At 41.8% G+C, this 121,896-nt stretch overlaps 2 protein-coding genes and 4 long non-coding RNA genes across 8 annotated transcripts in view; 2 read left to right on the top strand and 4 right to left on the bottom strand.

Annotated features, from left to right (window-relative positions):
- Positions 1-875: 875 nt before the first annotated feature.
- DCLRE1A (DNA cross-link repair 1A) lies at positions 876-22,108 on the bottom strand. Of its 2 annotated transcripts, none has more exons than XM_037063877.1 (10): positions 21,984-22,108; positions 20,339-21,464; positions 16,795-18,492; positions 15,611-15,744; positions 14,443-14,561; positions 11,336-11,476; positions 9,541-9,686; positions 8,613-8,767; positions 2,485-2,626; positions 876-1,479 (listed from the first exon to the last, which is right to left on the bottom strand). In XM_037063877.1, exons 2-10 carry the CDS (start codon positions 20,799-20,801, stop codon positions 1,319-1,321), a joined length of 3,159 nt encoding a protein of 1,052 aa, XP_036919772.1. In that variant the 5' UTR covers positions 20,802-21,464; positions 21,984-22,108; the 3' UTR covers positions 876-1,318. The 2 variants fall into 2 exon arrangements, with proteins under 2 accessions (XP_036919772.1, XP_036919773.1); XM_037063878.1 differs by lacking the exon at positions 21,984-22,108 and adding an exon at positions 21,668-21,826.
- Positions 22,109-22,241: 133 nt separating this feature from the next.
- Positions 22,242-74,581, top strand: NHLRC2 (NHL repeat containing 2). The gene is made up of 11 exons (XM_037063879.1): positions 22,242-22,673; positions 25,830-25,982; positions 35,502-35,957; positions 39,616-39,737; positions 44,898-45,027; positions 55,290-55,389; positions 58,770-59,001; positions 59,549-59,671; positions 60,743-60,949; positions 62,042-62,261; positions 66,838-74,581. Exons 1-11 carry the CDS (start codon positions 22,496-22,498, stop codon positions 67,092-67,094), a joined length of 2,178 nt encoding a protein of 725 aa, XP_036919774.1. The 5' UTR covers positions 22,242-22,495; the 3' UTR covers positions 67,095-74,581.
- On the top strand, positions 39,744-40,249 carry LOC118999402 (uncharacterized). Its single transcript, XR_005069099.1, has 2 exons — positions 39,744-40,162; positions 40,213-40,249. It is a non-coding gene; the product is annotated as an uncharacterized LOC118999402 (long non-coding RNA).
- Positions 54,801-71,007, bottom strand: LOC118999401 (uncharacterized). Its single transcript, XR_005069098.1, has 3 exons — positions 70,921-71,007; positions 66,823-66,997; positions 54,801-54,864 (listed from the first exon to the last, which is right to left on the bottom strand). It is a non-coding gene; the product is annotated as an uncharacterized LOC118999401 (long non-coding RNA).
- A 30,544-nt stretch (positions 74,582-105,125) lies between the features above and the next one.
- On the bottom strand, positions 105,126-108,303 carry LOC118999535 (uncharacterized). Its single transcript, XR_005069123.1, has 3 exons — positions 108,091-108,303; positions 105,634-105,780; positions 105,126-105,317 (listed from the first exon to the last, which is right to left on the bottom strand). It is a non-coding gene; the product is annotated as an uncharacterized LOC118999535 (long non-coding RNA).
- A 10,292-nt stretch (positions 108,304-118,595) lies between these two features.
- Positions 118,596-121,896, bottom strand: part of LOC118999534 (uncharacterized) — a 15,638-nt gene continuing 12,337 nt past the window's right edge. For both annotated transcript variants that reach the window (XR_005069121.1, XR_005069122.1), the window contains exons 4-5: positions 120,120-120,206; positions 118,596-119,274 (exon numbers count right to left, since the gene is read on the bottom strand). This is a non-coding gene — a long non-coding RNA (uncharacterized LOC118999534). The remainder of the gene's footprint in view (positions 119,275-120,119; positions 120,207-121,896) is intronic.

The following is a 121,896-nucleotide window of genomic DNA, read 5'->3' as shown; positions in this document are numbered from 1 at the left end:
GGGAAACATTCAAAATCATTACCAACGAATGAATGATAATTCATGGGAAAAAACCGTTACTCGAATAATAAATAATAAATGACCCCACGTGATCTGATCTTCTCCTCTAGGTTAAAAATATCCAATGTGTAGAATCTTTAAAGTTTTTTTCTAATTACGACTTAATAAATAACTTACAAAAAGCTTAAGGCACCACGTCCAAACAAATTAAACTATGTCAAATATATTACTGAAGTTAACTGAGAACATAATTAAACTGGATTCATTACCACTGTGCCCCTGAAAACCTTTCCTCCCCTGAATGTGACCCCTATGACCCTGACCTCCACAATAAAGTCAAATCCAAGCTCATGAAAACAAAGTTCATGGAGAATAACATCCTTCTGGTGACTGCAATCATTACTGAAAATAATTTCCCATGGAAAAATTCCTGAGGACTCCCCAAATTAATGCTACCAGTACAGGTAACGCAAGCATACAGATCTGCACACACACGTATATTCATTATGTTAGCCATTTTCACATTTAAACCCAATAAAAACATTTTAAACATGCATTAGCCTAAAATTTTCATTTTGAATCAGTTATTTAATCTGTGTTGGAGAGATAAAGATTCATAAAAATATTATAAAATCTTACTTTAAAAACCACCACAATCTAAAATTTTAGTTATCCAGTATCTTCAGTAAACAGTTCAGGTAAACATCACTCATGGAAACTTTCCTCCGTCTTTTATTGGGTGATTATCTTGGCTCTCTGAATCATCTTCTTCAGAATAAAATTACTTCTTGAATTACTTGTTGAATTACTTCTACTGGAATTTTATAAAATCGCATGAAAGGCAGTTATAAATCCTAAAAACCAAGACACTATAATAGCAAGTTTAAGATTAATTTTTATTTATGTATACATATATAAAAGCTTTAGCTCATAAAAATATGCCCCATATTAAATAACTTTAAAGATACATAATTATTTATATATAATGTTTTCAATCTAATTATCCATTACAATGAATCCCTTTGGTCCCTGAACCTGCCTTTATTTTCTTTGTTAAGTCTGGATGCAGAACATAACTGCCCCCACTGGGAAGGGCAAGAGTCAAGGGTACCAGGGAGGCCAGCCTCAGTTACCCCTGATGGTGCTGAGAGGCGCTAGGCACCATGAACATGCTATTCAAATGTAAACAATCAAATAAGCTACATGAGTGACCTTCATGAGGTTTTTCACATGAAGTGTATTTCCTATCATTAAATATTTAACTATTAATAAGCTATACCTAAGTTACTTAACTACTCCCGAGTCCTTTGAGGTAACATCAATACCCAGCTTCCAATTTCCATTCTTTAAAATATTTCTCCATTGTGCTCCTAGATTTCAAGGTGCCAACATTCACGGTAGGTATGATTTTCTGGGGCTTCAGCCACTGAACAAAACGTTTCATTTCTAGGTAGCTGCTGTGTTCACTATAAGGAATCCCTACAATACAAAAAAAAAGATCACCTACTAAAAATCAAATCGATAAAAAGAATTCACAGGTGCAAAATAAAAGGAAATCCAGACTATTTTTTTGAAAACTCCTTCATGCTTTATTTCTGACAATAAAATTTATCTTTTATAAAAACTAAAGATTAAATGACATTAAAATGCTACAAAACTTTGAACTATTCTATTACTTTTCTATGTAGACAATATTAATTTCTAGATTCTTGTCTATAATTAGACTTTTCTTTTTAAATAATTCTTGCCTTTAAGCACTTTGCTCAGCTATGAATTTCAAGAAAATACTAGAAGAAATACAAGTGAAATCTGAAGAACAAGCAGGAGACACTTGATTTCCAGAGCAACAAAGCAGATTCCAGTCCCCCAGCTTTGCGCGCATAAAAAATAAGCAAAAAGAAACCAAATCAGACCCTTAAAAAAAAGCCCTCATCCTCTCTACTGAAGACCAAGTACCACAGGAACAGGGAGAAAGGGCCCTGTGCTGAGTAAAGTGGGGTCTTTGGGAACTAAGTCACTGGCCCTGTGACATCGTGTTTCCATCAGCCTTAAGGCAGCAAGCCCCCTTCTATGGACAACGGCAGACCTCCTCCAAGAGATGAACAAAATTCAAGTCAAGTCTGTGACTCTGACGGCCACCACATCTACAGCCATTGTCCTGTTGCTCTGGGCTTCACAGGGCCTCCCAAATGTGAAGCACAAACTGCGCCACCCTCGTTTCAGGTCATCCTCGAATTTTCTCTCCGCTCACTGATCCCACAAACAGCGGGGCCTCTGTGGGTCAGTGTCTGTCTACTCTGGTCACACTCCTTTATGTCAGGTTATTACATACTAAAGACACGGGTTTAGGGTTCACAGAGCAACCTGAAACTCTTAAATTGTTAAAGATTCTTTCATGCCTGTTTTTTTTTCAATCTTTCATTTTACAGCCCTTCTATAAAATGTAATTACAAACATGAGAATGAGCAAATTTAAAAATTTTACCATATATTGAGATCTTCCCTTTGGTCTGGGGTACAACATCTGTCATACTCGTTAATTTATTAGAATGTGTCCATCCTGTAGGTCGAAAAGCCAAAATCTGATCGTATCTCCCATCACACATCTTCAAATGACACTGTAAACCCTGTTAAATGAAAACAGGAATTCGATTCAAGGGTCACGGAAGATGGGTTCTGTGGGATACAAGAATGATTAAACACGTTACATCGGCACAGTCACGGGAAGTCTGCACTTGGTGAACATTAGCTCACAATAATCTAGTGTCTTATTTCAAAAACATAAAATCACTGAAAAAATATTTTTACCTTTACTTATTTTAAGTTAAGCATGCTTAAGAACAGTTTGAAAAAAAACTAAGATGGGACAAGTTTGCATAAGTAATTATATTATTTCAAAATTACAATTCAAGACCTGGCTAGTGTGGTTCAGTTGGTTGGATATCATCCCTCAAACCAAAAGGTCACAGGTTCCATTCCTGGTCAGGGCTCATGCCTAGGTTGTGGGTTCAGTCTCCACTCAGGGCACATACAAAAGTCAACCAACCAATATTTCTCTCCCTCTCTTCCAACCTCTCTAAAATCAATAAGCATGTTCTTGGGTGAGGATTTTTTAAAAAATCATAATTCAGATGGCTACCAAATAAACACACCTTTCCAAATCCTACTAGTATCTGGATATTAAAATCTGATACCAATAGCTAAGAATATTCCTATCGGATACAAATATTTTCCCTGATAAACATCAATCCAAACATACTCCTGTGCATGTAAACCAAGTCAGAGGACTAACAGACAAACAGGAAGATGGAAATAACTTTATATACTCAACACGGCCATGCGTTTTAAAGATGCATAGTAGTGCTCTTCTCAGGTTCCACCTTTAAGTCTGAACTAGAATAATATTAAAACTTTTCATGCTGCTACATTTGGAAGAAATATGCTTCCCTAACAAATCATGAGTAGAATATAAAACTATCTAAACTAAAGTCATTGTAAGTGATGATATTCAATGAAATTCTTAGAGAATCAATAACCAAAGTTCAGTCTAGAAAGATAAAAGAAATCCAGTTAAAGATAATAATGGCACAAAGGTTATAAAAAAAGTCTAATACTCTTGGTCTTACCACTAAACCCAGAGTTTCAAAAGCTCACTGTAAATTTATAGTAAAATTCTAGTTTCATTTAAAATAATAAAAAAATCTACACTGCACACAGTATCATCTCAGATTTCCAAAAGTCTCCTTTTTCTTCCTTGATCATACACGCTTTGAACCACTAAAGTGTTCTAAAAGATGCTGGTACCCATTCATCCACCGGCCTATTCACTCATCCAGTAAGTATCTGTCCCAGCACTAGTGCCAGGTGCTGTGGTCGGAGTGGTGGATGAGAGAGGCAGCCTCCACCTTCCGGAAGCTTACAGCCAATAAACCCCACCTTCGGGGTCTTCTGTAATGGAACTAACTGCCCTTTCTCAGCCCTTCCTAACTGTCTTCATCTAATGCACCACCAGCACCTAGGAGCCTTACAGTTGACCTTTTCACAAAGAACTCATTTTTTAGTATAAATTCTTAGAAATGGAATTGTTGAGTTCAAAAATTTACCCCTAATTCCTACTACTATCCAAGTGGACAAGGGTGTCAATTTCTCTGAATGTCAGCACAGAAATATTACCTTTAGAAAATGCCGATTTGGTAGAAGACAAACCTACCACTGTCGTTGCACTTTTAGGTTTGATTACTAGTAAGAAGCTGAACATTTATTGTGTTTATCAGACATTTATATCTCACTGATAAATTAATAACAATTATCTTCTCTGTCAAACAACGATCTTTTATTAGTTTGAAGCCAATACAAGAATTCCATTAAACAATTGTACTTCTTACCAATTACTGCTCCCCCTCAAAGTTTGTTATAGATATATAACAAAGTTTTCATTACACTATCCTTGACTTTGCAAATTTTCAAGTTTTTTGTCTTGCTTAGTCCAGGAACGAGCAACTATGTGATCTGCTCAACTGCTAATCCTTTCCCCCTGTCCTCACAACGAAAAGGAAATGAGGGGAAACTGAGGTTTAGAGCAGTTATACCTGTGACGCCATAAGCTGAGAATCCAACTTTCAACACAGGTCATCAAACTTATCCATTCATATTTATCTCTGCAAAAACACTCAGGAGAATTAAATGAGAAGTAATTTTTGCTTCTCTCTCTCTTTTTTAAAATTAGTTCATCTCTTTTACTTTTAGAGGGGGGAAGTGGGGGAGGAAGAGAGGGAGAGAAACATCAATTTGTGGTTGCCTCTCATGTGGCCCCCACTGGGGACTCAGCCCACAGCCCAGGCATGTGCCCTGACTGGGAATCAAACCACTGACCCTTTGGTTCACAGGCCAATGCTCAATCCACTGAGCCACACCAGCCAGGGCTAATTTTAAGCTTTTCAAAAGACGAACTACTGTTACCACAAAAACATCATTAACCTATGTCACAAACAAAAGCATAACTATGATTATATGAGCTAAACACATAGAAAAGACTGCCCGTAGCCACTAGTCATTCATTAACTACAAAAGGAGAACTACTATCATCAGGGATTTTATTACTAAGAATGATTTCGTCAACACACAGTTCCTGATCTATGACTTATCCCTGTTTACTAGAACCAGTCTGCGTTCCGTATGTGCCACTAGAATCCCATGTAAGACTGTTAGAAGGCTGTACTGCACTCAGTCACCTGCTTTAAATCAGGGTGGTAGCAACTCCATATAATGTACATGCTGTAAAATTGGGCTGGACAGCATGAAGGGTATTATTTATAGAGTTTTTAAGGCTCTCAAAGCATGCCTTGGAAACCCTGGACTTGGTATATTTTTACAGAGAGTCATCAGCCCTGATGCAACAAAACTATTTTTGGCCAGTGAAAGAATGGCTTTAAGTACTAACTACTAAAATACTGCTTCATGGTAACCACCACCTTCTGCTCTACCTGTGTTTTGAAGATAAGAAACGTCAGAATGTTATAAACAACTGGTTCTTTTATTGGAGGAAGGGGAAGGGCTCCTGAAGGCGATACCAACAACAGATGGCAACTACAGAGAAGTAGACAACGGTAGCAGATCATTCCTTTTCCCAAAACACTTCTTTAAAAAATGCCAGGCAGATTCAAAGGGAGCACTTCTGAGTCATTAAAACCGATCTGAGTTCCTGTACTAAATATGGGACTTGAATTTGTAGTTGTTTGGAGATTTAATTCTCATGTAAGTTTGGATTGGTAACTATCCGATCTCTGAAAGCAGACAATGCGTAGCAGTACAAACAGTCTGTAAAAGTTGTAGGTTTCAAGGGAATTGTCAAAGACAAAGAGGTGACCGTTTTCCTCTTTAAGGCTAATGACTCCCTTTAACGGTGCTTCCAGATCCTTCTCAGAAGCCTTACTTCATTCATTATTCCTTCTCTCACATGTCTCCAATTTCTCCACGTCCCTCACAGTATGAAATCCTCGTCTCCTGCAGCTAACAAACACACAGACCCCATTTGGGGCACTTCTCTCTGCCAGCAACACATCCGGCTCTGCGTCACAGCCGTCACCTACGCATGCTTCTTGTCTCCCTGTCTTCACTTGTCCATTCCATCCCCCTCCCTTTTTTTTTGGTCTTCAAGGCAGATAAATGCCAGTCCAGTCTTTCTTCTGAATGGACGGTTCAGTGGTTTTCAGTATATTCACAAAGTTGTACGACCATCACCACCATTAAATCTAGAACATTTGCATCACCCCCCGAAGAAACATCCTACCCACTAGCAGGCACACCCCGTTCCCTCTCCCTCAAACCCTGACAACTACTATCTGCCTAGTGCCTCACAGGTTTACCTATTCTGGACATTTCGTATGAACGGAATCACACAAAATGTAGTGTTTTGTGCCTGCTCCTTACATGTGGCATAATGTTCTCAAGGATAATTCATACCGTAGCACATTTAGCACTGCATTACTTTTGTATAGCTGAATAATAGTCCTTCCTTATGGACATCATATTTTGTTTATCCACTCATCATTAGATGGGCATCTGGTGTTTCTACTTTGTGGTAATTATGAATAATGCCACTATAAACAGCCATGTAGACATTTCTGTGTAGACATGTTTTCAGTTTTCTAGGGCACACACCTGGGCCTGGAATTGCTGGCAATACAGTCACTCCATATGTTGAACTCATGAAGAAACGATCCAACTGCTTTCCGTGGCAGCAACGAACGAGGTTTCTCATCTCTCTGTATCAACACCAACAATTGGCCTTGCCTGTCTTTTGTATCACAGTCATCCTACTAAGCGTGAGTGGTATCACTGTAGTTTTGATTTACAGTTCCCTGCTGGCTAATCACGTTGAGCCTCTTTTCATGGGCTTATCGGCGATTTATGTACCTTCTCGTTCATTTGGTCATCTGTACACTTTCTCACTCATTCCTTGGCCCCGGGCCATCTGGCTTTCTCCACTCTCACTTCACCGCAACAGCTCCTGTACAAGTCACCAAAGATGTGCCAAATTGCCCTTCTTCTCTTCTAAGACCGCTCTGCAGCATAGGGCCCTTTTTAAACACTCTTGTAAAGGTCTGCCCCTTTTATTTCCATAATACTCCTGCATCCCCATTGTCTTCCTAAACAGATCATTTCTTCAAATGGAACAGACTAAGATAACAAAGGTGTTAAATGAAAATATCTAAGAAATGCTATATAGCCTCTTCAGGATATCTGTTCATTTTGTGATTAATGACCATCTCACTAGGCTCCACACAAATTGGATGCCTCCCAAATTTAAAATAAGTTTGCACTCTGGCTGGTGTGGCCCAGTGGATTGAATGCTACCTTACGAACTAAAAGGTCTCCAGTTTAACTCCCAAGCTAGTTCAAAAAGTTCCACAAAAGTATTTCATTGATATTATACAAAAAAAATGAAAATACATCTTTTGTGTAGATTATATTCTGAATCGTTTTTAATACACAGGTTTGATGAATTAAACCTGTGCTAGGCCACATGCCTGGGTTGTGTGCAGAGCAGGTCCCCAGTTGGGGGTGCAGAGGAGGCAACCACACACTGATGTTTCTCCCTTCCCTTCCCTTCTCTACAGATAAATAAATAAAATCTTTAAAAATAAAGTAAGTTTGCAAGGCTAGCATAAACACCAGTGAACAAAACTCTCACTTGATTGCCTCTGAAATTTCTTATGGATTCTATACTCATGAAAAAAGGCCATAAAAATTTTACCATAATCTAATGAACCAGTTAGAATTTCCTTACTCAAGGGGTAGACCTAAAATGTTCATTTTCTTTACAAAATACAAGTGTTATCACGTCTAAGACAAATTCAGTGATCAGCATCCCAAGCTAGTTCAAAAAGTTCCACAAAAGTATTTCATTAATATTATACAAAAAAATGAAAATACATCTTTTTGTGTACATTATATTCTGAATTGTTTTTAATACACAGGTTTGATGAATTAGATGTGATCCATTGCTAGGTGTTAAAATGTCAGCAAATAGAATAAATCTTAGTATATGAGTAACTCTGACAATCCCCCCAAATCAAGGTGAGGTCATATCTTATGCATTTTAATTTACACCTCAGAATGAACACTGAGCCTTCTTCTTATGAGGCACTTCCACTATTTTATTGAATCCTCACATGTACATTTCCAACATATGTCCATGTTATAAGGGCTTGATATTAACACAGAATAGGCTTGAGAAAAAGTAAGTACCCTTTAGAATTTTCCACTTACTGCCCCACTCACCCAGGAAGAATCAGAGAACCAGTTTAAGAACAGGAGGTCTGAATGCCCAGACAACCTTACCCTTTTCTGCCTGTATATTTCCTTGTGCCAGTGCTCCAGCTCCTCACCTCCTGGTGGGCATGTGGACTCCAATACGGAGCTGCACACACTGAAAACTAAAAACATTTTCAATTTCCCTGAAAAGATTTTCTAGGGCACGTTTACTAAAGGTGATAACTTTATCGTTATTGGATTCTTCTACATTAAATGCAGGGAAATGGGTTCTAGTTTACAGTCATCACATTCTCTTTTCCCATTCATCCTAAAAAGACATATTTCTTGGGTACTTACCTTAAAATTAATTTGCATCATTGGAAGAAGGTGAACAAGAGAACTGCACATGTCTGTAGTGATGAAGGAATTGATTTCTGGTATATTCAGGCACTGCAGTGTTTTGTATTTTTCTCGGGACATGCCCACTTTTGAACCTAAAACTTCAGCAATGGCTATAGGCAAAGAAAAAGGTTAAAAATACAAAAATTACAGTTTATGAATTTTAAAATAAGAATTTACCAAATAAAAACAAATTCAAACTATTCACATTTTTGCCATAACATCTCAAAAAGGCTGAATAATTTTGTTGGTTAACTGTGTGGAATAAGTTGTAAGAAAACCAAAGAATTTATATTTAAAAACCTAGTCTTTAAACACTACAAAATATGTAAAGAAAGGGATAGGAGATGGGAAGAAACCAGATTTGAAGGAGTTAAAACCCTGGTTTCATCACTTCATACCTTAATGTAAGAAAAAAATATAAAGTATGTTGCAAAATGGCTCAGTACTGTTTAGATAAACTACAGTTACATATCCAGAAATCTTTTAGGAACAAAAATTAAAACTATTCTCTAAGATAACTAATTGATGGTTTTCATCAAAGAATGCAGCAACACAAGGAAAAAAAAAGAATAGCGTAGTAACACAACTATGTATTAGACACCTTCCAAAGTTTATTAAAATACGAATAGAGCATGGGCATTTGCTACATAAACATTTATGGATACGAAGGCTACCATAAACACATATCAAATGTTTCCATTAAGTTAATCCTTTCAAAGCTTAAATGAATCAAACTATCAAATTTTCCTTCAACTTCAGAGGTAATAACAAACCATTTCAGGAATAAATTTCAAGCACAAGGAACAGAGACTGAAAGCGCTTTATGCAAAAAGAGCCTATCTTTATAATATATTAACGTAAATTAGATACAGCTGACACCTACCGAGGAAGACTTTCTCCTTTCCAATAGAGTAAGTGCCACAGACAACAAGAGTCCGCGGGTTTAGGGTTACAGCCTCAAAGGCGGTGTTGATGGCAAACTGGATAACCTCCTGCTGAGACGGAAAGCAGTATTCTGGGCTGCAGTACCTGCAATTCGGAAACGCGGCACTTATTCCAGGAGCAACAGGAGAGCCACAGCACTGCACGTGCTTTCAGAAATTAAGCCCTCACAAGATGACAGGCGACAGCAGTTATGTAAACACAAGTTCTCTCACTCCCTGTGATTAAAATATTGTTACCAGCTACTGCCGACTTAGAATAGGATTATGCATTTTCAGAATACTTTTCTCACTATGTTTATCAGCTTCAAATAAAGAAATTGCCTTTTTTTTTCTTCAAAAATATTTCTAGCTGGGGCCCTGGCTGGTGTAGCTCAGTGGATTGAGAACGGGCCTGTGAAGCAAAGGGTCGCTGGTTCGATTCCCAGTCAGGGCACATGCCTGGGTTGCAGACCGGGCCCCCAGCAGGGGACACACGAGAGGCAACCACACACTGATGCTTCTCTCCCACTCTTTCTCTTTCCCTTCCCTTCTCTCTAAAAATAAATAAATAAAATATTTAAAAAAATATTTCTAGCTGGCCAGCTACTTTAGCTCTGAATTATAAACCTCAGTATCTCCTTTAACCCCAATCACTATCAAAGATAATCTATTGATGGGGGTTATTTTTGGACTAAAGAAAATTATTCAAATACAACATGAATATAATGAAGTAGCTTTAAATCAAACAGTTAATATTCACATGGTTATCTTCTCTTCTTAGAAGATAAAGAAAATACACAGCATTACAGAAATGCAACAAATCCAGTTGGCTGCACCTCAAAATGATACCGTCCAGTGAAGAACTAACCGTAAGACTACCACCTATACATATTTGAGATGAAAAGTAAGTGCTCTTTCACTAAGAGAGTCATGAAGTGCAAACACCAAAGGAATGCATTTTTCCCAATTTTCAAAAATGTTTTTGGCTGATCAGCCATGAGAATAGAAAAAAAATCTTAATACTTTTTCCTATAAAAACCCACAAAGAAATTAAAAATTCTATGTAGAAGAGTACTAAGTATCAAGAAAAGGGTTTTTAAAAACTTATTATTGTTTTAATTTGCCTGGTTTTTAAAGTATACATAAAGGAATGGAAAAATAGCTAGTGTATGGTAACAGGATGTGGGGATACTACCTTTTAGTAAAATATGCCATCCAAACCCATTTCTCTCTGAAATAGGTAAAATAATTAATTTCTAACAAATTGGTGAGGCATTTTAATAAATAATAAAAGGATAATGGCTCATACCATTATGTTCATAACACTTAGGAATCCAAAGTTGTCACTCTGGAATGACCTTTTTAAGAATGAAACAAATTCTGAACACTACTCTTAAACAGAGTCAGACTTTGGCCCCAGCGTTCCCTTCACGACTGCGCCCTGAGGTCGTGGGTACTTGGAAAGGAGGAGTAAAGGGTGCCTTCCTGAACGCCGCAGTGTGTTGCTTTCCTGGTTTCAGGGGCAGGACCCTCACAGAAACCGTATTTGCAAAAGGCAATTATAAGAAGAATTAAGCTGCAGTCAGTTAAGATTTGTAATCCCAAATTTGTCCTTACGCAAGTACTTTTTTTCCAAACATCATCCTGCTGACAAAAAGCCATAGTTCCGATTACCTAAGCAAACACTCAAATTATTCATACCACACGTGGCCAACGCCACCTGTGGGAAAGAAAGACAAACAAGGCTCCTCTTACGTGGTATCTAAATACAGCGTGTGGACTATCCGGCCAGCAAGGAGAGAGCGCTCCATGGAGGGGTCTGCTCGGAAGTCTCCGGTGTGGAGGATGACGTTACCGTTAGGAAGGTAACAAAGGATCATGACAGCACCTGGACAGCTGAAAACAAGCATTTCAAAGATACAGTCTTAGCGCAGGCAAAGCACTCTAAGGAAGAGTGCTCATTTCGCTCTCAAGGTAATTATCCACTTTATTAGTGGACCGCGATGACAAAGCACTGTGCTACAGAGAAAATGTAGCTCTGTGGTTTAGGAAGCTCACAAAATCAAAACCACCACCACCAAGTCAGCTATTTGGCAGGTCCGGTTTCTCAAGCTCCACACAAGGCAGGCCTTTCTTTAGGACCAGTCTTTGGGGGACGAGTTCGGAGCCCTTGGCATGTTCTGCTAGAAGCGCACGGTGTATGCCGGAGGCCTGGGCCGTGTGTTGTCAGTGGGACAGCCAGTTTAGGCCAACAATGAGATCTGCTATGAAGTCCTGTTTCTGGTCTGGGTGACTGGAGTCTGGGAGTCGAGGTCAGCCTCAGTCAGGTGGCACTGCTCGCCTGACTGACCCCCAGTAAAAACAAGGACAAGCTCCCAGTGAGCTTCCCCGGTTGGCCACACCCTGTGTGTCCTTACCCATTACTGCTGGGAGGATTACGCACACCTGCACCGCTCACTAAATGAGGACACCTGAGAACTTGTGCCTGGTCTCTCCCGGGTTCACTCCCCTTTGTCTTTTCCCTCTGATTTCTTTCCACCTGTTCTTCTGTCCCGTGACAAGCTGCACAAGAACTGAATCTTGTGAGTCCTAGTGAGCCACTGAGCCCAGAGGTGGTCTCAGGGACTCCCGACACAGTGGGGTTTGGAAATTACTACCAAAACACAGGAAATTTCACTTTGAATTCTAAGAAAACATGGGGAATAATTACATTTGTAATTAAAATCTTCCCCTTACCTCCTTGCTCCAAAACTTCAGACCACAGCGATTTTACTGGGGAATTCTGTCAAATACTTAGGGAAAAAAACAATACCAAATACAACACAACCATCTTTCAGAAAACAGAGGAGTGAAACTTCATGAGGCCAGCATTACCCTGGTATCAAAACCAGACAAAAACATAAAAAAAAGACTAGTATCTATCATGAAAACAGACACAAAATTCCTTAGAAAAATATTAGCTTATCAAATCCACCAAAGTGTTTTTCTTAAAAGGGTAATGCATGAAGGCCAAGTGGGTTTTATCTCAGCGATGCAAGGCTGGCTTAGCATTAAAAAAAAACCCATCACTGCAATTTACCATGTTATTAACACTGAAAGGAGCAAAATCATATGCTCACATGGACACCAAATGAGGCACATGACAAAATTCAGCAACCATTCCTGATTACAAAGTCTCAGCAGCCTAGGAATAGATGGGAAATTCCTTAACCTGATAAAAGGCATCTGTGAAAAACCTACTGCTAACATCATGCTTCATGGGGAAAGAATGAAAGCTTCCCCCTTAAGATCAGAAACAAGACAGTGTGTCTGCTCTCGCTGTTCTTGTTCAACATGGTACTGAAGGTCTGAGCCAGCACAGTAAACAAGAGGGAAAAAAGCAAAACAAAATTTCCTTCACTCACAGATGACATGATTTAATATACAGAAAATTTTCAAGAATCTACAAAAACCCTATTATAACTATTTAGCAAGTTTAGCAAGATCTTCTTGGGACACAAAGTCAATAAACAAAAATCAGAGGCCCATCAAGAGATGAGTAGATAAACAAATTGTAGTGTAACCATACAGTAATAGATACTACTCAATAATAAAAAAAGGAACATGCAGCCCTGGCTGGCGTAGCTCAGTGGATTGAGCACGGACCTGCGAACCAAAGGATCGGGGTTCGATTCCCAGTCAGGGCACATGCCTGGGTTGCAGGCCAGTTCCCAGCAGGGGACACACGAGAGGCAACCATACATTGATATTTCTCTCCCTCTCTCCTTCCCTTCCCCTATAAAGATAAATAAATAAAAATCTTTAAAAAAATTTTAAAAAAGGAACATGCTACTAATACATAAAATTGCATGGACAAACCTCAAAAACATGATGAGTGACAGAAACCAGACATAAAAGAGTAGACACTGTATGATTTCACTTAGATAAATCCCTAGGAAAGACAAATATAATCCGTAGTGGTAAGAAACAGATCAATGGTGTCAGAGGTGGGGGTTGGGGAGTCATGGAAAGAGCACAAGGAAACCTTTCGGAGTTTCTATATTTTTATTGTGGTGGAAATTATGTGAGTGTGCACTTTTACCAAAATTCAGCATGAAATTCACACTGAAAATAAGTCCATTTTATTTATGGAAATTATATCTCAATAAGGTTGACTAAAAAAATTAGAAATGGAGTTGTCACAACTGGTGATTAAAAAATCAGCAGTGAAGTTAGCAGAGAAAAACTTATGGCAACCTGAAGAGCGAGCACTGGCCTCGATCTTAGACCTAGATTTAGCCTCAATTTCAATTCTCTAAGCATCTATGATTTCTGGTGTACATGAGGCTAACACTGTATGAAAAGTAGAAAAAAGCAAAGTTGATAAATGCCTTTTTGCAATGTAAATGTGATAGTACTTTACGTTTCAAAAAAATGAAGGAAAGAGGAAAATGATTTCCAAAAGAAAGTTTTCCAGTTCTTCAGTGTCAAAACTCTGAAAAATGACTTAAAGGGAAAAGAAAACTTTCTAGTGTCTGGAGTACCAGCTCTACCAGTACCTTCTAATTTATAGAAGTGATATTAAAGGAAATGGCCAAAGGGTATCTCTTAAAGAACAGCAGCAACCTGTTAACATATTCTTTTAAAAATAAGGAATCTCATATGTCAAGCATAGTAATTTAAACTGGATAAAAAATGGGTTAGATAATATTTAGGAGATCTCTACATTTACCTATAATTGGGTATATTATTTCTTTCAAAAGGAGAAACATGCTTAAGTCAAGTTTTAAGAAATACCACATTAGTTCAATCAAAAAAGCTAACGTGTCTTCCTTCTGAATATTAAAAAAACAGGCTGTTATTTAGGCAACTTTAATACTTACTGATTGGCATCGAGCAAAGTAACTTTGATACCGTTCACCATACATTCAGTGTCCATTGGTAATGGATGGATATACTGTTCTTCCACATGAAGTTTGCTCTTCAACAAATTGCCGGTTATCTGCAAAACCAAATGTGCTTATTGCTTGCTGATCCACTCAAGTACAAAATACGTATTTATTTTGTATCTAGTTTAGAGCCCAAGCATCTCAATAATCTCCCTGTTCTCCCACTTGGAGCCATTGCAAACCCTCCAGAATGCCAGGAAAAGCTTCCTACAATGACTGTGTCACAGCTCTTCTTAGAGACTGTCACTGGCTCTCTCTTATCTGTGAAAAGTCCCTCTGTAGCAGGACACACAAAACCCTCAAGACATGGCCCCGCCCCATTTCTGCGGGTTCATCTCCTGCTATTTATTCCCTATCTTGTTTATCCATTCTGAAATACCTGGAGTGCCCGGAATGGGTCTATTTCTCAGATGCCTGCCTTTTTATAACAATCTCCACTCTCTGCCTGGTTCTGGAATCGAACAGACCTGTTCCAAGTTTGGCTATGCTATCACTAGCGCTGGGATCGGGACATGTCACTTAACCTCAGCTATTTCATTAATAAAAAGAGGATAATTCAAGAATGCTGTGAGAATTGAATGCCAGTCTAGCCAAAGCTCTTAGTAGTACACACTGAAACGTTCACCTTTCAAGATATCTCTTCCATCGTGAAACTGTCTCACCTTAGCCCAGGACAGAGCAAGGCCCTCCCTTCTACCTACTTCCAGGCACGCCTTCCACTTCTCTGTTCCAGTACTGATCCCACCCTGGCATTATTTGGTGAATGTGTCCTCTGAGGCTGTGAGTTCCTTGAAGTTAGGTATTTGCCTTGAACTATTTTTTAGGCACTTGATAAATGTTTACTAAGTGAAACTTAGACTTTTTTTTAAGTAAATTGGGAAGTAGTTTATCTATTGTTTCCATATACTAAAAATATCGTTAAAAACTTTTATAACAATTGGCAATAACTCACTAAATTATAGATTCTCAATGTGGGATGTGTTGTCCCATATCTCACCTAGCAGAATGATAAATCTTACCAATGTAATTATTCCTTTTTAACCAAGCTGCATAGAAATTCATTGCACTCCACAAATTCATAATTTAGAATACTAAAATTTACCTCGCTACAATAAACTGGAAATTTGAAGTTTTTAGACAATCCAGCATAATGATCAGAGTGAAAATGGGTGAGAAAATAGGCTGTGCAACCTTCGACAGGTCCATACTGAAAGGCATCCACTGTGAAGCCGGTTCCTGCAAGGCAAACACCAACACAACCGCTTAAACAGCGGCAACGAAGAAAAACATACTCAGCTGGATTGCAAACACCGGACCTTCCAGCATCTCACATCTCACTCCTAACATCACTTTATAATTTAAATGAAAACTTGCATTGGCTCAAGTCAGCAAAAGGTGATCCTAGAGATAAAAAGAGGCTTGTAAGTTTCCACTAACTATCCTAGTATAGGCTTTTTAAATGAATAATTCTACAAAAAAAATCAAAGCATTAAACTACAAACCAATTTACTTTTTAATTTTGAATACTATTTCTTTCAGTATTTTTCCAACACTTACCTGAACTCCTTTACTTCTGCAAAATAGCCAAAGGAGAATGCTAATTTTCTCTAAGACATGAAAGCTTGGTGGGGGTGACATGAACAGGCTTCTAAGGGGGCAAAATGAGTGCAGTCCAAATAATCTTATGGATGACAATGGTCTGTGGCCCTGCCAAGGGCCTCGGTACAAGAGATAAACAGTATATCAATAGTAGTCAAATGTCATTGTCTAGGGTCGGGGAGAGGACAGGAAACAAGAAAAAAAATGCCTGAAAGTCTCCCTACAGGAGCAATAATAATAATTTTAAAGAAAGGTTGAGCTGTTCTAAAATGTGTTCATGAAGGGAATTCCCAAGTGTGTTCCTGAAGTGCCCAATTATATACAAGTGAAAAAGCAAATGATTCTACTGAGACCAATCGACACATGGCATACTAGTTTTAGAGTCACATAAAATACATACACTCAGCTGAAATAATTATTAAAAACTAGTGCTATGATGTACAAAAATACTATTCTCTACATATTTTGAACACAGTATAGCTCTCAACCATCAATAAAGCACTTAAAAAACTTTCTGAAACCACGTATATTTTGGCAGTGTTCTCTTATATTCTTTTCGTAAGAAAAGGTACTGGTTCCGGTTCCTTCAATAACAAAATCCATTTCACCAACCATTTTCCTACTAACTCACGTATGAAGACTTGAAAAATTACAAGGATATAAAAAGGCTGAAAAGTTTCAACTTACCAGGTATTTTCTTATAGAATGGGCAAGTCCTTTTTCTTAATTCTTCTGCATGAGCTATCTGTGGGATTTTGGGGGCGCCTCTCTGCAGCCTGCCACTAGCTGACTTTATGAAAACTTGTTCTTGACTTAACCTGCCTGCGCCAGCTTTTATCTTGCTAATAATGTAATCTGACCTCTTCTGCCGTGTTCCTTCCTGTAGCGAGTCTGACCTTCTCAGACGCTTTCTTTGATGCTGCACTCTCGGACTAGAAAGTTCCACGGATTGCCACTTCTCATTTAAATTCTTTGCATCAAATTCTAAATCACTTAAAGATTTTTCTGCTTTCCTCTTGCACTGCCCAGCCCTCTTTTTATTAGGACTTACAAGTGGCTGGGAGTTCATCCCTTCTATTGCACTTTCCTCCATTAATTTCTCTTCTTTTCTTTTAGGTGGTAGACCAAAATACACACCTATATCCATTTGCTTCATCACCTTGGTAGAAGGGTCTGTTGCACTGCACTGAGGACTAAATGGCAACGTTTTGAAAGACTTGGCAGCAGTTGGTGTACTAGAAAATGTCCCTGAATTTAAAACATCTGCTTGGCTGCCTAGCATCCCACCGAATGCCTTTCTGCAGAAACATGCTAAGTTAGTATTATTCTCAGCACTGAAATTCTTACTTGATAATTCTCTTATTTGACTTTGGGTGGGATGGAAAGAAAGACACCTTCCTCCCTGGCTTTCAAAAGGTTTTGGCATTTTACTCTTAAGTAATGGGAGAGAAATTTGATTGTAAACAGCTGATTCTTCAACAATCTGTTTCTGTTTATTTGATGGAGAAGAGTGAAGCTCTGGCTCATCGGGTTTTGCTTTAGGGGCCTGGAAACTAGCCGCGGCAAGCCCCGTGGCTAACGCAGGCGGAAACAAGAAGAAATCGTCATCAGTATATGCTAGAGAGCGACCCCAAATAATATTCTGCTTTTGGAAAAGTTGAGACGAATTGTTCAGAGTGTTGTGTTTATACAATTCTTCATTGTATTGATCTTGGGTCAAGATGCCATGCACTCCAGGGCTGCTCTCCTCCTGATCCCTCAGTAAGGGACAGTGGAAGTTTCTCAACAAAGTACAGCTGCTGGCACCTTCCTCTAGGCTGCCACCTTCAGTGCTTTGTGTAAAATATAGTTCCTGTCGAGAATCGTCCAGCTTTTCATCCATATCATAAGTTTCTTCATCACTTTGAAGTGGAGAGTAGGAAATTTCACAGCTGCTGAAGTCATTTTCTGGCAATGGCAGGCGTGCGAGTGCTGAGGTGTGCTGGCCATCCAATTCTTCAGCAAGAGGCAAGCCAACGCCTACCAGTTTGTGGTTGCTAACACACTCTGTGAATTGCAGAGCTCGTTGGGACGTCAGGGGATTGGTTGAAGAGGAAGTCTTTTTCTTGGTTTCAGCTGGAGACGGAGATTTTTTTAGACACTCTGGCACCAACAAAGGATCAACTGAAACATTTTTTAAGTTCTCAGTTTGTTTTTGATATGGAAACCATCCTTCCTCCGGGTTACAAAGAAAGCCTGAATTAGTCTCAGTGAAACTGCCACCTGACCCCTGTGATGGGCTCGGAAAAGGACTGCTACCAGCCCTACTGTGAGCTAGCAGGAGGTGAGTGTATCTCCTGTAATGAGAAGGAATTGTTGAGGTACACAGAAGGCCATCAGGACACTCTGAAAATTGTAATAAAGAAAATAAGTATTAGACTACCAAAGTCCGGACTAAATTTTGACAGTATTAGGATTATAAATTAACATGGGAGTGCAGAGTCCTCAGCCCTACTTGGAGGCTTTAGAACAACAGCTATCTTAACAGGAATCAAAAGATCAGGATAAAATGACTGTAATACAGTCCCTTTTTGCGAGGTCTAGTTATTATTTCTAAGTCAAACAAGTATGAGCTGCTTCAAAAGTCCATGCGTCGCTTGCATGACGTGTTTCTTAAACAGATACTACAAACCGACACATCGGTGGTTCCACTAGTTCACTCCCGCCCAGGCCACAAATGATAAACACTGACAGATCTCTCACAGAACTAAAGTTCTACCCCAGTTTTTCTGATGGAGCAACACAGATTTATGACAATTATAGAAGTAAATTAGATTCCACTATTTGATATTCACACTGTGTACAATAACAAGAACACTCTTTTCTAGCTGTTCATACCCTGGACAATTTAGATTCCGTTCTGAGATTTGAAATTCAATTTGATAAAGTGACTAATAATAAGGCCTTAATAATCTGGAAACCATTCCGCATTACATCATTATGATTGAGTGACATTCTGTAAACTATCTTCTTCTATGCCCTTGTATGTTTATTTTCTGGTTTACAAAAACAACGATCCCTTCTTGTCCCCGCCGCCGCCCCCGCCAAATGTTACATTAAAGTAAAAAACTTGATTGCTTAAGAGTTAACTTAAAATCACCTCATAAAAGTATCTGTTATAGGCAGACTTCAAATCTGAGACTATTCAAAGAGTTTAGATAGGAAAAAAAAGAAAAGAAAAATCTCTTTGAGGTGGTTTCATCTAAGACATTTCACCCTGAGGTGTGTGCTGTAGGAGTCCAACTTCCATTTCTGGTTTTCAAGCCACTTAAAAGCAAATTAGTAACATTTGATGAGGCTTTCATTCGTTATACTTTTATGCAAAAGGCTAATGCCAAATTTTATGAGATCTTTTGCGTTTTCATGCAGAACTTTAAAATGACAGAGGCAAAAACCAAAATGTCTTCTGAATCATATTTAATGTAAAAGGCATCCTATTATTTTCATTTTACTGAACTTTAATTCTTTGAGATTTAAAATCTATGTACTGTATATTATAACTGTAAAATACACAAGTTCTCCACGCCCTCCAAAGTGAGTTTTCTACATTTTAAACATGACATTTATTATGTATTTTAAAAGATAAAAACTTAGTGTTACTTCAGTTACCAATTAGCACATTTTTATTACTAGGCTCTTAATAAACGGACACTCCTTCCCAGTTCCTTCTCCTGTACATTAGTATGGTACACCCAACAGAACCACGCTGAGGAGACTGGATTATATTCATAATTCTCTGAAAGCCTGTTTGATCACAGATAACAAAATGGACAAGTTGTGTAACTTTTAAAAGCCCTCATCTAGAAACCGTCAATACCACCTACCTCGTGCAGTTACTGCGAGAGTCAAGAAAGTAAACAAAGTGAACCCATCTAGTACAATATGTGTTTAATTAGCATTTATAAAAAATAATTCGGATGGCTAGGGACTTTTATGAAATAAAATGCACTTAGACTGCTTCCAAAATTGTTTACAATTATACTGTTGGCTGTTATCTTTTCTCACCAGGCGCAAGAAGGGCCAACACGTTATCTCGTTTGCCTCTGGGGTTAAGTCATTTGTACTCATAGTGTCTCATCTCTATGAGGTTTACTGCTTTTGGTTTACTGCTTCCCTTGCTTGTTTCACTGGACTGATGTGCCTGGCCTACTGTAGGCCTGTGTAAAGACCACTATCTTTTTTGGAATCTTACCTGTTTTAGAGACTGATGGAGAATCCAAACATTCAAACACATGCCATCGAGGTGTCTGACCCAGTAATGAGGAAAAAGGCAGCTGGCAGTTGGGACAGTATCCATCGTAAACTGGACGTATCTTTGGAGACACTTGTTTGTTTTTGCTAGTCCTACTGCGCTTTCCTGGGGTGGTCTCCTTGCCTTGGGACTGCTGGATACCATCTTCACAGCTGGAATTCTGACTGGAAACGACAGAAACCTGACTGTTTGTTTCTCCAAGGCACGTTTCAGGGTCCTTCACCTTCTCTTTAGCTTCCACAGTCCTTTTCTTTCTCTTTTGTTTTGACCGATCCTTTCCATCTGTTGCTTTCTTGACAGATTTTGGAACACTCTCAGAGCAATTATTTGTAGGGACTGATTTTGGTTTTCTTTTGGATTTGTATTCCCAGATATCTTCTTCTGAAAAGGTGTCTTCTAACATGGTAAAATGATTTTTATCATTAAAGAAGCACAAATCTCAAGTAAATTGAGAGTCTATTTCTTGCTACAAAATTTTTAAGTTGAATTATTTTGCTGTTTGTAGCAAAAATAATTTTGTTACTTTTTAAAAAGTAACAAAATACCCACTAACTTGATGAGAATCTAAAGGTCTGGCAATGAACATATTTGCAAACTACAAAACTTAGACTTGAGAACACCTACTACAATAAAATTAAGAGAATCTACCACAGGGGTAGCATCTGAGAAGTTTTCTATTTTTGTGACTATTTCATCCAGTTACTGTGTCTTTTCCAGGAATTGATTCATAAAAATAAGTATCAGTAATAGTTTGAAAAGTAAGCTCTAATGGGAGTCTTTTAACAAGCTTTAAAGTTGTTATAAAACTCCTATCAGTTCTCTTTCAACTGGACAACTGTCCAAATAACTCACAAATCCACCCACAGTCCCCGGGCGACTGGCTCAGCAGGTGTTTCAAACACCAAATGGTTGCCTCAGTTTGCTAATTAACCCTAGTCACTACATAATCGAACAGGTGTGTGATGCCCAACAGATATAATTGCCCTTATCCATGACTGGTGGATATTCAACAACTTCAGTTTCCTGGGTCAATCCACCATCTTCCTCCAGCAGCAAAGAACAAACACTGCACAATAAACAAAATTCAAAAATGTTAAGTCGTGCCTGCCCTGAGGTCACATTCCAGACAACAGAGGTGGTCCGCCCTGCAGGTAGCCAACCCTCTCTCCACCAGGGTCAACACCAGGGTTCACGTATCCGTTGCCTTCCACGGGGTCTGCCTTCTCTTTTACACGCTGGAGGCTGCAAGGCTAGAGGAGAGGGCTTTACCCCCTCCAGAGCAGGAAGCGAATGAGCTGCTAGCACACTCCACTCCATAAAAGTAATCACAGCCTCCCCTTCTGAAGACGGAAGCCGGGCCCACAGGGACCTTGGCCGCAGCCCACCTGCAACCAACAGCACCCCTGGGAGCAGCCCCAACCCTCGGCGCCCCCCTTCCCCCTGCTCTGCTGACACTCTATTCGCTCCCGCACTTTCAGCACTGCAGGGCGACAAATTACTGAACTGTGTACAAGCCAAAGCCATTGGCCAGTCACCCCCAACTTATAAAATCCTTTCTCCTGAGGCTTTTACCCTACTCTGTTACCTTTACAGGCTTGGCGGGAACTGCTTCCTGCTGCCAGACCTTGTCGAATCGGCTGATTCCAGTCTAAGAGCCGAACTTTAAGAAGAACTGGAAAAAAAAATTGTACCCTATTAAGTCCTGCGGACTCGTTTTGTCTTTTTTTGTGCGTGTGTGTCCGAAAAGAGGAAGGTCGGGGGAATGGCTTTCTTATAGCTTCTAGAACGCTAAACAGAGGCCCTTTCCTGTTGAATCTGGCGTTCTGAAAGTCCAGGCTCCGCTGCGGCCGGAGGAGTTGGAAGGGGCGGGGTGGTTTGGGGCGGTAATTTAATTACGCGCCCGGAAATTGGCGGCGAACGGCAGTAACTTTAGCGTTTGAATGCATGCTTACCAAAGAGAAAAAGAGTCTTTAGAGGGGTTGGTGGAGTGTGAGGTGAATGTGCCGTTTTGAAACCAAAGGCCAGAAAGCGCTGCGTCTCGCCCAAGGAGCCTAGCCCGCGGGCCGGGCGGCCGCCTCTGGACTGTCCGGAGACAACATGGCGGCCCCCGGAGCCCGGGGCTGCAGCCTGTCTGGCCTGCTCCCGGCTCAGACTTCGCTGGAGTACGCCCTGCTCGACGCCGTCACTCTGGAGGAAAAGGACAGCCTGGTCTACCAGTACCTGCAGAAGGTGGACGGCTGGGAGCGGGACTTGTCAGTGCCCGAGTTTCCGGAAGGTGAGGGGCTGGCTTCGGGGTGGGGACCCCTCCAGAACCTCCCCTTCCTCGGGGACCGCGCCCTCCCCTGAAACGGTGGGCGAGGCGGGGTGGTGCTGGGCGCTTTGCCCCGCGGGAGCCGGGGCTCGCGGGTTCTGCCCTTCCCAGGTGTCCCGAAGCGGCGGCAGACGAGTTTCTGGGGGGCCTGCCTATTTGTCCTTGAGCCTCGAGCCCCGTCGGGACTTTATGTTGTTAACTAACTAGGCGTTCCATGAATGTTTAGTGGCTCCGGTAGGCATTGATTAAGTCCATGCCACCCTGTCTTTTCATTCTGGTTGCTCATCATCTCCATCGTCGTCATCTTTCTGCATCATACTAGCTAGCAAGTAAGAATCACTTGCGTGAAACACAATCCTAAACACTTAAGGGGTACTATCTTATTTAATCCTCTCAACAATCCCTGGAGGCGCTCTTCTTATGAGTCCTTTTTCACAGCTGAGAAACTGAGGCACAGGAAAGCTAAGTTAATTTGCCGAGGGCCTTACAACCAATATCTGTCAGGATCGGACGAGAAAGACCCAAGATTGGCTGGTTTCGTCGCTGAGCCACACTTCTCCGTTCCAAGTCCTGAAATGTGTAATTTTTAAAATCGGCATCAAATGTGGCTCATCTCCCAGGTTCGAATCCCGGCGCCAGGAGTGGAACACGAGGGGCAGATAGTCCCAGCGCTGCTATTTGTGAAGCACGTCTTGCTCTGATAAGTGAAACCCTGCTTTACCTTCTTTGGTTGGGACAGCCATCGTTTCGCCTGGCGGTGTTGGCCTGACTCCTGGCATGACACCGAAACCACATGTATAGTTAATTGGTTGGACGGGGCAGGGTTCGGTATCTCTCGGGAGGGAGGTGTATCGGAACCTTACCTCTGACGACAGTCTTGTGTGTCTCTCTGAGCCTTTTGTGCCCACCTTGAAAAGTGTTTACTTTTTCTATTAGTAAGTCTGTAATGGAATTGAAATATTGCAGAATTCTTACAAAAGATTTGGGAGCATGAGTGCTTGTCCTGTCAAAGAAGCTTTAAAAGATGCTATCCATATTTTTGAAAAAAATTGGTGAGACGTTAATTATGTAGTACACTGTTATAAAAAGGCAGGCTGTCAGCTGGGATTTAGGCCAGTGCTTTTATTTTCCAGACTTGTGTGTATTTACAGTGAGTGTGTTTTAATACTATGAAATTTGACCTCTGTGACTGGCAAATAATGTAAGAAAATATTCAAGATTTATATTTGACATAATCAAATTTTCTACTGGACCTAGGGTAAATGACTGAGGACAGAATACTAGAAATGAGTCCTTTTCTTAGTTTCTTTATCAGTAGGCGGTAATCAAGAAGCCATAAACATAACTCTGTCTCAAAAACAGTATGTTTTGTTCATGTCTTAAACACATGTTTATAGGAAACAGTATGGTATAATGGATGGGCCAGCAGACCTAGGGTTAAATCCCTGTTACTCCGTTTGTTAGCTGCATAATTTTGTACAAGTTACTTGACTTCTCCAAGCCTACTTTCTCACAAAATAGAACGAGTGTTTACTTTTTATGTTTAATATGTAGACTGGAAGTAATACATATATCTAAAGTTCCTAGTTCATAGGAGAGCTCAATAAATGTTAGCATCTCTTAACACTACATTTATTGTAGTTATTGTTTTTATAAAATTTATTATTAAGCCTGAGAGGCACCTCGCACAATAACCGACATGTAACAATACTTGCCCTATCCCCCAGTCCAAGTCATTCTTGACTATTTACAGAAAATAAATTTAAAAGAGAGATTCATAAATATTTTGCAACTAGGATGTAAAATACAAATTCGAAGTTTTATATGATAACTTGATCTGGCATACAGTTAACACCTTATTAAAATGGATAATTAGGCCCTGGGTGGTGGAGCTCAGTGGATTGAGCGCAGGCTTGCAAACCAAAGCATCGCCGGTTTGATCCCCAGTCAGGGCACATGCCTGGGTTGCAGGCCGTATTCCCAGTGTGGGGTGTGCTAGAGGCAACCACACACTGGGATTGATGTTTCACTCCCTCTCTTTCTCCCTTCCCCATCTCTCTAAAATAAATAAAAACTTTTAAAAATTCTATTAAAATGGATAATTATGAGTTCACTGTCCCTTAAAACATCTCTAGGTTGGGTTAATTGGCAAAAAATAGTAATTTGATTTGCAGTTTGGTTTTTCTTTTTTTAGAATTTTGTTATAATTCAGTAATTCCTTGTCATTAGTCACTAGCTGTTACTATGCACTTGTTCTCATGAACTCTGGCTTTCAGTTTCTATAAAATATTTCCACATACCTGCTTTAAGGTATAATTAAATATTGTATGTCAACTATACTTTAAAAAAGGTAGAGTTAATAGTTTTAGTAGTTGTGTTTATTTATTTATAACCAACAAACTCATTATCTTTGTTTTTGTAAGTTGGTTACATGAAGATGCTGTACTTTTAATATTAGTTTAACAAAATCTGTCTTCATAGGACATAGTTAAAATTGTAAATAATGGTCAAGTAATTATAAATTCTGCTTTGCAAAAGTACCGATTAATGAGATTTTTGAAAAAATCTGGAGTAAAGGGAACATGCTCTTCATCAGTATTAATGTTGCTTCCATGAAATCTATAATAACAGTGTAGTTTGTTTAACTTTGCATTTAAAGTATTTTATATTTAAGGTCTCATTCAAATCTAGAGCATTTCTGCTCCTATGAAATTGGTTTAAGCATTATATGTTTATCCTTTTACTTGAACACTTTGTTCTTTTTTGTATTTAGTCATGTCTTGCTATTCTTAGGGTTGACCTTCGTTTTCAGTAGCCCATTTGTACCTAATTGTGTGCTTAGGCCCTCTTAATATTTGGTATTTTCTCTTGTTCTTACCTAAATGTTTTGATCTTATTTTCTTGCACACACAGGCTATCATACTATTTCTGAAAGAATTTGGTAGCTTTTCCTTGCTATATTAGTAAACTGCCTCATTACAGCCTCTTTCCCATCTTATTCCCCTATCCTCTCCCTCCCCCATCTTCTCCTTAGAAATATGTGGTTCACGTTTTAGTGGAAAGTTTTAAATAAATTGTCTTTTTCTTTCATTATGATCATTTGTTTTGTGTAAATTTCAGGATTAGAATGGCTGAACACAGAAGGGCCTATTTCTGTCTACAAGGATCTGTGTGGAAAAGTGGTTGTCCTTGACTTCTTCACCTACTGCTGCATAAACTGTATTCACCTACTGCCTGACCTCCATGCCCTAGAACACACCTACTCTGATAAAGGTAACTGCCTCTTGACTGGTTGCTAACAGACCGCTGTGGCCTAGGCACTGGGAGAGTAGCTGACTCATTTGCTCGTGGGAGAATGAACACTTGGCAAGACTTCAGTCATCCCCAAAGTAATTTCTAATCTATGAATTAAGGACTCATGTACCTTTTCATGAAGAATTAAGCGTAGTGATACTGGAATCAGCATTTAGTATATTTAGTATATTTTTTCTGGTGATAGGACATAAGGTACTTTTTTATGATCAAGTATTTTTAAAAGGTCGTTTTTTATGTCTAGATTTACCTGAATTTGTTCTATGAAAAAGTTAAATGTGTGACTCTGACTTTATATTCTTCTCAAGAACTGTGATATAAAGGTCTACAGTTTTTCTACCCCGCCCCAATACCAGTGAACAAAGGCACACTTTTTTTCTTTCCTTAAATTTTCATCTGAGGACATGCTGATCGATTTAGAGAGAGAGAGGAAAAGAGGGAGGAACAAAAGGAAGCGAAATGTGATGTAAGAGAGAAACATCGATGGGTTGCCTTTCCTGCGTACCTTGACTGGGATGGAAGCCACAACTCAGGCATGTGCCCCGACCGAGAATTGAACCCACAACCTTGTGGTTTGCTGGACAACACCCAGCCAACTGAGCCGTACCAGCCAGGGCAGGTTTAAAATTCTTAATAGGAAATGTAATTATTCTTTCTTTAATTTCAAATGACATGAATAACAGTGGAATGCAGAATATTATAACATAGTTTTTCTTTGACCTGCTTGTGAAAAATGTCTTCTAAAGCACACTAGGAAATCCTTCTATTGTATTGCAGATTTTGAAGATGTAAGAGGTTATTATACTTAGTATTTGCTTAGAGGTTTGAAATTTTTTCAGATTTTTTTGTTTACCTCATCCTAAAAGAGAACATAGTAGGGGGTAAATGAAACTAAAGCTTTTGATTAATTAGGTTGACATTAATTGAAGCTCTACTTTAGATAAAAAGGAGGGTCACTGATCTTGTGAGTAAAGATGAGAATAGAGTGTACGTGTACAAGATGAAGGATGTCTTGAAACTTAAAAGGAGTGATAGATAAAATCTTCAGTGCTAGTGAAACTTCAGTTGCTTTTCAATTGTAATAGGTTGTATCTTAAAATTGCTGAATAATGAGATTTATCAAGAACTCCGATATTCCCAGTAGCTAAATCATGTTTTGAAAAATTCATCTGTATTGATTTAAGAAATATGAGTATCTCATCTGTTAGGTTTTGAATGCCTGTGTGTCTTCATTAAGTCCGTGTAAATAAATATATTTATTGAACTTGTAGTATGTGTAAGGTACTCCGCTAACTGCTGGAGAAAGATGTTTCAAAGTTGAACGAAAAGCATTATGGAACCTGAGGAAAGGAGTAATTCTCTTTGCCTAGAAGTACTGAAAAAGGTTTCTCAGAGAAAGAGACAATTAAGAGGAACTGGGAAAATGAGCAGCGGTGTAGCTGAAAATAGAAATGGGGCAGGAGAGACACATCTGGTGGAGGGAGCCACAGGCAAGGCAACAGGAGGGCACAGAAGAGGAGGTTTCGTGGGGGCTCCTGGGAAAAGTGGAAGGTAGGTTAGGTTCGGACCATGTGGTGAAGGGCTTCACATAGCATTCCTAAGGATTTGGACTTTTTCCTTCATTGAAGATACAGAAATATTAAAGGTTTTCAATTTGTTTGTTGTTTAATAGAAGGATCTCATAATAAAATTTGAGTTTTAGAGAGACACAACAGTCTGGGTTAAGAAACCTGGGGTTAACTATTTCCACATTTAAGATAACCCTTAAAGACTGGATACGGTTCACTTGCTTGGTTAACCCCATACCTGGAACACATTCAGTGACATGGTGGAATAGATCTTTGTGACCCTTTACCACTTCACTGGAAACATCATTTTTATAGCACATTGTAACCAAGTCTAAAAACCAAAAAACTATCTTTACACACACTTCTGAAAAGAAAAATAGTGTGTAAATGTTCTCAATATTATAAATGTCAAAAAACATTTCAGTAATATGCTGCTATTTGAAAATACTGATAACTTCAAAATGAAAGATTTTTATATTGCTCAGAAGATCAGTTCAGTTCATAGCCACAAGCTCAGGCACGCCCAGAGGTGACTACACCAAGGGTCAGCGAGGTGTCACCAACTCCATTTGCTTTCGCGCAGCCAGGAGTCTTACCTCACTGCCGTCTGCCGTCTTTCGGACGTGTTCGCAACAGTGCTGATAGTTCTAGAAAGGGACATTCGGCCGCCTATTTTAAATTCGTGGAATATTCAGTTCCTGTTATCAGTAGGCCAGAATTGCTCAGCCTTGTGAGGAAGTTCTTATTAATTCAAAACACCTTGAAAGAGGTCCAATTTAATACCCAGTTTCCTTCCTCTGTAAAACAGCGTTTAAAGTTGGGTTTGTTATGGGGACCACCATCACTTTTACAGTAGCATAGGAGAAATTACAATGCCCAAGAGTCTAAAGGAAAAAGTAAATAGATACTGTACTTAGTAGTAGTGAATGGTTCTGCTCTTCAAACAGCGTTTAAGAATGTAGGTATGGCCATGGCCAGCATGGCTTAGCTGGATGGGCACCCGTCTGCAAAGTAAAAGGGCACCACCAGGGCAATTCCTGATCAGGGCACATGCCTGGGTTGCAGCCAGTCCCTGGTCAAGGTGCAAGTGAGAGGCAACCAATCGACGCTTCTCTCTCACATAGATGTTTCTCTCCCTTTCTCCCCCTCTTCCCCTCTCTCTAAAGTAAATAAATAATATTTTTAAATGTAGCTGTGCTCTGAGGTTATGAATTCTTAATAGTTCGGTTCACATATTATACTGACAGGGACCTTGGTGGGGTTTTTTTCCTTTTCTACTTGAGAGTTTCTAAATTTTCCGTTTACCTTTTCATACTAGATACAGTAATGGTGTGTTATTATGTAATACCCAATTTTAGCACAATGGCTATTATGTAAGGGAAGGCATTCTTGTTTTTTAAGAAAACAACTATTAGGAAAACTTAGTATATTTTGAAATAGGATTGCTAGGTGTGTGTTAACATATAATTAAATTAAACTTTTAAAAACCCAAATGCCATAAAACTACTGAATAAGTGCTGGTATTCTTATTAGGAACATACACTCTTTTTCTGTTTTATACTTCATTAAAAATTAGAAAAATGCATTTTTCATTTTAGAGTGAAACTGAACCTTTTAAGCAGTCAATACAGAGTTTCGTTTTGTGTCAGGGTTCCTAAAACCACTACTGGGTTCAGTAATTCTCTAGAAGGACTCACAGGGTTAAACATGCAGCTGCGCTGACAACTGTGATTTATTATAGCAAAAGGGTAAAGCAGAATTGGCACCGGGAAAAGACACATGGGTGAAGTTCTTCCTACACTAATTCTGTATGATTAACAGAACAAGCGAAATATTTTAAGAAAAATCTCTGTATTCTCACTTTAAGGTTCTTGGCACTGGAGAAAATGGGAGGCATCATTGTTTGGCAGTTGTCGTTGTACACAGATCAATATAGATATTCTATTCAGATAATAGGGTATAGTTCATGTTGTTGAAATAGGAATGTCTAAACCTGTAGAGAATTTTTTATGAGTTTATTTGAGCAAAACTGATGACATGCATGAAACAAGATCTCAAGTGTTCCAGAGAATGACAGCTTTGCAGTTTATTTTATACATGTGGAATTAAGGAGGGAAAGTAAGGAAAATTACATGAAGGTGGGAGGAAGCAAGGAGAAAACTGTCCTGTAACAGGCGTGTCCGACCTTTGGCCTCTCTGGGCCACACGAAGAGGAGTTTTCTTGGGCCACACATTAAATACATTGAGACACGTGATTGCAAAACAAATCCTCATAATATTTTACATAAATTTACGATTTTGTATTGGGCCACATTCATAGCCATCCTGGGCCGCAGGTTGGACACCCCTTCAAGAAGATCAGGTGCTCCCTTGAGGATAGTTATCCTCTCTTCCGATCCATTCTTTCTATTATTTTCTTCTTACACAAGAGGTGAGTTACTATACACATATTTGTGCACTTTGCTTTTTTCATGTAACAGCTTGAAAAAGCAAAATGTATAAAAATCCTGGCAGTCACTCCATGTAGAGAACTTCCCGATTGTTTTCCGTAGCTGCACAATTCTTCATTGCGAGTGTATGTGTAACATAATTTATGCAGCCCTCCTCCTATACTGTGTGTATAGTGGCTCCTAGGTTGTTTCCAATACTCAGTAGTTACAAACAATGGGTAATCTGGTGGATCTATTATATTGCTGGTGGTATATCTTAAGGGTGAATTCCTAGAAGTGGGATTGCTGGGTCAAAGTTAAATTCATTAAAAGTTGTGTTCGATATTGCCAAATTCCTCATCAAGAGAGTTGACCCAGTTTGGCTTCCTGCTAGCAGTGTATGAATGTGCATACTTTTAAATTTTTTCTGATCTCAGGTGAGATGAATGGTATCTTGGTGTAGTTTTCAGTTGCATTTCAGAGTGGGGTCAAACATCTTTTTGTATGTTTATGGTTGTTGATTGTAAACGGGGTTTTGTCAACCATTATATTCCCCAACTGGTTATTGTATAGGTGTGTAAAGGCCATTGATTTCATGTGTTAATTTTATATTTTGCTACTTCCAGTATGGTTTATTATATGCTGTAGTTTTATAGTTGATTTTGTGGGGTTTCCCAATCATACTAGAGTATCTGCAAAGAAATTTTCTGGTTCTTATGCCTGTAATTGATTTCTCTTCTCATTTTTCTCCATTAAGTAGAATGATGGTTTTAGGACTTAGTTATATTTGCTTAATAAATTAACAAAGTATTAAAGGATAAGAAAATTACATATCCATAAGCCTGATGCTAAAAACAAGAATTTATCTGTATTGTTTCCGGGTTTGGAGGAAAACAGTGGCCATCAGATTTTGGTTCTTTTTAATTGTTTTCTGCTCCTCTCCAAACATAACAAGGAAAGTAAGTAAAATTGCACTTGATCTTGCATTCAGCAATATTAGGAGACAGAGAACATTGTGGCCTTCAAATTACCTGTAAGTTGGAGAATAAACTGAATTTCAGTAAAGGTCCTACTGCTGCTAGCCTGCAGGTACTGAGAACAGGGAGGGCGAGGCTTAAAATAGCCATGAAAAAAGTGGTTTAGAGTTCTTAGGCGAAGAACCACAGAGACCTGCGGAGAGAGAAACCCCACTAGTAAGTAAGTGCAGACCTGGACACAAATCCTGGACACAGATCTGATCAGTACCAGATCATAGAGCCAGCTCTTGGAAAAGTGTGGGAACAGGAGTCTGCGGGAAGCATTGCTTCCGGAAGAGAATCAGACATACGGTTGTGTGGTTTCTCTCGGAAATAGTCTGCTGAAGAGATAAAGGACAGGAAGAGTGAAAAACATAAGGATCCTACAGAAACCGAGGGAGAATACACAGCGGCCTGTCCTACCAACCGTGCTGTCTACCAACCGTGCTGTCCAGGATGAAGCCGCACAAAGCAAGGGAGCTGTCAGAAGAGGGCGCTCTCACACCGAGAGCCCTGCCCATAAAATGAGTAGGAATATTAAAAATATCGCATCCATATAAAACTGTAAAAAGCTGAAAACAGGACTCAAGAGTTGAAATGCTGATGAAAATTCTCACTTAAAAAACAGTCATGAAATTGGCAAAAACTAACAGTTTTTCAATTGAATTACATATCCTCAAACAGCTTTTAGAAATAATGTAAAAACAACTTAAATCAGAAATTTCAAAACTAAGAATAGAAATAGACCCAAAAGGGGGGGGAAAAGAAAAGGGAGAAATGTGTTGCTTGAACTCAGAGAATGAAGAAAAAAGTCAGAATTATATTAGAAATGAAGACTAAATTACAAGGTGCCTAAGGGACAGTAAATTCATGTAAACATGGAGTCAGGAGCATTGAAGTAAAGCAGTGGGGCAGAAACTTAGGGAAAAAATGAGCTAAAGAAAGAAGTAAAAAGAGTTAGGAAATGACTGAACTGGAAAACAGAAGAGGAGGTCCAACATAAGACTATTTGGAGGCTGAAGAGTAAAATCAAAACAACTGAGTGGAGCTAATATCTAAAACTATAATCCAAGAAAATATTCTGGAAATAAAAGAAGCCTTGAATCTAGATATGGAAAGGTCCGACCAGACACCAGGGAAAGTTGACCTAGAATATCCCAAGAGATGTCCTAGTAAAAATATTACACTTTAAAGTTGTTTTTTAAAAATTATCAGAACCTCCTGGAAAAAAAGACTTTTAAAGGCATGTAAATCACACTGGACAGACTTTTCACAGATGTACAAAGGAAGGCAACACTAGGCAGTATTTTCAAGAATCTTAAGTAGTGAAAGTACAAACCAAGGATAATGTATTCAAATGGCTGTCTTTTAAGAATCAATTAGGGTTATAGAAACATTTTGAATGTCCAAGAGCTTAGAGAATACTGTGCACATGTGAATCTGCTTTCTGGTGAATCTACTGGAGAGAGCGCTTCTCTTAACCAGGATGACTGAGAAAACTGCCGAGTGGAGGAGGATTTCATGCATGGATTCGTAGAGCTAAGAGCAGAATGAGGACATGGAGTTTTGGTCTATCAGTTAGGGTGTGATTAGAGAAGCAGAAGTATTAGAAGTAATGAGAAATAATGAAGGATTTATCGTGGGCGCTTGATCTTGATGTAATTGTGGGAACTGGTTAACTAGTTCTACATGTGACTGTTACTTCTATGTCTTAGTGCCTCAACTTGCAGTCAGCAGGTCAGGCAGTTGAAAAGGAAAGGTGAGTATGAAGTAGTAGTAGGGGAGGAAGAGCAAGGGCCGCCTGCGACCTGCAGGCGTGAACTGGACCCATGTAAATTTCTAACTTAAATATGCCGTACCCAGCAGGGTACGTTGGTGCCCTTCTTCATGGTGCTAAACACTCATCTGGCCTGGGATTTAGAGACAGACCCTGAGGGAGGTTTGGCAGGAGCTGTGCAGCTGTGGGTCCTGTGCTACCACTTCACAACCATACGGTGAGCCCGTAGAACGTCTGGAAGGCGTGTGAACTGCCAAAGAGCCTGGCGTGTTTTTCCCTCCCCTCCCTTTCCTTTTTTTGCTAAGTAACATAATTTACCTGAAAAAAAGAAAAGCAAATAGTAATAGAGTGTGTGTGTGTGTGTGTGTGTGTATATGGCTTATTATTGTGCCAGGTATTATGCTAACTTTAAACTCAAATATTAAATGAGGAAGGTATTCATGTCCCCCATATTTTACAAATTTATTTTTTACTGAGCTAGCAGTAGTGTCTAAATTTGAAATGTACAACATTATGAATTGACGTGTGTATGTCCTACATTAAGCTCACTACCAAAAGTCTAGTTACCCTCCATGATCATACAGTTGAGCCCCTTTTCCTGTTTTTACCCTTTTTCCATTCTCCTTCCCCCTCTGGTCTGCCTCTGTAAGTTGTTGTTTTTTTTAAAGATTTTATTCATTTATCTTTAGAGGGGAAGGGAAGGAGAGAGGGAGAGAAACATCAATGTATGGTTGCCTTTCGTGCGTCCCCTGCTGGGAGTTGGCCTGCAGGGAACTGGCTGGCAACCCAGGCATGTGCCCTGACTGGGAATCAAACCGCGATCGTCTGAGTCGCAGGCCCGAGCTCAATCCACTGAGCTACACCAGCCAGGGCAGTTTGTTTTTATTTTGTTTGTTTTGTTTTTATTTCTATATTCCACACATGAGTGAAATCATGCAGTTTTTCTTTTTCCATCTGACTTGGTTCGCTTAGTATAATACAAAGTTTATTCATGTTGTTACAAGTGACAGGGTTTTACCTTTTTTATGGCAAGTAATATTCCATTGTGTATATATATATGTGTGTGTGTGCATGTATCACAGCACATCTTTTCTATCTACTCATCTCTCAGTAGACGCCTAGGTTGTTTGGATTTCTTGTCTGTTGTAAATAATGCTGCTATAAACACAGGGGTGCATATATCTGTATGAGTTGGTGTTTTTGTATTCTTATGGAATAGCTGGATCATATGGTAGTTCTGTTCTTAAAATTTTGACAACAGAACTTAAAATTCTCCATACCATTTTCCATAGTGCCTGTACTAATTTACATTCCCACCAACAGTATACAAGGGTTCCCTTTTCTCCACAACCTCTCTAACACTGCAGTTTCTTGTGTTTTGGTAACAGCCATTCTAACAAGTGTGAGGTGGTATCTTCTAGTGGTTTTGATTTGCATTTCCCTGATAAGTAGGTTTGTTGAATATCTTTTCATGTGCCTATTGGCCATCTGTATGTCTTTGGGAATATGGCTATTCAGGTCCTCTGCCCATTTTTTAATTGGGTCATTTGATTTTTCTTTTGTTGAGATTGATTTTGGGTATTAACCCCTTGTAGGATGTGTGATTTGAAAATATCTCTTCCCGTTTGGTAGGTTGCCTTTTCATTGTGTTGGTAGTTTCCTTTGCTGTGCAGAAGCTTTTTAGTTTGATGGAGTCTTATTTATTTTTGCCTTTATTGCCTTTGCTTTTGGTGTCAAATCCCCCCGCCCCCAAAATCATCACTAAGACCCATGCCAGGTAGCCTACTGCTTGGTTTTCTTCAAGGGGTTGTATGGTTTCAGGTTTTATGTTCAAGTGTTTGGGTTATTTTGTGTGTGTGTTTAAGATAGTGTCCAGTTGCATTCTTTTGCAGTATGGGGAGTTTGGTTTGGAGTTAATAGTTGTAAATGGAGGGATGAGCTGTCAGGGAATGACACATCCCCATTTGTGTGGTTTTTATTTCTTATCATTCTGATTTGTGCAGCGTTGATGGATGTGTTGGGAAATTGTAATTTACAGAGCCCTTGGTACTACCTTGGTAGTCAGTACTGATTTTTTCTCTGAACTCAGTTTAACGCTTCTTTTCCCCCCATACTATCTTCTTCACATATTGTATTGATTAAATAAAAGAAATATATTGTCACTAGTTTTTAGCAGTTCTGCTATCTACAATAAGGTTTGTAATAAAAATAATAGGAATTTTAAATAAATTAAAGACCTTATATTACAGAAATATCTTGCTTGTATCATTGTTAACCTATAACATAGGTCAGAAAAATTTAGGATAACGTGACAGTAAACACCAACAAAAAGCATCTTTCTGCTTTGTAGTTTCAAAGAGGCTTACAACAGCTGGCAGAGAAGTTAGCGAAACTTCAACATCTTCTTATAAAAGTATTGTGTTTTTTAAAGCTTTGTCTAGAATAAGGACACAAAGGGTTTTAACTCTGAAATAGCCACATGACTTTGATCAGATGTTTTTATGTCATTACTAAGGTTGTCATGAGATTTAAATATTAATTTCTATACATGTGCTGGAGACACTAATTTAGTTCTTTTTCCTTGTTTTTATCTCTGGACTGTTTATTAATGACCTAACACTTAATGTGTGGATGATGTGGTTCAGACTTTAATACTTCATAATACTTAACTTACGATTTCTTTCATTTAGATGGTCTTCTGATTGTTGGTGTTCACTCAGCTAAGTTTCCAAATGAAAAAGTCCTGGATAACATTAGGAGTGCTGTTCTTCGGTATGACATCACCCACCCCGTGGTTAATGATGCGGATGCCAGCCTGTGGCAAGAACTGGAGGTGTCCTGCTGGCCCACTCTGGTCATACTTGGACCCCGTGGAAACATGTTGTTTTCTTTGATTGGGGAGGGACACAAAGATAAATTATTTTTGTATACTTCAATAGCTTTAAAGTATTACAAAGACAGGGGACAGATCAGAGATAATAAAGTTGGAATAAAGCTCTATAAAGATACTTTGCTACCTTCACCACTGCTGTTTCCTGGCAAAGTAACAGTAGACCATGTCTCCAAGAGATTGGTGATAGCAGACACTGGACATCATAGAATTTTGGTCGTCTGGAAGAATGGACAAATTCAGTACAGCATTGGAGGTAAAGTTTGTTTCTAATTATGATATGTAATGTATTTTTAATAAAACTGTTCAAGGAAATGTATTAAAACTGAAATTTATAAACAATAGCTAATTCTAGAAGGGCAGTATACATTGACTTTTAACTTCATGAAATTATGTTGTTAATTAATGTGTGGTATCTGAATTAATCTCCCTCAGAAAACAAAGATACCTATACAGTCATCCCTCGCTATATCGTGGTTCACGTATCGCGGGTTTTATACAGTGAAGCCGCAGTAAGTGAATCACAATATAGCCAGGGACGACTGTCTACTTCACTGGTGAGTACCCATACAGAATTTTGTATGTTGTTAAAATTGTGTAGGTTTAAAAGTGTGGAAAGTGTTTAAGAGCATATGAAGTGTTTATAAGAGAGTGGGAAAGGGTTATAGGAGTGTGGGGAGGGTTTATAAAGCCTTAAAATATATATATAAATAATAAAATAAATATGATGCCGCTACTTTGTGGATTTTCACCTATTGCGGGGGTCTCTGGAAGGTAACTCCCGTGACAGGAGAGGGGTCACTGTAAAGTCCTATTTATGTCAAAGAATGAAATCTTTATAAATTAATACTTTTGAACTATATATATCTTGTTTTTAAAAAACTACCATACTTGTGTCTTATGGAAGTATTACAGTAAGTCCTCATTTAACATCATCAGTAGGTTCTGCAACATCACATGAAATGACAGAGAACAGAACGAATTTTATAGAAGCTAATTGACATAAAGAAGAGTTAAGTTCCTGTAGAATGTTATCAACGTTATACTACAACAGTGCTGAACATTATTTGAGGATCTACTCTACACTCTACATACATTTGGAATTTTGGGCATTTTAAATGGAAGTTTTGTATTTAACTTCCCACCAAAATATAGCCATATTTTTATTTTTTTAAGACCGGGACAGTACCCTAGGAACTTCAGGATTAGATTATAAAATAAATAACCTATGATTTGTATATAATTTTACTTTTCTTTCCTTCCATAAGAACGTTAGCATGCTTCTAGATCATTTCCTTTGAGTGTAGCAAAATATAGGTATCATTCAAGCACAGATCATTTTGTTCCACATCTCCCTGGTCGTAGATATGAAAAGGGCTCTTACTTACATCTGCATAATTAATAAAATTTTAATAATTCTTGATTTATTATGCACAACACACTAAAGAGAAAAGCGATTCATCTCGGCTGCCCTGCAGGTGCCGTTACTCTTCATACCCCAGGTATCCCTGTAGCTCTTGGATGTTTTGTTTCTTGGTCATTGCTTTTGTTAGAGTACCTGTGGTTTATGCTGTTTATTTTGTTTAGCAACTTAGCATTTGGGGTTATGACATGTAGTTAGGGGAACTGTTACTCAAAAAGTATCTGTTGTAGCAGGTTGAACTTAAATGGTTACAAGAGTTTTTAATAGAGTCTATAATTTTCTAAATAGTGTATGCGAATTTTTTAAAATGGAAAGATAATTTCTGTTATTTTGTGGGTCAGACACTGTATTTTCCCTTACCTGATGACATGATTATTGATTTTAGAGAGAGAAGAAGGGAGGGAGGGAAACATCGATTGGTTTGCCCCAACCAGTGACCTAACCCACAACCTAGGCATGTGCCCTGACCAGGAATCGAACCAGTGACCTTTCAGTTAACAGGACAATGCTCCAACCAACTGAACCACACCAGCCAGGGCAAATACTCTTTTTTGTTAAACAGATAACTAGCAGCAAACCAGCTTTCCCAAATATACTTCTAGGAATGCTCTTATCTTGTAATAAATACATAGTTATTCTAGAATTTTTTAAAAAGAGCCCTGTGGTCAGCTATATTCAGGGAACACTGTTGGATGTGATTTCACAGATTTTTGTTGGTGGTGGTTTCACTGTACTTGTGTCTTTTACTCTGCTAATGTACTTCATGGATAGCTGCACACAGTATCTTCGAACTTTAAGTGACCACAGTTCTGTCCCTTTTTCCCATCAGGGAACTCTCACCATTAACAATAATAGTATTATTAATAACAATAATAGTAAAACTATGGATAATAGTAATAACATTGGTAATATTAGTAATATGTATATGTCTGGCATTATTCCAAGCATTTTACCTGTGTTAATTTACTCAGTCCTTCCAGTGCTATGAGTTAGGAATATTACTAGTTCCATTTTACAGAAGACAAACTGAGACACAAAGAACGTGCCCAAGTCATCAGCCTGGAAGATGCAGAGCTGGGATTTAAACCAAGTTCGTTGGGCTTTTGAATTTACGTGTTCCTGTCCAATACACTACACTACCGCTCTTCCTAACATCTTGCTGACAGTGGAGTTCTGCAAAGCAAAGTTTGGAAAGGTTGACCTAGAGGCTTTGAATGGCTTGTCGTCTGGTCAAAGAAATAACAATTGTATTTCATATGCTGTGTACTCTCTGCTCTGAAACTCCACATGTATTGCTAAGGCTGAAAAATAGGCCATTAGACCAGAATCACTCTGATTCACACAGTGTTTATGAGATGATATTTGTGGCAAAGTGAAGGAGTGGATGAAGGATTCCTGACCTAGGGTTCATGGACTATTAAGAAATGCTTGAGTGGACTTGAGGGTCTAGGAACCCCTTGAATTATTTGTGATATTTTATGGGTATGTGTGTTTTTCTATTAGGAAACTTAATTTTCATTGTACAGTTGACCCTTCTACACTGAGGTTTGGGGTGGCAACTGTCCGTGCAGGAGAACATTCACATGTAACTTGACTTCCCGACCAGAAGCCTCACTGATAACATAAACAATCAGTGAACACATGTTTTGTGTAGTGTGTGTTGTATACTGTGTTCTTACAACAAAGAAAACTAGAGAAGTATATTACTAAGAAAATCATAAGGAAGGCCCTGGCTGGCGTAGCTCAGTGGATTGAGCGCAGGCCTGCGAACCACATGATCGTGGTTCGATTCCCAGTCAGGGCACATGCCTGGGTTGCAGGCCAGTTCCCTGCAGGCCAACTCCCAGCAGGGGATGCATGAAAGGCAACCATACATTGATGTTTCTCTCCCTCTCTCCTTCCCCTCTAAAGATAAAATAAATAAATAAAATCTTTAAAAAAAAAGAAAATCATAAGGAAAGACATTTAGAGTATTTATTGGAAAACATTTACGTAGGAAGCTCCTTTCTATTTATTAGATGGGAATGCTGCCTGATTCATTAATTATTCAGTAAAACCAATTGGATCTTTAAATTTAAAGCAAATGAAAAGATCCATGTACACATGGACCCACACAGTTCAAACCCGTGTTGTTCAAGGGCGATGGCATTATCAAATGAGCATGTCTCCCCAAATTGGTAAATATCGTTCACCTTGATGTTAACAGGTTAAAATTATATTTAATTCCCTCTGGTCTAGGTAACAGGTAGTAAGATGCTTCTGAGAGCATTTTCTCCTGATGCGTGTTGGTTGGTTGGGGGCACTGGTAGTCATTACCCAGCAGCCCTGCCCACAGCAGCGTCGTTGCTCTGGGGAGACGGGTGTCTTGGGAGCACTTTAGTGTTCACATGGAATGTCACGGTTTTTATGTTGAAATCCCAGCTTTACATACAGATTTTATTTGTGGGGCTTGATTAAGTGGAAAAATTTTGTCTTGTGGTTTATCTTTTAGGACCCAATCCTGGAAGAAAAGATGGAGTGTTTTCAGAGTCAACTTTTAATTCACCACAGGGCGTAGCCATAATGAACAATATCATATATGTGGCAGATACGGAAAACCACCTTATAAGAAAGGTAATTTTTCATTTCAAATAAAGTTCTAATACTTCTAATCAGAAAAACCAATACTTGTTGCTACATTAATATTTAATGTGAGAAGGGGATGCTAACATACCTCAAATCATCCTTACTCAGCTGTTTTCAGAGGTACTGGTTTGGGTTTTATTCTTAGGTATCTTGTTTTACTGTGTGTCAGCCTGTAGTGGTCTCAGAGAATAAACTCCTCAGTGAAGTCCCTTTTTTGGTCCTTGTTTTCATAGTAATGTGCCTAATCACTCAAAAGCTCCTCATTTTGTGATTTTTTCTAAACCACTATTCATAAAATGGTGATTCATCCTTTTTAGTTATATTTTCTGAAACCTAGAAAAAAATCATACCACTCCCTGCCTTCCTTCAGTTCTTTTGCTTTGCCTGCAAATACTTATCAATTAAAATTTGGTGTCTTATGATAAAAGTAATATGTGGTCTTGCTTTTAAAAGGTGAATTAAGTCCCGATCATTTATTTAAAGGTGAATAAAGGTAAAAACAAAAGTCCCTGATCATTTATTCTAGCTCCCCGCAGGTAACCAACCATTATTAAAATTTGTGTCTTTTCAGAAATTTTGGACTCGTGCAAATAAACTTATAGTAAAAAGTCTGACTCTAGACAATTCTTTTTTAAGCAAATGGCAGAATCTTATGTTCCTAGAGAATCTTCTGCAGTCCTTTTTTAACTTATTTTTTATATATTAGTTCCACGAGTGATAGGACTGCATCATAGCCATTATAGAAGTATGTAGTTATTTAAACATTCCTTTGTGATGAACATTTTGACTGTAATCCAATGGTCTTTAAGTGTCCTTTTTGAAAATAAGTAAGTTTATCTAATCCATTCAGCCTAAACATATTGTTTCAGATACTCCTTGCTTTTCTTGCTGTTTCTGTACTGACATTTCTGCCCATTTAACAATGTTATCATGTGTTATATAGGTAATATTCACTGTTCTGTAAATCTCCATCAGGGCCCCAAGCTGTCTTCCTGACCTCTGAACTCCGTAGCACCTAGCACCGGGCCTGGTCTGGAGTGGGTGTTCAGTAGATACTTGTTGAATGAATTTCTGAGCAAAGAACATTTTTTTAATGAAGCGTTTTTCTAAAGTGTATATAATTTTTAATATGAAAGATGTTACATGAAAAAAGGATTTTTTTGGATTTATTAATTAAAACATTTAGTTTTTTGAGAGTCTCGGAGACTGTCTTCTTAGAGACTTTAGTGTGCTAGTACTGTGTTGTGAATACATTGGTCTGGGGATGTGTGTGCAGCAGTGTTGCTACACTTAACTGACCACTGATAAGGTTTTAGGCAGAACTTTTCATAGGACTAATGATTTCACGGTATGTACTTTGGGGAAAAGTGGTTTTCTGCTCTAAGTTCTTAAAGGTAAGTATGTATGATTATCTTTTCGGGGTTGTATGCTTCTTTAATTGGTCATTGCCTCATAGATTTTTCCCAGGGTTTTGAAGTAGTAAATGTTACCTTAACACTAGGGAGGACTTGTCCTTCTTCACTTGTGTGTTATTTCTCTTGCTTTGGACCTTACCGGAGTTTGAAGTATTGACTGCATTTCAAATACTTTTTAACTAGCATAGTCACAAGTTTAGGATGCCTGAAGTTATTTTTGTAGTATGTAACTTGGTTCAGTTTCTGGAAAAATTGGAAGTGAAATGAAATTATTATTTCTTCCTCTGTCTTTAAAATATTCATTGTATTTTACTTTTTAAAACCTCATTTACAGAGAATTGGTCGATCATAAGCTTACTGTATAGCTCATATTGTTCTATGTTGACCTGCCTCTTGTTTAGAATAATTTATTTATTAATTTATAAATTCCTCTTCTTCCTCATTTCCTTTTTTCTGCATAAACACATCTATAGGCAGCCATTCTGATATGTGATTCATCTTTTTATTTGTATATGACTGTGTAAAACATGTGTTTTGTGTACTTAGTTTTTCCAACAAATTCTATATTTTACGTAACATTAAATTTCAAGTATAGAAATCAAGAATTTTTAGTAAATTTAACAAGTTGTGCGATCATAACCAGAAATCATCTTTAGAACATTTTCATCCTCCCAGTAAGAACCTTCACACTCATTACAGTTAATCCCCATTCCCACCCATGGCAGTAATCAGATGAGCTAGTTAGTTTTCTTTCTTTCTTCTTCTTTTTTTTTACTTTTGGAAAAATTAGTCTAACATAGTAATTAATGTTTCTGAACATTCAGTAGCATGCTCCAGGAATACCACCTGGACCTGGGGTTTTTTGCAAGAGGAGTTCTTTGATTATTACATCAATTTCTATGATACATTTCTTTTTTTTTTTTAAGATTTTATTTATTTATCTTTAGAGGGGAAGGGAAGGAGAGAAGGAGAGAAATAGCAATGTATGGTTGCCTCTCGTGAGTCCCCTGCTGGGAACTGGCCTGCAACCCAGGCATGAGCCCTGACTGGGAATCGAACCGTGATCGTGTGGTTTGCAGGCCCGAGCTCAATCCACTGAGCTACACCAGCCAGGGCTTTTTATTTTATTTTATTTTATTTTATTTTATTTTATTTTATTTATTTATATTTAGAGGGGAAGGGAAGGAGAGAGGGAAAGAAACATCAACGTATGGCTGCCTCTCATGTGTCCCCCGCTGGGAACTGGCCTGCAACCCAGGCATGTTCCCTGACTGGGAATTGAACTGCGATCGTCTGGCTATGATACATTTCTTAAATCAAGATTATTTCCAAGAAAATAAAAAAATAAAAAATAAGGTACCTGAACAATTAAAATAAAAACTCGGAGATTATTTCCAGCCTATTTCTAGCTGCCTATTGCACTTTTACAGATTTGAGTTCAGTAAAAATATAGATATTACATTAATAATATTCTTTATAATTTCAAGAGATTTTAGAGAGGCCGCTAAAAATAATGCTAGAGGCTATTGCTAAAATAAATCAATGTAATTCACCATTGTAAAGCAATCGAAGATAATAATTATGATTACTACATGTAGTCAGAAAAATTTAAAACATTTAATACCTATTCATGATAAAATTAGCTTCTCAAGGAAATGGACATTGTGAATATGATAAAAGGGTATCTACAACTATAGCTACATTGAATGTGGAACACTGAATGCTTTCCCTCCAAGATGGGAACCAGGCGAGGGCCCCGCGCTCCCCAGTGCACTAAACATTGTACTGGCAGCGGTACTAGCCGTTGTAATAAGACAGCAGAGGGATGGAAGGGTGCCGGCTGCAAAGGAAGAGCTGTCTGTATTTGCCAGTGGCATGTCATATGTGTAGAAAGTAGTAAGAAATTATTGAAAAGCTACTTGAACTAATAAGAGAATTTGGGAAGGTTGCACAATGCAAATCAATATAAAAAGATCAACTGTGTTTTTATTAACTACTAATAGTGAATTGGAAATTATAATTTTAAATTCTAGTTATGATAGCAACAAAAACAAAATATTTAGAGTAAGTTTAGATTTAATGAAATATATACAAGACTTGTATAATTCAAACTATAAAAATTGCTGAGAAAAATTAATTCAGTATTGGATTGGAAGGTTCAATATTAAGATGTCAGCTCTCTCCAAACTGATCTTTAGACTCAGTGCAATCCAGTCAGAACTCCCATCAGGCCTTTTTATGGATAATGGCAATTGGGTTCCAAAATTTACATGAAAATGCAAAGTTAATAATTTATTACATCTAAGATAATCTTGAAAATGAACAGAGGTTAAAGACTTACAGTATTTGATTTCAAGATTTACTATAATGTTATACTAATCAAGACAGTGTTACTCAATAAAGAAAAAAAATGAAGTATCTAGAAGACATGTCATACCAAATAACAAAGTCACTTGATTTTCCAAAAAGCATCAAATCAGCCAAGGGGGAAAGGAAAGTCATTTTAGCAAACTGCTTGACCAACTGGATACCCATAGAGGGGGGAAAAGAAACATGACCTCTACCTCACACGCAGTATCCAAATTCAAGGTGCATCACACACCTAAATTTCAACACTGAAGTCTTAAAGCTTCTAGACAAAAACAGTATCTTTATGACTTGCAGGTGGCAAAGGTTTCCAAAAACACTACACAAACACAACCATAAAAGAAAAAAAAGGATAAATTCTAATTTATTGAATTTAAATTTCTCATTAGAATTGCTGTTAACAAAAGTGAAAAAACAAGCCATGGGCTGTCAAAAATAATTAAAAAATTCACAGAACATACCTTTGAAGAGATTAGTATCTATGGAATATAAAGGTCCCTACAATTAGAAAATGAGAAGACAACCCAATAAAAAATGGGTCAAAGATTTGAACAGACATTTTTCAAAAGAAGATGTAAGAATCACCTCTGGTCATTTATATTTCCTTTGCAAATGTATTTTAGTTATGCTTGGTAGTAATTGGCACACACAGAGCTTTATTACTGATCAAGGTATCATCCCTCCATTCATCCTCATAATGCTGATTTTCATTCCTTGACGGGAAGGTGAGGCACAGATCATTATGTAACTTTCTTAAGATCCCACAGCTAGTGAGTCCAGGATTTGGGATTTGAACGCAGGCAGTCCTGGCTCTACTACACTGACTTGCCTCTAACACAAAAGGAAAACCAGTGTATTCTACTGGAAAAATGGCCCTCGTTTCACCTCCTGAAACCCTTCCCCCAACATTTTACCATGAAAAAATTTAAACATAAAAAGTTAAAAGAACTTTGCAGGAAAGATCCATACACACACCACCTGTTCTCAACATTTCACTTGCTTGCTTTACCACATATTTTATGCAACTGTCATCTGTCCACCAACAATGTACGGGAGTCCCAGTTACACCGACCTTTCCAACATTCCATAGTTGAGATGAGATCCACACCAGTTCCAGCAGAAACATGAGGGAGGCGGACAGGAGGAAGGTTGGGGGACGGATGGGGAAGGAATGAAAAGGACTGTCTTGTGCTTTTGAATAATCAGATCACCCTGCACTTACCTTTTCTAAAGCTTTTTTTTTTTTTTTTGAAGAAAGGGTATTTGTATTGCAAATACTTGCTATATATTCTTTTGAAAATCTTCATGTACCAAAAGAAAATAAAAAGGAGCATGTGTTGTATAAAGTACGTATCAATTTCTGCAGATTGACCTGGAAGCGGAGATGGTGAGCACCGTAGCTGGCATTGGGATTCAAGGCACAGATAAAGAAGGAGGAGCTGCAGGGGAGGAGCAGCCCATTAGTTCCCCGTGGGATGTAGTTTGGGGATCATCAGGTATGGAAACTTTTAATATAACATAGAAGTAAACGTTGCTTAATAAAGGTAAGATTTAAAAAATATTCTGGGTCTGTTCATTTGGATTACTTCTGTTGCTGGTAATTTTATACCTTTATGCCTGTGGCTTAGGATTTGTTAACTGTGTAAAACTAAAGCCAGCAGTAATGTAAACAAGCTACAGTGTATATTATTATATATATGTAATACTAAATATATTTTATACACATGATGAGTATCTATTACTCTAAATTAATATTAAAGAATCTCATCTTAGCCACAGCTTCCAGTTAATGTAGTTCTGAATATTCTTAAGTCAGAACTATTATAGTTTCAGAAGTTCGAAAGATTATTCATGAACTATACCATTTAACAATGCTCTTTTTATTTTAGTTTGAAAAGTTTAAAAAATTACAGTTGATAACTTGTTTTAAACAATTAAAAAAATAACACTTTACCTTACTGAATTTTGTAGATGCTAATAGTGAATAAGATTGATGTTATCTTTACAATCTTTATTACCTACATTAATTGACTATAAGGTGACTCAGGAGCATAAGTACTCAGTTTCTCACTGGCCCTCAGTGATATTGAGATTGTTATCTACATGTATAAAGCTGGAGTAATGAATAAAATAAGTTAGTAAGATACACTGAAAATGGAACTTGGAACTGAGTGGTTTGTATGGTCTTAATATATTTATAGAGTAAATAAGGATCAGTTTAGTGGAGTGGTTTTACGTTTGAGAAAATTTTCTATTATGATGCCAATTTGCTTATAATTCAAAGACCTTGATTTCTTCATTGTAATTAATATTAATAAAATAACTGAATGAATTTTCGGTACTACCTGTACTTAATATATATAACTTAGGTAACTTTGCATAATTTTCTTATTAGTTTTCATTTCTGGAGTTCTGTGTTTTAATAATCGTAATGGGAGGGTGCTGGGAAGATGAGGTTAGAGTATGTCCCAGGCGCAGTCAGTCAGGGAATAGATTACATGTAAGCAGTCTGAAACAGTGGTAAAACTAACTACAACTCAGTCTTCTTTTTGTCACCAAGCACCAGCAATTCTAAGTAGTTTCAGTGTTAAAAATACTCACCTCCACTAGGACTTACCACTCCTGCCTCCCTGCTGCTAAGCTATAGCAACATAAATCTTATAGACGGAAAGATAATGTGAAGCATTCCTATCAGTAAAGTAGTCAAAGTGGATGAGAATTGTTACTTTGGTGTGCTGTTACCTTCCCCAAGGGAAAAAAAATGTCTGCCCCTAGTGTGTGAGCCCTCAGTGATCTATAGCTACAAGTCCACATGGAATTCACTTACTGATTTTGACATTTTGCAACTTACGGCCTGTATTCACTGCATCTGTCAGTAACTGCTACAGTAATGCCTCATAAGAAATTATCCCCAGATTCATACACACCTAAACCTTTATTTCTCACTCACATACGGGCTTGGGGTTGAGCTGACCCAGGCAGAGCCTGGACTTGGTTTCAAGGTGTTTCCTGGGTGTACATCTGCTCCACTAGTTTCTCCTTCTCCTCGGACCAGTAGCTTCCTGAGCGTATTCTTTTGGCAGAAGGCAGGAGCATAAGGGAGTAAGTGCAGTTGCATGTGCTGAGCCTTTGCTGTGTCGTATCTGCTTACCTACCATTATTAAAGCAAGTCACATAACTAAGCTCAGAGTGATGGGGCAGGGATAAGCACCTTGCCTACAGTGAGGCCATGTCAAAGGTGTGGATATTAATATTACTACACAGGAGTAAAGAATTGAAACCAGTAATGCAATTTGTCACATATATCAGAATTTACATTGTTAGTAAATAGGATGTACTTTACTGGATGCTATTCTAAGTCGAGTTTATTTAATGGCCAAGGAATGCTTATTTTTCTAGGCTAAAAGTTTTTCAATCATACTTTATAGCATGAAATTTCTGGTTGTTTGTCTTGTATTGAGAATGCACCCAAATTGCTTTCCAAGGAAAATCTTGGCTCTATTGACAAGTAGTCCCTCAGCTTCCAGCTGGAGCATGACATGCTGTCTGAGGCTTGGTCATTATTCAGCTCAGTTTTCAGTAAAGGAAATGAGTCCTGCCTTACTTAGCTTAACAGATCATTACAACCATGTGGCTCTTCTTTGACTTTCAGCTTAAAATAGCTTCACTTGAGGTACTCGGCAAGAGGGCGAGTAATCTTGAATGCACTTAAGCTCAACACCGTTCAAAATGTTGGCTCAGAAAGTTCTCCAAGCGCTGTATGAAGGGCTTAAAATCGCAAGGACTACTGTAGCCCGGGGTTCGTACCCTTGGTGGTTAGGCTTTGTAAGGTCCTTAAACTTCCCAGAAATTCTTTTTCAGATTTGGAGGAATTGGTCAGGTTCTCATCAGAGTTTCAAAACAGTATGTTACCCAAAAACATTTTAAGAGCTACTAAATTACTTTAAAATCTAATCCTGAATTAATGTACTGTCAGAGTATGAGGAAATTAGATCAGAATAGTTGCTCTCCTTACAATTGTTTTTACTAAACTACATCTCAGCAACTTGATATTCATTGAAGAATATATCAACACATAAAATCACATTCATTTATATTTATGTTTGTGTATGTGTTTCATATTATGTATTTCAACAAAACACAGCTCTATAGAACTTGTTCCTGATTTTACTATAAGATTTGCTGCTGGTTTCAGTTATTGCCTTATAAATAATGTCTCTGATTACTGACTGGAGAAATTTTTTTCTGATCTCAATATTATAGATAGTTAGAACTTTTCCTAACTGTCAAGCTTTGTTTTTAAGTTCCTCAAAAATTTGAATGTCATAAATGATTGTGTTTGCATTGTTGTATTGAAGGCTAGGAAACTGAGACATATTTATCTTTAGCGACAGATAATGGAAACATGACATTCAGTTTTTAATATTAGTATAACTTCATCTCTGTTTTTTACCTTATTTACCTATTGCTTCAATTCTCTTACTGATGTTTAATGCATTTATCTTATTAGAGTTTATTTCTTTCTCAGTTAACTGAATCCCTTGTGTAATAAAAGTAGAAGTAAATAGCCCTGGTCAGTGTGGCTCAGTTGGTTAGAGCATCATTCTGTAGACTGCAAGGTCATAGGTTCGGTTCCCAGTCGGGGCACATGCCAAGGCTATGGGTTTGGTCTCTGGTTGGGGCACAAATGAGAACCAACTAGTCATTGTTTCTTTCTCCCATCAGTGTTTCTCTTTCCGTCCCTCCCTCCCTCCTCCTCTTACTAAAGTCAATAAGCATGTCCTTGGGTGATGAATTTTTAAAAAATAAAACTAAATAAATACAGTAGAATCCCTTATGAAGTGATTGGTATGATAATTGATATGTTAGGGGAAAAATCTATGAAATTAGAATCATAAAACTAAAAATGTTTAAGAACTAGAAATGTACAATTTGTAGCCAATCTTTGATGTAGGACAACCCCTAATAAAAGTTTGATTTAGCTACATTTCTTTGAGTCTTTCCAAAGTATTTGACTTTGTTTTCATAGGAACAACTTCCTTTTTGCATTCATATTGGACTGGTTCATACAGATTTCAGTTGCATAACTGTATAACTGGTTTGAATGTTTGGGGTTAAACCCAATTTGAAGAGGATTGTCTCTGAGAAAAATTTCTCATAACTAAAGTTTTTTAATGTTTTAAGAATTTGGCAAAATGTTTCTGAAATTCTACCATAGTTAGGAATTTAAGAGTGGCATTATAGGAGTAAAACATGAAAACCTAGGTTAGGTATTGTGATAGCTCCATACATTAGGCTGCCCTACAGTGCAAATAATGAACCATAGCTACACCTAGCAGCACAGACAAGTACCAGAAGGAATCCACTGAGTTACGAAAGCAAGTTCCAGAACGGACCTACAACATGATTTCCTTTATAGAAAGCTTATTAGCAAGCAAGACTGGTTATATATTGAGAGATCAATCCAGATGTAGTAAAACTAAAAGAATAAGAAAGTGGGGGGAAAATTTAGACTAGTGGTTCCTTCTGGTAGGTCAGAGAGATGCACAAATATGGTATCATGGTACCCCATATGGTACCACAAGGGGTTTCTTTCTTAAGTGGTGTACCTATGGATGTTTAATAATTATTTACACTTTATAACATGTACCCATTTATATGCATATTTAATTAAAATTAAACCTTAAAAAGAAGCAAAATAGATTAAAGAGAACAAAAAATAGCAAGCACTAATACATAGTTAAATATATACCCTAAGAGACCCAGTTACTAAACAAAGGGACTTGAAATACCTTGGATTATTTGAAACACATATAATGTATAAATGTGTTTGTGTATGTATTTAAATAGTGTCTGGATATTTAACCTAATTATGCCATTCCAATGATAAAAGCATAAAAATAAAGTGATTTTTACAGAAGTGATGATTGCATTTTTGTTGATTTTTGATTGTCACTTAAAATATGGTGAGAAGTACATAATGCACTGGAAGTAATTACTAACTACGGTAAATCTATTTTTTCAGCAGAAACTCTGCTGTGTTTCTAAAATGCATGACTCTCCTCATGCCAGACAATAACCTGAGAGATTTTGTTTCATGAAGTTCAAAACCCCCACTATTCTTTAAGTAGACTTTACCTGATTTAGAATCATTTATAGAAAGGATAATGTGCCTGAATCCCATTAACCTTTGCTGGCCTTTTAATCAGTATTTCCCCTAGATAGGTGTTGAGCTGTTCTTATACAACCTTTTATGTTCGAAACTTAACCATTTCATATGCTAGTCTTACAGTCTGCAGTCTTATGTGCTTAGAGGATGTTTCTCAGGGTTCCATTAATATGCTATAAAATACCATAAAAATATTCATTCTCTAAAAATCAGATGATACAGAATTTTTGAGGAATAACTTTTATACAGTGTGACTGGTGTCTTTTTATTTAATTAAAATAAAAGCAGTTGTATTTTTTGTGTCTAAAATTTGAGAGATAATTCATACCATATTGACTTGGTGTTTATGTTTTTTTAAAGATGTCTTTTAGTCAGGTTAATGAGGTATAATTTATAGAAAGTAATATTCACCCTTGTTAGGTATAAGTTATATGAATTTTGGCAAACCTATTCAGTCTTACAGCCATTACTGCAATCAAGATGTGAAATATTTCCATCACCCCAGAATTCTCTCCTGACCCTTTGCTCTCCCTCCCATCACCTCCACCACCCTCTCCGGCCACTGGCAACAACGTATTGCTTGTTCCTCGTGTGGTCTTTCATGTCCGGCACGTGCTGTTTAGCAAAACGCTTTTGAGATTCAGTCCTCTTGCTGCATGTATCGTAGTTGGTTCTTTTTTATTGTCTAGTAGCATTTTCTAGTAGTTTATCAGTCGATAAACATCTTGGGTGCCTCTAGTTTATGGCAATTATTAAAGTCCCTATAAGCACATGTACAGGCTTTTATAAGTGAATATAAATATTTATTTCTATTGGGAAAAAGCTTAGGAATGAAATTGCTGGGTCATATGATAAATGTGTAACTTTATAAGAAACTGCCAAAGTGCTTTCCAAAGTGGCAGAGGTTTGTCTTTTGTTTCTGTCCCAAGTGTCCTTGAATGATAGTGTTTCTGCCTGCAGAACTTCCTTTAACATTTCTGGTAGCAGATGGCCGGTGGCACTGATTTCTCTTGGCCTTTTTGGGGAAGAGAGGGGAGTCGGGAGAAGTGTTCAGCCTTCATTTCCGGGAGATGTATTTACCCCATATATGTCTGGGTTGCCTCTCTTTTTTTTTTCTTTGATGCTTTAAAGATGTCATTCCATTGTCTCACAGCTTACATAGTATTAAGTAAAAGGTCTGATTTGTTTATTTTCCTAGTTCCTGTGTATATAAAATGTGTTGGATTTTTTTTTCTGGCTGCCTTCAAGATCTTCTCTGGTTTTCAGCAGTTTGACTGATGTTTCAGAATTATTCTGCTTAGAATTCTTGAGTCCATTGTTTGATGTCCTTTATTATCTGGGGGAAAAATCTGATTTTACCCTTTTTTTCCTCTTTGTGTTTCAGTGTGGATGATTTTTATTGGTTCATCTTTACGGTCATTGTTTCCTCAGTTGTGTCTAGTCAACTGATGAGACTATTGAAGGAATTTTTCAGCGGGTTTTATGGGAGGTCAGTCACTGCACTGAGAGGCTGGGCTGGGTTGGGTCCCATTGTTGCTCTGAGCTCTGTCAGAGCACCAGCACCGTAGCTGTTGAAGTCGTCCAGCTGTGCGCTGGAGTGGCCTGCGCATGGGAGCCTTTTCTCGGGGTCAGCACTCCGCCTTGGCCAGAGCCCCAGAGTGCTTCTCTCTCTGCCTCTCTCTCTCTCTCTCTCTGCCTTTCTCTCTCTCTCCACCCTTGCAGCTCCATGAGGGGTGAACTGCTCCTGCTGGTCATTCTGTATGAGGTTGCGTGTGCACTAAGGGAGTGTTGTCAGTTGTTCTAATCGGCCTCCGTCTTCAGAAGGCCCTGTGCCCCTGGGTTTCGTGAAAGGTGGGGAGTTTATTTTTCCTTGTTCCTGTTCCTTCTCTCTTTGGCAGCTCAAGTCTGCCTTGAACCTGTAAGTGGTTTTGAAGAGTTTCCTGCTTTTCCCCCAGCAGTGGGGAACCTCTGCTTGGTGTCCATATGGAGTCTTTGGCTAAAGACAGTTCCCTGCCCCACCCCCCAGAGGTAGAGGGATTTTCTTCTTCTTCCCTTCTTCCACTTCTCAAGTGGGCCTTTTCCTGTGTCCTGGGTGGTGGGGGCGGGGACACGCTTTGCTGCTTTTTCCTAGTGGCTTAAGGCTTTGATTCAGAGGAGGTTTAGAGACCGTGGAGAAAAACTATCTATACTGATGGATTATGTCATGGACACTTTTGAGGGTTCCAGTCAGTGGCCTCCTCAACTATTTTGATCATAGTTGCTTACAATAATACAGAATATTTAAAAGCTAGATTGCAGGTCATTTTTTCATTTTTATATTTTGTTTGATTTTATTCTTGTTTTTGAAACTTTTATTAATCCTTATTGATACAATAATTATGAGGGTTCTACTACCTTTAAAAATACTCCCCAAACCTGTTTAGCTTTTGGCATCGTCTTTTTTTATTTTCAACTTGTGACTGTTGAAAGTCAGTGATAGTAAGTGTACTCTTAATTTAAAATTGAAATGTTCATGAGTGCCCACCCATATGTAAGGAACGACACTAATACCCATTCTCAACAAAACAACTTTGTGCTTCAGATGTTAGAATCCGGGATGAACAGTATAAGTTATTAGTGCGACTCTTTAGTTTGATAGACATCATAAATGCTAGGCTAGCTTTCTTTTTTTAAACTCTCATTCTGTTTCTAAGCACAAATTCTCCAGCCCCCAGTGAAAAGATCGGGCAAGTGAACACTTCCTCCAGGATGGGCTAGCACGGTGGCTAGGGCCCCGGGGCCAGACTGCTCGGGGGCTGGTCAGTTCCTCATCTCAGTAATTGTGTGACTCCGGACTAATTACTTAGACTTTTTATGTCTCGGTTTTTTGTCCCATCTAAATTGAAGATACTAACAGTACCTGTATCAAAGGGTTATTGTGGGAATTATGAGGCTATATGGAAAGTACTTAGAACAGTGCTTGGCACACACAATGTTTCATATGTAAATGTTTGTTATTATCATTGTTTGTGGTAATAATGGAGTCTCATAAAATGCACAAAAGATGTTGATAAGCCTGAACCAAACCAAAAATGGGAAGACAACGGACTGGAAAAACTACTTGCAAAAGATTAGTCAGCCAGGAGCTATACTGAAAGAAGAGCATAAGGAGTGAACCTGGAGTAGAGAGCCTTGGTCTATTTGATCAGGTTGCTGTTTCTGTCACACCTGACAGTGCAGTTGGATGCTGGAAGCCAGAGCTAAATCCATGGGGCAGGGGCAAGGGCAAGGGCAGGGGCAGAAGGGAGGGAGAAGAGAACAGGTCAAGCAAGAACTGGCCAGAGGAGCGTAGGCTCACTTCTGTATTCCTTCTTTCTGATGATCATCTGTAGTCACTTACTAATGCATTACTATTCAAGGTTTAGCAGTGATTTACCTCTTTCAATTTCACTTAAAAAATAAAATCAAATGGAGATGATACTAGACGTCCTAAGGTTGGAAGGAAATACTAAATTATGGAAGGAAATACCTCATGTAAAGTGTGTATTATCTCAGTACCTTAAACGTAGGAAGGGTTCGGATGGCTATCTTTCCACCGCCGCCACCACCACGCGGTATGTAGAATCCCAAACGCCAGAATCCTGACCTGACACAGTCTGGGCACTTCTTCTCATTCCTTGAGCTTTTAAAGGCAGTAAGCACACCGAGGCCACAACGGTGACACTCTTGTCCTCCTACAGTAGACCCCAGTTGCCCCAGACTGGCCTGTTTGGAGAGGCAGGTGATGGAGACCTGATCTGGTCTATACTAACACAGCTCTTTTTTGGCAAGGTAATGGCTTTAAAGCCTGTTTTCAGGTAATAATTATAGTTTTATGTCCAATCTTTACACTTTGCACTTTTCTTGATGTACATAGTAAGACCTTTGTGTGATGCTAAGTAAGCATTTATAGCAGACGTCCTTGTCTCACTTCTGTTCTCAAGGGAATGTCTAAGCTCAAGTGGCCATGACAAAATACCACAGACTGGCTTGCTTAAACAACAGAAATTTGTTTCCTCACAGTTCTGAAGGCTAGAAGTCCAAGGTCAAGGTGACAGCAGTTTCCCGTGAGGGCTCTCTTTTGGCAGTCACCTTCCCACTTTGTCATTCCATGGAAGGAGCTAAATAAAATAAGTATGAAAATCTCTGATTTAGTTTTAAAATAACTAAACAAAGACTGAATCCCCAGAATATATGGATGCCATTGTTACTTTTAATACAATTTATGTTTATAAAAATACTTGACTATAAAAAATTAAATTGAAATAAACGGTCTTCCTTTATATTTTATAGGATAGCAAATAAGAACACAGAGAGAAAAGCATGTGAAAAGCTTTGAGAAAATGCAGAGTATTTTTGGACTATAAGAGGCATGCCCCCCCCCCCCCCAGCATTTGGGAGGAATGATGGTGGTTAATGCTGCTGTTGAGTTGTTTACATTTACATGGTGGAATATTATGTTATTTATGTTATTAAATATTTTACCACCTTTTTTGCTTCAAACATTTTTTCCCATTTTCCTCTGAAGCCTAGGTGCGTCTTATGGTCCAAAAATACAGTGAATGGCAGTCTCTGTAAAGTGCTCGGCACCAGTGACCACAGGTTGAGAACCATCATTGTCCTTTTTTTGTTGCTAAATTAAAAGGCACTTGAAAGTAATGCAAGTTAAGGAAGGAAAGTTCCTTTTAAATACAAACTATTTGAAGTAAAGGAAGTATAAATAAAACAGCCTTGCTAAGAGCATTTCTTAGAGTGTATGCCTGAACAAGTTATTTTAGTTAAAATGTCTCAGATACATGTCAAAGTAACCTCAGAATACATCTAAAATTAAAATATTTAAATATTTTAACAATAAAATTAATTTGAAAAATAGAGCCTCGTCACATTGTAGTAGGTGGTAAATTAATATTTACAACTGTTCATTTTAATTATTTAATTTTAGTAAACATTTAATTTTCATAAATTAGGTCATATTACTGTATTATAATATACTAGTAATATGTTGTACTCTTAGCTTTTTTGCATATCAGCTGTACCTTTTAGAACAAGTTTCCTAGCAGGTTGTGCAGCTGCTATTTAAAGAGCAGCCGTGGTGCGCGTCCCAGTCTGAAATCTGACGCTACAGCAGAAAGACGCGGCTCTTAATCTGTGAAAAGAGACAGTTTGTTCATGAGAAATTGCTCAGAGAACCTGTTACTAAGTATATCATTTAGGTGGTTAGTGCTAGATATTTGAGTGCCAGCTTCTTTGGAAAGTATATGTCAACCCATTTATTTTACCACATAAAATAAAAAATCAAATATTTAAAAACAATGTGCCCACAGATGTAGGGACATATTACTAATACTTTGGATTTCTGTGAATTTACAGGTAAATTTATAAGTCTAAAGAAGTATATTTTTGATAAAGGAAATCGAAAATTTTCAAAAACAAGTTAAAACATTGCAGTATTTTTATTTTTTTATCAGATGATTTATAAACATATTGCTATCTTTTCTTAAATTTCTCAAAAAATTGGTATTTTTGTATGAACCAAATACATCATAATATTTACTGTTTATTTTTACAAAGACTCAGAGGTCCAACGAGACGACATTCTGTGGATAGCCATGGCAGGGACTCACCAGATATGGGCACTTCTCTTGGACGGTGGCCGACTGCCAAGGAAAAGGTAATTGGCGATGTCTCTTTCTGAGCCAACTGCATAACTTAGAGTTCACAGAATTCCCTTCCTCACGTCTCCATCCTCCTGACACTCGGGACTCGTCAGGATGTGCGGGGACACATCCTGTGGTCACAAAGCACTCGGACGCTTGGTGGATATAGACGGGTTTGCTTTCTTGCTCTCCCCACGGGCTCACTGGAAACTCTGCTCTGCCACACGGGCCACACAGCAGCCCCCGTCTAAGCTCTGCCGGTGGTCCTGGCAGAGAGTGAGGGTGGTCCTGGCAGAGAGTGAGGGTGCCGGCTCGCTTAGCTCTTCAAGCTCCTAATCAGAAGTGACGCATCACTTCTTACCTTTCATCAGCCAGTGAGTCACATGACCACACCCACCTAACTTCAAGGAACCTGGGAGGAGCAGTCCCACCGTGCAGCCAGAGAGGGCTGGAGACATTTGGTGGGCACCTGTCTTCAACACCCAGTTCAGAGACCCTCGGCTGCTAACAGCCATTGGAGCGCTGTGAGGTACAGCGGTTAATAGCACAGGCTCTGTAGTCGGGCCTGATGAGGCTGGCTCTGCCACTTTCCAGCTGTGTGAGCTCAGGAGAGCTACTGGGACTTTCTGAGCTCAGTTTCCTCACTTGTACCTCCCTTTGGGCTTGTTTGAGAATTAATAACATGTGAAGAGCTCCCTTAGCTTCATGCCTGACATACTCAGTAAATTTTCATAGCTTTGTTGCCACTGAGGGGATATAAAGATGAAAAATGTCCCTACAAAGTACTTAACGTCTTTCCGATACAGCCTCTCCACTTGGTAACGCTCCGGGCAGAACTGACCGAGCTCTGCACTGTGCTTGCACCACGCTTCTCATGCAGTCGGTTTGTCTCTCCTCCCCTCCTGCCTCTCTCTTTCCCTCTGTCTCTCCTCTGGTTTTGGTTGCACTTACTTGTTTACATAACTGTTTTGTCTTACTAGGTTGCCTCTTAAAGGAGGGGATCCCTCATCATTTATTTTTGTGTCCACTGTGCCTAGCACAGTACCTGGTACGTAACAGGAGTCCAGTAAGGGTTTGCAGGATAAATAAATGACTGAAAGTCATAGACCAGAAAGACTGTCAAGTCAGCATAGAAGGTGCCTGTCATCTCAGTTTCCTTTGTCAGTGGAAAGGAGCGGTTGTATAGATAATCCAAAATATCAGAAATATTCCAAATAGTATATATGTGTGTTTCACCGTGTGATGTTTTGCAACATTCAGTCCTTCATCTAACGACTGTTTATTAAACATACTATAATCATTCATCTAGCAGCCATGTATTAAACATACTGTATGCCAGGCACTATGCTAGGCAATAGGGATGAAGTGTGCTCACAAATTAAGAATAAAATTAGAAAATGTGGGCTTACAGAGGAATCAGAAACAAACCAAAAAACACCATAGTTGGGAAGGACAGGTGCTGTGTGTGAAAGGAATCACTGTAGAAGTCCTTCACATTGAAATTGTCCCTTATGTAAATAAGGACACCTGAAATCCATCAAGAAAAGCTTCCTGGGAGAATCTTCTGAATTAAAACCTGGTAGAGGAGTAGGAGTTAGACTGGGAGAGTGGAGGTTTTCCAGGCAAGAATGGCTCAAGTGATGTCAGTAGAAGCCACATCACAGAGTTCCTTGTGAGCCCTTTTAAGAGATTTGAACATTATTCTACATACCTTTCTAGAAAATTTTAAGCTGGGAAGTGACATAAGATTTGTGCTTTTGAAAGAACATGGGCAGCATTTGGTGAGAGATGAGACTAGAGACATAGTTGCCTGTGAGGAGGCTACTGCTGTTATCCAGGCAGGAGATGACAGTAGCCTGGGCAGTGAGGTGACCAAGAGCACTGCACATGAGACATACGAAGAAACGAGAGATGACCACAGTGTTCTAAGTGATGGCCTTGTTGAGCAGGGTTTGATGCCTGCTGTGATCTCCCTTTGCATGTGCGGCTTGCGAAGCTCAAACCGGATCCTTCTCTGTTGTTGTCTGACACCAGCCACTGGGTGTGTTGCTTTGGGGGAAATCTGGAGCAGACCAGTGCCAGAGGCTGCCTGTAACTGGCCCTGGGCAACCTGTTCGGAGCTGCCAGCAATCCACAGTTTGTGGCTGCCTCTGCTGGGCGTGGGTATGCATGGGAAGGACTAAGCTGCGCGCCAAGGCCAGCTTTTACTAGCACTGGGCCCAGGGCAAGTCAGCAAAACTCCTGAAGCACCCTGAGATCTGTCTGCCTGCCAGCTGCCTGTTAGGCTTGAGTCACTGAAAGGGCCTCCGGCTGCAGTTACACCTCAGCAGGTATAACTCTACCTGGTGAGGCTGTTGCTTTCCCTCACACTGATTCCATAAGGAGAGGGTCCAAAGAAAGACGCCACCTACGAAAGATGGCATCTGCAGTGTGGGAGAATAACTCAGCACAGGGATCCTGGCAGCTGACCCTCCAGCTCTCTCCCAGAGCCACACACCCCAGACTCCGCATGACCTCTGTGCCAGGGCCCAAGGTGAGTGGCTGCGAGTGGAATGTTACATGTTGGCCTCCTAAGAGGCTGCCTGTGTCTCTAGCCATTTCTTCCTGGTGGACAGAAACCCCACTCCTTTTCACAGCCAGACATTATTTACATAAGCACCTCTTCCTGGCTCTGGTGCCGTGGGCCGTGGAGCCTGACTTGGGACTGACTTGGGAGTTAGACCCCACGCTTCTCCGGTAGAACCCCCGCATCTGAGGCATCCCTCTGGAGCCTCGGCCACGGCCCCTGGGGGAGTGGGCCAGCCCTTTTTGCATCTCCGCCCTCCTGCCTGTCTCAGTGTGGCTTCTTCTTTAAATCCTTGGTTGTGTGGCTTCTCTTCAGCTACTCTCTACCTGGTTATTCAGGACGACAGTTCTGTAACTTAGCGGTAACTCCAGTTTGGTCCCAGGAGGGGTGAGTAGCTCCCACTTAGTCCACCACCATTGTGGGTCCTCTGAAAATCTCAGTTCCCTTTCAGGACCTCACATTGTATTAGGCTAAGAAGTTGTTAAAGGGGTATCTAGCTGTACCTATCTCTCTGCATATTTGGAGGGAAAAAATGTGTCCCATCAGTGATGTGCTCAGTATTCTTATAAGTCTCACCTTGCCAGGGATTTCTTATTTGACTGGTGAGAATAGTTTCAGTCAACAAAGTGTCAAGGTCCCTACCCCGTAGATAAATAAGTTAATGATTAGAAAAACTGCCCTGAAAGCTGGCTTGCACAGTTTTGCTAAGCCAATGTCACTAGATTTTTATTTTTACAATGCTTACCACCATTGATTTCATCACTTACATTTGTTTAATAACTAAATCGGATACAATATAACAATGTTGATCTTGTCTTTCTCTTTCAGTGAGTTAAAAAAAGGGACCTGCCTCCGGTTTGCTGGCAGTGGAAATGAAGAGAACCGAAATAATGCATACCCTCACAAGGCAGGCTTTGCCCAGCCGTCGGGCCTCTCCCTGGCCTCTGAGGACCCTTGGAGCTGCCTGTTCGTAGCTGACAGTGAGAGCAGCACAGTGAGGGTGGTCTCACTGAGAGACGGAGCTGTGAAGCCCCTCGTAGGAGGAGAAAGGGATCCCACGGTAATGAAAGTCCCTCCTGCACGTGTGCCCAGACACTCACCGAGTCTGCAGCTTTCTGCCTTTTGAATTGTTCATAAAATTTGAGAGAGAGTTCTAGGCCTATCCATAGGTTAAAGTGGAAGTCAGTGCGAATATAAAGAAGCACAAACTAAGCCATCTAAGAAAAGTAAACTTACTCTGCTTGATTATACATAAATGTCAAGGACCAGAGAGAAAAGAAAGGATGAAATACTGATTAATGAAAGAGGAGGAAAATGTAAAGTACACATTTGACAGGATGGTGGAAAGAGTACCAGACTGGTAGACCTGGCCTTTTCCTGACTAGGTGTGTGCTTATTGTCAGTAAAGCTAAGCACCACAACTGAGTAGAGGTTCAACATTCTATCTTGTTTTTCTTGTCCGAAACAAATGCCCAGCTCTGCTTATGTGCAGTCAGATCTTTTCCCCTTTAAGTAGCACATACAGTCATCTTAATTTTCACTTTATATGCTAATAAAACACTGTAACAATTTTAATATGTGCTGTATTTTTCTTTTTTAAAACAAAGAATCTCTTTGCTTTTGGTGATGTTGATGGAGTAGGAATCAGCGCAAAGCTTCAGCACCCACTCGGAGTAACGTGGGACAAGAAAAGGAATTTGCTGTATGTGGCAGACTCTTACAATCACAAGGTGAGTTTTAACAGAGTTATGTAACACCTTGCTTTTCTTCTGTGGTATTTAAAATGCTGAGAAATCTGTGAGCCTCCTACAATTTGCCACTCCAAAGCATAAAGGGGCATAACAGTCTTTGACAACTACGGCCTTAGTTCTTTTCTTGGTCCTTTCTTTGCAAAGAGGTCACGATAGCACTCCCAGCCTGGGAAAGGACTAATAAACACATTCCTAAGGCTATTGCTGAAATTGTGACTTGCAGCCCATCAAAGCTGCTCAGTAACAAACTCAGGAACTAAGGAGAAGGCAGGTAGCACAGAAATTGCTCTGTCGTTTAACAAACAAACATTTTGGAGCTGTTGCATAGTTGCAGCACCTATTAGCAAATAATTCCACAAAAATGGAATTAAAAGGAGCATTTCATTAACTATCCAACTATTTCTATTTTTATTATAGAAGTAGAAAATATTTTGTGATGAGAGACTATAAATTTAATACAGTTGAAACAGTGGAAATTATTATGTTTAAGCAAATCCTCAGCCAGTGTTAAATGCCCCTGAGAAGAAAAGTCAGTTCAACTGTGTCCTGTTGTGAGAAAAAAGTCACATTTTGAAAATTTTTAATTTCAGAAATAACTTCATCAAACATGGCTTCCAGAGGACAAAATGTAACTGGGGATGTCACACACATACTGTTCAGCTCTCAGAATGAAGTGTCTCCCCTTGTCCTGAGGCTGTCGGACTCACTTTCACTGGGGCCACATCAGCCTTGCGGTCCGGTTGCCTTCAAAGGGCCCAATGTAACTTTAGGTCTGTGTAGATGTAACTGCTCCGTCACTAGGGGCAAGGAGCTTGGCACTGCCAACGGGGAGAAACAAGTTGGAGGCCGGATTCAGCCCAAGGGCCTTGTGTTTGCCATCTGTGCCTTAGACTATAATTTCAATGTTTGGCTTTGTCAAGAAATATAGAAACATCTATTTTTCTGTGATTTTTTTAATGAATACTAATGAGAAGTAGAATTCTCTGGTTTGCTTGGTACTGTACTTTTCCATTTAGGTATATAAGTTTTTTTTGGTTTTTTTTTTTTAAGATTAAAGTTGTGGATCCCAAAACAAAAAACTGTGTAACCTTAGCAGGAACTGGAGATGCAAGTAATGTCAGTTCCAGTTTTACTGAGTCGACTTTTAATGAACCAGGAGGCTTGTGCGTTGGAGAGGATGGCCAGTTATTATATGTAGCAGACACGAATAATCATCAAATTAAAGTGATGGATTTAGAAACAAAGACAGTTTCTGTGGTGAGTAATCTTAAAATGTAAGTTGAAGGGCATCATTTTATGAATGACTCTAAGATCCTCACGGCACCGACCAGCACTTTGGGTTACTTGATCCCTAGTGGAGAAGGGGGACGGAGGTAGCACAGGGAGTGCAGGTCTGTTTCGAGGATGTCATTGGTCTTCAAGTGAAAAATTCAGTTTGTGTCATGAGTGTTTGAGAAAGACACTGGAAGTTGGAAAGAATTTGGTGAACTTTTAGAGAAGAAAAAGAGAAGGACTCATCTGTTTTTAAATATATGCACAACCCGTAGACACAGACAACAGCGATGTCCAAAGGGAAGCGGGGGAGGTGGGCAAAGCAGGGACACGGGGCATCTGTAATAGCGTAAGCAATAAGCACAATCAAAAATAAGTAAAACTTACGAATTTAAATCAATATGTACACATACTGATACACACTATGCATGCATACTATGTGGGTGGGGTTGTTTAGTCTTATTTTTAATGATTGTTAGGCTAATGTGTAATCTTGTTTCCTATGGTGAATTCATTACCAAATAATCTTCTAAAGAAATGTAGAGCCACATTTCTCAAAACATTGAAAATAAGATTGAAATAAAAATAAGTTCTAATGAATTTTTAAAGATACAGTCATGGTCTGTAATAAAATTTAAGTTCCTTCTTGATGTATCACATTTGCCTAAAAAAAATGCAAGAGTTTTTTTCCCCTAAAATGCTAGGAATTTCCAAGGTATGTTTTAAAATAAAAACAGATTGTCATCGTAAGTGTCATGTAAGTGTCATTTCTCCTGTTGTAGATCTCTGATATAACATAAGTGACGTCATAGAGTTGACAATGAAAATTTTAAGAGGATGTGTATTATTATATCCACTACATTGAAATGGATACAGTTTTACTTTAATTTCCTGTCATTTACAAACATACTGAACAATTAACTTAATTGTTTCATTCCCAAGTGTTGGTGATCTTTTAGCCAGAATGAAATATATTTCTGAACCTCATTTTAGACTGAAGTCTAAAAATAAACTCTCTCACTGTATAATTACTTTAAAGTATCTGTGCTTTAATAAACAAATTTTCTTATTTCCTAGCTCCCAGTCTTCAAAGCTGGAAATGCTGTGGTAGATGGCCCATCCCCTGGAGAAAACCAGAAGACAGTCCCCAAACTGCCCAAGTCGGCCCCCAGCGTCAGACTCGCCCCCATGGCCGCCTCTCCAGGGCAGACTCTTCAGTTCAAGCTCAGACTAGACTTCCCGCCGGGAGCAAAGCTGACTGAAGGGGCGCCCAGTTGCTGGTTTCTAACCGCCGAAGGTGTGAGATTGGTCTTGCAAATACAAATATTTCATAAACTCTTGATGATTAATCTAGTAATCTTTCTCATTTGTATATGATGTTTTTACTCTCCAGTTGGGCGAGATTGGAGGAAAGTCTTATGACAAAATAGATCCATATCTAACCCCATTCTGTCAGTTTTCTTTAGTCTTATAAATTCTTTTCCCTCTTTTATTAAGCAACAGTATAACTCACCCAAAATCACTCAATCATAATGCCCCTGTTCGCTACTGGGCGAGTCCATCACGTGCAGCAGACTTCTCTCACCTCAGAATGATAGGTGCTCGGATCTTAGAGCCATGACAACACACACTGTCTATTACGGGGACCTGAAGGACTCCGAGAGACAGTGGCCCTACTCAGTGCTTTTTATGCTGATTACCGTAAATGCTCAAGAGCATATGTTGAATTAGGTCAAAAAGTTGAACCCAGTTCTGCTTGTTCTTAGTTTAGTGTCTTTTCCATTGTGTTACTCCCTCTCAAACTAGTGCTAGGATGATTAGCCCTAAAAATGAATTTCATTTATTTAAAAAGACAAAGTCAAAGCCACCTATTACACATTTGGGTGTTGTGAAAGTTTCTGAACCTTACTCTGAGTTTCTGTGTTTACCTCATCCTGGTCTCTGGGTGAGCCCGGTCCAGGGACTGCCCTTGGAGCCGCACCGTCTGGAGCACTCCGACAGGGAGAGCAGAGGGACGCGGAGGGGCCAGGAAAGGCGACATCTGAGTGAGCAGCAAGTGGGAGCAAAACCCAGAGAGAGTAGTTTCCTGCAGCCAGGTGGTCTAAGGAGAGAGACCAGCCATGTCAAGTGCTACTGACAGACCAGGAAAGAGAAGGATGAAGAAGTGACCACTGATTTAATGTTACAGAGTTAGCTGATGTCCTAACCCTCAGCCGTTCCAGAATGATGGAAGAGGAGATGCTAGAGGAAGAATTAGAGAAAGCAAATACAAATAAAACTCAGGAGTTTAGCTACAAAATTAAGAGGAAATAGAGCAGTTGTTAGAACGGGGAATGTTGTTGAGAAAGCAGCATGTTTATTGGTGGTGAAGATGCGATAAAAAGAGAGTTTTGATATGTGGTGGGGTGGGTGTGCTTCAGGATTTGGGAGGGGGTGGGACCAAGTGCACAAGTAGAAACTGGCCTTTGCCAGGAACGTGAACATGTATGTGCACAGTGAGGATCCACAGCCCCTGGTGTGACCTGGAGGCCTAGATGGGTAGCAGTGGAGGAAGGTGCTCGTGGAAACCTTTTTCTGGTGCTTCTGTTTTCTGAGCACATTGGGAAACACAGGCCATCAACTGAGAGAGAGTGGGGGGGGTGGTTCGGAGAGAGAGGGGGTCATGCAGGAGGGTGAGTCCTGACCAGCTTGCACCTGGCTGTGATGGGGGGGGAAGGCCAGTCCAGTCCACATGGAGGCTGTTCCTACTGGGCCAAGTTGAGCCCGGGGTGGAGGCAGGGTCGGGGACCCACTTGGTAACAAGTGGGTCTGCCACAGTGGCAGGTACTGCGCCATCAACTTGGGTCTCCAGAATCCTGGTCCGGTATTCATCGTGTTTACACTATACCTTTCAGTAACACGGTAATAGAATCTCACAGATTCTAAAGAATTAAATTGATTCCCCCCGCCCCAAGTATGATGTTTTTTAAAAAATGTGGGGTTTTTTTCTTTTTTACTGAAGTGACTTGACATAAGCTCCTTCCAGTTCAGTCCCTTCCTTGCTTTACTGTCTTTCACTTTTCCAGGTGGCATCTGTCAAGTGTTTCAGAGCTTTCAATCGCTGTTTATTTCAATATAGTAGTATTGGTGAGACTTAACCTACCAGTTAGGAAGCCTGAAGCTGCATTTTCTTTTTTTAGAGATGCCAGAGGTAGAACTTACACACTGTTACTTGCTTGCTACAAGAAAATGGACTCCAAAGCCGTATTTTAAAAATATGCCATTCAAGTAGAACACACATTGTTGGAGGGGGTGTAATTGAACACACATGAATCGCTGCAGTCAGAATCCAGGCAGAGCCTTTGCCCTCGCTTTCTCATTGGTGATTTTGTAGTCTAAGAACACTTCCTGTTTGGGTCTATTCTCAAAGTATTTAATTACTGTAGATTATGTAAAGATTCAAAGGTGTGTTTCAATCAGTGTGAACTTACTAATTTATATAAGGAATCAATATCCTACCTGCCTTATAGCGGTGCTTTCCAGCATCTCTGATCATCCGGACGATGATTTTACAATAAGATACTAGTCAGCTAGAACTAAACTCAACGTCTTGTCTCCCGTGATCTTCCTCTGTCCTAGTCCCCCACACTCTGTCTTGTGTTCTCACTCAGTCTTCCATTTCCTCCTCCACCCCTCCTCCCTCCTGCCTCTCACACACTTCTCTTACGTACATTACCCAGACCCAGGCTCTGTGCCTTCTCACCTTGGTGCGTTCTCAGGGTCGCAGCTCCCGTCCTGCAGCAGCCCGTGTGGTGTTCACACCAAGACATCAGAGAGAGAGATTGGTGGGCCAGCCAGGAGGAGCTGCTGACTTAGACTCTAGGAGTCTGGTTCTGGGGTGACTGAGCCTGTGGGGAAACTACCACCCCACACCATTCTGCACAAGAGAGGGTACAGCCATGCAGTACTGGGAGGGTGTTTGGAGCTCACTCTGCAGAAGATTACTCACACCCCGACCATTCCTCACTTCTTCCATAGGTTTAGACCAAGTTCCCAGCTGCCCGTTCGTTCTGCCTGGGTCCGTTACTCTAAAATCATTGTATCATTTGGGGATCACTGTTGATTTCATTTCCCCGTGTAAAATTAAAGAGCAGTATATTGATTTTTAAAAGAGGGTATGACACATTAGCATGTTTACTATAACTCCACTTCAGTAAACACAAATCCATATTGAGTCATTGGAATATAAATGTGGATAGTGTTAAAGGAAAGTGAAGGAGTCTGAAAATTCTTTGTTGTTTTATCACTTGTCCATTTTTACTGTATGGGAGCAAATAAAGTTTCATGCAAGAATCCCAGTAATTAAGAATTTTTGAAAATTATTTTATAGGGTACATTTGTACACCTATGATAAAAGACCTTTTTTTTCTTGACCCGTTACTGAGAGACGGAATCACTTATTTTCAACTAAGTTCTGGCCTGTATAATCTTAAAGTTTTCAGCATATGTGAAGGTTTTAAGCCAAAAAAAAAAAAAGCAGCAGCATGCAGCATGAAAGCCCCGCTAACACATCATAACTTTAACTTTACAAATCCCACGTGGAATGAACGCATCTGAAAAATATCTAACGAAATGTTCTCTGTGTTTTATCTAGATAAAATAGAACTAGATACTAAAATAGCCCAGTTTACTTTGCCATTTGATTTAAAACATAAGAAGTTCCCCACCAACCTGCTGTTTTGAAAAATTAAACATTCAGTAAAACAAAACACACTCCTCAGTCCAGAAATAAAGAATTTTAAAGATAATTTTTAAATAATTGTTTAAAAACTCTGGACTTAATTTAACTCTTCAGATTCTCAACTTCCCCCATTTCCTTACTCTTATTTGACATGTTTTTCTCAAATCTGATCTCTCAGTCAACAGAATATTAGAAGCAATAAACTGAAAATAAACAAAAAAGCTGGAGAGGACAAGTGGAGACGGGTGCTCTGAGTGTTGGCTTGTCCTGAGGCCAGAGGAGACAGGGAAGCCAAAGCGTAGGCGCAGCATCCCACCACTGCAGTAGGAGGTTCAGTCGTCGTGCCCACGGCGGCCGGGGTCCTTAGTGAGTCAGCAGGGGATGTTCTCTCTTTGAGAGAGCAGGAGAGCACGCCCTGCTTCTCCCAAACGCTGGCTCCCGACCTCTACCTGCTCTAAAGCTGCATGTCCATAAGTACATGCTTCCGCAACACGGTACATGCTTTCCTTCTGACAGAAGGCACCAGATGAATAAAGACATTGAAAATTTTAAATACCAGAAGGTTAAAGTTTTTTCTGGTTCATTAGACTTTCGTTATATAATCTATGTATTTACGTCTTAAAAGAGTTTTATGTGTTAAAAAGAGGTAGACAAAATCTTCTAGTTTTTACATTGTTTGAGCCCATTAGAATAATATATGCATTGTTACTTATTTCTAAAAATCTGCCCTGGCTGGTGTAGCTCAGTGGATTGAGCGCGGGCCTGCAAACCACACGATTGCGGTTCGATTCCCAGTCAGGGCACATACCTGGGTTGCCAGCCAGTTCCCGGTTCCCGGCAGGGGACGCACGAGAGGCAACCACACATTGATATTTCTCTCTCTCTCTCGCTCTCTCTCTCTCCTTCCCTTCCCCTCTAAGATAAATAAATAAAATCTTAATAAATAAATAAAATTAAAAATCTGTGTTATTTTTTGGTTATTACCTTTTGATAGCCAATGATTTATTATAATCGTACTTTGCAAGTAAGTCACTGTAGAGTTAGTTATACAGACATTCGTAGATCCTGGCTTGTTTTGTAGTTTTCATATTATGTTCCTGAATACTTTTGTCTTTCTTATACAGTCTGAACAATTTACCTTTTTATTTTTTAGACAATGAATGGCTTCTTCAAGGACAGGTGCCATCTGGAGAAATAGAGAGTGTCTCCAACCAACCAACCATCTCACTGCAGATTCCTGGGGACTGCCTGTCGCCCGAAGCCATCGTGTCTGTCCGTGTGTTTCTTTACTACTGCAGCTCAGACAGCAGCGCCTGTATGATGAAGGGCGTTTTGTTCAGTCAGCCCTTGCAGATAACCGGTGCGCAGCCAGGCGGTGTGGCTCCGATAGAGCTCAAGTACGTGTTTTAGCAAGCTAGCTTGCAGCCGGGGGCCCCCGTCGCCACCTGTCCTCCGCACCCCCATCCCTGTAACTCACGACGGGGAAACTTGACTTCTGCCTTCGAATACGGAGAAACCCACTGCTCAGTTCCAGCAACTGACATTAAAGTACAGCTGTGCTCCTTATTTAATTATTTATTGTAACAAATTCCTTCCTTCTGGCTGGGCACCAGCTAAGTCGCTGACCATCATCTGAACCACGATGTTGCAATCTGTGCTGCTATTGCCACGTGATTTACGTCCACACTGACAGCAGGGAATATTACCCCAAGATAGTTTTCAGTGATTACTAATCACAGCAACAACAAATATTTTAACTAACTTTTTTTGCCTTTAACAGTGAGCAGCACATCTGAATGTGTAGATTTCACAATAACTTTAAAGAGAACCCAAGATTCGGTTTCCATGTTGGTTATGAGGACACCTGACATTCCAGGTGTGAGGTCTTTTCCAAGCGCCCCCACTTCCCCCAAAAGTCTTTGTCACAGTAGCAGCTCTAAGCGTACCTGGGTGGTAAATGTGTTCTGTGTTCTCTTCTGCAGTTTCCTCAGTTGAGATACACTGAAGAGACAATTTGTGTCTATTTTCATCATGTTACTTGCTATTCTAAATTACCATCATTAATGCCTTATAACTCTATACAGAAAAGTTTCTAAAGACATATAGATTCACTCTTGAACTGTTTTGGAATAAATAGCCTTACCAGGTAATGAAGGAGTCCTCGTAAACAGGACTCCCAAAGACCAAGGAGCTTAGGGACACGTTACTGTGATCAACGGTGATGATAAAGAACTGTGGCAGCTGAATCTGATGTGAATGGGTATGTATGTTTCAGGAATTCACATTTCACTTGTAAGCATTAAATGCAGGTTTGTTGGATTTTGGTATTTTTGATGCCCATAATCAGAATTTAAGTTATGACCATTTATTGTGATGTGTTTTTTAAATCACTTTTATACCTTTCAGTTGAAAATTTCAATGTGTTGCACTTTCATGCTATCGATATATATAGTATCTCCTAATATGTTATTCTTTAAAATATTAAGGCTGAAATATACGGGGATTTGATAACATTGGGGTTTTTTAAGCCCCAAATATATTGAAAGTTTTTATCATAATTTCCCTATATAACTATTTAAAACTAGGATATTTAATAGCCTAGTCTTGTTTTTACTAAAACTGATTCAACGTGTTTGTGATTTAATCAGCTTACAAGGTTTTAAAAAAAAAATCAGGTGAACCATATTCAATAGATAAAGATAATATGGCATATGCCTTCCCCCCTCCAAAAACTCAGTTTGAAGTATAATCTTTTAAGTACCGTCATCTGCCTATTTTCTTATGTTTTTGAAATTCAGTTTTGTACATATACTTCTTTCATTCAGGTTACTTAAATCTCTGAAGTACAGAAATGCTCAGATCATGTCTTTTAACTAAATTGTAACCTGCTAAAGCTATAGAAAGAGACTTATAAATGTAGAGAATTCTGTTTAAAATTATATGTAATTACCTCATAAGCCTTTTCTCTCCAAAAAAAAAAGTTTTGTGATAAAAGTACTTTTAACATTAATACTGTCTTATGGAGAATAGGACATAGTCATTTTTCTAATATCATTTGATTATTCTTCTCATTTCCAGTTGGTCAGGATGAGAATATTTTGGCTTTATCTTTTCCTATTTAAGGACATAAACAGTTTCACTCTCTAAAGGAGTTTATAAAATTTTAACTTGCTAATTCAGATATATCTGATAATTAATTTTTCAATATTGTACACAAAGACACATGTGGTGAGCATTTTTAAAAATCCAGAAATATTTCTTAGAATCTATTAATGTTTCCTTTATCTGGACCAGGGGTGTCAAACTCATTTTCACTGAGGGCCACCATCGGCCTCACGGTTGCCTTCAAAGGGCTGAATACAATTTTAGGACTGTGTACATGTGACTGCTCCTTAACAGTTAAGTGAGAGCTTGGCGCTGCCGCCGGGTGAAAACAGGGTGGAGGCCGCATTCGGCCTGCGGGCCTCGAGTTTGCCACCTGTGGTCTAGACGGTGTTTCTTCATGTTAGGAACCACTCTTATTCTTACCCATCCACCAGTCTGCATTGTTTTTGTAGTCAAAATATTATTTATGCAATTAGTATAACTTTTTGTAAATTATACTAAAGCAATATAAATAGCTTCCTGGAGCTTATGACTAACATCTGTTACATAAGAGGAAGTACAAGAAAGATTACTTGTAAAAATTTCTTGATCCTGTCTGCCTTCTGTTTTCCATAGGAACGTCTGTATTTTTAACTTTCGCTATTTCTTGTGCATAAATTATGTTACCCAATAATAGTCGTGCAAGTCATCTAATCAAAGTGTCAGGAGTGTGGCATTACAAACACTTTGATGTAATACCTAGAATCCTTGCCCTAAATTATTTTACTGGTTTGTCACTATTTTTTCTACCAGTGTCTGTGATACCATTTCACAATTTGTCTTTCTGCACTTATGCTCTGGATTGATATGATCCCTGAAAAGAATTTTGTTTATCTCGAATATGCTGTCTCAAGCAAATACTGAACAACTGTGCACAAGGGAATACTTTACAGTTTAATCACCCATAAGTGTAACTTTGGCAAAGTTTCAGTGACTACAAAAACCTCTATTTTCTCCTTAATGGTTCTAATATATTTGTTATCAGGCCTGTAAAAAGCTATAAATCTTACAGCTAAAAAGGGGGATTTCATATGTGTGGGTGGGTGTGTGTGTGCACATACACAGATACAAAGATCAACTCAGGAATTTCTCACACAAGTTTCTCTTGTGGCCAGTAAGTTTTTGTGCGCTAACACCACTGAAATAAGTTGCTCTCTGCTTGTTTCTCTATGGTTGAAAAATTTGGGAAGATGTTGATAATACTGTCTCTGTAGTATTTTTCTGCTTGTACAGAATTTACTATTGGTTTATATCTGCGTTTACAGCAAGGACAGTCTGGCCATGGTAGTCGGCGTCATTTTAAGGGCAGTCATCAGAAACGAGCTCGGCTCCAGAGTTCACAGCTGCATTAAAGTGTGTGCAGAAGGGCTGCGTCAGCCGTGCTTCTCCTGAACGGTGGAACTATGAATCTTTTTATTTAATTCTACTTTTTTTTTTTCAGTGAGCAATGTGTTATTTTTGAAAAACCAACAGGAAATTTTTTAACAAGTTTGAATGAACTGAATAGTAAGCACTTATTATATAATAATTTTTCTAAAGTCACTTTTGTTACCAAAGATCAGGACATAGTTTAGAGCTCTTAGGTATCCCAGCTTTAAGGGTGTGCTTCGGTGAAGACAAAAATGTTTATAGCTGCTGCCGCTTCTGGTGTTTTTATTGTGTAATGGAATGTAGCGGTTAAGGGCAGGACTTGGCCATCATTTGGATTCGAACCGTATAAAATGGGGCTGCTGCCCCTGCCTCATGGGGCTGCTGTAAGGATGCAATGAAATGGTGTTTGCGAAGCATTCAGTAATTAATGCAAACGCTAATTATTGGCATAGTTGATAATAATTTATGACCATAACCCCATATCTCGACATCTCTGCAGCCACAGTTTCTAAAGGAAACTCTCAGCTATCTGATATGTTAATATTCTCCACAGAGTTGGGATTCGAGAGAAGAAATACAGTTTTATAAAGCATATAATAAAGCATATTACTATTTTATGAGTGACATAGAGTTATAAAGAAGTATACTTGCAGTTTTAGTTTTAAAAAATTTTGCAGACCTTCTACGAGTAATAAACTTCAAGAGGGTCTAGACTACTCACCCCAAACCACATTCTTGTAACATACTCTGATGGTGCTTTCCGAAAGCTTCAAAGTACTTTTATGCATTTTGCCTCATTTGAGCTTCGGGATAACTCGATGAACTCGATGAATTAGACGAGTAGATGCTATGTCCATTTTGCAGAACAGGAAACAGCCTAGGCATGTCGCTGACATGCCAGGGTCGGAGCTCCCAGGGTAATCGTGCCTGATGCTGGGCGGCTGTTTGGCCAGTGCTGCTGAATGATTGGAGGGCAGTGAGTGATGGATCGTGTCTGGGGACATAGGTCTCGTACGGCCTTGTGCTTCTCCTAGAAGTAGAGTGAAAAGAAACGGAACTAAGAGGACTTACTTCCTTTTGTGAATGCTTTCTTAAGTCTGCAGTATTTAAATAAAGCAATAAGGATAATAGCTAAGTTCATTGGGTGCTTCCTACTTGCCTGTCACTTTCCTACGTGCTTTATATGTATTAACTCCTTTAACTTTCATGACCACCCTAGGAGGGAGGCACTGTTTTTCCTTATTTCTCGGATGAGGAAACTGAGCAATGAGTTGGAAGCAGTTACAGAAGCATCTAGATCCCACGTTGAGAAAGAGGCTGAGCCTGCTGGGTCTGCTCAGCTGCCCTGCTGTTCTGCCTCTCAAAGCAGTTTCCTAAAGACTAACCCTCCCGTAGTTACATATAGTAACGAAACAATCCGAAGAACTCAGAAAGTCCTAGTGATAACTGGTTTTGAAATTTAAATCCATTTAATTATATTAGCTTTTTGGACTTTTCATTCTACACTCTTATTTGTCAGGGTTTAGAACAGTCTGTATAATTGTTTCCCAAAAGATTGTACCATTCTTTCTTAAATTCAGATGTTACCCAGAATTTTTCTTGGCAGATGGATGTATTAATGAACTAAATAGCTTTTTAGTATTAGTTCCAACAAGGCTGTTTTAATTGGTCTTCAAAAGGCAGTCATAGATAGACCTTGTCTTAAAGTTTAACCATGTTCTCAGCACTGAACCAACTCAAACCCCCAAAACTCCTCTCTATGTGAGAAAAACTGTTTTAATAAGGCAAGTGAGCTCTAGAAACAGTACTTGGCCAGTCCATTAACACACATAGAGGCCCAGCACGGCAACTCAAATGCAGAGTCCGACAGAAACAACGCCTGCGTGGTAGGGTAATGATATGGGTGTCATAATTCATAGTTTTAATTTGAACGTTCTACCTAAAATGTCCTGTGGTGTGCTTGAGTGTGATATTATGTTACAGAATCCCATGCTTCAGATTGTGTAATAAAAGATTCTGTAATAAAAGGGGCATTATTTGTGCCAGACCCTGCATATGCAATGCTATTATAGTCAGATTTTCCCCAGGTCAACCTGTTATTCCAGCTTCACCTCCTCTTAGAAGGAGTGAAGCCAAACACTGTGTACCACTGGATTGTGAATATCTTTTCGTTGTTAGTTTTGTAATTTTAATTAAGTAATACTAAAATTTGTTAATTTTATTTTAAAATCTTATTTCTGAAATGCATAAGGAATTGCACATCACCTGGAAGGGTAATGGTGATGTATTTTAGAAGTAGAACTCACATGACATCATTTATTTAAATAAAGAATTCACATTCACCGTTAAGTCACTCTTTTGTCCTGGATAATTAAAAGTTTGCATTTTCAGATTTCCTTGCAGTGGGGTAAGAGAAACAATGGTGTGAAGAGTTAGAGAGGCTCTCCCAATCTGCCCACGTGTGCTCCCGTGCGACAGGCCTGCCCTGCCCCACACGGGACTGCAGGAGAGACTGGCGCTGCTGGCTGTCCGCGGGTCTGGCCGCAGGGAGCCCGGGTGGACAGGCTGGGGGCTGCGCCTCTTCCATTGCTGATTTGCTTTGACTGCACGCTTAGAGTTGGACAGTGAAAACCCTAGACACTTGCTGCGGAATGTTTGCTGGTTAAAGTTACTCATCGCTTAGTGTGTCTCTCTTTGCTGGTATGTAGCTCTCAAGTGTACGACCGAAGGAGGTTTCATTCCGTTGAAACCTCCACAACCAAAAAAAAGAGGAATTAAGTTTTCCCAAATAAGCCTTTCAGCCTGTGCCAGCAACCACACACTGCGAAGGCCGGCATGAGTACCCCAGGGCACAAAACCAGGGGCGCAGAGAGTTTTACAGCGGGCAGGGCGTGGCGGGAGCTCCTTCCTCTAAGCAGCGACTTACAGACTGGGTGTTTCTCAGGAATACACAGCTAAGCAGAATTGTCAGATTTTTTTTTAATGTGGAAAACTTGAAACTGGGCAAATAGAAGATAGTACCTTTTGCTCTTAATGCATTTCACTACATATTTACATTGGAAATAAAGGAAGATGAGGCTTTGTAATACTGAGAAGTAGAGAAAAAAATTAGCTCTCTGATTTAAGTATGCCCGGGGTAAACAGATTCACAATTCTTACTCTAATGTGGTATGCTCGGGAAAATGTTAAGGTGCACAGGATAAAGCATCAGTTGATAAGTTATGGTACTGGAGAGTAAAAATAGAACGTTCTTTCCTGAAAATGGAGGACTCTGCCACAGAACTATCTATCTTTAGAGTTTGTAGTCATTATTTTTGGTCCCACCAGAAATGTATTTATTCTGTGAGTGTTGTACACAGCATTCATTGTGGTATTCATTACCATATCGGCACTGCTCATGAGTGTGTGTGTGTGTGTGTGCGCATGTGTGGAGCTGAAATGTTTTGCTCACACGTGCCTCTAATGTTCGTCATCCACATTTACCTGTAAAAAATGCGTACCGCCACTGCCTCTCCACGCTGCAGGCTTTCTCTCCAAAAACATCAGTGGTGCCTGCAGAGGTTTGCCTGAGGAAGTCTGGTTGCTCACATGCCGGACACAGCAGGATGAGTTTGTTGGGGTACGTTTTTCCTAGAATTCCTAGTACCAGTTTGCAAAAGAAGAGCAAAGTCACCTGTGACTTTGAAATTCATTTCTCTCTGTTTTGAGGTATTCCTCCCGATTTTTATTTTAGGTAGGTTAATATAAAAAAGTTTAAATTCTCACTGTTAGGACCCATTAAGAGCTGGTTTAAAATATTTTAGTTGTCTGTCATTACTTTACATGTGGATTATGGACAGTTTTTTGTGTGGCACACATATATATAATTTCAAAATGTAACACTTCATAAATTTGTCAAATTTTAAAGACAGACTCTTGTGTTGATAAAGTTGCGGTTTTACTTCTGAGACTAGTTGGTCTGCTGTGCTGACTTCATACCTGTCATTCCAAAGGTTTGATTGTATTTTTCTCCAAATATGAAAGAAATGCAATGAAAATCCAATTTACAAGGATATATATTGATATTTCTAGACATGGTCTAGCTCTAAAAAAATTGATTTGATTTGCATTTTAAGTGTTTCCTGTAGACAGATTAATATATTTTTATATAACACTGTATTTCTACATTTATGTCCGGACTATTTTCAGTGACTTTTTCAATGGTGTGTTAACAGAAGACTGTTTGGAATGAGTGCGCGGTGGCCTTCATGCCGAATCGAAGGACTTTAAGACATGGGGTGCCAGGAGGCAAGAACGTGCTCTTACCGTACACTGAAACCTACTAACTCTTTTCTAAAGCTCTGTACACTTTTTCATGAAACATTAAATATTTTCTCTCTAAAGCCATGTTTCTGGAGATGATTTTACTGCTTACGAACCTGAAAGTCGTGATTTCTCATTTGAACTTTTGGAAAAGTGAGCATAATACTTGGTTTAAAGAAAAAAACACGAAAACTCCCAAGCAAATAATTCAAAATGAAATTGCATCGTAATTACGGTAGATTTCTCTAAATACATTTGGAAAAGGCACTCTATTCAGTAAATGAGAACATTTGAAAAGACGAAAGTACACTTCTGCTCAGCGCTATGCACAGACTTGCAGAGGACTCAATGTCAGCGTAATAAATACCCCAAAATGCTGGAAGAAATGGAGCCGGTAGTGTTGGGGGTGGGGATCTAAAAAAACAGCTCAGACACAGAGAACGGATTGGTGGTTCCCGGAGGGAAGGGAGACGCACACAATGGGTGAAGAGGATCGAAAGATACAAACTTCAGATTTAAAAATAAAACACCTCTATCCTGTGCATATTTGTTAACACACAAATACATAGATGGTCCCTGCTTCCCACAGTAAAAGACCATAAACATGACCGTGTGAGCTGAATCACTGGGGAAGCAATCTTAGTAGGGACAATGGGATTATTCCATGACCTTTGAAGATGTTTTGTTAAAATATTAAACATTCAGTGTCAATTGTAAATGCATGGAAAATGAAAAAGCTAATATTTAGCTCACTATAGTTTAAAACATTACAAATACTGAGAATTAAAAATGTTTACATCATTGTAAGAAAACTAACCAAGAGTATTTGAACAAAGCTTGCTTGCCTCTTGTACAGTTCGTGACACAGAGCGAGCATCTTTTCTCTGCCCTGGCACATTGTCATACTGCTGAGTTTGGTGCCACTAACCTTTTCATCTGTGTGCAGTCAGTGTGGTGCTGTCCTTCCTAGAGGTCCTTTAGTGTGAAATTTTTCGCCAGAGTCACTTCCTCTGGGATAGCATCATCGTTTTCATCACAGCCACTTGGCCAATGTCTGCCATGTCAGATCACCTCCGCTAAGTTTCTCTGCTCGAGTACCTGGAGTCCGTCAGACACTCATGGTGTCTTAGGTTCTTTTTGTCTTGTAGGCCAATTTCCTCTTGATTATCGGTTTTTGTGACATTGTCACATGGCTCTATCAGTAACTTGGACACAAGAAGGCAACACAACTACACAATTTGCATTGAGTAACATGCAGTGGCCTGTCACCCACAGACTTTGAGAGGGGTACATTACTTGTTGGCTAATCATGGGTCACACAACCTGTTACCACATAAGCGATTGTGGACCGAAGAGCTAACAGTGAAGATCGTACTTAGGTAATTGCCTCTATAGCCTGTGGCTACTGAGCTTGGAGTTGTGTTGATTTAAACTGTAGTAACTGTGCACAAAGTAGATCAGTGGAAACACAACAAACACCTAATAACTGCAGAGGTGGATACAGGGGGTAGGGAGGGACTGGTATTTACTCACCATATACACTTACATGATTTGACTTTTTACCAATGAATATTGTGATTTTTTTTTTAGAGCACACTAAAGTGGGAAGAGATTATATGTTTCCCGCGATGGCATTGCTTGCTCTGTGTGTGCTGGGAACTGGAAACCAGAAGAGTAAAGAGAAACAAACTGTGTTCAATAGTGAATGTATGTTGCGGGAGCCTCTGCTGGTTGTCCTAGAATACATGAAATCATGTCAAATGAGAGTAAACTTGTCACACAGCAAACTGTCATATCCAAAACCCCAATTCTGTGCCAGCTGAGCTGACGCCACCAGTTGGTGACAGGATGGCCTGGAGAGAGGGAGTTACTCCGCCCCCTTCAGCTTCCTCACCTCTAAAAACTGAGTATTAACACCTCGTGGGTCGTTTCATGATAATGTGAGAAAAGCACGCGGCCCCGTGACTAACAAGTAGAAAATGCTGCAGACACAGCCCTGAGTTCTCTGCCCGCGGATGTCTCCAAAGAGAGGTGGCGACATGACTGATCTGAGTGTGGGTGACAGTGGGTGGGAGCCGGGACCAGACGACCTCAGGTTCTGAGCCACTCTTAAAATTCTGAGGTTTGGAATATATACGGAAAAACTATTGTTTAGTTTTGCTTCAAAAGAATAATTTGCCATTTACACTAGAAACCAACACAAATATTGGTACTTTCACAGATTTTTAGTAAGACTCAGAAAAGTATTTAAAACACTTTTAGCTAATCAAGCGCAATCTTGTTAGTGTAAATACTTTGTGTAACTCCAATCTCTAGCTAATTCGATTGCATCTTTCAATTCCTAACTAGGTAAGACACTTCTCAGAAAAGGATCTGGGGAAGGAAAAAATCAAATATGTATTCCCCTCCCCTTTTTCTTTATGAATATACCACAGAAAAAGATTTCAGGTATCCTTTATGTATATAAAACCTTACTGAGAATATTTTTGAACTCTATTAAAATGTTTATAAAATACCACAGGCCATCCAGCTCATCACTGTGCTTGCTAGTTTACAGGTGTGTGGCCTTGATCTTAATGCTTTCCAAAGAATATATTGTTCTTTATTATGTGATTTGTTTCATCACACATGGAATACATGCAGATATCGGTGATATTTTGTGCTCAATTCTTATCTTGTCAGCTGTTAAGGAGCAGATAAAATCAAGGAACTTGGAAAACTGAAATGACACGAAAATGAATTTCCAAACTCCAGCAAATCTGAAATCCACTCTTCAGTCTGTGGAGCAACCCCTCACCGGTGATGTGTCAGTTGTTTTTTGATGTGTCAGCTGGTTCATTGTTTTCCCAGGGGTAGAAATCCCCCCAATGAACAGGATTGCTGCAAATCAGTTATTATATCCATCACTCTATATACAATATAAATAGATGTTGGCATACAGATATAATTTAGATTTGTAAATTTGACCAGCTGTAGTTTCTAATGTCCCCTTTTCTCCCCAAATTCAAATGCTAGTCCATCTTAGATCACAATTTTCATGAGTAGCAACTATGATCATACTTTGCGAGACACAATTTAAATTGGTCCAGCATATTTTAACTTTGTTGCTAAGAGAAGCCGAAAGTCTCTCAGTATCTTTGGTTACTTCCTCTTACTGTAGAAGCCAACGCACTGAAGAACAGGGCCCCCGAGAAAGGCCGACCTCTGCAATCCCGCCAACGATAAGAGCATTTATGTCCCCTAATATTTTTCAGATTTTTACTTGAAAAGAATAAGCTCCTTAAATAACAGCTATCTCTAAACGGAAATTGTTCTGGACTTGGCATTTCATTTGAAGTGACACCACAACCTTATTAGAATGAGCCAGATAAGGAGGATAAATATTTGAAGCATAGTTTATCTCTGCATCCTGAAAAGGGAGAAACAATAGCTTGTCCCTGCTCAGGAAACCACTGTGCCCTGAGAACCCAAGCACTGAGCGGCCTCTAATGAGGCTGTTTACCGCGTGCCCAGTCTGGGCAGCAGCACACCTAAGCCAGCCTCCCAGAGTCAAGTGGGAAGACAGCTGCTGTTGTTGGTTTGCCTTCCTGGAGGAAGAGCAAAGTAAACATCCGCGGGGCCCAGAACCTCATTTGGTTTACTTGCACCTTGCTGTTATTTTAAAGTATTTTGGGGTGCTTGGCTATGGTACAAGGTGAAAGCGACAAAACTGAAGTTATCTTAATAATTTGCGTTAGTGAAATGACTGCCAAATTCTATACCGAATAAGCTGATAGAGAAGCTGCATTTTACTCACAGGAGCTCAGCCATCGAAAGGACCTGGCGTGTTTTAAAATGCTGCTCTGCGTCCTTCCCTCGCAGTGCATCCTATTATTGGACCACCTGGCAAAGGGGTCGCTTCTTGCGTCTAATCTGTGACCCTTGCGCTGCATGTAAGCTTTTTCATTTGTTGAAAATGAAAAGTGAGCATGTAGACTAGCTCTTCATAACCTTAACCTTCTCTAACCAGATTTAATCATTTTATATATTAACATTTTCTTCAATATTAATTCCTCACCTCTATGCCTTCTAATCCCCTTTTCTCAGGCTGCTGTCTTCTGTCGGCCCTCCCTGAACTGTTCATGGCCACCCAAAATTATAAAGCCAAGAGTTACGAACGCATTCTGTGGAAGGAGAAACCAATGCCAGAGATTAAGCGTTGCTCCCAGAACATCACACGAGGGGCTTGGAGGAGCCGCTTTCCAGTGAACAACCATAACTGATGAAAATTATTTATAAATTGTCCATTGTCCCAAGGGCATAGAGCAAAGGAAGAAACATTTATTCAAGACAGACTATGAAAACCTTGAGAATCTGGCACTGGAGCCAGGACCCACTCCCGTGCCCCACCTGCCCCAGCTCAGTACAACACACTTCCCAGCAGGTAGGTGGGTGTGGCCAAGACGACTAGATTCCCTCTCCCTTCCTTCCCAGTGAAGAGCTACAGTAGTTCCTCAGGAGGGCACGCTACAAGGACTCCCAGCCTGCCCTGCATCCTGTTGTGTTTCACAGCCTAAGTTGCAGGTGCCCACAGCCAAGAGGTCACAGGCGAAGAATACTGGGGCCCTGGACACCCTCACCTCATCTCATCTCACCTCACTTCACCTCGCTCATAGGGCAGAAGTTGCATTGCAGAAAACACAAGCCAAAAAGACCAGAGGCTGTTGCCCCCGCCCAGTGCCACACTCACATACCATGAGTTCTGTCCAAAGAAAGTGGGGCAATATCCTCACTCCCATCCTCAGAACAGGAATACAGAGAAGCAGAAATGAAAGAGGAGACATTATTACTGAACTTACAGAAATAAAAATTATTTTGAATAAATAGATGAAATGGAAAAATTTCTACAAAGGCAAAAATGATTGAAACTGACTTGGTAAGAAATAGAAAATGTTAACGTATTTATAAAAATAAGTAGATTGAACTAGTAATAAACTCCTCCCCCCCCAAGAAAATCCCAGTAACAGATGGTTTCATTAATAAATTCTACCAAATGTTCAAAGAGGTATTAACACCAATTATTGACAAAACTCTTTCAAAAACTAGGATACTTCCCAACCTATTCCAGGAGCCTGATACCAAAACAAAACAAAGACATCAGAAGAAAACTACAAACCAGTATCTCTTAATAAAAATACTAAGAAATTGAATTTAGTAACATATAAAAAGCATGACATGCCATGAGTCTTGTGTAAGGAATTTGGTCTTTAACCAAAGTTCCCAGCATGGAGCTTCTAAAACCCTTGGAATTCCTGAAGTGCCTTGGCTATCTATTAACCCCTTGGATCTCATCTAATTTTATTATGCTAATAAGGTGACTCACAGTGAGCCATTAAATAGTTTCAGGATGGGGCTGGCCATGCTGTAAAGACCAACCGTATGATTAGAGAGCTGGAACTTTGAGCCACGTATCAGCCTGACCTCCTGACCTCCAGGGATGGGAAGAGAGAGAAGGGGAGAGCTGGAGATAGAGCTCAATCACATGGCCAATGTTAAATAAACCAGGCTTATGTAATGAAACCCTACTACAAACTCTGGATGTAACTGGTGGAGCTTCCTGGGTAGTATACAAATCAATTTGGCAGGAGGATGACACACTCCTTGGAGAGAAGTCACTGGACCTCTGTGTTTGGGATCCTCCCTGACCTCACACTAAATTTCATTGTAAATATAGTGTTTTCCTGAGTTGTGTGAATTACTAAACCAAAAAGGATCACAGGAACCCCCTGGGCACATGGCCAGTTGGCCTGACATGAGACCAGTCTCATTGTGAACTGTGTCCTTTAATTTATGGAGTCTATATTATCAACTGTCTAGTTGGTAGCATTGGTCTTCAAGCACTTTGAATGTTATTCCACTGTCTCTGGCCTCATTTGTTTTTGTCGAGAAGTTGGCTGTTAATCTTATAGGAATACCCTTGTATGTAACAAGTTATTTTTCTCCTGCTTTTAAGATTTTATCTTGTCTTTGACATTCATCATTTTTATCATGGTGTGTCCATTCATGGATCTCTTTGCATTTGTACTATTTAGAGTTCATCGAATTTCCTGGATGTGTAGGTTATTGTTTTTCAATAAATTTGGGAAGTTTCTTTTAAATTTTATTATTTTTTTCTGCTTTCTCTCCTCTGCTTCCAGTAGTCCTATGATGTATGTTGATGTAATTGATGATGCCCCCCCCTTTCTTGGAAGCTCTGTTTATTTTCTACATTTTTTCTATCTGTGCTTCAGTTGGCATAATTTATACTGTTATCTTCAAGTTCCCTCATTTTTTTCTACTGCTGGTTAATTTTTTAAATGGCTTTTTAGAGCAGTTTTAAATTCACAGAAAAACTGAGCAGAGAGTACAGGCAGTGCCCATATATCCCCTGTCCCAACACAAGCATGGCCTGACCAACTACCAGCATCCTGTACTAAGTGTGTACATTTGCTACAACCAATGAACCTACATTAACACATCATCATCACCTGAGTCCGTAGCTTACACTAGGTTTACTCCTGGTGCTGTACCTTCTATAGGTATGTACAAAGGCCTAATAATATGTATCCACATTATAGTATCATACAAAATAATACTGCTCTAAATCTTCTCTGATCTGCCCATTCATTCTTCTCTCCTGCCCAGCCCTTGGGAATGGCTTTTCTTTTCACTTTATGATTTTCTCTTTTTCAGAATATCATATGGTTGGAATCACATAATATATAGACTTTCAGATTGGTTTATTTAGTTGTATGTATTTTAAATTTTTCCATGTCTTTTATGCCTTGATACCTCATTTGTTTTAGTGTTAAATAATATTCCATTGTCTGGATGCGTCACCATTTATCCATTTACCTGCTGAAGGACTTCTTGTTTGCTTCCAAATGTGGACAGCTGAGAATATACCTACTGTAAACATTGGTGTGCAGGTTTTTAAATAGACATAAGGTTTCAACACGTTTGGGTAAATACCAAGGAGCGCGAGCGCTGGATCATATGGTGAGAGTACGTTTAGTTGTGCAGGGAACTGCCAGACTGTCTTCCAAAGAGGCTGCTCCATTTTGTGCTCCCACCAGCAAAGAACAGGAGTTCCTGTTGCTCCGCCTCTTCATCAGCCTTTGGTGTTACTGGTGTTCCAGGTTTGGGCCATTCTAATAGTTGTGTTGTAGTGTCGTGTGGTTTTAATTTGCATTGCCCTGGTGGCATGTTATGATGAGCATCTTATCATATCCTTATTTACCACCTGCATTTCTTCTTTGATGTGGTGTCTGTTCAGATGTTTTACTCTTTTTATTTTTTTTTACTTTTTTATTTATTTATTTTTAGAAGGGAAGGGAAGGAGAGAGGGAGAGAAATATCAATGTATGGTTGCCTCTCGTGGGTCCCCTGCTGGGAACTGGCCTGCAACCCAGGCATGTGCCCTGATGGGGAATCGAACCGTGATCTTTTGGTTCACAGGCCCGCGCTCAATCCACTGAGCTATACCGGCCAGGGTTTGTTTTACCCTTTTTAAAATCAGGGTGCTCATTTTCTTATGTCCTTGTGTTTCTTAAGAACTTGTGTTCTTAGATAATAGTCCTTTATCAGAGGTGTCTTCTGCAAGTATTTGCTCCCAGTCAGTGGTTTGTCTTCTCCTTCTCTTGAAATATTTTACTTTGATTATTGTATTTTAAACTCCAGAACTTCCATTTGCTTTTTTAAATAATTTTCTCTCTTCATTGATACTCTCTATTTAATGCAATATTGTCATCATACCTTCCTTTAGTCCTTTAACCACATTTCTGTTGCATGAACATATTTACAGTGGCTATTTTGAAGTCTTGTCTTTGTTAAATTCAACATCTGGTTGCTCTCACAGACAGTTTCTGTTGCCTACTTATTCCTGGTGTATGGGTCATACTTCCCTGCTGCACTGCATTCCTTTTGTTGGAAAATGAACATCTTAGATAACATTGTAGCAGCTCTGGATACTGGAACACCACTTATTTACTCATTTAATTTTAGCAATTGGCTGTATTATTTTATTGAAGTCACACATGCACACACACACTTAAGCCTCTGATGTTGCTTCTCAAAGAGGCACAGTTTTTTGTTTTTTGCCTACAGTCACCCTGGGTTGACTGATATCGGTAGGGGTTTCTTCCTCTTCCACTGATGACAACTAGCTAAAAAAACAGGTACTAACTTCCAGCTGATTGCTCTATTGTCAACAGTGCCCCAGGGCATAACTTACTCCACAAAGGAACCCAATCAAATTGTGCCTCCTTTGAAGGAATAGTTTCTTAGATGTTTGACATTTGTCCTGACCTCAGGTAAGCTTCTCCCAGCTGTCTAATTCCTTAGCACTCTCCTAGCCAGCCTGCATACAGCCTGCGCTGAATTTTTTAAAACCCAGGCTTGTCCATTAAATCCATGAATCACCTCTCCACTGCCTTTGACCATGACTTCCACTGCTCTTGAGGGTATCCTTGCATTTGAACTCTTTCACCCTCTGTTGTAAATGAAATCAATTTCTTTGAGAAGAGATTAGGAGCTGTTTTTACATCCTGCTTGGACCGAGGGCTCTGGAACTGGGAAAGGCCCACTGGCCAGCTTCTCTCTGAGCCACATTCCTGTTCTAGTTGCCAACTGCACAAGGCAAAGTGGGGAGGCCACAGCCTGAGGTCCTCCTGGCTTGCCTTTCCCAGCAAGGAGCTACCACCTCATCAGCCGGGGCAAGGTAGGGAGGGAGGCCCAGGGTTCCCAGTGTACTTGACCCAAGGTAGAATCTTCACTCCATCAGCTAGAGTGGGGCAAAAGGGAGCCCCCACCTCCCTAGCACACTTGCCCACAGCTGAGCCTCAGCAACAGGTAGTTGGGGAGGGGGAAAGACTGAAGTCCTGCTCCTCTGGGGAAGAAGGACCCCCAACTGGGACCCAAGGGTAAGGGGGTCCTTTGTTCTCAGCTGCAAGTAGGGAGTGGGGGCCTTACCTTGCTGAGCTAGAGGAATGAGGGAGACAGCAATCCTGTTTCAAATGCCACAGGCTCTCAACTTTTTACCAATTTTTTGTAAAGTTTCCCTCATTGCTTGGCCTTAGGACCATTTTCAGAGGCTTTGACTGGTTGCTTTCTAATAATTTTTGCCATTTGCACAAGGGAACACATCAGCAGAGTTCCACACACGCATTCTGGAAGTCAGTCTCCTCCTCCAGGAAGGTGATTTTAGTGTAACAGATGCATGTGTTGTGCTCCAGGTAAGGACCCCCATTTGCTGCCATGTGTCCATGAGATCCTTACATCCTTTATGATAGTCCTTTGTGGCCATCTCCAAAGTCATCCTCGGTCTTCAATTTATTTTTATTTAATCCTTATTGTATTTTTTTCATTACCATTTAGTCCCCTTATACCACCCTCCCCCGCAGCAATCACCACACTACTGTTCATGTCCATGCGTCCTTGTTCCTTTTTGCTCAGTGCCTCCACCCCCTAACTAACCCCCCCACCACCACCACTCGCTGTGATCTGCATCCTGGGTCTTTTAATGTTGTCAAAGGAAGGAGGCTTTTATCCAACCNCGGTCTTCAATTTATTTTTATTTAATCCTTATTGTATTTTTTTCATTACCATTTAGTCCCCTTATACCACCCTCCCCCGCAGCAATCACCACACTACTGTTCATGTCCATGCGTCCTTGTTCCTTTTTGCTCAGTGCCTCCACCCCCTCACTAACCACCCCCCCACCACTACTCGCTGTGATCTGCATCCTGGGTCTTTTAATGTTGTCAAAGGAAGGAGGCTTTTATCCAACCACTAACGGAAAGTCAAGCCGCACTGTAGAAATCCCAAAACAGCTGTCCTGAGGGCAAAGACTCGTGCAGGGTTCAGGGACTTCCGGTGCAGCAAAGGACAAAGACTTGGAGACAAGAATTTCACTTACAGCTTTAGTCTGTCCAAGCTGCTGTAAGGCAGTATCACAGACTGGGCAACATGAATTTCTTTTTCAATGTTCTGGAGGCTGACAGTCCAAGATCAAGGTGCCAGCATGGTCAGAGGCTGGGGAAAACCCCCCTTTGGGTTGTGGAATGCCAGTTTCTCCCCGAATCCTGAATCCTCGTATGGAGGAGAGGAGGAGCTAATGCTCTGGGGTCTCTTACCAGGGGACTAGTCCCATTGGGGAGGCCTGCGCCATCATGCTCTAAGCATCTACCTAAGGCCCCACCTCCTACAATCAACCCACTGGGGGTTAGAATTTCAACAGATGAACTTGCAGGGCAGGGAGCAGGGCCCAAACACACCACAGCAATCGAAACTCTAGTTTCATTATTTTTACTTGACACATAGGCCTGGTTCTTAAATAGATGCTTCCTCGTGAGTGTTCCAGGAAATGCTAGTCAAAAGAGATTAAGGAAAAACAAAAACAAAAACAAAAGGTTCCTTGCTTAATAATTTTCAGTTTGCCCCTGGCTGGCGTAGCTCAGTGGATTGAGCACAGGCCTGCGAACCAGAGGATCGTGGTTCGATTCCCAGTCAGGGCACATGCCTGGGTTGCAGGCCAGTTCCCTGAGGCCAACTCCCAGCAGGGGATGCACGAAAGGCCACCATACATTGATGTCTCTCTCCTTCTCTCCTTTCTCTCTAAAGATAAATAAATAAATAAAATTTAAAAAAATTTTCAGTTTGCATAAAAATAATTCCAGAAGCAGCTTGGATGCCAGTCTTACCAGATCTCAGGAGTAAGACTCAGAGAATGAGCCTTATTGAAGAATGACTAATAACTCATCCATTACACTAAAACCAAACATGAGCAAGTGATGTGATTCCCATTTTATGGATGGAGAAGCTGAGCCAGGGACATGGTGACTGTACCGGGCAGAACAGCATCTCTGCAAAGTCATGGCCACCTGGAGCTTCAGATATGACCTTATTTGAAAATAGGGTTTTTGCAACTATAATTAAGATGACATCATAATGTATTAGGGTGGTACTAAACCAATGACCGGTGTCCTTATAAAAAGAGGGACATTTGGACACAGACACACACATGAGGAGGCTGTGTGAAGACACAGAGACACACAGGGAGAAGGCCATACAAAGACAGAAGCAAAGATTGAGAGATACAAGATTAAGCAAAAATAAATAAATTTTATATATGTATGAATGACGCATAGAGACAACAGAACGGCGATGGCCATCGGGAAAGGTGGGCGGAAGGGGGAGGGCAAAGGGGGGATAAATGGGATGATGAGTGCAGGGTTCAGTGTATGTGGTAGAACGTTGTACCTGAAACCAGTTTATCAACCAATGTTACCCCGATTGATTCAATTAAAAACGCTAACCTTATACGAGTTAGTAAAAGATATATTAATTGGGTGCGGCACAGGGTAGAAGCTAAAGAATACCAAAGATTTCCAGAAGCCCCCAGGAGCCAGGAGAAAGAAATGAACAATCGCCTGGAGCCCCAGAGGAGGCGTGGCCCCATCAATGCTCGGTGTTCACACTCACAGCCTCCAGAATAGTGACAGAGAATATTTCTGTTGTTTTAAGCCACCAAGTCTGTGGCACTTAGGTACCCCAGCCTTAGGAAACAACTACAGACTCTATTTAAAATAACTATGCAAATATTTACCATTGCTTTAAAAAAATAACAACAAAGCAATATCGTTTTCTAACTGAGTGGAAAATAAGACTGGTTTAGAGGTGTCCCAAGCCTACCGTGGGCATAGCTTTTATTAGTGCCCATGGATAATCATGTTCTTTGAAAAAAAATGTGAGTATCCGTTTCACAATGAATTAAACATGTGAGTTAAAAGGCTCCTGAATTTGGAGTAAATTCTATATTCTCTTCCCAGCCCAGATTAATTTAAAATTTTTTTTAATTTATAAAAAACATTATTTAGCATTTTTCAGACTTACGCAGTTAACAAGCTTTACTTATTTTTTCTCGTCTTTTTCTGGAACATTGCTAGTGCGAATCCCGCTTGTTCTGAAAATAAGGTCCTTTAATTAACTAATCCTTTAGAGACAACATATGGTAACCGGATTAAAGATTAAAACAAGGACACGGAAGAGGTCTGTCCAGGGACTACTGGCGGGCCTCTTCTCGGCCTCAGACGGGATTACATGCTTTCACTCGCCGTGGGCGGCTGGCCCTCAGGAAAGGGCGAGAGGCCTGGAGGATGTTTCAGGACTACTTATCTCTCCTACCTCCTTCTTTTAGAATATTCTTTTGGAGATTGTGATGCTGATGCAAGGGGAAAGGGAAGGTGTGTTTTAAAGACAACTTGAGGTTCTCCCCACCAAATACTTCCTTTAAAAATGTAAATTGTCCCAGAGGCATAGGAACACGGCTATTGCCCTTGTTCTCCCGAGCAGTGGTGGCTGTTTGTTTGAAGGAGTAAATGCATTGAGGTCTCTCCTTAAAGAAACATCTGACGTTATTTCCTGCAGGGTGGGAACAGTGGCAGACGATGGCAAATAAGGGCAGGGCCGGAGTAATCACCGCCAGGGGAGAAACTCCATTTGCTTCCTTCGAGAGCACGCAGGGATTGTCCACAACTTCTACTGCAGACAAGGCCCCGCCCTAAACTCTCACCTGAAAGACCTGTCTCCCAGTGAGAGCAGGAGCTGAGCTCAACTGAAAGTCTTTTCCTTTTGTTTCCCGGGTGCCTTGATGTTTGTTACACGTGCTGGACAATTGTTTTAAACATTGATATACACTGGTCTCTTCCATGTCAGTCAAGTGCGTGTTTTTGTCAAATGCACGGTGAGCTCTGCGGTTCTGGGAGAAAGAAGCCAGAATGACAGGTTTGGTCTGCACCCATTCCAGAAGCTCTGGACTCCCAGCTTATTCCAGCAGCTGAAGGAGAGCGACAGGGACCTCATCGCCACATGTAGTCACCGCCCTGTCCCTGCCATCCCCCACTGCCCACCCCACAGCACACAGCACACAGCACACAGTGATCCTGGCTGTGTGGTAGGCAGAATAATGCCCTCACCACCACCACCCCCCAAAGATGACCACGTCCTAACCCTGGAGCCCGTAAATATGCCACCAGGGAAGAGGGTGGCCTTTGGAACCCGGGTGGGGCGAGGACCCATTCTTTCCTAGAGTTCCAGGCAGAAGGCAGGCCGGCCTCTGACCCATTTTAGCTCCCTCAGACACTTGGCTTCGGACCTCTAGGCCTGTGAGATAATACATTTGCATTATTTTAAGCCACTGAGTTGGTGGTGATTCATATCAACAAAAAACTAATATAGGTAGGAAGTTCTAGTTTTTAAAAAAGGAAAGAGAGGAGGAGGAAGAAAAAAGAAAAGCAGGCCTCAGAGCCCTTTCTGCCTTAGTCCAGCAAACACGTTAGTAGGGAGTCAACCTACTTTATAAAGTCGCCATCCTTGAAAAGGCTGGGAAAGTGAGTCTGAAGGCCAAGGCCACACGCTCCACAGATGGCATCAGGCCTGGGCCAAAGGACCTTGAGTGATTCCTGGATGGTTTGTCGTGGTTACCAAGTTCAGTATTTTCTCTCTTACCATCACCCTGCATTTACCCTCGCCCAGTGCAGATGCCCCTCCACTTACAAGGGGGTCACGTCCCAGTAAACCCTTTGTAACTTGAAAACGTCATTAAGCCGAAAATGCATTTAATGTACCCAACCTACCAAACATCATAGTTTAGCCTAGCCTCCCTTACACGTACTCAGGACACTTTCCTTAGTCTTCGCTTGGGCAAAGTCATCTAACTTGGGGCAAGCGCTGGAGGGTGTTGGTTGTGTATCCTCGTGATGCACAACCAACGCCTGGGAGCTGTGGCGCCGGCCTAGCATCACATGAGAGTATGGTCCTACAACTGGCTAGCCCTGGAAAAGATCGTAATTCCAAGTATGGTTTCCACCGAATGCTTTTCACTTTCACACCATTGTAAAGTCAAAAAATCATAAGTTGAACCATCGAGACTGTTTATATACAAGTGTGCAGCTTATCAACCACACATTTAACATGGTCTCAATGCAAACCGAACTTGGTACAGAACCAGCTCGAAAGGGCCCTGTCCTGTTGAATAAGACACTAAGTTGCCTTTCAGGGACAGCAGACCAAAACCGCAAGTCATGCAGCCAAAGAATGTGCCGGAGAACTCTGACCTCCAGCTGCCCCCAGAACCAAAGGCCCACCCCTCCCCTTCCCCCCATACAAATGGAACCAAAGTACCAGGACAAGATCAGAACTTGAACCTTGGAACCCTTTCAGAAACAAAGGGTCTGTTGTCCAGGAAGATCTGGTGTTAATACCCTTTACCAGGAATGGCCAAGTTCCAAAGTCCTGCAATTGAACCTTGCCCCACCAGGACTTCTGCACACCTGTTCCAGCTGACCCCCTAAAAACTCTTAACCTAGTTCAATGAGGAAGACCAATTTGAGACACCATTAGGTTTCCCATCTTCTTCCTCTTCTTTTTTAATGTTTTTTTTTTTTTGGTAGGGAGAGAGAAACATCAATCTGTTGTTCTACTTATTTATGCATTCATTGGTTGAGTCTTGTATGTGCCCTGACCTGGGATCACACCCGCAACCTCGGCGTAAGGGGGGCAACTGAGCTACCCAGCCAGGATCAGGTCTCCCATCTTCTTGATCAAAACTCTGATGTTTTGAGTTTTAGCCTTTTAAAGCACCAGGCACACAAACTGGGGTTCGATAACACAGCCTTTGCTTTCAGTAAGTGGTGGCTTACGAAACACTGTCCTTCCTTAAACTCCAGTCTTTATATAAAGCGGCAAATATAACAACAACTAAGAGAACAGCAAGAGCGTCACCCACACTGTGGAAAGCAAGCCCATCATGGCGACAATGTCTGGGCTTCCTGTGGCTTCCTCACCACAGGCGTCGTGGTGGCTGGCGAGCTGGAGGAAGGAAGCATCATGCCTGTGGAGCAAACTGGGGAGAAAACGCATTCTTTGTGTTCGTGCTCTCGGTTTGTTACCAAGCTTGCATTCTGTTCCTGTGGCCCTTCACAACGGTACACGTAAGTGCACAGATCGTGAGCGGTCAAACCCGACGCACAGCTGAACAGGTGGCCCATTTCCCAGCAAAAGACAGCTTCCTCCTCTAAAAGCGATAGCGATCTGCGTCGGATTTTCCAGTGGGGGCGAGTAGGCTGTGTTTTCAAAGGGAGCGCGCACGACTGTGTTGAGGAAACCCACGTGGGGGCGAAACAGCAGCGTGCACTCCCACCAGGAGACAGCTGGCCCGCCTGCCACGTGGAGATGAGACGTGCAGTGTGGAACTAAATATGGAAGGCCCTAAAGCTCCCTGTGAAGAGCTCCCATCGCTCTGAAGAGGTGCTGGGTAAGTTTTGGTGGCCATCTGGGTAAAGCTCTTCACAGACATCGTTTCTTTTCCAAAGAGAAGGCCGGCCCTTCACCCCCCATTTAACCTCGGAGGGCCCCCATCCACCTGATAATGGGCAGCAGCCCTGAAAGGAACATCCCCAGTGAATCCCCATGAGCGGAGGTGGCTGCCACTGTATGTTGCCTCGGAGCTCAGTCACGTGGGGGTCTTTCCCCTGGACGGAGGAAATGTACGTCTTGCCGTGGGACTTGCTGTTCGGTAGGTTTGCCTCAGTCCTGCAGCAGTCATAAATGCCTTTATCACCTCCCAAAGTGGGAGGTGACAGCCTGCAAGAGCTGATCGGAGGACTTGGAAGGTCACGGGCCCCCAGGGACCGATTAGCTGATCCTTCACATCCTCAGAGAAACCCAGCCTGGGGAGCCGTGACTCATCCATAGTCCCAACTGTTAACAGCGGAACTGGGCTTAGAACCCCTGGCATCCAGAAAGGCCCATGCCGGGCCCTTACCGTGAAACCATCGTGGTCTTATTTATTGTGCCCCCGAGGCTGCTGAGAAACTCACACGGCCACTTCCTCGCCCTACATGTTACGAAAATTGGGAAAGTGGCATCCTTTCTTCTGCTGTTTACTTTGTCTGAACACTGATAAAATGTTTTTGCGCCCATAACAAAATGTGGTTGTTTCCCATGAGATTAAATCTGTTATTTACTGAGGGCTTAGACCTGGGCACACAGGAGGTGTCCTCGCTGTCTCGTTTCCTCCTAGGAAGGGTGATGGAGGGCAGGCGTCTTTGCAGATGGAGGCATTTGTGAATGAAGAGACTGCCACTGTTCTCAGAAATCCCTGGATACCAGCTAATGCTCTTTGCCCGTGTGCCCAGCCCTGGTGGAAGTGGCCACGCTAATGGTGCTATCTTATCTTCACCACCGCGCCAGGAAGCGAGGATCGTCATCAGCCCATTTACCGAAGAGGAAACGGGACCCGGGAGCCAGCTGTTCAATGATGCGCCCGAAGTTACACAGACAGTGCCAAGGAGCCGAGGCTCGATCCGGGGTCCCTGCAATTCCAGAGCGACCTTCACTGCTTCCCAGTGGGTGACAACCCCCCTTTTTTACTAAAGCATCAATTTAGAACCTGACACATTTTAGATAGACATAAATCAAAGTATAAAAAGATCTTAGGAGGTAGTGTTAAAATTACATGTGAGGATAAACTCAAACACGTCAGAGTCCATGAAAAAGACAAGTGGCATATTAATTACAAATATTTGTTACTTTTCCATGTGAACACACTGCCAAAAGACCTCCCTAGACCAAGCAATCCCCTACTCCTCTGGGTCGGAAGTGAGGGCACAGCATTTCCTTCATAGACTTGCCTGACCCTGACCCTGACTTCATGTGCATTCGGGTGGGTCTTGGCTTATTATCTGAAAGATGGTTTTCTTGATTAAAATACAAGAAAGAAGTTTTAGAGAATAACAAATAGGACACTCAACACACCTTTTCTCGCTGGAAATAGGTTTTCATAACAGGCTCACGGTCCAGTCAGAGGCCATACAAAGCCACGCCCAGCTCCATTAAAGTCGCCCACTGTCCTCACCAAAGAAACAAACATCAGGCTCCAGAAAAAGCCAGGTGTCTTAGATGCCTGCGCCCGCCGTTTGTATCTGTGTGCCAGCCAAATGGAGTTTCTTTTTGATGTCCCTCTCTCTTGCCTGCGCAAGGACAATGTAATTTAATTGGAGGCATCATCAACCTAGTTTTTTAAAGCAACTTCAATCACAGGGCTCTCATCCGCAATTAGGGCAGGGCCCTGGAAAAGGTACCTCCATTTCATTTGAGAACTGATCTCTGAAGCGCTTGTGCGTAATCCTCATTACAATCACTGGGGATTTTCAGGGGTGGGATTGCTTTGTCCCCGTGGAGGAAAGGGTAAGCTGTTTTTCCTGAAACTCTCTACCCAGCAGGGCCTGTGGCTGTGTCCCTCCCACTGAGCCTGGGTGTGCGAGGAAGACAGGGGAAGAAGTTCCCCGGAGAACTAGAAGGGGGACGTGTGCCATAGGGATGGACAGTTCAGTGCGAGGGCCTGTGACTCTGCTGATGCAGTTCTCATTCAGGGCAGGGCGGGTGAGAAAGTGGAAAGCGCAGCTGACACTGGGAAGAACTCTGAAACCTCGTTTATGCTCAAGAGTTGCAGGAGACTTAGAAATCAGTGGGGAGCGGGGGTGCATGGGCGCGTCTGCCTCAGAGGAGGAGAAGGGAACAGCGGTGTGATGAGGCCCCACGGAGAGGTGCGACAGCCACGGAGGAAGCCCCCACACCGGGTCTAGTCATCGCACGTCCTTCTTAAAATTGCTCCTCCAAAGGTCAAGTGACCTGAGGACTTGTCGAGACTGGTCCTTGAAGCAACCAGATGCTCAGCCCAGAGAGGAGCCCATTTAGGGTTAGGAGGTCGGTCCACAGGACCTCAAAGAGACTGCCCGACAAATGAAAAAAAACCAGAACATGCTCCATGATCCCATCTGTGGAATCCTGAGGATCTGAATTCTTTGTGTTGATATACAAATGCAAGTAGCTTTACTATTTTTAAAAAATCTTTTAAAAGAAATGCTTAAGAGTTTGTAAACCCCCTTGAATCATGGTATGGAATGCAGCCTAATAACTGGAACCCCTGGAGCAGGCCACGGCTTAAGGAAACCCAAGTGTTTATGTAGTGCCTGACCTCTGGTCTACTCCCTGTCAGAACCACAGGCTGGAATGTGGATGGCTGAAAATGAACACTTTCACTGGGCTAAGAGAATCAAAATTTATGCTTCCTCACTAGGTTAAGAGAATAAAAACCGCACAGAATGGAAATGTCAAAACCAATTACACACACAGCTCGGAACTTTGTTTTTCTCTTTTTCAGGAACCGCCAGCATTAGCATTAATCAAGGCAAAGTTTGCAGCATTGCGGCTCTGCAAAACTTTCGTAAAATCGTTTAATCCCTGATTTGGTCTTCTTTGTTGCTTTTCGGCTCACTTCAAGAAAAAAAAATTTTCTACCACCCATCTCCTACTTCAGGACTAACTTTGACAGCCCCTCATAAGCATATTTTGTGACAGAACTATGATTATATTTAAGCAGCCTTGTCAGGGGAGCACGCTCACGCTTTCTCTGTCACCCTGATTTTAAAGCCAGTGCTGAACTCATTGAAGTTCTAATGAAAGCCTTCCACACCTACAAAGAAGGGGGGAAGTGGTTGGGATGCAGAGAAGGTGATGGTTACCATTAATAAATAAAAGCAAGTTAAATAAGCCACACTAAGAGAGTCAGTCTGTATGGACCTCACCCTGTGGGAAACTAAGGCAGGGCGAGCTGAATGGTCTAGTTGGGTACGAAGATCCATGGGGAGAGTGGCTCTCCTGGGACGCCGAAGGTTCTGGTTTTGTTCTGGGGGTTCTGGAAGGTCGCCAGTGGGTGCAACAGGAAATCAGGTTCCCTCCGACTATAGGGAAGAGCTGGACAACAATCAGTCACAGCTGTAAACAGAGCGGCTAGAAAAAATCATCACTCCCCGTCGCCCAAGGTTTTCAAGCAGAGATCAACGGGCAAAGAGCCCATGAAACGTGTTGTTTCCTCTGAGTTAGAGAGGAAACTAGGTAACAAAAGGCTAGAGGTGCCTTTCCACTCCAAGAACCTAGGATTCCATGGCTTTGAACAACCAATAACACACTCCAGGGCTCACTTTCCTCATCTGGAAAGTGAGGACCTTGCCACGAGATAGGTGGGTATCTAAGGTCTTTTCCAGCCTGATATGGTATAAACCGGCACTGCTCAGGCATCCTAACTAACTGTCTGACCTGGAAGAGGCCCGGGAACTCCTCTGGACCTCGCTCCGAGGTCTTCCCTGGAATCCAGGTGGAGTGAGGACTGAGGACGTGAGCCTGCCAAGTGCTTGGAGCACCACTGCAAAAGGCGATGGGTGGTCACGTGCCTGAAGTCAAAGCATTTATCGAAGAGAGGTTTTCTGAACCTTGTTTCAGACAATACCCATCAACAAGAGCCTTGGGAAAACGCCTTAGAGTTCCTTGTGGAATTGAAGGGTGCTCACAGGGAAGCTCATGTTGAATTTGGCTGAGAGAGTACATTTCAGGTCTAAACAGGAAACTCCTGAGCAGGGAGGAAGCACAACTTTCCCAGGAAGCCACTACACCATGCCTCATCCCAGTGACTAGGTTTCTCGGCCCCTTTAGTGTTCAGTACACAGTTGGTGCTCGAAAATGTCTGAACGAACACAGTACGTTTTATTGAGGGGAGATGTCTATCTCCAACAAATCTATATTTATATGTTCACTTCAGATGCCCACTGTATAACATCTTGTAAAATTACCTTGACAATTGCAGTTGAAACAGCAGCAAGGTAAATTCTGGTGGGGGTAACGAACCTCTGGGATAGCACAGGGACGTGTGCCAGGGCTGCCAGGCTGGATAAGACCCCAGATGCCCTGAGGCCTTCCCCTGACATGCTCCCTCATTTCTGCCTGAATCTGTCACTGGCTGGGCAAACACTTGCCTCTCAGGAAAACCACCAGTCCCCGTGCACAGGGCAAAGGTGTTTGCACTGATCTGAAAGGCTCTGTTGTCTTGTTTTTCCCTCTCGGCTTTTGAAGAAAGAGAGCAGGGCTCCCTTTACTAATACTCCCTTAAACTGAAATGCAAAGACTTTCAAAATCCTGTGTACAGAGGTTTGGGGCTCCAGGCTCCAGCCAGGGAGTTCCTGCCTGGTGAGCTGACACTGGGTAAAGTGATGAAATGGCTGAGAGAATCTCTCCAATTCCGTCCCCCTGCCCAGGGTATCTTCCCACTTGCCCCCAACACTTGCTGCAAGTGCCAGTGGTATCATCTCCCAAGCATTCTCTTGGTGCGCATGCACACGGCAGTCACGGGATGCAGTCTCCCATTCCGCTCCACAGCCCACTGCTCCCTCTGCAGCCTCCCGTCCTAAGTGGGGCTCCTCGTGGTTGACAAAGATGTAGTTGACAGACGGCCAAGGGTGTTACCCTTCCAAGGGTAGAGCCTTTGCAATAAGAATGACTCTGTCTGAGGCAGAGGAGGCAGGTGGCGGAGAACATGGCCTAGGTGCAGACAACCAGACCGAGCAGCACTTGGCATTTCCCGACTAGCAATCAGGACACATCAACTGAAGAGACAATGGAATATTTTAAACCAGAGATATTTTGAAAAATTCAGGATGTATGGTTGACAAATACATGTTACACTAACTTTTACTGGTAAGACTAACCATGTCCTCTACTAAACCATTTTTTTCTCTAATTCTCCAAAACAATTTGCCAGATGGAGAGCTAGTCTGTACCCCATTGAAGGAGTGGTTGGAGTCTAGTTACTCGCATGCAAGTTTTATCTCTCTGATTGGACTGTATGTTCATTGATAGCAAGGATCTTGCCCTAATAATCTCCACAGCCATAGTTCATAGTGGCAGACCCACAGCAGTTTGCTCGATAAATATGGGATGGATGGATGGATGAATGGATGGACGGATACATCCTAGTGGCACCCACAACCTAAATTATAGGTGCTGTAGGAACTGAGATTATACAGAAAGGGATGTATATTTCAAAAGAAGACAGTAGAGAAGCAAGTAGGGAGGGAAATGGAGAGCAGAGACCCTTGGGCCACCTGGTTTGGAGGGACGACTAAAAAGATTCTAGGTAGACAGGAGGGGCCCTCTGCGCCCTTGCTTCTGCCAACGGAGTGTGTTTAGGTCATCTGTGAGGTTCTTTCCAGCTTGAAACCCTATTGAACTACACACTGTGAACCTGTGGTCATTGGGCTCTGGTGAACACAGGTGGTACAGCTGCCTTCATCAGGAGCGCGGCTGGAGAGTGGCAGGAATTTCTGAGCACTATTTTAAGGATAATCCTTAAGGTTTCATCATAATTTGCACGAGGAGCTATTTGTCCTGCTACAAGAGGAAATGCTTGTATTTCAAACTCTGCAAACGCGAGCCAGAGTCCTGTGCCATCACATTGAATCTGAACATTCTTTCAGCCTCCCTCTCCTTTGGAACAATGCTGCCGATTCCTCTGTGTGAACCTGCCAACGAGGAGGCAGAGAACAATGTGTCCCACCACACCCAGCCGTTTTCCAGCTGAAACCCGACCTCTGCTTCTTGTTATAAGCCATTATGATTGCAAGGTGCAGAGATTACCAAAAACTCTATACACATACACAAAGTTGCTGTGAGCAAATTGCTCCAAGTGCATTCAAGTTCAAGAGCATGAAAGAAGAAAATCTCACACAGCATGCTTGTATCCTATAATGCTGATCATCTGAGATCCCAGCCAATGCATCCACCCTCTAGGTCCCTTTTCCCTTTCCCAGCCCTGGGTTAGAGCAACTGGCTTGGAATTAGAGCAGAAACATTGTGTTGACTAGGAAGGGGCCACAGGAGACTGAAGTCTAGATGAGACTCGAGTGATGAAGACTGTGGAAGCTGTGCTGTGGGAATTACCTCAATGCAATGGCAGCCTCCACATCAACTTCTAGGCTGGCTAAACCAGAAGCCACAGAACACCAGGTGGTAGGCAGCTTCTAAGGCAGTCGCAGTGCCTTTCTGCATCCTGGTACTCACACTTGTCTTGAGTATTGACTGGACCTGGTGACTTACTTCTAAGGAATCTGGCAAAGGTGATGGGCTGTTGCTCCTGAGATTAGGCTATAAAATGACTCTGGCTCTGTCCTGCTCACCCTCTCTCTCATGTTCTCACTCCCTCGTTGCTGTGTGGTAAGCTGCCTTATTGAGAGTGTGACCCGTGTGACCAAGAACAGAGGGGGACCTCTGACCAGCAGCCCATGAGAAGCTGGAGGATCCTGCCAACCCCACATTAGCGACCTGAGAAGCAGCACCTCCCCCATCAGCCTTGAGAGGCCTGAAGGCTGGCTGACACCCTTCAGCTTGTGACAGACCACATTCCCCACCCACAGACATTCAAAGAGAATAAACCTTTTTTATTTTAAGCCGCTGGTTTGGAAGTAATTTTTTTTACATGGCCATAGAAAATTAATTGCTATTAGACTGAATGTGTCTGACCACCCTCACCAAATTCTTAAGTTAGAACTGAATCCCTAGTGAGATAGTATTTATCTCACTAGATGAGGCCTAGTAAGATAAGGTGAGGCTTTGGGAGGTGGTTAGGTCATGAGGGTGAAACCCTCACAAATAGGGGCTAATGATTATTCTTATAAGAAACTCCAGAGAGCTCCCTTGCTCCTCCCACCACATGAGGACACAGAGAGACAAGAGTCATCTATAAACAAGGAAGTGGGACCTCACCAGACATCTGGCAGCACCTTGATCTTGGACTTCTCAGTCCCCAGAGCTGTGAGAAATAAATGTCTGTTGCTCATAAGCCACCTGGTCTAAGGTATTCTGTTATAGCAGCTCAAATGGACTAAAGTATCAATATAGTTTCTAAATCAACTTAAAAATGGAGAAAGAAGAGGAAAGCGATGGCATAGGGTACAAGTGGGGTGAAGGACCACACTACCTGAGTCCCTGAGCCCTGATCAGGCAACATTTTCGTATGTCCAGTTTCTCTCTTGGCCACATCGGCCTTCCTAACTGATGGTTTGATTACAGGGACCAGAGTTGAGGTTTGAGCAAAGGGCCTCACGGGCAGAAGGTACCTGCCCCAATAACACTCACTTGCTCCATGGGGGACGTGCAGGGTCAAGTGCTCATGGTTACAGCTACAGCTTGTCAATTACCCTGTTCAGCAGTGTGGTTTTTTTTCTGGCTGGGGACACATGGGACCATAATGGATAACAACAATGTGTAGCTATTTTAGGACCTTATAAATACTGAATGACTCCTATAACTTATGCATATTTAATATGAATATTTGGTGCCTTGTATGCATTGTGTATGTTATGAATATTTAATACCTATTTGTTTTTTCTTCCTTTTTGATTGTTTTTGTTAAAAAAGCAATTTCTTAACCTTACTATTTTTACTCATGCCACCTGCTTTACTGGCCACATCTTTGCCACATTCTTACCTCGCCTAGAATGCCTTCTGCGTAGCCTACCAAACTCCTACCCATCCTCCAAAGTCCAGCTTTAGTCCCTCCCTCTTCAGGAAGCCTGCCCTGATACTCCAGCCTGTAGTGTGCTCGAGTTGGCTCATACCAGCTCAGAAAAGCAAATTGGTAACTTTTCAGGAATTTCGAGAGCTGGTTATTGAACACAGGCATTATTAAAAATCATATTATGTAACCTTACAATGAAAGGTCACAACCTTATATCGAGATGAAGTGTATTAGAGATAAAGGCAGTAAAGGCTCAGAACTCCCCCCTTCTGAATTGTCACAATACAGTTGACTATAATCTATGCTTGGGTTTATTTACAGCTATGGCACCACTGTGGTGGAAGTCCTCCATTTATACCACAGAAAGTGGAGCTTTCATTTTCTTCCCAGGAAGATGGTTGTTAAATATTTACCAGCAGTGCTATTGACTCCAGCCAAAGGAATCTCTCTAAATTCTAAACTCTCAGAGCACTTCCTGTCTTTTCTGCTCCATAAATGGGCATTTTCACATTTGCTGCCTTAGATACCAGGTAATTTCCAGTGCCTGCATATGCGTGTGCATACAGGCACATTTTTCTCTCCCTAACTGGCTTGTTGCCCCCTTTAGGGGCAGAAACTGTGCCCCCTTTAGCCTTCCTGAGCCCCGTTCTCCTTTAATAACGGAACACAGTGCTGCCCCTGCAGCACCTACAGTGTGAGAGCCAGTCTCCCTGCTTCCTGGCTTCCCCCATGGCTCTCACCTGCAACATCGCCCCTGTTCCCACTGTGGCTCTTGGCCTCTCCCTGCAGCTGCTCTCCTGTTTCTGCCCCACAGGAGCCCCTACTGCTCCCTGCTCCTTCCCCCCACACCACCCCCCACAACAGCACCATGGGTGCAGCAATATAGCTTTACCAAGGATTTGAAGCTCATGGGCTGAAGAACAGAACTGGCAATAATTCAACATCAGGCATCACTTCCCCAATATATCCATTCTGATCACTAAGGCTCTGTCTGTGTCCTTTTTTTTTCTGTTTTAGATTCAATTAATTTACTTTTAGAGAAAGGGAGGGAGAGAGAGAGGGAAAGAAACATCCATGTGTGGTTGTCTCTCATGCCCGCAGCCCAGGCATGTGCCCTGACTGGGAACTGAACTGGTGACCCTTTGGTTCACAGGCCAGTGCTCATTCCACTGAGCCACACCAGCCAGGGCTCTCCATGTCCTTTCTCCTTGGTCCCTTTTTTCTTGGCCCCTTTCTACCAGGACCCTAGCTCTATGAGTGAGGGTTCTCAAGCTGCTGTTTCCTTATCCACCAAGGGAAAAACCACAGTCATCTACCTTTATAATGCCAAGAGATTCTTTCTGAATCCCTCCCCAACTACAGATCCATCTTTGTACATTAAGAAAAAAAAAGACTATAATAAAACTCTCAACAAAGTGGGTATAGAAGAAATATACCTTAACATGAAGGCCATATAACAACCCCATAGCTAACATTATAGTCAATGATGAGAAGCTGAGAGCTCTCCAAGATCAGGAAAAAGACAAGGACGCCCACCGTTGCCACTTCCATTTAACATAGTATTGGAAGGCCCAGCTAGAGCAATTAGGCAAGAAAAGACAATAAAAGGTAGACAAAAGTAAAGAAGCCTTTAGAAACTGTCTCTATTTGAAGATGGTATGGTATTATATACAGATAAAGCTAAAGATGTCAATAAAAAAACTGGTAACTAATAAATGCAGTGAAGTTGCAGGATACAAAATCAATACACAAAAGTCACTTGTGTTTCTATGTACTCACAATAAACTTTCAGAAAACGAATTTTTTAAAATCCCATGTACAATTACACTTAAAAAATATCTGGGAATAAATTTAATCAAGGAGGTAAATTTTATCACTGAAAACTGTAAGACACTGATAAAAGAAACCAAGAAGACACAAAGAAGTGGAAAGATATTCCATGCTCATGAATTGGAACAATAAATATTGTTAAAATGCCCAAAGTAATGTATAGAGTCAATGCAATCCCTATCAAAATCCCAAAGGCATTTTTCACAGAAAGAGAAAAAAAACCAACACTTTTATGAAACCACAAAAACACTTTGCATAGTCAAAGCAACCTTGAGAAAGAAGAACAAAAGTTGAAGGCATCCCACTTCCTGATTTTCAACTATATTACAAAGCTAGAGTAACCAAAACAGTAGGGTACTGGCAGTCAGACACACACAGCAATGGAACAGAGTACAGAGCCCAGAAATAAACTCACACAAATACAGTCCATTAATTTATGACAAACGAACCAAGAATATACAATGGGGAAAGCATAGCCTCATCAATAAATGGCATTAGAAAACAGGATGGCCACATGCAAAGGAATGCAACCAGACCACTATCTTACACCATACACAAAATCAACCCCAAATAAAGACTTGAATAGAAGATCCAAAATGATTAAACTCCTAGAAGAAAATACAGGCAATAGCTCCTTGGTGTGAGTCTTGGCAATGATTTTTTGGATTTGGTAACAAAAGCAAAAATAAACAACAGAGACTACACCAAACTACAAAACTTTTTGCAAAGAAAAAAAATAAAAGCATCAACCAAATTAAAAGGCAGCCAACACAATGAGAGAAAATATTTGTATATCCTATATTTGATAAGGCATTAATATCCAAAATATATATAACACTTATATAACAATAGCAAAAAAGACCAAAACAACCTGATTAGAAAATGGGCAGAGGATCTGAGCAGACTTTTTTCCCAAGAAGACAAACAAATGGTCAACAAATACATGAAAAGGTGTTCAGCATCACCAGTCCTCAGGAAAATGCAGACCCAAACCACAGTGAGCCATCACCTCACACCTGTTAGAATGGCTATTACCAAAAAGACAAGAAATAAATATTGGGGACGGTACACAGAAAAGGCAAACCTCAAGCACTCTTAGTGGGAGTGCAAATTAATTGGTGGGAGTGTAACTATGGAAAACAGTATGAAGGCTCCTCGAAAATTAAAAACTACCACATAACCCAGCAATTCCGCTCCTGAGTAATTACCCAAAAGAAGAACAGGATCTTGAAGAGATATCTGCACACCCATATTCACCATGGCATTATTTACGATAGCCAGGAGGTGGAAGCAACCTGCGTGTTCCTCAACAGATGGATGGATAAACAAAGCGTGGCATATATGTATAATGGAATATTACTCAGCCTTCAAAAAACCGTTAAGAAGGTAAATTTGTTATGTTGTTAATCAAAAGTTTTTAAAAGGAAGGGAACAAGCTAATCTTCTCATTCTAAAAAGACATGATTCTGTAATAGGACTCTAGACACAATACAAGACAATCACACGTGAGCTTGATACAAATTATTTTTGGACTCTGATTTTGAAATATCTGGGTCACTCTCTGCCACCATCACCATGGGATAAGAGGTATGTTGAATGAAGTGTCCAAGTGTTGCAGTGAGACAGCCCACTTTTAGCTCTGGGACATTCTGCACACTGGACAACCCTCTTACAACTGGACAAAGTCTCCCCCCCCCCCCATGTCATAAATGCACATGGACAGAGGAGGCTCAGCAAAGGGGTAGTAGGGGGTGTTGAAGGGAGCCAGTCACCTCCAACTGCCACTCGCCACACTCAGGCAGATGGGCTTCCTTTCTGCCTTGAGCAGCCTTTTGGGAAACCTTGCCCTATGTAAATGAACTCATAGTACATCCTTTAGAAGAGAGAAAAACTTCCTTTTACTCTTTATTTTGTGAACAGTGTTTTAAGCAAATTTCCCTTTAGAATCACACTAGACCATTTGTCAAGGGCTCATACGAAAGGACGGCCGCTCACTGTCATGGCTGCTTTGACTTTCCCTTACAAGAAAAACATTTCTTCACTTTACCCACTTTAAAAAAAAAAAAAAAAAAGGACAGCAGCGGATGTTGAAATAGTGGCCAGACACTGCTAGAAACCAGTCCCTCTGCAAGATGGTTCCTACATGGCCCGGTCCTGCTTTTCCCTGCTGTCTCCAAGCAGGGTCTCAGAGTCCATGTAACAGTTCAGACTCGGGCCTGTGCCAGTGCGGTTCGGGTCTGGAGTGTCCCTTAAAGGAGCTTTATTGTTTTTGACAGACTGACTATTAAAATACTTGTTTTGTGTTCTCATTTGGAGTTTCCAGTCTGTGTTTGCTCTGAGCCCCATCCAGCTCAAAAGGGAAATAAAACACAGGATATGATCTTGACTGCAGGGTCCAGCCAGATACCGGCCAACCTTTATTGTCAGTGGCACCAAAGTCTGCACCATCTGCCCGACCCGGAGGCTCCCGGTGGCTCCCCACAGCCTTGAGCCTTATGCAGTCGTGGGGTTTGAAGAGGTCAATTTGGATCTGGCAGATGCACCTTTGGCCACTTCCCAAGCCTAAAAACATTGATCGGAATGATTTCCAGTACAAATGAAGATCAGATGATTTTACCCATGGTGCCTCCGTTTGTCATAAAATCAGCACTTTTAGAGCTAGAAAGGATCTTGGAGATCTTCTAGGTCAACACCCTCAACCCACCAAGGAAGAAACGGGGAGGAGGTTGTGGCAGTGAGTTAGAGAGGGTCATCTGAGGACAGAATCGGGTGGGGCCTCCTGACTCCCTATGATTGTCTCTTTCCACTAGCACCCATCGGAGTTTCCAGATAACCAAACACTGGCGAGACCCTGCCAGGAGCCCACCGACATCGGTCAATATTTGCTACGACAAAATTCCAGCAGAGCCTAGAGATTTTGAAATGCGCATTCATGGGGTTTGATGTCTTCGACTGGAAACAGATTTTTGACCTATCAATGAGTGACCTGTTGATTTAGCTTACCCTGGTTGAGTGTTTTGTACTCCGACACCAGCTTCATGCTCAGTAAATGTTCCACAAACACCCGGCCCATTTCTCCTCTTTTTGCACCCCCAGAAAGGACCCGTGTAACAAACACCTCCTGGTCTCAAGGCAGGCGAACTGGGTAGCAGATTGGAACTAGTTATTTTCTGGTACTTGGTCCTGGGGAACTTCACCTAATGGAGTCACTGAACCAAAGTCAGGAGACCTGGGTTTGAGTTTGGATCCGTTCAATCCCTGCCTGGCTCCCTCACCACGGCTCAGTCCTGGTCTGGTCTTCAGAAGCCGAGAGGGAGTTAGCTCTCAGTGCAAACTCACGCCAACCGCCCATCCATGCTTTGCTCTTCCACACCTAAGGGCTAACCTCCAACAAAATCATCTATCAGGTTCCCTGTGGTTCTCTTCTGCACATTCACTCACTGTCCCCCATAATCTTAAGACCTCCATAGTGCTGAGTTCTGGATTCCCTGTGTCCTACCCACTTCCTGGGACTCATGAAAATCTTGGCTGAGGCCTCTCCACTGCTGGAGGCTCTCCGGGCTGGGCCGGGCTGGGCTGGAGTGTGTGAGGGTTCTGATTCTTTATGTCTGTGTGAATTTGGATTCCCACGCTGACGCCCTATCAAGATTGGGGACCACTGAACCAAATAGCTCTCCGGCTTCCCTTCCAGTCTCAGCCAAGTCTGCCCTCCTGCCTTCCCCCGTGTTACCCCCATGCCTCTGTCAAACCCTTGACTGAATCCAGTCCCAGATAAAGCCTATCCTACTTTTCGAAAGTCGGGGTGGGCAGGCTGGACATACACTATTTAAAGCAGTGCTGTGCACAGTTCCGCAAGCACATGCACTGATTCTGTGCTGGTGAGCATGAGAAGTACACAGGCTGGGGTGTGGACAATCGAACGTTAGAACACAACGTAGCTGGGCCTCATAGGTAATTTTGATTATTTACTAAGGTCTTAAAGGGACGTGGTTTTGAAAGGGAGTTGAAATGTGCCCACCACATGAGGAAGAAGAAAACTGAGGATCTGAACACGGTGACGGGTGTATCCCTTCCCCGGGCTCCCATGGACGTCACCAAAACATGGAAATCATCAGCCGGATGAGAGAGATCAAAACAGGACTTTGAATTTGGAGGACCTATTTTTAAAGCATGTGTGTTTCTTGTTAAAAATACTAAATCTGGTGATGTAACAAATGGCCTTAGTTTCTATTTAAGTTTTGTTGATCAAAAATATGGGTTCATGATTTGCCCCCTTGACAATTTCCAAAAGCATGAGCCTTCTGCACTCAGCTCTTAGAACTGAATCTGGCCTGGGCCCCCGTCCTAGCCTCAGGACTTCGGCTTTCTCCCAAAGCCCTGAGAAAGGTCACGCAGGCAGTGTAGTGGGAATAAGCTGAAGACCCCTGGGTGGAGAACAGTGCAGCCTCGGCAGTGGTGAAGGCCCCCAGAGGCCCGGGAAAATGAAGGCTCCCCATTGATTTGGTGACGAGGCGGCTCCCACAAAGCTGGGAGCGCACTCGTCCTGGAGGCTGACTGTGGTAAGTTCTCGAACAGCCAGCTTTAGCTCCCCTTTTGACCTCTCGTTCTATCCTGACCCCCATAATTCAGAGATGTAAGATCTGGACAGTCAGTTCTGCTGTGACTTCAAATGATAATGCCATGCAAGTATGTTTCATTTGCAAATTTTCAAAATGCTTTCATAAAACTGTTTTCAGTTGGGTTCCCCAGAACGAGGTGTGTGGGCAAGTGATTTACAGTGGAGAGGCCTCCAGGAGAAGTAGGCAGGGGTGAGGGGGTGGAGAAGCAGCTTCAGTGGCCTACAGACCGTCCCCAAAGGAGGTCTTGGGCCTCCTTCGGAGGAGGGACCCTTTGGAAGCCAAGCACTCAGAAACTGGGGGACAGGCACGTGGACCTAGTAAGAGGGCTCCGAGGAAGTCTGGGTGCGGCAGTGACAGTGTCTGCTACACTTAGGCTAGCTCAGCTGGTCCCTATACGACTTGGGGAGGCAAGAGGCCTTCCTGCCTTCACCTACAGAATGGAGAAGCTAAGACGGAGACAAGCTGTACCCAGTACAGTCAGGGGGGTGTTAATTCCAGCATAGGAAATACAGTCAATAATATAGTGGTAACTATGTATGGTGCCAGGTGGGTACTGGAAATACTGGGGGGAGCACATTGGAAGGTATATGATTGTCTAGCCACTATGCTGGACACCTGAAACCAATACAAAATAATCCTGAAAATAAACTGTAATTGAAAAAAATAAAACACACCCACACGAAGACAAGCTGTACCCAAGGTCACACACTCAGTATAAATAACAAGGTGTGCAGAGCTCACCTGGCGGGGTCCGACCGCCCGGCTCTTTCCTCTGTACTGAAGAGATGGATTCTTCTCACTGTCCGGGAGGGTTCCCAGCTGGCTGAGCTGATGGGCATCCAGGGAGGCAATGTGACTGGAAGTCGAATCAGCTGCGGTCCCACACCAGCTGGATTTACTTTGGGATTTGTTCGTGTTGTTGGTTCTGTAGTTTCTTAGTCCCTAAAACAGAACAGACAATCAGGACTGGGGACCAGTTTTGTACTTATTAACCTTGATGCCTCTAGGAAGGAGACTTCAGAATAGGGTTGTTCAGATAAACAAACTCATCTTGCATGGTCTCCCCCCACCCCCACCCCCCATACTGTGCTGCCCCATCTGCGTGATACCCTTCCTTCTACTCACATCCTCCTGGCAGTCAAGAACCTTCCCCCTCCCCAAGCCTCTGAGCAAGGCTGGCTGGTGCCTGCCGCCCCATGGAACTGACTGCCTTGGGCATTTGCTGTACATCCCCTTGGTGGTTTCCCATCCTGCCTACCTTCTTAATGGGCTGGCTTCTTTCTTCCCAGAGCAGAGATCTGTTTCTTAGGCCTAGCTTGTGAGGACAGATGCCACGTTTGTGTATCCTCCGCCAAGTTCCACATGACATTTCAGAAACAGTAGATGTTTGAATAGCATGGAGTCACTTGATTTTGGAGATAGAAAAGATGGAAACACTGAAGCACCACGAGCAACCTGCCCAGGTAAATCCTGAGCCACAGGCAACACTCAGCTCAGAAACGCTTCCTCTCCACTTGCCTTGTTGAAGCTCAAAAGAACCTAAGAGATCTTGGTTGCAGAGCACCCCCTTCTAGGGCTGGAGGAGAAAGGGGCGGGCTCTGGAGATGACCTGCCCCCGCTGAGCTATTCACTGTGTGATCTCAGGCCAACTCACTTCACTTGTTTCTTCCCCTGGTTTCCACTCATAAAATGGGGTTAATAATGCACCTGTTTCATGGGATTATGAAGATTAGAGTTTCATGCACATAAAGAACTTTGAAGGGTGGAGAGTAAACATTCTAAATGCATTTATCTATTATTTTATTATTTTTATTTTTATTACTATTATTCACTATTATAATTACTACTGTTGTTCTAAGAGTCCAGAAAAGTAAGGAGTTTGCCTAAACATTCCATACCTAGGAAGGCTGTGCTCCCATGTCACCTGCTGGGTGAGGCCTTCCCTCACCGCCCTACCTAGGTGACAACCTTCCCCTTGTCTGTACACCTTACCCCATCCTGGCTTGTCACCTTCCAATCTACTATGTTATTGATTTATTTTGCTTGTTATTTGCCCCCCTCACTAGGGGGAAAGTGAAGGCTGGGTCCTGCCCATTTCGCTCACTGCGTACCCGTGTCTGGAGCAGGGCCAGGCACACAGCAGGCCCCCTGGGTTTATTTCCTGGCTCATGAAATGGCGAGTCTGGGATTCAGCACTGCCTTGGTGGCTGTGAGCAGCCCCTCACACCGGCCTGGGTGACGACCTGAAATGGGACTCCCAGTAAGCAGCCCTCCCTCTCTAGAAGCCCCCATTCCCAACAGCCACAAATACACAGTGACACTTCTGCAGCAACCCATAGAAAGGGTTCTGCTCCCACGTGCAGGCGCTGCATGGATTCGAAGGCACGCCACCTGGGCCACCAGGGCCACCAGGCAGAGAGCCACGTTTGATTCCCAGGCTTGGCTGTTATGCAGCTGTGTGACCTGGGCAAGGCCTTCTTCCTCTTTGGACCCTTCTCTTGGGTGTGGGGCATCTCCAGGCATCTCCTAGCTCCCTGGGTCCTGGCTTCAAGGCTTCCTCACTTGCAGAATCCAAGAGCATCGAGGTCCCCCTGGCCTTCCTGGTTATCCCTGGTCCAGACCAGCAAGGGCAGCTCCGGGGGCCTCACCGCTCTCCAGGCATCCCTGGCCGGGCCAGTCGTCCTGGGACCCGTCCTTGTGCAGCCGGGCCTGGACACTTGCTGAAGGCTCTGAAGCCGAGACCCTTGCTTGGGTGGGGCCTGTGTCTGCACTGGGCAGTGTTTTTTCTTATTGCCAAGAATTTCCGCTTCCATTGGCATTCGTTTTTCCCAGGAACTCCCTTCAGCTGCCAGAGAAATGAAGTAGCACGTAAAAGACACCCTCCCTGGGAAGGGAGACTTTCTTTTTCTGACTGTGAGCCCTTGATAAGAAAAACATTCTGGCAATTGTGGCATCCTGTCTTAGACCAGCCCCGCTACTCCTCTCGCTGGCAAATCCTCAGGGTTTCTCTGGGTGTGATTGAAGGCAGAGGGGGGCTGTGCGGCCTTCCCGGTGGCTGCTGCAAGGTCAGCAGTAGGTGAACTTTTGGGCTAGGGGACAGGAAGTCAAGCTTCGGCAAAGTGTGCAAAATTTGCCCAGCTGAGACTGATGAACTTTGATTAACTTCTCTCTTTCCCCCATTCCCACTTCTTAATAACAGCTTAAGCACACGGCCTGCTAGACAGTTTAAGAAGATAAAAATGATCATATCATTCTTATTATTCTAAGGTACCTCCCCTACTTTGGTGGCAAACCTCACAGCCACGGACCCATTGGAGTCTCAACTCTTCTGTACACGGCTCTGCTGTCCAGTGTGGGAGCCGCCGACCACCGGTGGCTGCTGAGCACTCAAAATGCAGCTAGTTCAAACTGAGATGGGTGAGGGATGTGAATACACACTGGATTTCACAGATAGTATGACACGAAATGCAACGTAGCTCAATAATTTTTATATCGGTTACACATTGAAACGATAATGTTTGCAATATACTGGGTTAAACAAAACATATTACAAAATTAATTTGTACTTTTCTAATGACAACTAGTCAATTTAAAATTACATTTATGACTCATACAGCATTCTATTGGACTGTGCTGATACAAAACTTAGTTTTCTTGGAATTATGTCTAAGTCTCTAAATTCAAACAAGGGAGACCAAGATTTTGCCTTACCCACCTTACTTGGATAGTCCATCTTCTTTCCTCAGGTTGCAAGATAAGCAAGAGCCATTGGTTACTTCTCACAAGTTGTTCATCCCAGAAGCTTTGAGAAGGGAGGTGAGCACAGGGCTGTCATCAGCCTGTCGAAAGCTTCAAAAGGAATTGACCGTTCATTTTCCTCTGCAGGCAAGCCATGGTAGTTCCTGCAGTGGGGGATTTTCATTTCCAACTCTGCCTTTTACTTGGGCACATTCGCTATTTCAGAATCTTCTTTGTAAACCGCTGCTTCCCTTATTAACCCATTAAGAGAAGGTACTTGGAAAGCAGCTGAGTTAATGGTAGCTCTGGTATAAATGCTTAAGAGTAAGTCACATCCTTAGTTCTCTGTGCTGCCCTAACTTGAATCAGCTGAGAGAAATTTCTGTGACTGGTCCTCTGGAGTCATCAATGCCAATACCAGGTTTCTGACCAGTAACTGCACGGCCTTAAGAAATCCACTAGTGCCCTGGCTGGTGTAGCTCGGTGGATTGAGCACAGGCCTGCGAACCAGAGGATCGCGGTTCGATTCCCAGTCAGGGCACATGCCTGGGTTGCAGTCCGGTTCCCTGCAGGCCAACTACCAGCAGGGGATGCACGAAAGGCAAACATACATTGATGTTTCTCTCCCTTTCTCCTTCCCCTCTAAAGATACATAAATAAAATAAAAAAAAATCCACTGCCCTGGCCTGCAATTTTGTCATCTGTAAAGTTCATAGGGGGCTTCTAAAATTCCTTTTTACCTTTTGTACTAGATTGAAAATTCTAGACTAAAAAAAAACCCAAAACACTGGTTTTCAGTATTGCATCTTCACTCTGATGAGCTTGATGATGTGTTATAATGAGGGTGCAATAATAAAAAGCTGAATATTTTGTAGTCAACCTCCTGATATTATGTAGGGAGTTTCTGACTCCCTTGAAAAGATTTTTCCTCTTTTCAGTTTTGGGTTATCAGATCTAAGCACTGCAAGGTCTTGTTAGCCTGTACCTGATTATTGTCATTAACACTGTGTCTGGTTTGCGCAGCCACACCAGGGGAGCAGTTCGGTTACGTCTATCAAGAACTGTAAAGTTCATCTCCCATGAGCCTGTGGTTACCTTCCTGGAATCCATCAGAAGGAAATTAGCAGAAGTTTGAGCAAAGATTCATTTGGAGCATTAATAGCCCAGCTATTTGTCGTCTTCATCATCGGGAGAAGTCAGATGCCCAGTAATAGGTGAATGGTAAAACAGGGAGCGAGAGAGGTAGAGAGAGTAAACCCACACAATGGGATATTGTCAAGCACTGAAAATTTCTTTAAACAGCTACTTCACAACATGGGAAAGGGTTCCCAGTAACTGTTCTTTAAACTGGAAGAAAATTATTTAACATTGTAACAGTAGTTTTTCCCAAGTAGTAGCATTTATAAGTGATTTTTATTTCACCGTCATACCTTTTGTACATATTTTCCAAATTCTTTAATAATTAATTCCAGTTACTTTAATAATCATCGGAAAAAGGATGACTTCCAAAAAGGAACTCATTGCATTTTCTAGGCCCCGCAGGGTGCCAGGCTTTACCTGGTTCGGTGGGGGATGCTCAGCTGAACTGGAGGCTGGCAAATTCTTCACTTTAGGACAGGACATTGCAGTGCCCAAGAAAGATGTGGTTGATGATTCAACGAAGAATTAGAGAGGAAAACAGAATACAGAGAGTTAAATAATTTCAAAGCCTCAGGCTTCATTTTCAAATTGGTACAGAAAATAATTATGATTTGAGAGGAAGGATAATTACAATGAACTTCAGCTGAAAGGAAAGTCTTTGGGGGGACCCTTATCTGGGGGACCCCTATATTAGTCAGCTTAGGTTACCATAGTGAAATACCACAGACGGTGTGGCCTGAACAACAGACACTTGTTTTCTCACAGTTCTGGAGGCTGGAAGTCCAAGGTCAAGCTGTCAGCAGGTCTGGTTTCTCCTGAGACCTCACTTCTCACTGTGCCTTCCCATGGTCTTTCCTCTGTATGTGCCTCCATGGTGTCTCTCTGCGCATCCCAGTCTCCTCTTCCACGTACACCATTCATACGGGACTGGGTTCACCCTAAGGACCTCATTTTAGTTTAAGCTCCTCTTTAAAGATCTATCTCCAAATACTGCACATTCTTAGGTACTGAGGGTTAGGGCTTCAATGCGTAAATTATGGTTTGGGGGGTGGGGTGGGGAGGACACAATTCAGCTCAAGTGACAACCTAAAACCTCCCAAGGGGTTCTAACTGCTCCCAGCAGAGGAACAGGGAGAGGTACTACTTCTCTGGTCCTTCCTGCCACCTCACCGCCAGCCTCGCCTGACTGAGTAGGGCCTGAGGGCCAGTATCTGGACCTGAGACACCAAAGACTTTTAAATGGAGCCAAGGGTCCCTTTTGAGAAGTTTCTGGAGAAAACTGGAGTTAGAAGGGTCAGAATACAGCAAATCCTTTCATCTGTGACTAACAAATTGAACTTGATCCTGCAGATACTGAGGAATCATCAGAGAATATTGATAAACTTGTGTAACTTCCTTGTTTCTCATTTGTTTTGTTTTTAAATTCTGGAGGCTAAAAATAACTGTTCTACGTGACACCACAGAGCTGTTGCTTATTAATACGGAGCATTTAAATAAAGATAATCTTAGCAAACAAGTCTTGAGGTTAAAAAAAAAAAGATAGCCTTTGTTCCACCAAATAAAAATATCCCAGAATTGAATAAACACTACCCAGCTTTGCTGTGCCTACACAGCCAAAGCAAAAAGTCAAGTCAATTATTCAGATAATCCTGTTTTATTTGTGGAGCTTCTTGCTCCCGTGGAGGTGGCCTACCTAGTCTTACCTCCTCTTAGAAAATAATTAAATCCTGAGCCATCTAAATGCAAGAGGTAGAACAAATGTTCTTCCGGAATTTTCTTTTTTGAGTTCCTGTATTGTACAGTCCGTCCGATTCCTTAACCTTTGACCTCCTCTGCTACCCTCAGGAGGGCCCAGTTCCTCACCCAAAGATCCCCAGAGGAAGGCACTTACAAGAAAACTGTCAACAGCCTGTGATGGAGCCTGATTTTCTCATTGAAATGGAGATTTAAGGTCAGGGAACTAAACAAAATGAAAGCAGAACAAACTCATCAAAATGCAGGTCCCTAAATTGAGACTCACACTGCTTACTCTTAATTTAAAAGAGACGGAACAGAATGCCACTGGCTTCCCAGAAAACATGGCACTTTTCCCTACTGAGGCAAAATTGCTTTAATTTCTCTTCTATTTTAAGGCTTGGCCCTGCATTTTGTCCCTATTTTCGTTGTCTTTTTACCTCATCTCTCTCACTGACTTCTAATGTTTTTATCTTTGCAAGCCACCTTAAATCATTTTTGGAACAAGATACATACAGACCAGACACACTTGCCCCGGCAGACAATATGTGAAGGCCCACCTGGGTCACGCCACAATTGGGGTGTTTTCTTCCTCCCGCCTTGTTTCCCAAAAGCCTGGAGTGTGTGAAAGGTGATGGCTCAGCCTTAACCTGTGTTCTCAACCAGGTGGAATGCAGAGAACATCCGACAGAAGGTCCATTATCTGTGCTCCAGGAAAGTGCCCATGGACTGAATTTTTCTGCCTGCCCCTGCCCCGCAACACACGATTCCTATAGTGAAGCCCTAACCCCAATATGGTGGTATGCAGAGGTGGGGCCTTTGGGAGTAAGTCAAGTTCAGAGGAGGTCGTGGGAGTGCACGCCCATGGTGGGATCGGTGCCCTGGCAAGGAGAGGGAGAGACACCTGAGCTTCCTCTTTCCACCAGGTGAGAACACAGCGAGAAGCTGGCCGTCTGCAAGCTAGAAAGAGGGCCCACACCGAAACTCACATCTGCTGGCACCTTGATCTTGGGCTTGTCTGCCACCAGAACTGAGAGAAATAAATGTGCTGCTGAAGCCACCTGGTCTGTGGTATTTTGCTGTAGCTGCCTGAGCTAAGACATCATCATCGCACTGGCCAGGCCTCGAAGGTCTAACCTCTCGGGGGGGTCTTGCCTCCCAGCCCTCTGGAAAGCCATGGGCATGGACCACAGACAGCTCTGATGGGTTTGCAGTAGCTCCTTGCTGAGTGCCTGTTCCTAGCGTAGCCTTTTTCAGCCCTGAGCCTTCACTGTGTCATCTCTTTCTCCCCTAGACAAACTAGAACCACCAGTCTTTACACATCCGAAGCTCATGCCAGCATTTCTTATACTCACAGGCTTTGGGGGAGCGTCATAGGAAGTAAATTTTCCCCGTGTGCTTCTGGGAGCTGGCCTTTTCTCTCACTGCCAATCGCGCGGTTCCCATCAAGCCTCGCCATGTGCCATCTCTCTAAATTTATGGCTAATTTACTTTTTTTTTTTCTATTTCATCCAATGAAAACTGGTCACAATTAATTACGCATTGCATTTTCAGCTTGGGCAGACATTCCGGTTGACGACAATATGTTAATCACAGAAGCTGGCCCTGAATTAGGGGCTGGGGGTGGGGGGTGATTCTAAAACCTGTGTCGTTGCCAAAGTCTGCTGCCTACGAAGCAAGCTGGTCATGTTTCCACGAGGAGGAGCACAGTGGGATGGAGTTAGGATAATCATTCGGAACCTACTCTATATAAAACCTGCATGAACTCGTGGCACTGGACTGTGATCTAAACACAATTTAGACTTTCCGTTTCTGCATTTTACCTAGTGAAGGTAGCCTTCGCCTGCAGCTGGGCCAACACTCCAGCAGCCTCGCGGCACTTTCAGCGTCCTTCAGTGCCCTGGGGACCCATGCGCAGACTTGATACGGCCAACAGAACGTTCTCCCTTCTTCTCCTGTGTGGAATTGGTTTTGGATAGGGAAGCCTGAAGGGGCTGGGGGAATGATTCTTCTGATCTTTCCTCTCTGCCCGCTCTCCTGCCAGGGGGAGGGCGAGAAGGGAAGCAGAGGCAGAAGACAGTTCTGATTACAGTGCCCCCCCCCCACTGGGTCCTGCCCTTGGACCTGGCAGAACTCAGGGTGATGCTCCAGCAGCACCCTCGCTGGCCCCTCTCCTCTGCAGCTCCTGTGACTGGGCAGATACATCCCCATTCCCAGTGGCCTTCCTCATCGGGCCACGCTGACCTCCTCCAGGTCACACCTCCAGTCTGTCCTGCTGCTCCCTGAGCCCTCATTGCATCATATCCGATGCCCTCTTTTTCATTTTTGTTTGGGATATAAGCACGTGGGGCAGTTCCTAGGGTCATGTGCTTTGGAGAGCTACATGTGGGGAACGAGCTGTACCTGCCCCAGGGTCCAGTGGTTCTCCCCCAGGCAACACCCCTTCCTAGGAAGCACACGGAACTGTGTGAGGACCTTTGAAGGGCTGTCGAAGCAACAGGTTGAGGGGGGGCACCTAGCATTTGGTGCGTGGGAGCAGGGTTGCTAAATGTCCTGAAATGCGGAGACTCCCTCTACGGTGAAACATCGGTCATCAAAACCAGAGCCTAAGAGCCCCATTTTAACAAACACATATGTTCTGGAGACCCCCTTTCTGCTTCGTGAGAGTTTTTACTGAGGCTGAGTCACCAGGCTAAGTGTGATTTGGGAAGAATCCTCAGTTTACCATCTCTGTCCTTTTGCCCAGCCCATCACAGCTTGAGGACAGGTGCCATTCCTGACCCTTTCAACGACACCCTGGAAATGAGGGAGTCCAGTGAATTCTGTTGGATTTGTTAAGCAGAGTTGCATTCCACTCCTTCAAGGGCCCAAACACATTAAATCTGAGAAATAGAGTGTAAGAGCCCTGACTGAACAGGAAGAAAAAAAAAACCTGTATAGGAAGTGTCCTGACTGTCATTTGGAAACTGTTCACTATCCTCCCCCCCCCCCCCGCCCCCNCATTTGGAAACTGTTCACTATCCTCCCCCCCCCCCCCGCCAATGACCTCTATTTCCATCCCAATGCATCGGATCCCCATTGGCCTGGCCCAGAAGTATCCAGCAAATTTCCCCCAAACCTACCTCTGGGCCTCATGCTGCNCCTGACCCTTTCAACGACACCCTGGAAATGAGGGAGTCCAGTGAATTCTGTTGGATTTGTTAAGCAGAGTTGCATTCCACTCCTTCAAGGGCCCAAACACATTAAATCTGAGAAATAAAGTGTAAGAGCCCTGACTGAACAGGAAGAAAAAAAAAACCTGTATAGGAAGTGTCCTGACTGTCATTTGAAAACTGTTCACTATCCTCCCCCCCCCCCCAATGACCTCTATTTCCATCCCAATGCATCGGATCCCCATTGGCCTGGCCCAGAAGTATCCAGCAAATTTCCCCCAAACCTACCTCTGGGCCTCATGCTGCTTGTGTAATGAGAGCAATGAACAAGATGGGCCAGGGGAGGGGAGGAAAGCAAAGGTTAACATCCTAGAAAGTGAAAGGGGAACCTGAAAGGAGGGGACAAGACAGAGAGTGGGCAGAGCCATGGTGGACAAGAGTGTGGAGAGGGCGACAGGACTGGCCTCCCTCCCCCATCCTCATCTCCCTGGACCAACTGTCCCGCTGGACTCTGGAACAAACTAATTCAACATAAAGAACTAACTAGAAGTGGAATTTTGGTTGATAGCCTTTGATAAAGTGAATGCTGGTGTCCCCCCAAATTCCTATGTTGAAACATAAGTTCCAATGAGGTGGTATTTGGAGGTGGGGCCTTTGGGAGGTGATTAGGTCATGAGGATGGAGCTCTCATGAATGGGATTAGTGCCCTTCTAAATGAGACCCCACAGAGCTCTCCAGTCCCTTCTGCCATCAGAGAAGATGGCCATCTATGAATGGTTTCCAACTGGGAAGTGGGCCTTCACCAGACACAGATTCTGCTAGCACTTGGTGGACTTCTCAGCATCCAGAATGGTGAGAAATGACTTTCTGTTGTTTATAACCCACACAGTCTATGATATTGTTCACACAGACCAAAGGGACTAAGACACAACTGTAGTCTGGTATGGGAGACCCCATTCACAGCAGCCCTTTAGATGTCTGCAGAAGAGCATTGGGGTTCACCTCTGTCCATCTCCAAAGGCCTGTGGGCTTCAGATCTGAAACACTTGGCCTTTTGGATGCAGCCTACGAAGAATCCATCACTGAACTGGGGGTCAACTGGCAGAGCACTTTCCAGAGATGTGATCTGCTGTCCCCTGCTCTGTGCTGGAGTGGCATCACTGCGATCACCCTCTGTTGCCCAGGCAACATTCTAAAGGGGACTAGAGGAACCAGTCTGGTTTGAGGCAGCTACTTAGGACACTGGGTGAGCCCTTGGCATGCCAGGCTCTTCACGGTCATGGGCGTAGAGACTTACTATCTTAGTTCAGGTTCCAAAAGCAAAGCCAGAGACGGAATTTGAGGCATGTGAGTTCCAGAAGGAGTGCCTTTCTGAAAAACCCCAATGGGGGTGAGAGAAGGAGAGCTGAGCAAGGGCAGAGTCAGGTAGAGCTGAGCTGTGTGCTGAGACACGCGGGCCACCAGAGCATTTCCCTATGGTGGCCACGCTGGCCTTTGAGTGGCCTCTGTGACCCCTGCAGTGGTAGGGCTACCCACCCTGGCTCAGAGCTTGGAGGTGAAGCTCCTCACCTGGTAAAAGGATGTGGCTGGCTCTTCAGGGGCGACATTGCATCTGCATGACTCATGTGTGCAAACCACCCACATGCTAGTAATCTGAAGTGGTTGCCCCTGGAAACTGAAATAAACTGTGGTCCAATTATGAAGAGATTTCCCTAGCAAAGAGACAGCTGCTGCAATGAACGCTGTGGTGTGAGAGCTGAGGCTGAGGTTGGAGGTAACCGATGATTTACATAAGGGAACGTAGCTATTAACCTGCTACATGGGAAAATATGGACATAGCACTTTTTAAGAAAAAGGAAAACATAACTCAGAAGACAAGCTCTCTGCCTGTAAAACCCAATGTCAAAAATTCTCTCTAATAAGAATCAGTAGCAGGCATGCATTTAAATATTTAGCATCTTCTTCTGAGATGTAATTACCACTCTGCTTTGTACATCTGTGTTTGCTGCACCCTCCGAATGGAGCAGAATGCCATTTCACTGATTTGGCAGATTCTTCCACCTGGCTTTTGAGCAGTTGGTCATTTTTCAGTCTGGTGGTGAATGCTTTACCCCACCCCCTCCAGCAAAACAGGTAGCTTCCAGCCCAACAAAAAAGTTCAGAGAGAATCCAAAAGGGTAGGGTTGGTTTTTCCATCGGTTGCCTGCTTTCTGATCCTTCCAGAATAGGCAGTGGGTGGCCAATCCACTTCTGACATGAGATGGGTGGCTCTGGAACCCAGAAGTGACATACGCCTAAATGACATACCCTGAGGGATAATATCTGCTTGTTGACAAAGTGGGTGGGTCACAGCGAGATGTGGAAAGACAGAGCTGGGCTGGACCAGCTGGGAGGCCTCACACGCCAAACAGTCCTCTGGCAGCACAGCTCAGCCTCCGTCCAACATCTGACGGAGCTGGCACCCGGCCTCCTCGCCCAATGAGTCATCTCATTCGGGTCCCCTCGGTGTTCTGCGGAATTTGTAATCATCCAGGTAGCACTGATTTCAAGGAAATCACTTCTCTGTTTGTGTATGGCCTGATACTCTGTTGACTAATGGTTTGCCTGGACCAGAAATTCCAAAGCACCGAGACTGTGCCCTTCAGGGTGGGGCACAGCCTTTGACCTCCCCCAGCTGGTATCCAGCTGTGCCTTAGTCCCAAGGAATCAGTTTCTGTGGGTGCATTTCTCCCACTGGGGGCCAGCCAAGAAGAGTCTAACCCCCTAAGCAAGTGAATAAACAAATCTTTTCCCTTTGCCAAAGTTTACTGTCAACTCTGTCTCAGGGTCCCAAAGTGTCCCCCACCCACTTGCTTTCCCTCTGTAGTAGGAAGGTGAGTCATAAGAGTTGGGATGGTGACATCATCCAGCTCAGGGTGGCAAGATGGACTTCACACTTATTTTTGCTTAGCAGCCTTCAAACAGAGGTGTAAACTTGACTTAGGTCGGTGCAGAGGAGACATCTGACACCCTGCTCACTCGCCCACCACCATCCACAGGCCCTGAGGGAGCGCCGAGGTATCCCCAGAGACATTTGGAAGCCACTGACCCAGAGCAATTCCTTCTTCAGCACATGAAAAACACCCAGGCCTAAACAGGGAGCCTCATTTCCAACTGGCACAGTGAGCTGTGGCGGCGCTGGGTCTTCGTCTCTCCTGAGTCCCTAAGCAAATGGTCTGTCCCACAGGCTTGAGAAGGCCCCTGCAGGGCCACATGCCTTCCCAGTGAATTCCTCTCCCACCTCACAGCTCAGTGCCAGGCGCCCGGCTGGGTTGCTGTTTTAGTCTCAAAGACTCCAGCCGCCTCAGCCCCACAGTGCCCGGCCTCGCCTGTGCAGCCTGGGAGGGGGTGCCCAGGCTGGGGTGGCCACGGTCTGCCTTGCTGAGGCGGAAGGCAAGTGTCACTTCCTGTGTTTGATGTTGCTAAGGTCTAGAAAAAAATAAAACCACAAGCTCCACACTGAGATTTTAGGTATGACTGGGCAGCAATGTCTCCAATGGGAGTGGAGCTGGGTGATAAGAACAGCTGGCACATGAAGACAGCAATGGTGTCACAAAGAGACAGACAAATGGCAAGTGGCAGGGGAATGACATTGCTTTTCCAAGAGCTTTGGAATCTGCCTGCCTCCCCTCAGGGTCATTTCTATCTGTTTATTTATTTGTTTATTTGTTTATTTATTTATTTATATTGTTATTCAATTACATTTTTCTGCATTTTGTCCCCACCCCTCCCCCTCACCCCCTCCAAACCCACCTCCCTCCCTTGCTTCCACCCTCCCCCTTGGTTTTGTCCATGTGTCCTTTATAGTAGTTCCTGAAAACCTTCTTCCCACAGTCCTCTCGCCCCTCCCCTCTGGCTATTATTAGATTGTTCTTCATTTCATTGTCTCCGATATATTTTGTTTGCTTTTTTCTTTTGTTGATTATGTTCCAGTTAAAGGTGAGATCATATGGTATTTTTTCTTTCACCACCTGGCTTATTTCACTTAGCATAGTGCTCTCCAGTTCCATCCATGCTGTCACAAAGGGTAGGAGCTCCTTCTTTCTCTCTGCTGCATAGAAATTCCATTGTGTAAATGTACCATAGTTTTTTGATCAGTAAATGAATGAATGGATCAAAAAACTGTGGTACATTTACACAGTGGAATTCTTAACCCTGGAAATGACACAGGACTAGCACCTCTAGTCACTTCTTTTCTATGTCTTGTCCTCTGCCTTTGCTTGGTCACTTGTGTCCCCTTGCTTCTTGCACTCACTCACTCATTCTCTCTGTCACTGTAAGTCTCTACTTTTCTGTTTTTGTTGGTTTTTCTGCTTTTTTTTCTTCTGTGCTTCTATCTCTTTTTCCCCTGATTGCATGCATGTAAACACACATATATGCACACATGCCATAGACACTTGCACACACACAACCCCACACAGCTTACACTTACACTGAGTCACACACTCATACACAGAAACATGCACCCACGCGAACACACATGCACAACCACACACTCTAGACCTAAGTTGACCTCAGATAGCTTGTTGACAGCTCTTTGTATTAACAGTGACCAGTAAGCATAGGGGTGTCTCAGTTAATTAAATAGGTCTGAGGCTCAGGGCCAAGATGCTGGGTGGGCCTCATGTACAAAATGGGTTCCAGCCACATCACACCCTGAAAGGCCTCCTGTATCAGTTAGTGGAGCCTGTGGTGACTTCCGCAGCTGGACTGCTAATAAATGGAACATCTCGGATGGTTGTGGCTGGAGTTTGGAGGCGTGTGTTGGGCTAGACTTTCTGAGACTGGGTTTAGAAAGGAAGCATTATTTTGAGGAGGGAGATCATAATCACACCAGCTTGTTTCCAGTCTCATTTAACAGCCTTCTTAGGAGAGATTGAGTCTTTACTACCAATGTCAAAAGCAAGATGGTAGATTCACCAGGTTGAGGAACAGAGGGAGGCCTAAGGGATTCTGAGTTTCCTCGGTGGCCCTGCTCCAGATCTACTTCTTGACTCCAGTGCCAGTGAACTTCTGGGGCCTCGGTCACCAACTCTCACCACACTGGCAGCCCAATAGGATGATACAGCCAACCAAAGAGCTGTGCCGAAGAGGTTCTGTCAGGGTCGAAAGGTAACAAACAGAAAACCGAAAATTACTTCTAAAAATTTATTCAAGGCAAATATGTGGTTTAGGATTCCCTGTCGCACAGGGGCAGGGGCCCTTCACTGGGAAGCCAGGTAGGCTTACGGCCACAGTGATGGCAGTAACTGAACTGAAAATCAGGAAAGACAATCGGACAAGGAAAGGGAAAGTAAGACAGGTATTGAACAGTAGGGTCATTCCAGAAAGTCAGCAACACAGGGAAGGTTTCCAATGCTTAGTCATCCCCAAAGGCAATGCTATAGTATTGACTAATAATTACTACTTAACATTAAAAAAGCCCATACCTCATGAAAATGTTAAATGAAGTTTAATGTATTTCATTTAAGTAGAAAGGAATATATATGTGCACATATCTATACCTATATATATCGAGGAATAAATATGGAGATATTTTTGTGTGTGTCTATGTATAGGATTATAAAGAATTTAATCTTTCTACAGGTTAAAGTGTTACACTTGAATGTTTAGATGGAAATATTGAAATTTGAGCTTCCTAAAAGTTAAAAATATTATCTTATAAAATGTTTAAAATAAAAAAAGTGCTTCACATCCTAAATGAATAAATCCTCGGCTACTTGGGAAAACTCAGCTATCTCCACAGCATGTTTTGCCAGAGTCCCAGATGACTGAGATTTCTCCTCACACCACTACAAACCACTCTCAAGCACCTGGTCATTACAAAGAGTTGGTTACATTCATGTATTTTAAGGGCATGCTAATCTGGACTAGGGCAGGGTACTGTTTAATGCTGCTAAAACAAACTACAATAAACTTGGTCATTTAAAACAATACTCACTTATCTTATAGTTCTGTAGGTCAGAAGTCCCAAATAGGTCACAATGAATTCAAGGTGCTGGCAGAACTGCGTACTTTTCTGTAGACGCTAGGGGAGAAACCATTTCCACGCCTTTTCCACCTTCTAGACGCCACACACACTCCTTGGCCCATGGCCTCCAACCATCTGGAAAGCCAGCAATAGCTGGCTGAGCCCTTCCCACATTGCATCAATCTGATCCCTTCCTGCCAAAGTCTCATTCCCTCCAAAGTCAGGAAAGGTCCCCATTTTTAAGGATTCACGTGATTACATTGTATTGGCCTGAATAATCCAGAAAAATCTCCCTATGTCAAAGTTTTTAACCTTCAACTACATTTGAAAGCCCTCTGTGCCTTGCTCAATAACATATCCCCGGCTCCGGGGATTCAAAGATGGATACTATCGGGAGCAGATAGAGGCCAGGATTCTAGACGTGGAATTGACAGAGGTCAATGCACACCTTAGAAATGTCAGCAAACTTGCATGACTAGAGATAGGCGTGGAATTCTCCTGAACTTAATCCTTCGGTCAAATATGAAAAAGAGGAGGTATTTTCTACTCCATTCACCAAGTTAGACAGCAATCTGAGGCTGTCACATCATGTGAACATTACAGGGAATCCTGGGACAAGCTGCTTGCAGTGTCCTGGGGGCAAACGGCACAGGGAGCCCGGTGCATGGCAGGACACATCATAAACAACCTGCTTCTGAAAAAATAGCTCCCGGATTAACATCTTGGGTTTGACATCATCAAGCAAGGTTGTAGAGTGAACTCGCCTGCACTCCAGGAGACCTGGGCTCTAGCGTAGTGACAGTAAGAGAATGAAGACGGCGGGGAGGGGAAGACAAAGACACTTGAAACCCTTGAATCCCTGGATTCGAGCTATACATAACTTAGTGACAGAATCAGCACGTGCATGATGCAAACTCACGGCGGGATGACATGGGGCTGCAACCTCAGGAGGAACGTGCTACGGGGCTTGTTCTAGTTCTCTCATAAAGACACAAAGAAACAGTTTGAGGGACAGCTCAAACGGAGGACATCCTTCAAATTTGCCCAGTTGCCATCTAATAATCCATTATGGTTCTATCTTCCTTTGATTTATTCAATCTCACTTTTAAAAAACTTTTAATGTAGTTATAAGACCTTTTAGAACCCTGAAAGGATGTGGAGTGGATGTCCAAATAACACAGAAAGAAGTTTGTGAACTGCTTTTCGTCTGCATTCCCACTTGGGATCGTGAAAAACTGGCTGTCTACTTCCCAGGGGTAAGTAGGTGATGGTGAGGCCTCTGTTTTATGAGCTTAGTGTTGGCAGACATGACTACCACCCAACTGCCCAGGCGTTTGTAAAGTGCCTACTACATTCTTAGCAGTGTGCTTCTTCACCATGTTGAAAGGGATTTTCAACCTAGAGGTGTTTCGGGGTTTTGAGTTTTGGTTGACTCACTCAAAGTGATGTAATGACATGAGTAAAGGCATGGTAAACAATCTGAGGCATGGAAGGTGAATGGGAGGAGCAGAGCGGGGGGATGGGAACATAAAAAGTCCACCTTACAGAGACTCGAGAGACGACAGGGGTGGTTGATGGCACAAGAAATGGAGGCCTAGAGATACATTTGAAGTTTCGGAACTAACCAGAGGAGGGCCTGAGGGGGTGCAATTGGCAGGGGAGGAAGGGGAGGGGGAATGCAGTGGTGCTAGGGGTGGAGTGGGTGGGGGTTGGGGAACAGGGATCATGCACAGGAGCCAAGTCCCTA

The sequence above is a fragment of the Sturnira hondurensis genome, unplaced genomic scaffold (genome assembly GCF_014824575.4).
Source record: "Sturnira hondurensis isolate 20B ecotype Veracruz unplaced genomic scaffold, ASM1482457v3 Scaffold0014854, whole genome shotgun sequence".
Lineage (NCBI taxonomy): Eukaryota > Metazoa > Chordata > Mammalia > Chiroptera > Phyllostomidae > Sturnira > Sturnira hondurensis.
This window is presented reverse-complemented; position numbering and strand designations above follow the sequence as displayed.

Excerpts from the sequence above, each read along its gene's own strand:
- DCLRE1A (XM_037063877.1), bottom strand. The coding sequence starts at position 20,801 with ATGTTAGAAGACACCTTTTCAGAAGAAGATATCTGGGAATACAAATCC. Across the intron at positions 14,562-15,610 it reads TTCCAGTTTATTGTAGCGAG|ATAACCGGCAATTTGTTGAA; the intron begins GTAAATTTTAGT and ends TTGGTTTTGCAG. Across the intron at positions 2,627-8,612 it reads TGATGCAAATTAATTTTAAG|GGTTTACAGTGTCATTTGAA; the intron begins GTAAGTACCCAA and ends TTCATTTAACAG.
- NHLRC2 (XM_037063879.1), top strand. The coding sequence starts at position 22,496 with ATGGCGGCCCCCGGAGCCCGGGGCTGCAGCCTGTCTGGCCTGCTCCCG. Across the intron at positions 25,983-35,501 it reads ACACACCTACTCTGATAAAG|ATGGTCTTCTGATTGTTGGT; the intron begins GTAACTGCCTCT and ends TCTTTCATTTAG. Across the intron at positions 59,672-60,742 it reads CAGACTCTTACAATCACAAG|ATTAAAGTTGTGGATCCCAA; the intron begins GTGAGTTTTAAC and ends TTTTTTTTTAAG.